The sequence below is a fragment of the Cetorhinus maximus genome, chromosome 26 (genome assembly GCF_964194155.1).
Source record: "Cetorhinus maximus chromosome 26, sCetMax3.hap1.1, whole genome shotgun sequence".
NCBI lineage: Eukaryota > Metazoa > Chordata > Chondrichthyes > Lamniformes > Cetorhinidae > Cetorhinus > Cetorhinus maximus.
Window position 1 is genome coordinate 18,791,561 of NC_135904.1, and position 144,179 is coordinate 18,935,739.

At 43.8% G+C, this 144,179-nt stretch overlaps 1 protein-coding gene across 2 annotated transcripts; it reads right to left on the reverse strand.

Annotated features, from left to right (window-relative positions):
• Window positions 1-40,505: 40,505 nt before the first annotated feature.
• On the reverse strand, window positions 40,506-111,616 carry fgf7 (fibroblast growth factor 7). 2 transcript variants are annotated; one of them, XM_078530269.1, is made up of 4 exons: window positions 111,297-111,616; window positions 110,095-110,310; window positions 50,080-50,183; window positions 40,506-43,522 (listed from the first exon to the last, which is right to left on the reverse strand). In XM_078530269.1, the coding sequence occupies exons 1-4, from the start codon at window positions 111,337-111,339 to the stop codon at window positions 43,328-43,330; spliced, it is 558 nt and encodes a 185-aa protein (XP_078386395.1). In that variant the 5' UTR covers window positions 111,340-111,616; the 3' UTR covers window positions 40,506-43,327. The 2 variants fall into 2 exon arrangements, with proteins under 2 accessions (XP_078386395.1, XP_078386394.1); XM_078530268.1 differs by having other exon boundaries at window positions 110,095-110,702; window positions 111,297-111,615.
• Between the last annotated feature and the right edge of the window lie 32,563 nt (window positions 111,617-144,179).

Below are 144,179 nucleotides of genomic sequence, written 5' to 3' on the forward strand. Positions count from 1 at the left end.
TGGGGGGGTAGGGTGGGCGAGGGAAGTGGCCACGCATTAGTGAAACCTGTATAAAGTGACTATTCCTCTGCAGCTGAGACAGTTCAGGCGCAGCCACATTGATATGATTGAGGTCAGGCTTATCTGTCCACTCAAGCAACGCAGAGGCATCAAAGTGCCACCAAGTGCTCCAGAGCTTTCTCCCCACACCCCCGGCACAGATTACAAATTCATAAGCATTTTAGTGGACTGGATAACAGCTGGATGACTGTACAGTCGTCCAATGTACAATCTCCTCGCTAAAGCTGTCCATGGAGCAGTCACTGCTGGAGGCACTCACAGCCCCTTGCAATGTCAGCATCCCGGTTTGGACCAATTTCCCCCATGTTTCAAGCTAACAGGACAACCATGCAACACACTAATCTCTGACCATCCAAGTGGTGGCCAACACTCTCCAGGAAGTGTTAAGGGGCCGTCACACTTAACCAGGACAGGTTCTTTGTACACCCATGCTAACCACGTGTCTCTCTCTTTCATCCTGCAAGAGGAGTACATCAGGATCGTGGAGCCTGGTGAACTAGCTGTATGCCTGATGGCCTACAGAGTGCGAAGATGACGGAGGAGAGAGCACAGAGGCAGAAGCAGCAACCTCAGGAAGAAGGGCCGGCTGGGGCTCCCGCAAGCACAGCCCAAGGGCCACAGCGCACCGTCACAGACTGGCAGCTAGCTACATCCAGGGTCTATAGACGCTGCCTTTCATTCCTGCAGGTGACCGAGAACCAGTGTCACCGAAGACTGCGCATCTCTAGGGAACTGGTCGGTCACATCTGCCAGCTACTGCAGGATTTGGCGCCACGGGGACATGGAGGGCGTGCACTGCCTGTGGCCGTGAAAGTGACTGCGGCACTCAATTTCTGTACCAGTGGCACCTTTCAGGGTTCCACAGGTGACCTCTGTGCTATATCACAAGTCTCCACCCACAAATGCATCCATGAGGTCACAGATGCCACTTTTGCGAGGGCACACAATTTTGTGCATTTTGCCCAGGACCAGGACAGCCAGGATGCAAGAGCGATTGGATTCGCCCTAACCTCAGGTTTCCCACAGATGCAGGGTGTGATCAGCTGCACTCATGTGGCGCTCAGATCTCCATTGCAACACAGGGTGGACTACATCAACCGCAAGGGGTTCTATTTGCTGAATGTGCAGCTGGTATCTGACCACCAGAAACGCATCCTGCAGACGTGCGCAGTTTCCAGGGAGTGTGCACAATGCCTACATCCTCAGTTGGTCACAGATCCCTGGAGTCTTCCAGAGCCCATAGAGGCTGCAGGGATGGCTCCTCGGGGACAAGGGCTATCCGCAGAGGCCGTGGCTGATGACACCATACGGCAACCTCAGACTGCAGCAGAGCGACGGTATAATGAAGCTCATGCTGCAGCTCGCAACTTGGTGAAGCAGACCTTCAGGATGCTGAAGATGAGGTTCTGGTGCCTGGACAAGTCTGGTGGAGCCCTACAATACAGTCCGCAGAGGGCGTCACGCGTCGTCGTTGCTTGCCGCGCCCTTTACAACCTGGCAGTCCAATTGGGAGACGAGCTGGCTGAGAAGGAGATGGAAGAGCTGCACGTCTCTGATGAGGAGAACGCTGACGGTGAAGAGGGTGAGGAGGTCCTTGGGGATGGGGATGAGGCCCTCGCATTGGCTAAATGAGACTGGTGCACTTGAGAGGCCCTCATAGCCGCTAGATTTGTGGAGGATGATGATGACATGCAGTGAGGTGACCCCATAGATCCTCACATTGCACCTGTGAATGTTTGACTCCAGTCTGGCTTATGGCAGCGTGAATACCCTCTGAGAATGATCCTGTCATGGAGACACAATGGAGGCCCCAGTAGTCGTTTGATTGCAGGAGGATGATGACAACATGCAGTGAGGATACTCCATAAATCTTCACATAGCCCCTGAGAATGTCTGACTCATGTCTGGCTGAGGGCAGATCACTTGCGCGCTGTGATCAGGGTCATATCATGGAGACACAGCCATGAAACTTTAGAAGCATCTGATCCTTTGTCTACCTTCAACACCTGAGCCCTTCAGGAGCACAGCATCACTGGTTACAGTTGCTGAAGAGATGGGGGCCAGCCCCTCAAAGGTGCTGAGAGCACACCGAGAGAATCAGAAAACTCTGTGGTGCCTGCCCACTATATTCTGGCAGCAATGATAAGCACCACCGAGGTTCAGGCATCAGCAATTTTCTAGGGAGTATGAGGCCAGACCATCACTTTGGTCTGAAGGCTGCACAGAGCACAGGGAAGAGGCCCTGGACTGAGACACCTGCTTTTATCTTGTGCAGAAAGGTTTCACTTCTGAGTGACAAGAACACTGCTCATCAGAAGAAGGAGCCATAGACAGGGAGACACTCTTGGGAGTTTATTGATAATAGTGAACAGTATGTACATGTGATTATCACCCGTGCCCAGGCTTGCAAATAATTCTCCTTAATTTTCCTATGTCTTGGTGCTCCCCAGGGATCCACAGCGGAAGTGGAGGCAGCCTGCGGACTGCGACGTCCTGCCTGTGATGACCTTGGTGGGCGTCCTCTGGAGGACCGAGACTTAGAGGGCCCCAGCCTGCTTTCGAGGTCCTGCTGTGTGGCAGTGGCACCCTCCTTGGCCTGTGGAGCTGGAGCTGCTGAGGTCAACAGGAAGAGGAATCGGATGGGCCGGACACTCTCGGAGTCACCTGGATGGATGGGCCCGGAGTGTGCACCTGCTAATGCTCGTCCCTATGGGTGCGCGGGGGCCCCAGGCTGACTCCTTGAGGAGCAGGGGAAGCTGGAGTGAGATTGAGCTGCCTGGCACCCCTCTGGTGTACACACTGTTGGAGGCCAACTATGGCATCAGTGTTGGAGCTGAGCCCGTGCAGGAGCAACATCCTGGACCAAGGTCTCCATGGCAGCTGCCATCCAACTAGTGTTGATCTCGGTGCGTTGGCATGCCGGTTTTGGCATGCTGGCGCTATCACCTCATACTGAAGGTGGACAGACTCCTCCATCGTGCCTTGCAATCTGAGGAGTGCAGTGGACATCCCTTCCTGATGTTCCGGGACCTGCTTTTGCAGGTCCAGCAACTGTAACATGACTGAGTCCAGCAGCTCGTCATCTGACTCGGACTCAGTAAAGTTATGGCCTCCAGCGGTCCTCAGCATGCCAGAAACTTGGGAAGCCCCTGCCTCCACCCACAGTGGATCGGATGTGCTCACCAGATTGTGATCCCGGGCTATTCTATAGCTAGGCCCCACTGAGTTGTGGTCTCTGTGCTGGTGGAAGGTGTGGGTGAGCACTGTGACGGGATTTCCAGATTCCTCTTCAGAAGTTTCTTCCCAGCTTGATTAGAGGCCCTGGGTCGTGGACTCCATCGGCTGTTTGGCAGATGTGCCTGCAAAAGCAAGGAGAGATAATTAATGCATGGCAGTGGCTTGTGAAACAGGACACTTCACTTACAGCATGGTTGTCTGATGGATGTTGCACTGCTGGATCCTCACTTGGTAGAGCACTGCCGACCTCCCCATCAGCACAGGAACAGTTCGGATCTTCACCAGCCAGCTGGATGACTGTTTTCAAAACCTGTGAGGACCTTGATTTCAGGCTTCCCGCCACCAGTCTGTGACCTCCCTCTTGTTGTTTGCCAGCTTGTCCTGCATGAATAGAGATAGGGAAAGTGTAAGCAGGACATTTGCCAAGCCAGATGATAAGAATGCCTGGCCTATGTGGGTGTTGAGTGGTTCGATAGACGGGTTGAGGACAATGATGGTGAGTGTGAGAGAATGAATGGTGATGTGCCTTGAACCAACAGAGAGTGAGGGTCCTGAGATTGTGTGATGGGTTTGTGAGTGTGTGAGTTGAGAGTGATGTGAAGAGCGACTTACACTGGCGGAACAGAGGAGATCATTCATCCTCTTGTGGCACTGGGTTGCTGTCGTCTTTTGAAGGGCATTGGCGCTGACCACCACTGCCACCACCTCCCAAGCCAGCTTAATGTTGTTGCTGTCCATCCTGCAGCCAGAGCAGTGGTAGAGGACATCCCGGCAGGCCTCCACGACATCCAAAAGGTGCTCGAGGGAAACGTCGTTGAACCTGGTCTTCTTCAGTTTCAGGGCCATGTCTCCCATGCAGCAGTGGTGGTCTGGAAGCACTGAGATGTGTGCTTGTGGCTGGACTTTAGATATGGCACCTGGCATGAAGCAGGGGTGGGATGATGGAGGTCAGGTGAATGAGAGCCCGCTCACTATGGAAATGGTATGTTTCCCAGGAGTGCCTAAATAATGTGGAGGGTTTGGAACAATACAGTGTGAAAACCCACCATTGCGGCCAGTGGGTAAAGCGTCATTTTACCTGCTCACTACCGTAGCTAGTGCAAATCTGGGACGATTCCACCCTATGTTTTTAAACTTAAATAAGTGCAATTATGAGGGCATGAAAGCAGAGCTGGCTAAAGTGAATTGGCAAATTAGGTTAAGGCATAGGTCAACAAGATGCAGCAGAAAACATTAAGGAGATATTTCAGAATACATAGAATAGATACATTCCAATGAGTAAGAAAAGGTCTAAGGAACAGGCACAGTATCTGTTGTTAACTAGAAAGGTTAAAGATAGTATCAAAGAAAAGGTATATAATTGTGCAAATATAGGTGAAAGGCCAGAAGATTGGACAGAATATGAGAAACAGTGAAGGATGACAAAAAGATTAATAAGGAGGGGAAAAATTAGTACAAGAGAAAGCTAGCCAGAAATATAAAAACAGTAAGAGCTTCTATAAATATATAAAGAAATGAGTAAACAAAGTGAGCGTTGGTCCTATAAAAAGTGAGTCTGGAGAATTGGTAATGGGGAAAACAAGGAAATGGCAGATGAATTGAACAGGTTCACTAGGCTGATACCGGGATGGCAGGACTGTCGTATGAGAGATTGGTTCGACTGGGCCTGTATTCACTAGAGTTTAGAAGAATGAGAGGGGATCTGATTGAAACGTATAAAATTCTAACAGGGCTAGACAGACTAGATGCAGGGAGGATGTTTCCCTTGTTTGTGGAGTCTAGAACCAGGGGCCACAGTCTCAGGATACAGAGCAGGCTATTTAGGACTGATGAGGAAAAATTTCTTCACTGAGGGTGGTCAACCTGTGGAATTCTGTACTACAGAAGGCTGAGGAGGCTGGGTCACTGATCATATTCAAGAAAGAAATTGATAATTTTTTTAGACATTAGGGGCATCAAGGGGTATGGAGAGAAAGCGGGAATATGGCTTTGAGATAGAGGATCAGCCATGGTCATATTGAATGGTGGAGCAGGCTCGAAGGGCCAAATGCCCTACTCCTGCTCCTAGTTTCTATATTTCTAGGTATTTTGTATCAGTCTTCACTATAGAGGATACAAGCAACATCCCAGAAGCAGCTATAAATCTGGAAATGGAAGGGAGGGAGGCACTCAGGAAAATTACAATCACCAAAGAAGTGGTACTAAGTAAATTGTTGGAGCTGCAGGCTGACAAGTGCCCGGGTCCTGATGAACTTCATCCTAGGATCTTAAAAGAAGTGGCAAGTGAGATAGTTGATGCATTGGTTTTAATTTTCCGAAACTCCCTAGATTCAGGAAAAGCTTCATTAGAATGAAAGATAGCAAAAGTAACTCCATTATTAAAAAAGGGAGGGAGACAGAAAGTGGGAAACTACAGGTCAGATGGTTAACATTTGTCATAGTGAAAATGTTAGAAGCTATTATTAAAGAAGCTATAGCAGGGCACTTGGATAAGTTCAAGGTAATTAGGCAGAGTCAACATGGTTTTGTAAAAGGGAAATCATGTTTAACCAACTTATTGGAGTTCTTTCAGGAAGTAACATGTGCTGTGGATAAAGGGGAACTGGTGGATGTACTGTACTTAGATTTCCAGAAGGCATTTGATAAAGTGACACATCAAAAGTTATTGCTGAAAGTAAAAGCTCATGGTATTGGGGTAACATATTAGCATGAATAGAAAATTGGCTGGCTAACAGGAAGCACAGAGTAGACATAAATGGATCTTTTTCAGGTTGACAAGATGTAATGGGTGGTGTGCCACAGGGATCAGTGCTGGGACCTCAACTGTTTACAATTTATATAATGACTTGGATGATGGGATGGTTGCCAAATTTGCTGATGACACAAAGATAGGTAGGAAAGTAATTTGTGAAGAGGACATAAGGAGGCTACAAAAAAGATATAATTAGGTTAAGTGAGTGGGCAAAGATCTGGCAAATGTAGTATAATGTGGGCAAATGTGAAATTGTCCATTTTGGCAGGAAGAATAAAAGAGGCATATTATCTAAATGGTGAGAGTTTTCAGAGCTCACAGATGCAGAGGGATCTGGGTGTCTCAGTGTATGAATCGCAAAAGGCTAGTATGCAGGTACAGCAAGAAATTAGGAAAGCTAATAGAATGTTATCATTTATTGTGAGGGGAATTGAATACAAAAGTGGAGAGGTTATGCTTCAGTTATACAGAGCACTAGTGAGATCACATCTGGAGTACTGTGTACAGTATTGGTCACCTTACCTAAGGAAGGATGTAAATGCGTTGGAAGCAGTTCAGAGAAGGTTTACCAGATTAATACCTGGAATGGGAAAGGAAATGTTGGACAGGCCAGGCTTGTATCCGCTGGAGTTTAAAAGAGTAAAAGGTGACTTTTTTGAAATGTATAAGATCCTGGGGGGATTTGACAGGGTGGATGTGGAGAGGATGTTTCCTCTTGTGGGAGAACCTAGAACTAGGGGTCACTGTTTAAAAATAAGGGGTCGCCCATTTAAAACTGAGATGAGGCGAATTTTTTCTCTTGAGGGTCATGAGTCTTTGGAACTCCCCTTCTAAAAAGGTGGTTGAAGCAGGACCTTTGAATATTTTTAAGGCAGAGGTGGATAGATTCTTGGTAAGCAAGGGGGTGATAGGTTATCGGGGGAAGGCAAGATGCAGATTTGAGGTTACTATCAGATCAGCCATGATCTTATTAAATGGCGGAGCAGGCTCGAGGGCCAAATGGCTTCCTTGTTGTTTGTTCGTATCAGCTGGGGGAGTACCAATGAAATTTATCTCTTATAGTGTAATTATGGATCTGAACCTGAGACCATCTGATTAGAAAAATGTCAGTGTTCCTACTGGCAAGTGTATCTCTTATTTCATTATACTATAAACGTGGTATTCCCCTGGCACTCTAAAATGGTATGTAGAAATATTAGTACCATATGCCTCATCTTGTTTCATGCCACTTCAGTAGTAGCTTTGTAACTCATTAATATTTTTTTTTCTGAAAAGCTGCAAAACCCTAAAATTGTATACTTAGCATTTTCAGGTCACAAGTATTTCACTTTGTGTGATAGTAGAAGTAGCATATTGCAGATCCTGCAGCCAGCTGCAGCAAGACTGAATTTTCAGATTTCGTGCTAAGGAAAGCTTAGCGTGACTTGGCGCTGTGGCAAAACGTTCATTCGGACAATATTTATATCAGGTAACTTGAAAGTTCATGCTCCTGTGTTTGGCTTTATTTCTGGTGCTTTATTTTGATCCAGATGTGAGCTGCATCATCTAGTACAAGGTCTAATTTCACCAATAATTCCAAGTGCTAGGCATCATGCCAACAGTTCTGCTACATGTTTGCATTTGATAGGTGTAGCATTACACTGAAAACCTTTATCGTTGTCTTCTATTTAAAGGAAAAATACTATGTAAATTAAACCTATGGCAGACGTCTATAGACTTTAAAAATGCATATTCAGCCTACAGAAGTAATATATGACCCACTTGGGGTGGGAGGGGAGGATTGAAAAACCCACACTTGAGCAAAAGGGGAGGAATTAATCCTTTATGTGTATATTTATTCTTCATAAAAATGATCTTATTTCATCATTGGGGAGTGATTGAGCACAAACAGCTATTTCAAATAGGCTCTGACAATGAATCAAGGAATTTACAAACTGACATATAGTATACAACTGTGAGAGTCCACCAGACACAAAGGCAAGAGTGGCATTATAACCTTTAAAATAATTCTCAGTAAATCTTCATAAATCCTGATATCTGCACAAGTACTGTACTGGCAGATTTAGTAGATATAAACCCAAGAATTTTATTAGAATACTCCATTTGAAAATATGCTGAGTTCCCAACAGCTCAATTAATTAAATTATGTATTATGCAAAATAACTGTAGCATTTGTACATTTTCCGGATTGTGTTGGAAGACGATTTTAATGACCAGAATGGGTATCCACAAGGGATCAGTTGGACAATTGTATAAGGAAATCTTTCCTCCAGCACATTGCATATTGTTTTTGGAAAAAAGAAATTATAGTTCCACTGTTCTATATTTTTTCATGCAAATCTGAACGTCACAAATTTAACACTGCAAGGCAATTAATATTGAAATAATTGTGGTGGGAAGGTTCATGTTGGTAAAATCAATACTCATGGTCAACAGTAGCTTATATCAGCAACTGGATTGGGCAAGATGCTGTCATAGGAAAGTTGTGTTTTTTGCTTACCATTGACATCAATCACAACACAATTGGTTGCATAATGTGAGAAAAGAAAGCAAAGGTTCAACAGCTGCTTTGTATTGCAACTGTTCACAACATGTTAGCTGCTGATGTAGCAACTATTAGATTAGGTAAATTTGCCTCTAAAGCACACTATCTTGAGGGAAACACTATCCCTATTTAGCACTTAAGTAACAAAGGGCTAGATTAAGTATAATCCTCTATGCTGTCTCACACTACTATATGTAGCGCAACTAAAGATGTGTTATTTTTGTCCACAAAAAGGGAACTGTTTTAAATGCAGATAATGTTCTCCACGTGGTATGCCCTAGAAATTGAATGGGCAGCAACAGACATTAGGGATGCCAATTTCCATATATTCACCTAAGGGCACCATGGAAAGATTTTATGTTGTAAAAGCAGCAGACAGGCACTTCCAATACAAGAATTAACCTTTCAGCCTAGCGTCTGAATGCAAATTTAGAAAATAACTCCCAGATATACTTACTTGGACAATTGGCTGTAAGGACTGTTTACCAGAAATAATCTTGGAAGCTGTTTAACAGGTGGTAAATGCATTTATATCTATAGGCGCCTAAAACTTATGCTGCAGTACTTCAATACATTGGCTTTGAAAGCATGCTATGGGATACAAATATATAAACCAAGTCTGTAGTTCTATACTGGCTAGGTTCCAAATTATACTAAAAGTACAATCCAAGGAATTGTTCCTAATCATCCAATTCTGTATGATAAGATTCACATCAAGTAGCATTCTTCCATATTTGCTCAAAATACTATTATTTTTATTATTTTTATGAAATAATATTGGTGAACTATTCTGTTCAATACAAGAAGCCCCATCTTAAATTAACATGTAAAATTGACTGCAAGAACCTTCCCCATGGGACTCTGATGCATGGAGCTTCACAATTTGGCATCCACACAAGCACAATTTCACAGCTGCTTGCCATAAGATCATAAGAAATATGAGCAGGAGAAGGCCATTCAGGCCATCACACCTGTTCTGCCATTCAATAAGATTATGACTGACCTAATTGTGGCCTTAACTCCACTTTCCTGGCTCACACCCATAACCCTTAACTCCATTGTCAATCAAAAATCTAACTTAGCCTTGAATATATTCAATGACCCAGGATCCACGGCTCTCTGTAGAAGAGAATTGCAAAGTCTAATGATCCTCAGAGAAGAAATTCCTCCTTATCTCCATCTTAAATGGGAGGCCCCTTATTTTGAAACTCTGCTCCCTAGTTTTAGATTACCCCACGAGAGGAAACAGCTTCCCAGGATCTACTCTGTCAAGCTCCTTCACAGTCTTATATGTTTCAGTATGATCACCTCTCGTTTTTCTAAACTCTAATAAGTACAGGTTGAAATGTTCAACCTTTCCTCCTAAGACAACCCCTTCATCCCTGGAATCAGCCTCGTGAGCTTACCCTGAACTGCTTCCAATGCAAGTATATCACTCCTTAAATAAGGAGGCCAAAATTGAACACAGTACTCCAGGTGCAGTCTCATCAATGCCCTGTACAGCTGTAGCAAGACTTCCCTACTTTTCCCTACCATCATGTAATCTCCTCAGAGGAAGGATTCTATCAGATAGGTTAGAAACAACCTCCTTTTCCAGAAGCCATGTTGAGTGTCTCTGATGACACTGTCCCTATCCAAGAGATCACAGAGAGCATCCCTTACAATCCCTTTTTGAAAATGTGTGCCACATAAGCAACTTTCCAATCAAAGGGAATGATTCCAGACTCCAGTGAGCTATTAAAGTAAGGACAAAGGTCTTACAAATCACCAGTTCCAGTTCCTTAATCACCCTTGATTGGATGCCATCCAGACTCACAGCCCGATCTAATTTAAGATGCTTTATTCTATTAAAGATATCTTTCTGTTTTATTACAATATTCCCATTTTCCTTTTTACAGCTTGTCATGCACATCTGTACTTTCTTTTGAGTTGCCTTCTTTTAGTCTGTAGAAATATTTTTGTTACAGCTTGCACATTTCTGCTCAACCATTTTAGTTTAGTTTTGCCATGTGCATTTTTAGTAACCTTTGGAACAAACATGTGTTCATTTTGCTTGAGAATGATTTTAAAAACTACATATTTTCCTATCTAATTAGGTTGTCTAATTAACTTCTTCCAAGTCTTAAGCCAATTTATTCAAATTAGACCTGCTGAAGTAATCAACCAACATTATATGTTGATAGCCTTTACTTGGTTAATAAGATTAAATCTCCTGCCATTTTGCTCACAGCTACCCAGGTGTTCCCCTATAAGGGGTTGCGATAAAGATATAGGGTCAATACTAACAACTAGGTCAAAAATTTGAGAACCCCTGGTCATTTCACTAACATGTTGGGTTAAAGATCAATCGTTGTGTATTCATAAATGTTTCAGCTAATGTATCTACCATACTTGATGGAGTACCATCAGCCCATTTTATTCAAGGTAATTTGAAATCCTGTATAATACAAACATGGTCTGATCCAGATGCTATAACAATTTCTGACCCAAAAGATTGTTGTCCTGGAGGTGTATAAGCAATACTAATATTTAAATCAAGGCCACCAGCTTGAATTAATTGTGCCCACATAGATTTTTTACCATTGACAATATCATCTCTTACCAGAACAATTAGGTTAACTTCAATAAATAGGGCAATGCCTCTTTTCTTCTGTCACTTATAACTTTTGAGTTGGCATTCTACTCAATAATCTGTATCAAGCCACATTTCTGAAATACATATGGGCCAGGATTTTACGGCCCCGCCACGGCATGTCTCCCCCCGGCAGATGTGGTGAGCCACTTAAATCTCCATTCAGTTTAGTGGGACTGTAATATCCCACCAGGCTGGAGGGGCTGTAAAATCCTAGCCATGATGTCTGAATTCTCTCAAGGGGCATAGGATTGAAGTTCCACTATTTTAAAGGTCAATCTATTAATTGAGTTCAAATTATTTTTTCTTTTCATCCTTGTCCCCTGGCTACAAAATGGTGCATGATTCATAAAGATTATCAGCCAAGAAGATTCAGACACAAAATTGTCAATTCTAACTTCAAACTCAACGAGTTTAAATATTTGCTAATGGATGCCTCAAAATTGCCAGATAACTTCGGAGGCCATTTAAGATTAAGATGGAGGTTATCTCTCCTAAAAACCTGACATTTTTTCTTAGAAAATACTCCAGTTATCTATGAAGTTATCTTAAAACAAATGCTAAGGTTAATCTTGAAATAACTTCCCATTGCTTGCAGTAGCCTTGAGATTCACACCCTCCTCATTTATCCGATACATTGATCAGGTCTTTGTACTTCTTCTGTAAAATGATCAAATTCCTATCCATGATATCACTTGCACCGATTTGAAATGCAACAACTTCCAGCTTTCTCACATTTTGTAAGGTTGTCCACTCTGTCCTGGAGATCTTTTACCTTTGCATTTGGAACTACATGGGACAATATATTACCTTTACATTGCATCCCAACCATGTGTCAAACATTGGAGTCTCCGATGGCAAGAGCACACTGCCTTAGCTGACTGTCAATCTTAGCACTGACCTTCTTCCCACTTATCCTAATCTTTTTCTGAGTTAGTTCCTATTTTTTTGGAGGTAATTGGATTAAGGCGCTGGGTGTGGTTTCTTCAGATCTAGCTGCTTCAGGCAGGCAGTTGCTGGTGTCAAATCTGTCGTCCAGTTCTTTAATGTTGTCAATCTGTTGGCTGAGCAGATGGGTTTAAAAAAAAAGCCAATTACCTAATTTGTGCCTCATACTTATCCATATTCTGGTTAAAGGAAGTAATTGAATTCTCTGAAATATCTTCAAACCTTAAAGTGTGCATGCAACACACATTACACTGAAGTCGGTCTACTTCAGGTTCTTAGGGATAGCCATTGTGAAGCTAGTAATGCTCTTGTCAAAAGATAAGAACCACAAAAAGAGAGAGAATAAAACAAATTAATGTTGTTTGACAAATTTGATTGAATTTTTTGAGGAGGTAACCAGGAGTGTTGATGAGGGCAAATGCATTTGACATGGTCTACATGGACTTTAGCAAGGCTTTTGATAAGGTCCCTCATGGTGGACTGGTAAAGAAAGTAAGAGCCCATGGGATCCAAGGCCAAGTGGCAAGTTGGATCCAAAATCGGCTGAGAGGCAGGAAGCAGAGGGTGATGGTAAAGGGATGGTTCTGTGACTGGAAGTCTGTTTCCAGTGGGGGTTCCGCAGGACTCAGTGCTGGGGCCCTTGCTGTTTATGGTGTACATAAATGATTTGGACTTAAATGTATGGGGTATGATCAAGAAGTATGCGGATGACACAAAAATTGGCAGGGTGGTAAATAGTGAGTAGGATAGCCATAAACTGCAGGAGGATATCAATGGACTGGTCAGGTAGGTAGAGCAGTGGCAAATGGAATTCAACCTGGAGAAGTATGAGGTAATGCACTTGGGGAGAGCTAGCAAGGCAAGGGATTACACCATGAATGGTAGGACCCTGGAAAATACTGAAGAGGAACCTTGGTGTGCAAATCCATAGATCCCTGAAGGTAGCAGGGCAGCTAGAAAAGGTGTAAAAAGGCACATTGGATACTTGCCTTAATTAGCTGAGGTGTAGAATACAAGAGCAGGGAGGTTATGCTGGAACTGTATAAAACGCTGGTCAGGCCACAACTGGAGTACTGCATGCAGTTTTGGTCACTACATTATAGGAAGGATGTAATTGCACTGGAGAGGGTGCAGGGGAGATTTACTGGGATGCTGCCTGGGTTGGAGGGTCTGAGCTATAAGGAAAGATTGGATAGGCTGGGGTTGTTTTACTTGGAGCAGCAAAGGTTGAGAGGGGACCTGATAGAGGTGTATAAGATTATGAGGGGCGTAGATAGGGTGGATACGAAGGCACTTTTTCCATTAGTAGAGGGGCCAATAAACAGGGGGCATAGATTTAAGGTAAGAGGTAGAAGGTTAAGAAGGGAGCTGAGGAGAATTTTTTTCATCCAGAGGGTGGTGGGAATCTGGAACTCACTGCCTGAAAGGGTGGTTGAATCGGAAACTCTCGTAACATTTAAGAAGTATTTAGATATTCGCTTGCGTTGTCATAACCTCCAGGGCTATGGATCAGGCACTGAAAAATTGGATTAGTGAGGTCAGGTCTTTGTTGACTGGCACAGACATGATGGCCAAATGGTCTCCTTCTGTGCTGTAAATATCTGAGTCTATGGGCAGAATTCTGCACTTGGAGTGCGAGATCAGCAGGGGTGGTCTGGAAGCTGACCGCCACCCGCGATTGGCAGCACACCGCAATTTTACGCGGGTGGGCTAATTAAGGCCCGCCCAGCGTAAGACGCGGATGCGGAATGAGCGCAAAGGGGCGGGCAGGGGTGGGTGGTTAATGTTCACCGAGTCCAACGGCGACCCGGTGGCCAACTCAAATGCGGCCTTGGCAGCCCTTGGAAGGCTACCACCAAAGGACGCAGAAGCCGTGATGGAGAGCGTTGTGGGTGGACACGGCAGGCAGGAGGGCAGGTCGGTGGGGCAGTTGGCCCCGCGTTTCTCAGATGAGTGCCTTGCTGCCCTTCTGGAGGAGGTGGCAGCGCGGAGAGAAACCCTTGTCCCCAGGGACGGGAAGAGGAGGCCCCTCCACCTCACCAAAAAGGCCTGGGAGGAGGTGACATCCAGGGTCAGCAGCCATGATGTGGTGAGGCGCACATGGGTGCAGTGCCGGAAGCGCTTCAATGATCTCCTGCGTTCGGGAAGGGTGAGTACCATGTTGGCATGGGTCACTTTGCAGAGCAGTTATGAGCAGCCCATCCTCCCCCCACCCCCGGACCTCAGAGGTGTTAGTGCGAGAGTGCCAAATGTCAATGAGGCAGCATCTGGGCAAGGGGGTGACCCCTGGCTGCTTGGACTGAGTGCGTTGCGGCTCCAGAGTCACGAATCAGCTGAGCCCTGTGAGATCTTCCTCAGGTGGGGTTGGCAAGCTGCAACGGCACTGCAGGTAGAGAGTGGACTAATCAATGCTCCTCTATCCTTTCAGGAGAAAACATCCCATAACAATGCGGAGAGGTCGTGAACTGGCAGGGGACTGCCACACCTACTAATCCTCACTCATTATGAGCAGGAGGCCCTAGAGCTGGAGAGGCGCCATGCGCCTGAGTTTGGGGTGGCACAGGGAGGTAAGAGTGCAGTGCACTGAGGTGAGAATGTCGGTAATTGCAACCATTCCACTGTAGTCTCTATATTGATGTGAGCCTCAAACCTGGAATCCCCATTGATAATGGAAAGACGGGGGCACCCTGATGCATATTTGTCTTATGAGAGTGCCAGGCATGCACAGTAACTGTATGACAACTTCAACTAATGATATGTCCTTATTCTTCCTTTTAGGCTCAGCACCAGCCCTTCGGGATGAGGAGCCTGAAGGCCCATCCCTGACCCCAGAGGACCACACTGATTCAGAACACACCTGCGTCACACCCGCTCACAAGCAGGCACCAGCGCAGATACCAGTGCCTCGGTGGGCATTAGATCGCCGGCTACTATCTCGTTGCACATTGGTGAGCGCACTTCACACTCGCTTGTGGCGCAGGGAGAGTCAGAGAGTGCCCAGAGATCCGGCAGTTGGAAGATAGCTGGGGACAATGCTCAGTCAATGGCTGAGATGTGCCTCTGGAATCGCCCATGAGGCAGCAGATGCTGGACATCCAGCAGAGTATGCGAGAGGATCTGGTGGAGATACATGAGGGAATGCGTGCCATGATCTCCGTTGTGGAGGAGTCCTTGCGGAGCTTGAGCACTGCATTGACCCTCATGGCCGAGCGCAATGCATCCTCCATGGAGACAGTGGCGACTCTCATGGAGAGTCTCCTCCAGGAACTGAATCGGGTTCCTGGGGATGAGCTCGGACCTGCGAGCACTCATGCCGGCAATGACCTCAGGTGGTCAATGTCAGTGTGGGAGATGGACTGGGCACCCAGTATCCCAGCTAAGTGCTCGTCCATCAATGGTGAGCAGGGAGGTCCAGAGCGACTTCACATTGGCACACGAGCTGCCTGTCATCTCTGCGGGCTCCTCTCAGGGCACTCCGGATGAGGGCAGCAGCTCTTCCACCCCTCTGCCAGTGACTGTGGCCACCGATGAGGCTGCAGCAACTGGGGAGATGCCAGCCGTGCCACTGGCCGCTCCTTCCTAGGCGGGGCCAACAGAGGCTCCACAGGCCAAAGTCATCGAGGCCAACAGGACTGCAGAATGGGCAAGCTGTACCCAATGCTGGTGCCAGTGAAGGGGGAGCACCTGGACATAGCACCCGCAAGCAAAAACTTAAAGCACCTTAATTACAACATGGCCTGATCACGGGTGTTATTTGTTTCCCCCATTTTTCTGTTCAGTGATTATTGGTGTGATGGAAAACACCTGTCAATGTTAATTTGTAGAATGTTTGCCAGGCACCAATTAATTAAATTTGTTTTTGTGCAACTTGCCTCTGGATGCTTCATTTGTTCTGCAGGTGCAGAGTAAGCCATGATGCCATGACAGACATGCTTCTCCTTACACTATGTGCCATTACAGTAAAGTTTATGTTGTTGGTCTTGTCAGGGATCGAGTATGGAGCCTGCAGCCCTAGCATGTGTTGGTGGTTCTTATTTGGTAAGTTAGCTGAAGGAGCATTGGATCAAAGCATCCTGGGTGTTCCTGCCTCTCTGGAGGTTGCCCAGGTCAGCGTCTATGCCCTCAGCGTTCTCCTGACTGTGCTCGTCCTCGGTCTCACTACTGGACTCACCGTCTGTTACCTGCACAGCTGCGTCAAGATCTTCTTCCTCCACTGCACTCCCCCTTTCCAGTGCCAGATTGTGGAGAGTGTAGCTTGCAACCACTATCAGTAACACATGATCTGGAGGGTGTTGGAGTGCGCCCCCTGAACAATCCAGGTATTGGAAGCGCATCTAAGGTTCTCTCTACCGCTACCCTTGTGGAGGCTTGTCTCCTGTTGCACTGCTGCTCGGCCTCTGTTCTTGGATGGCAGAGAGGCGTCATGAGCCACCTTTTGAGGGGACAGCCCTTGTCACCCAGCAGTCATCCATCCAGCCGGGCTGGAGCACTGAAGAGCCTCGGCACCTGAGTGTAATTCAGGATGTAAGCTGCCAGGGTACCTTGCACAGACTTGCAGAATCTGCATCCTGTGGTCACACACTATCTGCACGTTCATGGAGTGGAATCCCTTCCTGCTGACGAAGGCACCCGGCTCACCCGCTGGTGCCTTGATGGCCACATGTGTGCAATCGATTGCGCCCTGGACGTGGGGAACCCAGCAATCGCTGCAAAGCCTCTGGCTCGCTCTGCCTGGCTGGTCTCGTCCATCCGGGGGCCTGGAAAACAACACTGAGTCCTGAACTGAAGCCTCTTCTTTCTGTCAATGCAGCTCTGAAGCGAAATGAAGATGTCCTGTTCACACAAGCAGCAAGTTATATCCTAAACTACCAACTACTCACATTTGCAAGCCCACTGACCCCTCTTTTATCCTGCCCATGGATGAGGTTTTTGAAATTGTGGCTTGCCCGCCTGTCCATTGGGCAGAACAGCCTGCGATGGCCTGAAAATTTCACGGGCTACATAAAGTCTGAGACGATTAGTGTCTCAAGGGCCTTAACTGGCCATTTAATTAATGGCGGGTGTGCCTTCGTCTTCATTGTGTGCCTGTCTACCGAAATATCGCGAGTGTGCGCGTTGACGTTGGCACACTCGGCCGACATCAACACGCTTTATTTCATGCTCGGGTGTGTTGGGCACAAATATATGTGTGCGAAAGAGAGCTGCCTGTTACTCCTTCCAGTCCACATTCCCTCATCTCAATTCCCATTGTAGGAGACCTTCCTGCTTTGCTCAAGTAATGCTCCACTCAACGAGTCCTTTTGTTACTGTCCTGGACCAATAAGCAAACAAGTTATAGTTTCAATGTTACACTGTGCTTGTTTTATTCTTAGTATGAGTATCTTTCCTGGATTTCCAGATATTGTTGATAAATCTGGTCTTACAGGAATTAGCCAGAGGCTACAACTACAGCCTTGGTTCCTGCTACAGAAATAGAAGATGAACCACACACTGCACATCTCAGACAATAACTCAGCCTCCACTTATTACAAAACAGTGGCCTGTTCAATACTGCCTTGCCTGAATTAAACTTATTGGAATACATACGAACCTACAAATTAGGATCAGAAGTAGGCCACTCGGCCCACCGATCCCCCACTGATCCTGCTCCGTCTTTCAATAAGATCATGGCTGACCTGACATGGTCTCACCAATGCCCTGTATAACTGAAGTGTAGTCACCCTACTTTTATATTCAATTCCCCATGCAATAAATGATAACATTCTATTAGCTTTCCTAATTACTTGCTGCACCTGCGTACTAACCATTTGCGATTCATGCCCTAGGATGCCCAGATCTTTCTGCATCTCTGAGCTCTGCGATCTCTCACCATTTAGCTAATATGCTTCCTTTTTATTCTTCCTGTCAAAGTGGACAATTTCACATCTTCTCACATTATACTCCATCTGCCAGATCTTTGCCCATTCACTTGACCCTTTGTAGCCTCCATTTGCCCCCTTGACAATTTACTTTCCTACCTATCTTTGTGTCATCAGCAAATTTAGCAACCATACCTTTGGTCTCTTCATCCAAATCATTTATATAAATTGTAAAAAGTTCAGGCCCCAGCATGCATCCTTGTGGCACACCACTCATTACATCTTGCCAACCAGAAAATGACCCATTTATGCCGACACTGTTTCCTGTTAGCTAGCCAATCTTTTATCCATGCTGACATGTTACCCCCTACATCATGAGCTTTTATTTTCCGCAATAACCTTTGATGTGGTACCTTATCAAATGCCTTCCAGAAGCCTAAGTACAGTACATCCACTGGTACCCCTTTACCCACAGCACATGTTACTTCTTCAAAGAACTCCAATAAGTTGGTTAAACCTGATTTCCCACTCTCAAAACTATGTTGATACTGCCTGATTACCTTGAATTTTTCTAAGTGCCCTCTTATCACATCTTTAATAATATCTTCCAATATTTTCCCCATAACAGATGTTAAGCTAACCGGCCTGTAGATTCCTGCTTTCTGTCTCCCTTTTTGATTAAAGGAGTTGTATTTGCTATTTTCCAACCTAATGGGATCGTCCCCAAATCTAAGGAATTTTGGAAAATTAAACAAACGCATCAACTATCTCACTAACCACTTTCTTTAAGACCCTAGGATGAAGTTCATCAGAACCTGGGGACATGTCAGTCCGCAGCTGCAACAATTTGCTCAGTACCACTTCCCTGGTGATTGTAATTTTCTTGAGTTCCTCCCTCCCTTCCATTTCCAGATTTACAGCTATTTCTGGGATGTTACCTGGATCCTCTATGGTAAAGACTGATGCAAAATACATGTTCTGTTCACCTCCCATCTCATTTTCCATTATTCATTCCCCAGACTTACTTTCTATAGTTTAACTCTTTTGTTATAGAAACTCTTACTAACTATCTTTTTATTTCTAGCTAGCTTTTTCTTGTACTTCCTCCTTATCATTCTTTTGGTTATTCTTTGCTGTTTTTTATATCCTGTCCAATTTTCTGACCTGCCGCCAATCTTCGCACAATTATATGCTCTTATTTAAACCTTGATACTACCTTTTAAGTTTTTTAGTTAACCATGGATGGTGGGTCCTCCCTTGGAATTTTTCTTTCTTTTGGGATGCATCTATTCTGTGTATTCTGAAATATCACCTTAAATGTCTGCCACTGCATCTCTATTGACCTATTTCTTAACCTAATTTACCAGTTCACTTTAGCTAGCTCTGCTTTCATGCGCTCATAATTGCCCTTATTTAAGTTTAAAATACTCTTCCTGGACCCACTCTTCTCTCCCTCAAACTGAATGTAAAATTCAGTGATATGATTACTGCTACCTAGGAGCACCATCACTATGAGATCATCAATGAATCTTATTTCATTGCACAATACCAGGGAGAAAATTTTCTCCCTGTTGGGTGGGCCGGTTGGGAGTGGGCATGGGTGGGCGCGGAGCCAATCACTGCCCGCAATCACCTGCGCGCCGCCATTTTATGTGGGCAGGCCAATTAAGGCCCACCCAGCGTGATGCGCACCTGGTAGCGCTCAGCGCTACCTGTGTGGGTGGGGGGAGCATGGAGAGTCAGGGCCTGCACTCAAGAGCGCAGAAATCCCTGAGGCACAGAGCTGCCTCAGGGAGATTATATTCAATTTGAAATATCGAAATAAAAAAAGTTAAAAATCATTTACACCTGTCCCCTCATGTGACAGCGTCACATGAACTGGGACATGTTTATCAAATGTTTAAAAAATATTTATTAATTTAATACACTCTTCATGAAACCTCATCCTGCCCGTGCAGGAGGCTTCATGAAAAATGCGAAGGCCGCCTGGGCTCTCTGCCTGCCAGCCAACCTTAAGGTTGGACGGACAGCCCTGACAATTAGGTTAATCAGTTTATTAATGGACTTAACAGGCCTTTGACAGTTTGGCAGGCACGCAGCCGACTCTGGCATACACCTGTCGAATGAAAGATCGGAATGACGCGTGGTGACGTCGGGATGCATGCCCGATGTCACCACGTGTCATTTTACATGTCGGCGTGCGGGGGCGGGCCCCGCATGCCGAACAGAAAATTCTGCCCCAGGTCTGGAATAGTCTGCTGTCTGGTTGGCTCCAGAAAGTGTTGTTCTGAGAAACTATCCAGAAAACATACCAGGAACTCCTCATCTAGGTTACCTTTGCCCATTTGATTCTTCTAGCCTATATGTAGATTAAAATCCCTCATGATTATCATTGCACCTTTCTGACAAGTTCCCATTATTTCTTCCTTTATACTCGTCCCTACCATGTGGATACTTACTGTTAGGGGCCTATACACCACTCCTACAAGTGACTTTTTTGCCTTTGTCATTTCTCACTCTATCCAAACCGCTTCTATATCCTGGTTCCCTGAATTTAGGTCATCCCTCTCTAATGTGCTAATATCATCATTAATTAACAGAGTCACTCCTCTACCTTTTCCTAGTTTCCTGTCCTTCCTCAATCAAGGACCCTTCAATATTCAGGTCCCAATCTATGTCATCCTGCAACCCTGTCTCTGTGGTGGCTATCGGGTCATAGTTATTTATTTCTATTTGTGCTATCAGTTCATCTGTTTTGTTTTGAATGCAACATGCATTCAGATACAGAGCCTTTAGTTTTGTCCTGTTACTACTATTGTAACATCTAGTCTTGACTTCTGATTTACTCTCAGATTTGTACCATTTATCCCTTCCTGTCACATTCAGTTTATCATTTCCCTTATTAATACCTTTCTGTCTTGCCTTATTTCTGCTTTTTGATTTACCGCATCTTCCCAGGTTTGATCCCTTGCCCCCATTTATTTAGTTTAAAACCTTCCTTATTTCCCTAGCTATGCGGCTCGCTAGAACACCAGCCCTAGCACAGTTCAGATGATGACCGTCCCAATGGTGCAGCACCCAATTTGCCCAGCACTGGTGCCAGTGCCCCATGAACCGGAACCCACTTCTTCCACACCAGTCTTTGAGCCAAGCATTCATTTCTCTAATCTTATTTTCCCTATGCCAATTTGCACGTGGCTTAGTTAATGAACCAGAGATTATTACCTTTGAGGTTCTGCTGCTTAATTTGGTGCCTAGCTCCTCATACTAATTATGCAGAACCTCCTTCCTCGTCCAACCTATGTCATTGGTATCTACATGGACCACGGCCACTGGATCGTCCCCCTCCCACTGTAAGTTCCTCTCCAGCTCTGAGCAGATATCCCGAATCCTGACATGAGGCAAGCAACACAGCTGTCTGGACTCTAGCTCTCGGCTGCCAAGAACTGTGTCAATCCCCCTCATTATACTGTCCCCTACTACCACTACATTCCTTTTTGCTCTCCCCATTTGAATGGCTTCCTATACCATGGTGCCATGGTCAGTTAGCTCATCCACCCTGAAGTCCCAACCTCTCGTCCAAAACAAGCTGAAAGAACCGCAGACCTGTTAGACAATTCCAGAGACTGAGGTTCCTGCACTCTTGCCCTCTGGGTCCCCTTACCTAACTCACTCTCAGTCACACCCTCCTGTCCCTGACCACTGACCAAATCAGAAGATCCTTTCCTAAGGGATGTGACTGTCTCCTGGTACAACGTGTCCAGGTAACTTTCCCCCTTCCTGATGTGCCGCAGTGTCTGCAGCTTAGCCTTCAGCTCAATGACTCTGAGCTGAAGCTCCTCAAGCTGCAAACACGTCTGCCCTGGATCATAGTGAAATCCAGGAGCTCCAGAACACAGTTTTATTTTCAGATGAACTTAATATCTTGTCCATAAGCAAATCACAGAGGTTATTATACTAAATTAGGGCTCATGGGATTGAGGGTAATATATTAGAATGGACTGAGGGTTAGTTACTAGACAGAAACCAGAGAGTAGGAATAAATAGGTCATTTTTGGGTTGGCATGCTGTAATTATTGGGTACCATAAGGATTCATGCTTGGGCCTCAGCTGTTTGCAATCTATATCAATGACTTAGATGAGGAGACCAATTGCTGACAAAGCTGGGTGGGTATGTAAGCTGTAAAGAGAATGCAAAGGAATATAGAAAGCTCAAATCAGTGGGCAAGAACGTGGCAGATGGAAAATAATGTGGGGAACTGTGAATTTACCAACTTTGGAAGGAAAAAAAGAGAAGTGCAATATTTTTTAACTGGTAAGTGTCTAGGAAATGTTGGTATTCAGAGGGACCTGTGTGTCCTTGTACATGAATCACCGAAAGTTAACGTGCAGGTACAGCAAGCAATTAGGGAAAGCATTTGTTATGTTAGCCTTTATTATAAAGGGATTGGAGTATAAGAGTGAAGAAATCTTGCCACAGTTATAAAAGGCCTTGGTGAGAGCAAACCTGGAGTACTGTGCACACTTTTGGTGTCCTTGGCTAAGGACTTACCTTGGAGGGAAAGAAATGCAGGTGAGCTGGACTGATTCTTAGGATAAGGGGATTGTACTATATGAAGAGATTGCATAGACACGGCTTAAATTCCATAGAATTTAGAAGAATGAGAGGTGATCTCAGTGAAGCATAAAATTCATAACTGGCTTGATAGGGTAGATGCTGGGATATACTGGCTGCACAGTTTAAAATTAGGGGTCCCAGTCTCAGAATAAGGGGTTAGCTATTTAGAACTGAGATGAGAAAGTTCTTCACTCAAAGGGTAATAGATCTTTGGAATTCAGTAATACGGAGGGCTGTGGATGCTTAGTTATCGAGTATATTCAGGATCGAGATCAATAGATTTTTGGAGGGAATAAAGGAATATGGGGAGAATGCGGAAAGGTGGAGCTAAGGTGGATGATCAGCCATGGTTGCATTGAATGACAGAGTAGTTTCAGTTGGTCAAATGGCCTACTCCTGCTGCTATTTCTTATGTTCTTAATATGCTGTCTACCCCTACTAGTAACAGACTGTAGTTGATGCAGAGTTCCTTACAATCATTTTCCTAATGAATTCTGAAATGCTTCCAGACAACAGATGTTCATGTACATATTTTTAATCCTGCTGGAACATATTAACAATTTGGGGCAAGATTGGATTGAATTGCCTGGCATCTGTAACAGTTGAGGATTCCTTGGTTGTAGCAATATTCATTGCCAGTGCAGTAACATGGTGTTTATTGGGGAATCCTGGGGATATTTTTCAATCAGAGAAGGAAACAATTGGACTTCGACTCACTATGTTGATGGTGTATGCAGCAGGAGGTCAGAGACAGCTCAAGGAAATGTGATATTATGGTCATTTGGGTTAATTTGAGTGGTAACGGGCATCCCTTTCACTGGAGCAGCATAGTTCTAAACTTCAGGCATTTTAATTGAGAGGGAACCATCAGTTACATTTGTAAAAGTTCATGAACTGTATTTTTGGCAGCAGTTTCAGGTGGCAGGAGGAGTTTCTAGAGCTTAGTATGGAACCAAGAGTTTCTGACTTTGGCAGTCCCAATTAATTAATCATTGTTCTTTTCTTTGTGAACTTAATTGGACAGAAGTAGAACTTGTTTCTCATTCTGATCTGAGCTTGGTAACAATTATGCTGAGAATTTTTTTAAGTGATTAAAGCATTTGAGGCCAGAGTCTCTCGGCAGAATTTTAGGGCCCCGTCATAGCGGGGAGGGTGCTGTAAAATGCGGCGAGCCACATCTATTGAATTCAGCGGGACTGGAAAATCCCGCTGGCAGGAAGGGCCATAAAATTCCGCCCTCTGAGTTATATATTGCCCAATTTTGGGCATGAAGGATTGAAAATGGGAGAGTTCTTTATTCTGCAGGATTCCCATCTACTTTTTGCCTGCCTGGTTTTCCACCACCGGCAGCATCCTGTGGCTTCCCCCATGGTGAGTTTAGTGGTGGGGGCCATTTAATTGGTGGGAAGACACCACCAACTTCCCTCCTCCACCCTATTCAGTCCATCAAGGGAAGGCTCATGGACGGCCTTCCTGCCCTGTCACAAATTAAGGCTCTTCTGTAGGCAATTAATGGCCACTTAAGGGTCTCATCTCACTGCCGCTGGTAGTAACCCAGAGATGGGCGGCGGCTCACCATGTGAAGAGCAAGACAAGCAAACCTTGCATGTTTGCTTGTGAGGGGCGGTGGTGGGGGGGTAGTTCCTCGCTCAAGGACACTCAGTACCTGATTGAGGGACCCGGCATCAGGAAGGGGAGACACACAGCTGAGAACCATACCCTGCCCCTTGTTGCTGACCAACCCTGCCCCCACAACCTACCTCCCTGTCAACACTCACCATATTGTTGTCTCAATTCAACCCAAACTTAATCAAATCTACGTTAGACAGGTTAGTACCAAAAAGGTAGAAATCAATTTAAAGAACCCAAAAGTTATAGTGGAAGACTTTAGAGAAACACTTTTTTCTTAAATCAGCCTTTTTATTTTATTGAATAAAACAAAAAATGTTAGAATACTCAGCCAGTCAGGCAGTACCTGTGGAGAGAGAGAAATTATGGGCAGAATATTGCCGCCAGCATGCGGGGGCGGGCCCAACACGCCGACGCGTGAAGTGACGCGTGATGACACCGAGCGTGCGTCCCAACGTCATCGAGCGTCATTTCGATATTTCGTTCGGCGGGTACCCAACCAGAGGCAGCTGCGTGCCCGCCGAACTGTCAACGGCCTATTAAGGTCATTAAAAAAGTAATTAAAGTTGTTAACGCTGCCCGCCAACCTTAAGCCTGCTTGATTGGCACCCCATCCACAACCATTCACTCCCTCCACCGCCAACGCACAGTGGCAGCAATGTGTACCATCTACAAGATGCACTGCAGAAATTCACCAAGGCTCCTTAGACAGCATCTTCCAAACCCGCGACCACTACCGTCTAGAAGGACAAGGGCAGCAGATAGATGGGAAAACCATCACCTGGAAGTTCCCATTCCAAGTCACTCACCATTCTGACTTTGAAATATATTGCTGTTCCTCCACTGTTGCTGGGTCAAAATCCTGGAACTCCTTTCCTAACAGCACTGTGGGTGCTACACCAAATGGACTGCAGCGGTTCAAGAAGGCAGCTCACCACGACCTTCTCAAGGGCAACTAGGGATAGGCAATAAATGCTGGCCCAGCCAACGAAGCCCACATCCCATGAATGAATTTTTAAAAAATCAACATCAATTAATATTTTGACATTACCATTCTATTCCTTAACTACCTTATGTATGTCTATAACATCACATCTCAGATACTGCATTCCAGGCTAAAAAGCTCAAGTTTCCCTGAAGTTTCCTCATTAAGCAAATCCTTGATATCTGGGGTTCCCCCGTGGCTCTTCTCTGTACTGCCTCCAACACTTGAACATCTCCCTGGAGTCTGCACAGGAGTGTTGTGTTTGGTTGCAGTAGAGAGTTTCAGTTGGAGATTGGTGACTGAGGGAGTTTAAGGGTTAAATTCTATCTAAAATCTAGTCTTTCTTTAATTTAATAATTAATTAAAAGTTGCTAGCTCAGCCTTAATACCGGGCTCATACAGGTTCTGCTTGCAACTGTAACTAGTTAATTAGATAACTGGCTTTAACAGGTTTTCAGAAGCTGGGTTCAGAGAGCATAAAAGTAGTTTATCTTATAGTGCTGATTTTGTCTGCACTGGAGTGCTGTGTTTGACTGCAGTAGAGAGCTTCAGTTGGAGATTGGTGACTGAGGGAGTTTAAGGGTTAAATTCTATCAAAAGTCAAGCCTTTCATTATTTTAGCAATTAACTAAAAGTTGCTGGAAGAAGGTGAGTCTTAGATCGGAGAGGAGAGGCCAGCGAGAGCAGTATAAAAGGGCGCGAGAAACAGGCTGAGACCAGAGAGGAGAGGTGTACCCTCAGGACCTTCAGGCGGTGGAGTTCAAAATGACGTCACAATTCAAAAAGTGACGCAATGCAGGGGAGGCAGCTGATTGGTAAGTAGGGTCAGGTGAGTAGTTCTACTACTTTTTCTACTAATTAAACTTGCTGCAGTCCATTAGCTTAAACAAAATAAAGTGAGGACTTTGGACTGTAGTGGGAGTGTTTGGAGTGGAATAAGGCTCCTAGCGTAGTTAGTATTCTTTAAAGGGAGTAACTAACAAGTTTAATCTAAAGGGAAGACATGGCAGCAGAGTTCGCACCCGTGATATGCTCCTCCTGCGCTATGTGGGAAGTCATGGGCACTTTCAGTGTCCCTGGCAACCATGTGTGCTGGAAGTGTGTCCAGCTGCAGCTGCTGGCTAACTGCATTTCGGAGCTAGAGCTGCGGGTGGATTCACTGTGGAGCATCCGCGATGCTGAGATTATCGTGGACAGCACAATCAGTGAGGTGGTCACACCGCAGGTAAAGACTGAACAGGCAGAAAGGGGACGGGTGACCACTAGACAGAGTAGAGGAAGGCAGGTAGTGCAAGAGTCCCCTGTGGCTGTCCCCCTCTCTAACAGATATACCATTTTGGATACTGTTGGGGGAGACGACTTCTCAGGGGAAAGCAGCAGGAATCAAGTCCATGGCACCACGGGTGGCTCTGTGGCACAAGAGGGGAAGAAGAAGAGTGGCAGGGCTTTATTGATAAGGGATTCAATAGTAAGGGGAGCAGACAGGCATTTCTGCAGCCGCAAATGAGACTCCAGAATGGTATATTGCCTCCCTGGTGCCAGGGCCAAGGTTGTCTTGGAGAGGCTTCAGGGCATTCTGAAGGGGGAGGACGAACAGCCAGTGGTTGTGGTACATATTGGTACCAATGACACAGGTTAAAAAAAGGGATGAGGTCCCACAAGCTGAATATAGGGAGTTAGGACGTAAATTAAAAAGTAGGACCTCAGAGGTAATAATTTCAGGATCACTACCAGTGCCATGTGCTAGCGAAAGTAGAAATAACAGGATATATTGGATGAACACGTGGCTGAGGAAATGGCGTAGAGGGGAGGGATTCAGATTCCTGGGACATTAGGACCGGTTCTGGGGAAGGTGGGATCAGTACAAACAGGATAGGTTGCATCTGGACAGGACCGGGACCAACATCCTCAAGGGGCTAAAAGCTACTGCGGATGCTGGAAATCCAAAACAAAAACAGAATTACCTGGAAAAACTCAGCAAGTCTGGCAGCATCGGCGGAGAAGAAATCAGTTAACGTTTCGAGCCTTCATGGCCCTTCGGCAGAACTGCAGCTGCAGTTCTGCCGAAGGGCCATGAAGGCTCGAAACGTTAACTGATTTCTTCTCCGCCGATGCTGCCAGACTTGCTGAGTTTTTCCAGGTAATTCTGTTTTTATCCTCAAGGGGCTGTTTGCTAATGCTGTCGCGGAGGGTTTAAACTAGAATGGCAGGAGGATGGGAACCTGAGCAGGGAGACAGAGGAGGGGGAAACAAGGATAGAAACGAAAGACAGAAAAGTAAGAAGCAAAAGTGGAAGGCAGAAAAAACAAGGGTGATAAACAAATGGGGTCATAGTGCAAAATAAAGCAAAAATGACTAGCAAGGTTAAAAAGACAAGTCTAAAGGCATTGTATCTTAATGCGCGGAGCATTCGCAATACGGTAGTTGAATCAACAGCGCAAATAGATATAAACGGTTATGATATGGCTGCATTTATGGAGACATGGCTGCAGGGTGCAAGGTGATCAAGGATGGGAACTGAACATCCAGGGGTATTCAATATTTAGGAAGGACAGACAAATGGGGAAGGGAGGTGGGGTAGCACTGTTAGTAAAGTAAGAAACCAATGCAATAGTGAGGAAGGATATTGGCTCAGAAAATCATGATGTGGAATCTGTTTAGGTGGAGATAAGAAACACCAAGGGGCAGAAAACATTGGTGGGGGTTGTCTATAGGCCCCCAAACAGTAACGGAGATGTAAGAGAAGGCATTAAACAGGAAATTAGAGACGCATACAATAAGGGTACAACTGTAATCATGGGTGACTTTAATCTACATATAAGAGTGGACAAACCAAACTAGCAATAATACATTGGAGGAGAATTTCCTGGAGTGTGTACTTGATGGTTTTTTAGACCAATACGTTGAGGAACCAACTCGAGAGAAGGTTATCCTAGACTGGGTATTGTGCAATGAGAAAGGATTAATTAATCAATCTTGTTGTGGGAAGAGCGACCATAAAATGATAGAATTGTTGATTAAGGTGGAGAGTGAAGAAGTTGAATCCGAAACTAGGGTCCTGAATCTAAATAAAGGGAACTACAAGGGTATGAGGCATGAGTTGGCAATGATGGATTGGGGAACCTTGCTAAAAGGGTTGATGGTGGATAGGCAATGGCTAGTACTTAAGGAACGTATGCATGAATTACAACAATTATTAATTCCCGTTTGGTGCAAAAATAAAACAGGAAAGGTGGCTCAACCATGGATTACAAAAGAAATTAGGGATAGTATTAGATCCAAAGAGGAGCCATATAAAATTGTCAGAAAAAGCAGCAAGCCTGAGGATTGGAAGCAGGTTAGAATTCAGCATAAGGGTACAAAAAGATTGATCAAGAAGGGGAAAATGGAGTATGAGAATAAGCTCGCAGGGAACATAAAAACTGACTGTAAAAGCTTCTATAAATATGTGAAGAGAACAAGATTAGCAAAGACAAACGTAGGCCCATTACAGTCAGAAATGGGGGAAATTATAATGGGGAACAAAGAAATGGCAGAAGAATTGAACACATATTTTGGTTCTGTCTTCACAAAAGAGGACATAAATAATGTCCCATAAATGTTAGGGAACTAAGGGTCTAGTGAGAGGGAGGAATTGAAGAAAATCAGTATTAGTAAAAAAAAATGGTGCTAGAGAAATTAATGGGGTTAAAGGCTGAAAAATCCCCAGGGCCTGATAATCTACACCCCAGAGTGCTAAAGGAAGTGGCCCTGAAATATTGGATGCATTGGTGGCCATCTTCCAACATTCTATAGACTCTGGAGCAGTTCCTACAGATTGGAGGGTGGCAAATGTAACCCCATTATTTAAAAAAGGAGGGAGAGAAAAAACAGAGAATTACAGACCAGTTAGCCTAACATCAGTAGTGGGGAAAATGCTAGAGTCTATTATAAAAGACGTTGTAACAGAACACTTGGAAAGCATGAACGGGTTTAGGCAAAATCAGCATTGGTTTATGAAAGAGAAATCATGCTTAACTAATCTACTGGAGTTTTTTGAGGATCTAACTAGTAGAATAGATAAGGGAGAACCAATGGATGTGGTGTAATTGGATTTCAAGAAGACTTTTGATAAGGTCCTACATAAGAGTCTAGTGGCCAAAATTAAAGCACATGGGATCAGGGGTAATATACTGGCATGGATTGAGAATTGGTTGACAGACCGGAAACAGAGAGTGGGAATAAATGGGTCTTTTTCCGGATGGCAGGCGGTGACTAGTGGTGTACTGCAGGGATCAGTGCTTGGGCCCCAGCTATTCATGATATATATAAATGACTTGGATGAGGAAACCAAATGCAATATTTCCAAGTTTGCTGATGACACATAGAAACATGCATAGAAAATAGGAGCAGGAGTAGGCCATTTGGCCCTCGAGCCTGCTCCGCCATTCATTATGACCATGGCTGATCGTCCAACTCAGTAGCCTGCTCCTACTTTCCCCTCATATTCTTTGACCCCTTTTGCCCCAAAAGCTACATCTAACTCCTTCTTGAAAACATACAATGTTTTGGCCTCAACCACTTTCTACGGGCTCACCACTCTCTGGGTGAAGAAATTTCTCCTCATCTCAAATGGTCTACCCCATATCCCCAGACTGTGATCCCTGGTTCTGGACTCCCCCACCATTGGGAACACTCATCCTGCATCTACCCTGTCTAGTCCTGTTAGAATTTTATAGGTTTCTATGAGATCCCCCCTCATTCTTCTGAACTCCAGCGAATATAATCCTAACTGACTCAATCTCTCCTCATATGTCAGTCCCGCCATCCCAGGAATCAGTCTGGTAAACCTTCGCTGCACTCCCACTTTAGCAAGAACACCCTTCCTCAGATAAGGAGACCAAAACTGCACACAATATTCCAGGTGTGGTCTTACCAAGGCCCTGTATAATTGCAGCAAGACACCCCTGCTCCTCTGTACTCGAATCCTCTGGCTATGAAGGCCAACATACCATTTGCCTTCTTTACTGCCTGCTGCACCTGCATGATTACCTTCAGCGACTGGTGTACAAGGACACCAAGGTCTCGTTGCACATTCCCCTCTCTCAATTTATAGCCATTCAGATAATAATCTGCCTTCCTGTTTTTGCTACCAAAGTGGATAACCTCTCATTTATCCACATTATATTACATCTGCCATGCATTTGCCCACTCACTCAGCTTGTTCAAATCACACTGAAGCATCTCTGCATCCTCCTCACAGCTCACCCTCCCACCCAGGTTTGTGTCATCTGCAAATTTGGAGATATTACATTTAGTTCCCTCATCTAAATCATTAACATATATTGTGAATGGCTGGGGTCCCAGCACCGATCCCTGCGGTACCCCACTAGTCACTGCCTGCCATTTGGAAAAAGACCCATTTATTTCTACTCTTTGTTTCCTGTCTGCCAACCAGTTTTCTATCTATCTCAATATACTACCCCCAATCCCATGCGCTTTAATTTTACACGCCAATCTTTTATGTGGGACTTTGTCGAAAGCCTTCTGAAAGTCCAAATAAACCACATCCGCTTGCTCCCCCTCATCAACATTACTAGTTACATCCTCGAAAAATTCCAGTAGATTTGTCAAGTATGATTTCCCTTTCGTAAATCCATGCTGACTGTGTCCGATTCTGCCACGGTTTTCCAAATGCTCAGCTATTAAATCTTTTATAATAGACTCTAGAATTTTCCCCACTACCAACATCAGGCTGACTGGTCTATAATTCTCTGTTTTCTCTCTACCTCTCTTTTTAAATAGTGGGGTTACATTAGCTACCCTCCAATCTGTAGGAACTGTTCCAGAGTCTATAGAATCTCGGAAGATGAACACCAATACATCCACTATTTCTAGGGCCACTTCCTTAAGTACTCTGGGATGTAGATTATCAGGCCCTATGGATTTATCGGCCTTCAATCCCATCAATTTCCCCAGCACCATTTCCCTACTAAGACTGATTTCTTTCAGTTCCTCCCTCTCACTAAACCCTGTGTTCCCCAACATTTCTGGTATGTTATTTGTGTCCTCCTTTGTGAAGACAGAATCAAAGTACGTATTTAGTTGGTCAGCCATTTCTTTGTTCCCCATTATAAATTCCCCTGTTTCTGACTATAAGGCACCTACATTTGTCTTCACCAATCTTTTTCTCTTCACATACCTATAGAAACTTTTACAGTCAGTTTTAATGTTCCCCGCAAGCTTACTCTCGTACTCTATTATCCCCTTCTTTATCAATCCCCTGGTCCTCCTCTGCTGAATTCTAAAGTGCTCCCAGTCCTCAGGTCTGTTGTTTTTTCTGGCCAATGTGTATGCCTCTTCCTTGGATCTAATACTTTCTCTAATTTCCCTTGTAAGCCATGGTTTGGCCACCTTTCCTGTTTTATTTTTGCGCCAGACAAGATTAAACAATTGTTGCAGTTCACCCATGCGCTCTTTGAATGTTTGCCATTGCCTATCCACTGTTATCCCTTTAAGTAACATTTCCCAATCCATCATAGCCAACTTGCGCCTCATACCATCGTAGTTTCCTTTATTAAGATTGAGGACCCTAGTCTCAGAATCAACTACGTCACTCTCTATCTTGATGAAGAATTCTATCATATTATGGTCGCTCATCCCCAAGGGGCCTCGCACAACTAGATTGCCAATTATTCCTTTCTCATTTCACGATACCCAGTCTAGGATGGCCTGTTCTCTAATCGGTTCCTCAATGTATTAGTCCAGAAAACCATCCCGTATACACTCCAGGAATTCCTCCTCTACAGTATTGTTACTAATTTGATTTGCCCAATCTATATGCATATTGAAGTCTCCCATAATTACAGATGTTCCTTTATTGCATGCATCTCTAATTTCCTGTTTAATGCCATTCCCAACATCACCACTACAGTTTGGGGGTCTATATACAACCCCCACTAACATTTTTGCCCCTTAGTGTTTCTCAGCTCTACCCATACAGATTCCACATCGTCGGAGCTAATATCTTTCCTCACTATTGCGTTAATTTCCTCTTTAACCAGCAATGCAACTCCACCGCCTTTTCCTGTTTGTCTGTCCTTCCTCAATACTGAATACCCCTGGATATTAATTTCCTAACACTGGTCACCCTGCAGCCATGTCTCCGTAATCCCAACTATATCATACCTGTTTACATCTATTTGTACGGTTAATTCATCCACTTTATTGCGAATGCTCCTTGCATTAAGGCACAAAGCCTTAAGGCTTATCTTTTTAACATTACTTGTCCCACTCCTACTACTTTTCACTGAGGCCCTATTTGATTCTTGCCCTTGATTTCTCTGCCTATCACTTTTCTTATTCCCCTTTCTGTCTTTTGTTCTTGTCCTTGATTCCCCCTCCTCTGACTTCTTGCATAGGTTCCCATCCCCCTGCCATTTTAATTTAAACCCTCCCCAACCACTCTAGCAAATATTTCCCCTAGGACATCAGTCCCGGTCCTGCCCAGATGTAACCCGTCCAGTTTGTACTGGTCCCACCTCCCCTAGAACCGGTCCCAATGTCCCAGGAATCTGAAACCCTCCCCCTCACACCATCTCTTCAGCCGCGTATTCATCCGATATATCCTACTATTTCTACTCTGACTAGCACGTGGCACTGGTAGTAATCCTGAGATCATTACCTTTGAGGTCCTACTTTTCAACTTACTTCCTAACTCCCTATGTCCTGCCTTTAGGACCTCATCCCTTTTTGTACCAATGTGTATCACGACCACTGGCTGTTCACCCTCCCCCTTCAGAATGTCCTGTAGTTGCTCTGAGACATCCTTGACCCTAGCACCAGGGAGGCAACATACCATCCTGGAGTCTCGTTTGCGGCCATAGAAATGCCTATCTATTCCCCTTACAATTGAATCCCAAATAACTATTGCATTCCCTCGCTTTTTACTCCTCCCCTGTGCAGCAGAGCTAACCATGGTGCTATGAATTTGGCTGTTTCTGCTGTCCCCTGAGAGGCCATTCAACCTCAACAGTATCCAGAGCAGTATATCTGTGTTGCAGGGGAATAGCCACAGGAGATTCCTGCACTGCCTGCCTAGTCATTTTGCTCTGCCTGGCAGTTACCCATTCCCTTCCTGCCTGTGGACTCTTAGCCTGCGGTGTGACCACCTCTCTATACGTGCTATCCATGATATTCTCCGCCTCGCAGATGCTCCATAGTGTCCCCAGCTGCCGCTCCAGCTCTGAAACCTGGGCTTCCAGGAGCTGCAGCTGGAAACACTTCCTGCACACATGCTGACCCCGGGCACTGGAAATGTTCCCAGCTTCCCACATAGAGCAGGAGGAGCACGCCACAGCTTTGAGCTCTCCTGCCATGATTTACCCCTTTAAATTAAACCTTTTGGAAGATACTTAATATCAAATAATATCAAATGCTCTAGGGCCTTTCTTCCCTGTTCTTCATTGTTACAGAATATAGCCCTTACAAACGATGAACCACAAAATAAGACCTTAAAAACTATAAGCAATAAAAGTAGTAAATACTTACCCAACCATACACACAGTACTCAAAGGATCACCTCGTTCCTTCCTCACCAAACTCCCTCAGTCACCTCTGCTCTCCCAGCTCCTCTTCAACTCCCTGCTCCTCTCGTGCTCCTCTTCAACTCCCAGCTCCTCTCGCGCTCCTCTTCAACTCCCGGCTCCTCTCGCGCTCCTCTTCAACTCCCAGCTCCTTTCGTGCTCCTCTTCAACTCCCGGCTCCTCTCGCGCTCCTCTTCAACTCCCGGTTCCTCTCGCGCTCCTCTTCAACTCCCGGCTCCTCTCGCGCTCCTCTTCAACTCCCGGCTCCTCTTCAACTCCCGGCTCCTCTCGCGCTCCTCTTCAACTCCCGGCTCCTCTCGCGCTCCTCTTCAACTCCCAGCTCCTCTCGCGCTCCTCTTCAACTCCCGGCTCCTCTCGCGCTCCTCTTCAACTCCCGGCTCCTCTCACGCTCCTCTTCAACTCCCGGCTCCTCTCGCGCTCCTCTTCAACTCCCGGCTCCTCTTGCGCTCCTTTTCAACAAAAGTTGAAAAAAAAGGTTTGACACAAAACTGGGCGGGGTTGTGAGTTGTGAAGAGGATGCAAGAAGGCTTCAGGGCGATTTAGACAAGTTGTATGCATGGGCAAACACACGACAGATGCAGTATAAAGTGGATAAATGTGAAGTTATACACTTCGGTATGAAAAACAAAAAGGCAGAGTATTATTTAAATGGTGATTATATTGGGAAATGTGGGTGTACAAAGGGATCTGGGTGTCCTTGTTCTCCAGTCAATGAAAGTAAACAGGCAGGTGCAGCAAGCAATTAGGAAGCCCAGTGGTATGCTGGCCTTCATTGCAAAGGGATTTGAGTTCAGAAATAGGGATGTCTTATTGCAGTTATACAAGGCCTTGGTGAGAACACACCTGGGGGAGAATTTTCTCCCCGTTGGGACGCTGAGCAGGTGACGCTGGGACGTACACACGACCATTTTACACGTCAGAGAGCAGGGCCCACTCCCGCACAACGACCAGAAGATTCAGGTCCTGGAGTATTGCATGCAGTTTTGCCCTCCCTACCTAAGAAAGGATATACTTGCCATAGAGGGAGTGCAGCGAAGGTTCACTAGGCTGATACTAGGAATGGCAGGACTGTCGTATGAGGAGAGACTGGTTTGACTGGGCCTATATTCACTAGAGTTTAGAAGAATGAAAGGGGATCTGATTGAAACGTATAAAATTCTAACAGGCCCCGCTTAGCTACTGCAGGCCTTTTAAATCCAATGATGCAACCTGGAAACGATGGCAGGGCCGTTGCTTGTAATACTGGAGAGGCAGAAATCCTGCTCTGCCAATTTCTGATAGTGATCAAGGGCAGACATTTTGCATCCTGCAGCATTGGGAACCAGACCTGCTGCCTGGAGGTGGCCTCGACTGGTAGCAGACTGAGGGACCAGCCTTCCAGGCTGGCTTTCAGGGCCTCCCCGTCTACTTGGTCACAGCTGCAGCTACAAGCAGCTCTGTGGAGGGGCTCCCCCTCCACGAAGGTGGTTCAGCACTTGTGGCCATTTTTAATTTAAAAGTTTTAAAAATTGCTGAGAGGGTATGTTAATTGGATGGCAAGCACACCCTCTGGCCACTAATGAGCCGATTCAGGGAAAACCACCACAGGGTGACTGTTGCCCACACAGTGAGGGGTTGGAATCCCAATTTGATCCCGATATCAGAGAACCTAATATCCACCCAAACCTTCATGGAAGATGGTCTTTTGTGTCACCAATGATATTACCAATTGTCAATTTTTGGGCATATTCCTCGTCCCATATTTGCTCCCACCTTCACTATTTTGCTGTTGCCATATTTCCCCTTCTTGTTCATCCTTTTTTAAAGGAACTATTTTGCATTTCTAAAATAAATCCTTGGGGCAGTGATGTTTGTGATGATTATCCTGGAAACTATTTATGTTAGAGGACCAAGGTATAGAAGTTAATTTCTTTATTGACAACCCGCCGAGATCTCCACACTCTTCCAATTCTGGCCTCTTGTGCACCCCAGATTTTCATTGTTTCACCATTGGCAGATGTGCTTTCAACTGCCTAGGCCCTAAGGCCTGAAAATCCCTCCTTAAACCCCTCTGCCTCTATATCTGCCTCCTCCTTTAAGGCACTCCTTAAATCCTACCTCATTGATCAACCTCTTGGCCATCTGTCTTGGCATCATCTTATGTGGTTATGTGTCAAACTTTATTTCATAACAACCCTGTAAAACGCCTTGGAATTTTTTCCTATGTTAATGGTGCTATATAAATTCAAGTCGTTGTTGTCAATATCTTCACATTGTGGTTAACTGTGAACTGGGGAGTGAGCGTGCCTGCTGTGGTATTGGTGGGTCATGAAGGTAGCAGACTAGAACAAAAGAAGATTGATGTTGCCAGATTGAATTATGTATTTGTGGTTAATTATAAGTGTGGGAGATTGGCATTCATGTCTGTAGTTTGGTCAACTGCTTTAATCAGTTAAGTGAATTTTTAAAAAATTATTCTTTCATGGGATGTTGGCGTCACTGGCTAGACCAGCATTTATTGCCCACCTCTAATTGCCCTTAAGAAGGTGGTGGTGTGTCACCTTCTTAAACCACAGCAGTCCATGTGGTGTAGGTACATCCAAAGGGCTATTAGGAAGGGAGTTCCAGGATTTTGACCCAGTGACAGTGAAGAAACAGCGATATAGTTCCAAGTCAGGATGATGTGTGGCTTGGTAGGGAATTTTCAGGTGGTAGCGTTCCCATGCATCTGCTGCTGTTGCCCTTCTAGATGGTAGAGGTCGCGGGTTTGGAAGGTGCTGTCAAAGAAGCCTTGGTGAGTTGCTGCAGTGCATCTTGTGGATGGTACACACTGCTGCTACTGTGCATCAGTGGTGGAGGATGTGAATGTTAAAAGTGGTGGATGGGGTGCCAGTCAAGTGTGATGCTTTGTCCTGCATGGTGTCAAACATCTTCAGTGTTGTTGGAGCTGCACTCAACCAGGCAAGTGGAGAGTATTCCATCACACTCCTGACTTGTGCCTTGTAGATGGTGGACAGGCTTTGGGGGGTCAGGAGGCGAATTGCTCGCTGCAGAATTCCCAGCCTCTGACCTGCCCTTGTAGCCACCATGTTTATATGGCTGGTCCAGTTTGGTTTATGCTCAATAGAATCCCCAGGACATTGATACAGGGGGATTCAGCGATGATAATGCTCTTGAATGGCATGGGAGATGGTTAGATTTTCTCTTGTTGGAGATGGTCATTACCTGGCATTTTTGTGACATGAATGTTACCTGTCACTTATCAGCCCAAGCCTGAATGTTGTCTGGATCTTGCTGCATATGGAGACAGACTGCTTCAGTATCTCAGGAGTCACGAATGGTGTTGAACATTGTGTAATCATCAGTGAACATTCCCCCCCTTCTGACCATATGATGGAGGGAATGTCAATGATGAAACAGTTGAAGATGGATGGGCTGAGGACACTACTCTGAGGAACTCCTTCAATGATGTCTCAAGACTGAAATGATTGAACTCCATAGCCACAACCACCTTCCTTTGTGCAAGGTATGACTCCAACCAATGTAGAGTTTTCCCCCTGATTCGTATTGACTCCAGTTTGGCTAGGGCTCCTTGATACCACACTCGGTCAAATGCTGCCTTCTTGTCAATGGCAGTCACTCTCACCTCACCTCTTGGGTTCAGCTCTTTTGTCTGTGTTTGGACTAAAGGTCTAATGAGATCAGGAACTGAGTGGCCTGGCAGAACCAAACTGAGTGTCAGTAAGCAGGTTATTTCTGACTAGGTGCAGCTTGATAGCACTGTTGATGACCCCTTCATCACTTTGCTGATGATGAAGAGTGGAGTGATGGGTGGTAATTGGTTGGGTTGGATTTGTCCTGCTTTTTGTGGACAGGACACATCTGGACAGTTTTCCACATCGTCAGATAAATGCCAGTGTTGAACTCGAACTGCTTGGCTAGGGGCAAGGCTAATTCTGAAGCCCAAGGCTTCAGTACTATTACTGGAATGTTTTCAAGGCCCATAGACTTTTCAGCATTCAATGCTTTCAGCCATTTCTTGATATCACATGGAGTGAGTCAAATTGGCTGAAACTAGCATCTGTGATGTTGGGGACCTTAGAAGGAGGCCGAGATGGATCATCTACACAACACTTCTGGCTACAGATGGTTGCAAAGGCTCCAGCCTTGTCTTTCACACTGATGTGCTGGGCTCCACCATCATTGAGGTTGGGGATATTTGTGGAACCTCTCCTCCAGTTAGTAGTTTAATTGTCCATCACCATTCCCAACTGGATGTGGCAGGACTGCAGAGCTTTAATCTGATCTGTTGGTTGTAGGATCGCTTAGCTCTGTCTGTCGCATGCTGCTTCCACTGTTTGGTGTGGAAGTTGTCCTGTGCTGTTGCTTCACCAGATTGACACCTCATATTTAGATATGCCTCCTGCTGCTCCTGGTATGCTCCCCTGCAAGTTTTGTTGAACCAGGGTTGATCCCCCAATTTGATGGCAATGGTAGAGTGGGAGATTGTGTTGAATATACAATTTTGCTGCTGCTGATGGCCCACAATGCCTCATGGATGTCCAGGTTTATCCCATTTAGTACTGTGGTAGTGCCATACAACACGATGTGGTCACTCCTACTGATACTGTTGTGGACAGACGCATCTGTGACAGGTAGGTTGGTGAGTGTAGGAGGGTGTATATAATTGCGATAAAGACTTGGGGGGGAGATGTAGAGTAAAGGGTTAACATCAGAAGTACATGATGCTGATGTAGTGATGATGTAACACCATATGAATGAGTAACAGAGATCTGAAGAAAGGAGAAATTCTAACCTTGCATAGAGTTCCCAATATGAACATGGTAGTTGTAAATTAAGAGTAATGTTTTTAACAAACTATAGACTCAGCAGCTTACTTTGGGAGAATAGACAAGCTCCAAAGGACCCCGTCTAGACCCCAAACACACGACGAAACAGTGAGGACGAGGTCAAGTAGGTTTTTCCCTCTTGTTGGTTTCCTCACCGCCTGCCACAGACCCAGTCTAGCAGCTATGTCCTTGAGGACACAACCAGCTCAGTCAGTAATGGTGCTACTGAGCCACTCTTGGTGTTGGACATTGAAGTCCCCCACCCAGCCCATTCTGGCCCTTGCCACCCTCAGTTCTTCTTCCAAGTGGTGTCAACATGGATTCATCAGCTGAGGGGGCACAGTATGTGGTGATCAGCAAGAGGTTTCTTTGCCCATGTTTGACCTGATGCCATGAGATTTCACAGGGTCATAGTGTTGAGGACTCCTTGGGAAACCCCCTTCCGACTGTATACCACTATTTCCTCATTAACATTTAAGAAGTATTTGGATGTGCACTTGCGATGCCATGGCATACAAGGCTATGGGCCTAGTGCTGGAAAATGGGATTTGAATAGTTAGGTATTTGTTTGACCGGCCAAAGGGCCTTTTTCTGTGCTGTAGACCTCTATGACTGTGCCACCACCTCTGGTGGGTCTGTCCTGTTGGGAGGACAGGCTATACCCAGGGATGGTGATGGTGGTGCCTGGGATATTGTCTGGAGGGTATGATTCCATGAGTGTGACTATGTCAGGGTGTTGCTTGACTAGCCTGTGGGACGCCTCTCTCAGGACTTTGCAGGGTGAACAGGGCGGGTGTGCTGTTGTCGTTTCTGGTGCCTAGGCCATATGGTTTCTTTTGTTATTGACATTCCTGTAGCAGTTTGATACAATTGAGTGGCTTGCTAGTCCATTTCAGAGGCCAGTTAAGAGTCAACTGGAGTCACATGCCAGGTAAGGGCAGCAGATTTCCTTCCCTAAAGGGGCATTAGTGAATCGGATAGGCTTTTATGGCAATCAACATTACTGATACTAGCTTTTAATTCCAGATTTATTAATTGGATTTAAATTCCACTAGCTGCCATGGTGGGATTTGAACTCATGCCCCCCAAAGCATTAGCCTGGGCCTCTGGATTGCTAGTCTAGTGACATCACTACTACGTTACCACCTCTGCCTTACAGATATTCTTAGTGAAGTATGTGCAATTCAAGTCACAGCTCAACAGTCATAAACCACTGGTTGTTTTCTGGATTGCTCTGGACTCTTTAAAGGAAGAAAGTAAAACCAACACTTATTAGTTATACTGTATTTTATTCTAAAGATGAAGTAAAGGCTGTTGTCTTCAGAAATAATGACTTAATAATTTTTGTGTTGCTTGACAAAATGACAGAATATGTTACAAATTATATACTATTTATAAATAATATGAAGAACACATACTTATTGCAAAATTAAACCTAAATTTACTGTTGCCGCCAAGTTATTTGGCCAGGTGATTACTAGTGAAACTCAGATTAATGGTATCCAGGGGTACAAACAAATGTAAAGCGATGTGCTATCACGTGGTAAATGGATTTTCAATACAAACGAATGTAAGGCAATCACTGTAGGAAGTATAAAAAATGACCCATAGAATAGATTGTATTTCAATATGAACCAGTGTGGGATTGGGCACTATCTGAATCTGAAAATTTGGACAAGAAGTCAGAAATCCCTGCGTCCTATTTCTATACACTCTGAACTACAAGAAGCAGGAGTCAATTAACAATGGGAGGATTTTGGGTGAGATTGTCAACCATCACTGAAACTACCTAGTTAATGTGAAACTATCGTTTTTTTTTATCCAAGCAACATCTATTGCTATAATTTCATAAACATTGTACAAGTTTGAACAAAACACAGAGTATGCTTCCAGATGATGGCCATTCTTCTGTAACCTATTTCATTCAGTGGTGGTTCACATGGTTCTAGCACAAGTCCATGTACCTCAGTAGTGGTATCAATGTCCTTGACTGGAAGGTTTGTCTTTTACCGCCTTTTTACCTCCATATGATATCTTGTAAGGTTAATCATGCACCGGCTAAATTATCAAGTGTCATTCCTTAATTAGATGCCACCAGAGGGTGGCATTGGTCCAACTCAAAACAGGAAGATCAGGGACAATTAAACGTGCTTTATGATGCTCGCCAGACATGAATGCATTGTGAGCTAGCAGAAAATGAATGGACTGAATCTGCCCCTCTCTTTTTGCTCATGAAAGCTTGAGTCTAATAATGCCCCAGAGATGTCCAGTGCATGCCAATTCAAGTAAGCAGGTTCAAAGGCTTTAGGAGCCAGCAAAAATGTAGAGTGCTCAGCATATTAGGCATCTAAGTCTATTCAAATTAGGAGTCCATAATGTGGCTTGAGGACCAAAGGTTCGAGGATGAACCTTTGGAAGAAGCGAGTGATCACTGTATTGAAGGGGCATTGAGATGCTATTTGTGCAAAAGAGCTATTAATGACTTATTAATGAGCACCGAGACAAATAGAAGTAGTACAGCCAGGTTGAATCAAAATCAAGGGACCACAATGTAGCTCCAATGGGCGAGATCAGTTTGAGAGGGCTAGGCAGAGAAAGGGGAGAGCTTTATGATCTATTGTTGTAGTGAAGGGAAAAATTTGGATAGTCACAGATGGGAGAGGGAAATGAGGAGCTGGAAACTCAGTCAGACACGCAGATAGTCTCAATCTTTGAGATAAAAAAGCTTGTAATTTTCTCATGCTTGGCATTTGAGGTGAGAATAATTTAGCAATGCTAACTGTTTAGACTAGCTTAAAAAGTGGGCATGTATGAGAGGCACTGAATCTCCTGAAACACAAAATATTAGAGAATAAAGGAAAACAGTTGAGATTGGGAGTTGGTAAAAGGTTGCTTGGGGTAGAAGTTGTTCTTGTGTGGTGGCATAGAACAGCTGATATTGGATAGGCAACACATTGTGCACAGTGCCTCATGTTCAGTTCCATTGACTACAATGGAGCTAAACATCAGGTGCTGGACATAATGGAAAGTTGATCCAATATCAACCATTTTGCTTCATTGTTCCAGACAAATTTCTAGCCCCTAAGTAACCTTTTAAAAATTCCCAATTTCTTCTGCTGAATTCCTTTATTCCCTAAGGTTTCATGCCAGCAAATTTGAGTGCATTTGACTCTTTTTTTTCTGCTATTAACAGTTTTAGTAATGAAGTCTGTAACCACACAACCAATTTTAATTTTCATCAGTCACATTATTTCCTGACTGCAGTACAGCTGGGCCTTCTAAATTACAGTTTTATCATTTCTAGTGAAATATTGTATACAGCTGAGACTGGAATTGTATTGAAAGCAAATGTAAGCAATTTATAGGTATATGTGAACAGATATTTCTTTACTTTTAGGATTAGATTTGTCAAATTCCACCATTCAGCAGTACGTATTGAAGGTGTAAATGTGCTATGTAGCTCACATCCTTCAAAAGGAACATTAGTGTACTTAAACCTCTTGAACAAGTATTATTTTTATTGGAAACAAACTCACAGGTTGGTAGCCAATGGTTTATAATGGTTTGCAAGGATTAAATTCCTGGTCTTCATGAGCAGATCATTGCTGAGTGGGAATTGGTTTCTTCTGCTCTTAGCTATAGGAATGCTGTAACACCTTACCAAAAATTAAAAATAGAATAATTTGCAGTTTAACGAGCTTGAGAGATGAAATAAGGTTGAAAAATGATTTCAGTGCTCATTCATATACCAAAAGGAGCAGTTGCATTCTATTTCAAACCAAAATCCAGTAGATTTAAATTGAAAACTTGCCATATTTTGTTTTCCAAATGTCAATTGGCTCTGTAGTTCCTTTACATAGACAGAATCTAATACTAACGTGGTGATCCATACTTTTCACAACTTTAAAATGAATGATCTGGAAAAATCCATATACAAAGCATTAATTTTTATTGAGCTGAGCAGCACTGCCAACACTGTAGAATCATTATTTTCACAAGTCATTTACAACATGGCAAAATTTGTGATTGTCCACAAGATATTTAAACACTCTCCATCTTGTGAAAATCAAAAATACTACAGTAACTACAATTTTTCTCTTTAAAAATATTGAAATACAAAAATTAAATGCTGTATGGAAAGCTACACATTCATCACTAGATTCATATATTAGATGATATTTAATTCAACAATAGTCCACAGTGCTTTCTCAAGGAATAAATGTATCAGTTTGAATGCAAGGTGTCTTAATGTAACATAGATTATCTAGAAAATTTATATAGTACTGTTTAAGTATGAAGTACCATTATCCCCAAAAGTATTATTTAAGGAAAGGTTCTATGTACAAACTACTTGCACCTCTTTACACATTTGATTAGATAATCAGTCATACTACTTTCATTCAAATGTTTCTTAGATATGAGTTTAGGAATAAATTTTAAAATTTCACCTTTTACATCTGTTGTAACATTGGGTTGCATAGAATACAGTCGTGCAAAATTATAAGTATGTTTTTATAGCAAAGCGCAAGCCCAGCTTGTTCCAGATGTCAGTAGTATTTTAGCTTGTGTGGTTAGGATTTCAGTGATACATGTGCAGAGATGGAACATCTTTTAATTGTGGAATTGATGTTCTCATCGTGTGTACTTCATTATGATATTGCCATAGGAAGGAAATGAGATGATTTACTTTCTTTCTTTGTCCTTTTGCCTCTAATGGTTACTCCTTTTTGGTTCAAGGCAACAAACATTTGTTGGCCATTATGCGTCCACTTTGCTGAAGCGTATGTATTGTAATTATTTTCCTCTATAAGCTCTCTAAAATTGCAGTCTTCATTGCAGTTTTTCTGTGAATACATTGAAGAAAAAGTGTACATTATTACTATGGAAGCGTTAGCTAGCATTATTTGCAATTGATGATGATATTCACAAGTTAGCCTTCAATCATGTGTTGATTCCATTATTTTGATACGATACAAGTGACTCCAGCAAAAATTGGGGGTGATTTTAACTCTGGCCACTCTTTGAAAACAGGCAGATAGGCAATTAAAATCTCCTGATTTACTTACCCGCTTCAGAAGCTGGCAAAATCTTGCTGTTTTAACTTGCTGAGCAGCCAACCAAAGCTTTCTTTGCATATGCATGTCTGGTCCCAATGACGTAATTGGGACCCTACTGCAATTTTGACTAAGGCGCACATGGGGAAGACTTTACAACCACTAGGCCAAAGGGTTAGAAGAGGTTCAGCAACTTAAAAAGGTGATAAAGTTCAGTAGTCTTCTTTCCTTTGATGGTCCAGGAGGAGCAGTAATATTCCTCCATGCACCACAAGGAGAGCCTTAGGCCTCCCCTGATGATAGCTATGAATGAATGAAAGAGGGATTTAAATGCCTTGATCATGTGGTTAACATGAGGTTAGTGCACTATTTAGACTATCTACGCATTCTTGGCAATGTAATCTCTATTTTTCCATCCAGCATAAGAAATGTCTTTTTCCCCTGCTGTGTATAAATCCACATGGTTGCCATGATGTAATGGGGTAAAAGCACTTACGAAATGGTTTTTATACACAGAAGCAACCTGTGTTTGATGACAGGTTTATTCAAACATTGATCAGCTCATCCAGCCAAAATCAGGGTCACTGCACAACAGCATTAAACAATAGTTTGAGGCATGTTGTACTAGAAAGACATCTGTGGGCCAGCTACACAGTGTAATCCTCACACTCCCACAAACATTATTGTTTAGTTTGGTTGCTAAGAGAGATTGCAGTGTTTCAGGACTATATTTGCCCTTGCACGAGATCTTCAGAACACACGACCTCTTTCCTCTTAAAAAAAACTCAATTTTGAGAATATTACTCCTGATTTAAGTAATAGGAAAATAAATGAGAAAAATGTAACAGATTTATTAGAATTTAGAATTCCTTGATCAAAAGATTTAGGGAGAGAAATTCATTCATGTAGCTATGCAGACTTATGCCAATTCCCAGGAGCATGCAGCACTGCGGGTTACTATGTACGAGGCCTGCACAGTGTTCTTCATTGAAATCAGTGAAGAACGCTGTACATGTAGTGAACCTTGGGACTGCTTGCCACCGGAAAATGTAAGCATTTTAGCACCACGAGAAGCAGTGCTGTGAAGACAAATTTCTCCATCTGTTGTTGTTGTTAATCACAAGCTAAAATTCCCAACTTCTTCCTTTGTCACTGGATTCCTCATTTTGAATTTGCTGTCCAAAACCTAAATTGTTAAACTTACCTCTTTAATGAAAAGATTATTATCAATATGCTAGTCAGCATCTGTTAAGTTGTTTATGTGTACAAAAACATTTGGATTCCTGTACCATTCTCAATTGGCTGTATCATCTCTTGCTTTCTATGGTTAAAATTAATTAAAGATGTCCATACTGGAATGGGAAAGAACTGCCTTATGTATGGAATGAAAATCTGGAAAAAGGTAATGTGGTTCTGCTTGGAAAAAGATTTAAACAGACAGACACCCTAAGTTCTGTCTTAAAATTGAAAATCAGAGTTGTAAGCATATATTAGAAATCTGGAATAAAAACAGAAAATGCTGGAAATGCTCAGCAAGTCAGGCTGCATCTATGAAGAGTGAAGCAGAGTAAAAGATCAGGATTTTCAGCCCAATATGGGGGCAAGAATGGATCGAGGCGGTTGGGTGTATAATTTCACCTGCACCATCCTGCTCTCAAGCCTTTGTGCTTAAGGTCAGTTTGGGACAGGGGTGGAACACCTACCCGCCCAGAACCAGAGTATAGCTAGTTAATCTAATCAAAACACCAATTAAAGCCAGGAATCAGAGGCTGACTGAATTTTGCAGCACTCCAGGCAAATTTTGAGGCCCTTCCCCATATCCCCACCCTGCTGTGTCAATTTTTCAAAGTTGCTGAAAGGGTGCAGGTCCTCTGGCTTCCAGCCCCTGTCCGCTATCCTTAATTGGATGGCTGGCGTACCCTCTGGCCACTAATTGGGCAATCAAGGCAAAATCACTGTTGAGTACCCTCTGGCCACTAATTGGGCAATCAAGGCAAAATCACTGTTGAGTAACTGCCCCATCACAGTGCAGATCGGGACCCATAGTTGACCCCATCGTGACCCAAAACACAAAATCTTACCCCAGGTTTCAGGTCCATAAGCTTTCATCAGAACTGGAAGACTTTAGAGGTGTATGGAGGCAGGGAAAGGGATGTAGGAGTGTGGGGAGTGGGAAGGTTATACCAGGTTGCTTAGCATTTTAATTCTATATCCCACTCCCAATCAGACCACTGTGCCTTTGAACTCCTACATTGTTCAAATAAAGAACAACACAGGTTTGAGGAACTGCACCTCATCTTATGATTAGGTGGTTTCCCACCTTCTGGACTTAACATTGATTTCAATGACTTTAGATCATAAGCACTGAGCCCATTTTTTTTTTTAGAAAGCAGGTGCTGGAAATGATTTTGCTATAACCATTTATAGCTCCTCTAGACCCATCTTTTTGCTTCTTTGCTTGTCCCATTACCATCTCCTTTTGCCTTGCACCATCATCTGTTTTCTCATTTAATCTCCTGCCTTCTGCCCTATCACAAACTTTCCCTTTGTTCTTGTCCAGGCTCCCCTCTCTGCCTTTCCTTGCCTCTACACTTGCTTAAAACGTGTTACTTCCTCCAGTTCTGAAACATTAACACTGTTTGTTTCTCCACAGATGCTGGCTATCCTGCAGAGCGGCATTTTCTTTTTGTTGATGTATAAACTTGGCCTTATGTGCCTTACCCCAATATCTGCTGCCTAAAATGTTTGTTTTTTGAATTTTATTGCAGTACCTTACTGTTCATCAGCAGAAATGTAAAAACATAACTTTCAAGTTTCAAAAGCTGTACTTCATGTTTGAATGATTGTAGTCATTAACTCATTCCCACATTCATTTTAGAGTGTTAGGATGTTCAGAAATAACATGTCCTTAAAATGGGATGCAAAAAGAATGTTGAATACTGAGTGCATCATCACCTGAGCAGTCAATGTTCAGCATTCTTGCATTACACCACTGCATTTCTGAACCATGTATTACAAAATGGGAAGAGAAGAAATGAATGGTGCAGTCAACCCACAGGGACAGTTATTTGAGACCTGAAAAAGGGCGGCTTTGCTTTCATTTTGAGGACAGCAGATACTTGGGTAAGGCAAATAAGAACATTTGTCAACTTTTAGTGGCAAAATCCTTTACTGGATAAGAAATTGGAACAGAATTCAGCTATTCGTCCCTTTGAACCTGCTCCACCATTCAATAAGATCATGACTAATCTTCTACCTCAACACCACCTTCCCATATCCCTAGATTCCCTTAGTGTCCAGAAATGATTAACCTCTGTCTAGAATATACTCAACGACTAAGCAGCTTTCTGGGTGCAGAATTCCAAAGAATATACAACCCTTTGAGTAAAGAAATTTCTGCTCATCTTAGTCCTAAATGGCTGACATCTTATTTTCAGACTGCGAGCCCAGTTCCATACTTTATAATCAGGGGAAACATCTTCCCAGCATTTATCTGTTGTAATATGCCTTTAAGAGATAGCAGCATGACATCACTAAAAGGGAAGCATGTCTTATGATCCACTCTTAGTTTCGCTTTCACTTTCTGATGCTGATGTCTTCAAGCTTTCCACCTATGTATAAATGTTCTCATTCTAAATAAATGAACCCACAATGTGTTTACATGATCCGTTATGAGCGATTGGTGTTTATATCTGTATAACAACAACCTGTCAAGCCTCTGATGAATTTTATGTTTCAATGAGATCCCCTCTCTTTCTTCTAAATGCTATGGAATATAGGCCTAGTCTACTCAATCTCTCTTTATAGGACCAGACATACCTAACCCACCATAGCATAAATTAAGAGATTTGGTATAAAAATCATGAGTTACTATATGTTTCAAACCTAAACCAATATAGATTGACAATTGGTTATAAACCTCATTGGTGGCTTAATTAATCTCTCTCAGATCAGAGCTCTTTACAAAAATTTACTGCATCTGAAAATGCACCACAAAAAGCTATTAGTAAGTCCTACATTGTATGTGTTCGCCATCGTTTCCCACATCAGCCAACAGAGCTAAATGTTAATATGGGGCAACAGTTTTGAGGGATTGAATGGCCAAGTTCTGCTCCTATGTTTTTTTCCAGAGTGGTGTTTCTGGATTCTACTTGTCAACTATCTGTGAATGGTGAAGACTGAGGAGCCTGCACAATACCCTCAGTGGTAGCTTAGTTGATTGAAGCGGAGGGTTACATGTGTTGTTGCCTGACATTCATCTCCTTCCACCAACTCCCAAAATAGACCAAGATCATCACATACTCCATCAGAACTCTTCCACATAGAGGAAAGCATAATTGGCAAAACAGTCATGCCTGACCTTGCCAAACATTTACCCTTTTTCAAATTTCCCCAATAAACAATTACCTCTGACCCCCAACATCTCCCCTAAAATTCATTCCTTCTCCCTCAACTGCACCCTCAAACATATGACCCTCCCACTCCCCTCAAAACACTCACCCATGTCTCCCAACATACACCAACTGCCCACCATTCCCCTCAACAAACATCAAATGGCCCTAGCCCCTCCGAACAAACACCAACTGCATAAAACAATTGTTAGGCCACAGTTAGGGTATTGTGTATAGTCCTGGTTACCACATTACATGAGGATGTTATTGTACTAGAGAGAGGACAGATGACATTTACGAGGATGTTGCCAAGAATGGAGAATTTTAGCCATGGGAAAAGATAGGCAGATATTGTTTTCATTAGAGCAGAGGAGGCTAAGGGAGATTTAATTGAGGTATATAAAATTACAAGAGGCCTGAATAGAGTGGATCAGAAGGACCTATAGTAGAGAGATCAATAACCAGGGGCACAGATTTTTTAAAATTGGCAGCAGAATTAGAGGGGCAGTTGAGGAGAAATGTTTTCATGCAGAGTGGTGGGGTCTGGAACTCACTTCCTGAAAGGGTCACAGAGGAAGAAATCCTCATTTGCATCTAAAAAATACTTAGATATGCATTTGAAATGTGGTAACCTACAGGGCTACTGCAAAGTAGGATTAGGCTGGATAGTTCTTTTACTGGCAGCGTAGTAGACATGATCCTTTTGTATTATAAATTTTCTATGGGCAGAATTTTTCAGTTGGTGTGTGGGGGTGGGCGCGACACGCCGAGACATAAAATGACGCACGATGAGGTTGGGCATGCGTCCCGACATCATCGCGCAGTCCCACGATATTTTGTTCAGCAGGCGCATGCCAGAATCAGCTGCGTGCACGCCGATATGTAAACGGCCTATTTAGGCCATTAAGAAATTAATTGAAGTACTTGTTAACGCTGCCTGTCCAACCTTACGATTGGCGAGCAGGCGAAAAGCCCCGACTCTTCCTCCTCCTCCTGCCCACACAGGTAGCGCTGGCTACCAGTCGCGTCTTACACTGGGTGGGCCTTAATTGGCCCGCCCGCATAAAATGGCGGTGTGGGCAGCGATCAGTTCCACGCCCACCCGCTCCTGCCGAGCCCGTCTGCCATTTGAAAAATTCTGCCCTATGTTTTTATGTAACTACCACCAAGTATTCCAACAAACACCAACTACCCTGACAGTATCAACTCCCACCCAATTCCCCCAGCTATCCTCGATCCCAATCAGGACTTGCTATTAGACGTAAGCTGTAATATCTTACTAGTTTTCGGTGTCTGAAGTTGTACACGTGGCCCACATGAGGCAATCTACGCTTACTGAGTCTAGAGAAGAATGTTCAACTATGACTGGATTACTTCAAAGAGCAGCCTGAAATCCTGGTTTGAACAAGGGAGCCAGGAGTCCCAGGCTGCTGGCTATTGGTTGAATTTGAGTGGAATGCAGCAAAGGTCCTCTGCTTTGGGGACTCCCAACAATTGCCGCAATGGCCATTGTTCCATTTGATTGGCTGGCAGCTCGCAGAGACAGGACTTCTTCTCCAATGGGGCGGAAGGCCCGTCTCGAGCCAACTGATGGCCTAGTGGTCATTAAATAGCTGTGCGGCAAGCCAGCAATGCAGAGTTGGGCTTGCCCCCAACTTTTACATCACAGGACAAGGCCACTGCGTAAAATTCAGCCTATATTCCATTTGCAATGTTCTTTCCCATTCATGTAACCTTTCTATATCCCTTTGCAGCCTCTTTGCATTATCCTCACAGCCTACTTTCCCATCTAACTTTGTGTCATCAGAAAACCTGGATACATTAAACTTTGTCCCTAATAACAATGTATCTCCAAGACTGTAGGATTTTCCATTTAAGGAAGTGAATGTTAAAGAACAATGGGAAAAATATATAACTGTTAATTAAATAAGTACAATGTTCTGTGTACATGCTTACCTTGCTATATAATTTTCCAGATTTGTTCATTGCTAGGAAATAGTCACTTTCTACGCCTCGGATAGCAACCACTCCAACAGCCACGGTTCTGATTTCCAGAATACCTGTAATAGATTACAATGCCATCTTTAACCAATTCACACACATCACTTTAAATTATTAATTATTGAAGCAAGACAATCCTAGTTGCTGTTAATCAGTTTCAGCTTGTAAGTTTTGGTTCAGAGTTATTACATACCTAGGATATCTTATTAAAAAATCATCAGCAGACAGAATTCCACATATGCATGGCAGATTTTTAATTTCCAGAGCAAGACATAATTATGGACCCCATACTAACATTTGTTTCTGGAATATATTTTTGTAGTATGATCAATAAAATATAGGTTGAGCCTCTAGCCTCCCACAGTTTGTCCTCGAAGAACTCTAATAAGCATATCTTATGAACTCTAAACACCTCTGACCTGACTGTGTCACATAAGGTTCATGGTAAATGTAACAGCTTCACCTAGTATAACCAGAAATAATGATGTGTTATGGACATGGTGCAGGCAATTACATTTTTTTTTAAACTAAAATTACATTTTCTGTTAAACTAAAATGTTGGTAACCTCGATGAAACACGATATTTACAACATGGTTGTGTTTCATATAATCCAAGGCATTCATTTAAAGAATATATTTTGCAAAAAATTGGTAATAAACTAATATGCCATAAAATAAATGATCTACAGGTTAGCCTGTGAGCTTAAACGTGAGCCTTTTAAAATTTCAAAATGATACATTACTAATTCACTGAAAACAAGATTACATCAAAAGTTTTGTTATTTTAAATGACTTTTGTACATTAATTTAACTTCTCTCTTACACTGTTTGAATCCAGTATGGGTGTAAGGACAAATTCTATTGTAGAATCAATGCAAATATTTTTTCTAAAAGGCAGAGCTTTTCTAAGGCAGAGATAGATAGATTCATGATAAGCAAGGGGGTGAAAGGCTATCAGGGGTTGGTGGGAATGTGGGGTTGAGGTTACAGTCAGATCAGCCATGATCTTATTGAATGGCGGAGCAGGCTCGAGGGGCCGAGTGGCCTATTCCTGCTCCTAATTTGTATGTTCACATGTTAAAAAGCAAAATATGAATTATAAACAGCACTCTGGTTGAGTGTACCGCATTTTATATGCAGTACAGTTTGTCAAATGTAAAATATTTAATATCATTATAGTTAAAGGATCAAAGAGAAAGATATTAAATTTTAGTACTCCTACTGTTAATCGTATTCAATATTAACTAGTATAATCATAACAGTGATTACATTACATGACACAACTTGTTTTGTTCTTTTCTATTTTTTATTAGTACTGATGTGGTATCTGTCAAATTCTTTTGGTAAAATTTTAGCATGCTTTTCTTAATATGATTGTCAACTTCATGTCAACAGTGGTGGGAAATGGAAGTTTTTTAAAAAAATGACAGCTAGTGTTAGAATCAAATTTTCCCAGAATAGGTATAGTATGGGCCAAAGGAAGAGCTGACATCCCTTCTGCTTTTCCCGAATACCTTAACCCAGCTTCAGAAAAGGATCTTTTATGCACCTCTGTAAATGTTCCGTTTACATGACCATCACCTTTGTCACCTTTCATAATGAGATAGCTGTCCATAACTTGGCAGTCTTGTAAACATGCTTGAATGAGAGAAAGTTCAACAATTAATCTGCACTTGATTCAAATCCATGTCTAGCACATTGCATTGCCAATCCACGTCCTGCATGAAATTACATTGATTTTTTCAAGTCTTACTCTGTTTTACATGTTTCTTGGACACAAAATAGAGGGGAAAAAAGAGTCTAATACTGTAGATACATATCCCGCTTTCCTAGGCTATGTGAAATATGTCCTAAACTACTTTGGCTTGGATGATATTCGAGCATCACTGGTGGCCATTGTATACAGACACCTGGGCCAGAATACAATGCTTGTCGGATGATTGCACGCCCAACCTGACCTAGCTTAAAGTGACACACGATGACGCCAGGCAAGCGGACATCATAGCGCACTCACACGATACTTCAGTCGGCGGCGTGCGCGGGAGTCAGCGGTGAGCCGCCGACAATTAAGAGACCTATTAAGGACGTTAACAATGCAATTGAATTAAATTTTTCACTGCTCATCCAACCTTATGGTTGGCAGGCAGACAAAGGCTAAATGGCCAATGCATTTTTTGCAAAAGCTCGTCCACAGGCGGGATGAGGTTTCAATTCCTCATGGAAAAAAATTTCATCTTAATTTCTAACATGTCCCCGTTCATGTGACAGTCACATGAGGGAACATGTTTGTTAACATTTTTAAAATCTTTATTTTTAATTTTCAAAACTCTTAAGCTCCCTGAGGCAGCTCTGTGCCTCAGGGAGCTTTTCCTTCATGCATGCGCGAACTTACACTCTAGCCCTCCTCCCCTCCCCCACACACAGGTAACGCTGAGCGCTGCCACACACGTTTCACGCTGGGCAGGCCTTAATCGGCACGCCAGAGTGAAATCACGGTCCGGCCCCAATCACCGACTGCTCCCGCCCGCCCCATCGAGCCCGCCTGACGAGAGAAAGATCCTGGCCCTGTAATTAGGACCCTTGCATATGCTAAAGATAGGCCTAATGCCCATTGAAGATCCTGGTCCGAAACTGGTCAGAAATTGAGTGGTGCATCTGCTGGGCATGGTCCATTCAGTTTATCAGTCAGTTCCTCTGCGGTCTAACCAATGGACCTTAAAGGGACCAGTGAAAGCCATCAAACAAATTGTTAGCTTTTGAATTTACCTTAATGTAGAGCAAAGAATTTGTTTTTCAAGTGTAATCCACTTGTTCTATTATCATAGTTGAATTTGAAGTGATATTTCAGTTTAGTCATATCTTCTAGTATTTTCTATGCCTCCCTGTGATAAGTTTTCAGTTGCCTATTTTCTAGGATTAAAAGGCCAAATCTTTCAAATCATTATTTAAATTCAAATCCCTGTAATTTAGTCTCAGCCTTGTGGTTCTTCTCGCACTGCTTTGAGGACCTGCATATCTTCTGTGTCTCTCAGCAACCAGAACATGCCACAGATGGGGCTGGATTATACACTGAGGGTGGGCTCCCCGCATCCTAGCATAAATTTTTGGGATGAGCCTGCCTTCGCTTAACAGGCTCGGCTCGCTTTAATTTTTCAGGCCACAGCCCTTCAATTAGCATGAGGCAGGACTACTGTTCATCTCCAGGAGGTAGCCCTGCCTCATAGAACTACCAGCCAATCAGAGGCAGCAGCTCTGCGCACCGGCAATGCCAGCAGGAGTAGTGGGCACTGCTGGTGCTCCAGGTAGGCCAAAGAGATGGCGTTCAATGATTACCCCAGACCTGAACATTCAGGTAAAGTACGAGATCTCACTAGGACCAGACTGACAGGCCCCAGCAAGGGGAATTTGGGGACATGTTGGTCAGAGCAGTGGGGAGGCTGGATGTGGGGAAGCAAGACTGGTGGGGGGAGCCTCCTCTTGATGAGCAGCCCAGGAAGGAGGCACCCCGCCCTCTCACGTCCACTGTCCCACCACTTCCACTGATCAGTAGCCCACAGGGTTAAACCTGCTGGGCTACACATTGAGTGCAGGCCTCTCCCGCAGGAGTGGCATCCCACTTAAGGGCCCCAGTTGGGCCACAGACAGGCAACCCACTTGATCCCTCCCCTGCTGCCCCTAAAATTGTGGGTGGACTGGTGGCAGGCATGCCGCTAATGGCATGGTGTCCTAATTTACTGGTCTGCCCGCCTGTTTTCCTGCCGAGGGTTGGCCTGTAATATTCAGCCAACCAGAACTCTACACAGTTTTATTATGGCTTCATCTGACTGCTTTAGCTATGTTGATTTTCTTGCTTTGCATTAGTTAAGACTTGTAGGTCTCTCAACTTTTTCCTTTCTTTGTGCAGTATTTTACATTTGTTTGCATTAAATGTTATCTGCCAGCTACTCGCCTACGTATTTTAACTAACTGATTTGTAATTTCTGAGTTGCCTCCTCTAATTCTATTGCAGTTTTCAGTTTGGTATTGTCTGTATATTCAACCAATTTGCACTGAGTTTCTGAATCCAAATCATTGATGTGAATTGGAAACAGTAGTTGTCCCAGCATTAAGCCCTGGGCCATCCTATTGAACAATCCTCATCCTGGCATGAATTTTTTAATAGTACTGTTGTTTTTCAGCCCTTCATAAATCTCTTATCCATTTCTAAGGTTTATCTCGAATCCGCACAGCTTTGAGCATAAGTAGCAGCCCTTTGTGTGGAACTTTATCAAATGCCATTTGGAAATCTAGTTTAGAATTTTAAAACATGTTTGTAGGACTCAGTTATTCACAACCAACAAATTGTGAAAAATTACTGATTTATTTGTTTGGAAATTTTTTATAAATATCGTTACTTACATGTGTTTACATAGATTAACTGTCCAGTTCCAAAATAATTGTAGAATGCTTCCTTCATTACAGAGATTATAATAAACTTATTTCATATTGTGTTATTGATAGTATAATCACTATATCCCTCTCAGCAACATGCTGGGTAAATTGCTAAGTCTTTAATAGAAGTCTCATTAAGATTTCACTTTCTAAATTAGCCTTCAAGTTTAATTAACTGAATCTCTGTGCTTCAAGTTTCATAGCCTTAAGATAGTGTGACTGGACTGTTGCCCATACACCCACTGTCAAGGATTATTAACTGAACATTTGATCTCCATTTTAACTGTTACCATACATTTACTCTGGTCTCTGTGTGTTTTCTCACCATCTGTAAACATCTTTCATTTTGCCAGAGAACAGAACATGATAATTCTCTCATCCATCCTCTATCTTAGCAACATAAGAATGTAGGAGAACAGAAGAGATCTTAGTGGTGTTTCTAGCTGGCTCCAAAGTTCAAAAAAATCTCACACCAAGGTCTTTAATTCTATTGAACCACAACTGTTTCAATTAAGCCATTATGTTATATGTCATAATCAAAATATTCCAATATAATCTTAATGCTCATGCACAGAAAAAAAGTTACCAGAAGTTTAAGCAAGGTATAACTTCTAACAGGTGCCTTACAAAATTTGGTTGATGACCAACGTGATTTATTAGACTGTGATCAGAAATATGACATTTTTACGATTTTGCTTGATTTTGTAGTAAATTTGAAATATTATATCAGTAGAAAATGCCCTTAAGAATGCTTACTATATTAAAATTATTAATGACCTCCCCTTATATCCTGTTACGTTGGGCTCATTGCCTGATTTCTCCAAATCAATTGCATTAGACACCAGCAGTGCATGGCAGGGAAGCTTACTAAGCTAAAAATTTATACCAATTTTGGTCTCCATCTGCTTGTTGTACATTAAATGAGTAAAGCTAATAATTTACTGACTTATTTACTGACTTGTTAAACTTCAGTCTCAGATGTTATTGACTGTTTCCAGCCAACTAGAGGCTGTAAAATCCAAGGGAAAGTTAATGTGGAAACAATGTGCATTTGCCGTCAGGTCTTTCAAGAGCAGGGGATATCTAAGCTGTGAAATACCAGAAATGTTTTACTATCAGAATAAGACATTTAAAGACAAAACCTAAGTCATGTTTCAATGATTGTGAAAATACCAAAACAACTGAAATGGTAGTGAAGATTAATTTTAAAGCAAGGATCATTTGTTCTTCTAACCCAATTTCTTTAATTATGTAAGAAATACTTAATCTGTATCATATGGTAATATAATATAATTTTTAAACACCAATAATTCATTAGGTTTAAAATAAACTGGAAATGGTCTGGATCCTTCAGGATACACAAATAAACCAGGGCTCATAATTATACTGAACAAATTTATTTATATGGGGCAGGAATTTTCTGCAGGCTTCTGAACCCCACCACCAGGCTCAAATGGAAAGATCAGAAGCTCACAATGGGCTGGATTTTACGGGTTGATAGAGTCCCCGCGTCCCCAGCTAGAAGGTTAGGTGGAAAGCCCGCTCATGAACAGCGTTAAATGCTTTAAGGTGACACTTCCGCCCTCCGCCCTTTTCTCGGGAGGAAGTTCTGCCTTAGAGTGCTGCTCGCCAATTGGATGGCTAGCAACTCTGCAGGGCCTGCTGGGAGTGGTGGCCATTGCTGAGACTATAGGCAGTCCTACCATTCCAAGGACCCTAGGTAAGTCCTGGGTCAGGGGTCTCGGTGAGGGGAGTGGGTGACCGGGTTCATAAGGCCAGGGAGAAGAGTTAAAGGAAGATGACCAAGGGGTGGTGCCTTTGATGGGCCCATGGGGCCCACAAATGAGGTTCCCCTTCCTTTGCCTGACACCAACCTGCGCACCTAAAGCTGCCAGGCTTCCTGCATGGCATGAGCATCCCCCCCACTCCCCCACTGTGCATAAAATACCAGCGGCATTAATTGAGTGGCATTAATTGGCCAGGTAGGCCCATTGCTGACACCCCCCCTCCACCTCACACCTTGCCCCCGTAAAAATTTCAGACGTATTAGGGCAGGCGGGAAGGCTTTTAGGATTTTACATGACACCCACCCCGCCCCCCCACCCACCTTCAAACTCACTGGCGGGGTGCATAAAAGCTAGCGCACTGTGTGGGGAACAGTTACTCACCTGTGATTTTTCCCCGAGTTGGTCAATTAGTGGCTGAAGGCTGGGCTCACCATCCAATTAAGAAAAGTGGATGGGCTCTTAAAGGTGGAGGGCTAGTAAAAGGCTTGAAAGCAGCATCAGGATGCCATGACAGGTAAGTGAGTAAGAAGGTGTCCCAAAATGGAGGTGCCCTCTCTCCAATTTTTTCAAGTTTAAAGTAAGAAATGGCTTTTACTGCTAGGCCACCACTAAAGATTAATGTGGGACTGAATACAGTACCGCCCATACAGAAGGCACATGATTCAGAGCCAGGGTATTCTAGAGATGGACAGTGTTGTGTAAGGACCTGGGATGGAGTCAGCTCCATACCTGTACTGTATATATGTATACAGTTATGAGTTGTTAACAAAGACTTGCTGTTAATATACTCAAGACTACCAAGCCTTCATGGGGCAGGATTTTATGTGTCGGCGAGCAGGGGCGGGGCCCGTTCGCTGACGCGTAAAATGACGCACGGTGACGTCGAGGGGAACTCCCGATGTCACCGCGCCCCGTTTAAATTTTTAGGAAGACGGGGGCACAGCGAAATCAGCTGTGTACCCGCCAACCGGTCAATGGCCAATTGCAGGCAGGCCAAGAGCCCTGGCACAAACTAGAAAAAGCATGAAACCTCATCCACGGGCGGTAAATTTTATTAAAGTTTTTGTGACAATTAAGGACATGTCACAACTCATGTCACATGAGGGGATATGTTTGGGAAATTTTACTTTTCTATTTTTAGCTTTTGTACATTTAGAGCCAATCTCCCTGAGGCAGCACTTAGCCGCACGAAAGAGCGTGCTCTCGATTTTGGGATTCCCCCCGCCCGCACAGGGAGCGCATAGCGCTTCTGTGTGGACGTCACACTGGGCGGGCCTTAATTGGCCCACCCATGTAAAATGGTGCTCAGAAGCGCGCCTGCCCTTCAACTTTCCCCCCAACGGGGGGGAAAATTCAGCCCATGGTGTCTGAAGGAGGGAGAGGAAGAGCCCCTCCGCAGGGTGGCCTACCGCTGCTGCTGGACCCAGGCTGGCAGGAACAGCCCCTAAGCTTGCCTGAAACATTGGCCTTCAGGCAACTAAACTGTTCCCTGCCAACCTGCAACCATCTGGAGACTGACTGGAAAATCCTAGTCGGCCTCCTTCAATGGGCCTTAAGTAGGCATTAACCAGCTCCATTAGTTACCTATTGCTTGCGGGCAGGAAGCCCTGCCAATGTCCCCCCACCCCAAACTTGTCTCTGGGAAAATACTTTTGGAACAGGAAGCAGCTATTTTTAGTGCCCACTCACCTCCATTCCCAAGCTCATTATGACCTAAAAATCTTGGCCCATGATGTTTGGTCGATTAGTTCAAATGCCCAGATTAAGTACATTATTTGGGGTGTTAAGATTGAAAAATGTGACATCATGCAACTAAGTGCTTCCCAGATTAATGATACTCCCAGATAAAATTAAGGTTTACAGCAAATCAAAAATACATCCTAAAAAATCTGCTGATTAGAATTCAAGTTTGAAAAATAAATTGCACAGCTCTCCTTATGGTATGTGTAGGGCTATCTTTTAGTTTAAGAATTACTTAAATGTTTGTGGCAGTTGACAAATCCCTTAGCTTTTTTTAAAAGTTCTTTCACACAATGTGGGTGCCAGCATTTATTGCCCATCCCAAATTGCCCTTCAGAAGGTGCTGGTGAGCCACCTTCTTGAACCGCTGCAGTCCCTGTGATGTAGGTACACCCACGGTGCTGTTAGGCTAAATATTGGGCTGAATCTTCCAAGGAGTGGCAATCATTGTTGGATTGCCACTCTACTCCTATTTTTTACACTGTGATTGAGCTCTGCACTTCTGGCCTGAACTTCCAAACTGGGCCTCTTCACACCTGGAGCACACCTGTTCTTGGAGTCCTGGTTCATCACGCAGGATCGTTGGAGGAAGACAAGCTATGCCCCCTATTAACAGCACTGGCTGCTGTATTTTGGTAGGTCTTCACTCATTAATACAGTGAAAAACTTTGGGGAATTCAAATAGCTTTTCAGTGTGTTAGTGATTGAGTGTGAATGAGGTAAGTGGGTAAGGTAGTAGGGTGACAGGATTGGTAGGGTGGTCATAAGACCATAAGACATAGGAGCAGAAATTAGGCCATTCAACCCATCGAGTCTGCTCTGCCATTCAATCATGGCTGATAAGTTTCTCAACCCCATTCTCCTGCCTTCTCCCCGTAACCTTTGATTCCCTTACCAATCAAGAACCTATCTATCTAAATACACTCAATGACCTGGCCTCCACAGCCTTCTGTGGCAATGAATTCCATAGATTCACCACTCTCTGGCTAAAGAAGTTTCTCCTCATCTCTATTCTAAAAGGTCTTCCCTATACTCTGAGCCTGTGCCCTCAGGTCCTAGACTCTCCTACTAATGGAAACATCTTCCCCACGTCAACTCTATCCAGGCCTTTCAGTATTCTGTAAGTTTCAATCAGATCCCCCCTCATCCTTCTAAACTCCATCGAGTATAGACCCAGAGTCCTCAAACGTTCCTCATATGTTAAGCCTTTCATTCCTGGGATCGTTCTCATGAACCTCCCCTGGACCCTCTCCAGGGCCAGCACATCCTTCCTGAGATATGGGGCCCAAAATTGCTCACAATATTCTAAATGTGGTCTGACCAGAGCCTTATAAAGCTTCAGCAGCACATCCCTGTTTTTATATTCTAGTCCTCTCGAAATAAATGCCAACATTGCATTTGCCTTCCTAACTACCGACTCAACCTGTAAGTTAACCTTAAGAGAATCCTGGACTAGGACTCCCAAGTCCCTTTGCACTCCAGATTTCTGAATTCTCTCCCCATTTAGAAAATAGTCTATGCCTCTATTCTTCCTACCAAAGTGCATGACCTCACACTTCCCCACGTTGTATTCCATCTTCCACTTCTTCGCCCATTCTCCTAACCTGTCCAAATCCTTCTGCAGCCTCCCCGCCTCCTCAATACTACCTGTCCCTCCACCTATCTTTGTATCATCTGCAAACTTAGCCAGGATGCCCTCAGTTCCTTCATCTAGATCATGAATGTATAAAGTGAAAAGTTGTGGTCCCAACACTGACCACTGCGGAACTCCACTAGTCACCGGCCGCCATCCTGAGAAGGACCCCCTTATCCCCACTCTCTGCCTCCTGCCAGACAGCCAATCTTCTATCCATGCTAGTACCTTGCCTCTAACACCATGAGCTCTTATCTTACTGAGCAACACCCTGTGTGGCACCTTGTCAAAGGCCTTCTGGAAGTCCAAGTAGATAACATCCATTGGCTCTCCTTTGTCTAACCTACTCGTTACCTCCTCAAAGAATTCTAACAGATTTGTCAGGCATGACCTCCCCTTGATGAAACCATGCTGACTTTGCCCTATTTTACCATGAACTTCCAAGTATTCTGAAATCTCATCCTTAATAATGGACTCTAAAATCTTACCAATGACCGAGGTCAGGCTAATCGGCCTGTAATTTCCCGTCTTTTGCCTCACTCCCTTCTTAAACAGGGGGGTTACATTAGCGATTTTCCAGTCCTCTGGGACCCTCCCTGACTCCAATGATTCTTGAAAGATCACCACTAACACCTCCACTATCTCTTCAGCTACCTCCTTCAGAACTCTGGGGTGTAATCCATCTGGTCCAGGTGATTTATCCACCTTCAGACCTTTCAGTTTTCCTAGCACCTTCTCCTTGGTGATGGCCACCATACTCACCTCTGCCCTCCTGACTCTCTTGAACTTTGGGGATGTTACTCATGTCTTCCACTGTGAAGACTGATGTAAAGTACCTATTCAGTTCCTCCGCCATGGTCAGGGGGGAGTTGGAGGGTCAGGGAGAGTCAGACAGTCAGGGGGAGCATTTTTGTGCTGAACTTGCTGACAGAAACTTATAGCCAAATTTCTTGCAAACCTTTTCCCAGTACCACAGTGTAAAGCGAGTGAACAATCATTGGTATTATCCTGCATTCTAACTTCTAAATTTTAAGTGGCTGGATAGAGATTTACATCCATGATTGCTTTAACCATGTCCTAATAAAGGTAGTTAAAACTATATGGACTGTATGCTAACATTTTGCTTAATTGTGTATATTTCTAAATAATCAACCTTCTTCACAAACTAATCTTTGTTGGTCACTATTCTGCATGTTAGCCTTTGATATGTGCAGCCAATTCATGTAGCCCAGATGGTGTACCTACACCAGATGACTGCAGCAAGAAGGCGGCTCACCACCACTTTCTCAAGGGCAATTAGGGACAAGCAACAAATGCTTAACACTCAACTCCCATGAAAGATTTAAAAAAATGTTAATTTTTAGAAAAACAGATTTGAATAGTAACTACAATTTGATCACATGTTGCAAAGACTCACCTTTATAACTGCATTGCTGAAATGGAGCAGTTGTTATTTATTTTAAAATATGGCTGAAAGTCTTACCCAATGCATCAATCTCTATTTCAGCACATCGCTTAACAAAAAAAATTGTAAGTGATTCTAAAAATTCTGCAGTATGCTTTAGTTAATACAAACCATAAGTGGTAGAATGAAACTTTGTGAGCAATGATCTTTAGAAATTACACATGTGCACTAATATATTTTTATGAAAAAAGTTCTGGATCTTGCAATTTATGTATTCATGTTAAATGTTCATTTTAATAAGTTACTGGTGCATTGGAGTGGAACTTGAGAAGGTATTTGACTCTCTAAGACAGACACTGCAGTTTCTACTTAACAGTTAAAGTCATGAATATAGAGGAAATAAAAATGATATTTTTTAAGAAGAAACAGTTAACAGTTATAAAAATGTATAGTCCCAAAGAAATTAAAGCTATGGACCTGAAAAATGCAGTAACTTCTCCATGTACACCTATATGAAATTAATTTTGAGTTCTGCTGTGCTGACATTTTTGGGCTTAAATCTGCAACAGCTCATTACTGGCATAATTGTAGGAAATACACGAGAGCTGGCCTTTTGCATGGCAGTGGGGTTATATAAATAAGTGACTAAGGTTTCAGAAGTGATGCAAACCATCAAGGAGCTTTGGTGTAAAACCAAGGTAAATCAGCTATGTGCAAATTTCCTTGGAAGTAAAACAGTACAGTTCCTCTATTATCTGGTTATTTAATTATTATTAGACTGCTGTTTGTGGAGGTCTTCAGGCATAGTGGATAGAGTTCCTGCCTCTGAACCAGAAGCTCCAGGACTTGATGGCCATGGAAGATGTGTTCATAACATGACCAAATAGGTTGATTATCAACTTCTAAATTATTCCTATATGTCTTTGACATGCAGTAAGAGCGGGAGAGTCTCTTGGTTATCCATGTTTGATGTGGAGTTACACCCCTCAAGCTATAGCCTCTGGCAACAGGCTAGCAACCTGTTCCAGGAAAAACTAGCTATGCAAACAGATGTAAACATGTGCTTTGTCTGCCTCATGCACCACTAGGTCTGGGAAGAGAAAGAAAGAAAAGAAGGTTCTTGTTTGTGGGAACTTTCTTGCATAAACAGGTTGCTGCGTATAAAATAATGACTGCACTTCAAAAATACTCAATTGGCTGTAAAGCACTTTGGGATGTCCTGAAGTTGTGAAAGGTGCTACATAAATACAAGTCTTTGGCCAGAATTTTTCAGTTGGCGGGCGGGCTAGGCAGGAGCAGTCGAGGAGCCGATCGCTGCCCACGATCAGCTCTGCGCCGCCATTATACGCGGGTGGGCCAATTAAGGCCCGCCCAGCGTAATACACATGCACGCAAAAGAGCACCTCAATCTCCCAGAGGCACGGAGCTGTCTCAGGGAGATTGAATCACTCTTGTAAGTAATGAATAAATGGATGAAAAATTTATATAAACATGTACCCTCATAGATGGGACATGTTTTTATATGTAGGAATTATTTTTTTTAATTAATAAAAGCTTTAAGAAACCTCGTCCCACTCGTGGATGAGGTTTTCTAAAAATCGTGAAGGCCGCTTGGCCTTTTCGCATTAACAATTACAATAATTACTTCCTTAATGGCCTTAGTAGGCGCGAGACAGCGCGATAATGTCGGGACGCACGCCCAACATTATCACGTCATTTTACGTGTCGGCGTGTCGGGCCCGCCCCCACACAATGACTGAAAAATCCTGCCCTTTCTTTATGCCAAAAAGTTCCAGGAAATTCCAGGCCATATTTCTCCTGAGATGAATCACATTTCTCGATACCATACCAGTAAAAATCAATTTAATGAAGTGCTACTGGGTGAGCTAGCAAGGGCATGTTAAATCTAAAACATTCATTAAAACAAACTTCCAACTTGCATACCTACAATTTTGAAAATTGCCTAATTATAAACCAGACTTACTTAAATTTTAATGGAATTGTCTTGAATGTAGGAAAATGTTCTATTATAAAACATCACACTTTTAAAAAAAGTTCTCCTTTGTCAGTCATGCAAAATCATTAATAGAATAAAAATAACTAAAAAATTAATTAACTTAATGTATATTATGTAATTAAATCCCTTGTGCTTTATTAGAATATTGTACAGTCACAGGATTTAGCTACAAAACAACTGTGTAGATATTTATCAAGACAAAGTAGTACTTCTCAAAGAGAGATGATGGTGGAAAGATATTCTGATTACATTTTGACTGAAATCCACTTTTAATGGGATGCATTGTGCTATTGCAAAAGATAAGTTTCATCAAATCTACCCACAGTATGAGTAATTTCATATATGACCTGTGGTTAGTGTAGCAAGCTTGGGAAAGAGGAGGTGACCTTGAACCTACAGTTCCAAGATTTCTTCACTACTGGCGCTTTCCTCATATTATGTCTGGGTCAAATTGATAAAGAAATTGATTGCTATGATTAGCCAACAGCTCCACTATCATTGTATCATGCGATTACCAGGATGGTAGAAGGATAGATCATTGATCCTTTTTGTGTCGCAGTTCCTTAAAGCTTTCTAAAATTTTACAGAGCCTCCAAACTGATTGCAGTAATGCTGAGAGTTACTTGGGAGAAGTATAATTTTAGATTTTAATACAATAAACATCTTTTCTATTGTGTCATTTGACATTTTTAATTTGAGTTTATCTTAATATCTGTCAATCCTAAAGGTCAGTGGCATAAATGACAATTGTAAAGTTTTTATACTATAACAACAACAACAACATTCCAAGGCGCTTCACAGGAGCATTATAAAGCAACATTTGACATCAGGCCAAACAAGGAGATAGTAGGGCAGATGACCAAAAGCTTAGTCCAAGGGGTACGTTTTAAGGAGTTTCTTAAGAAGGAAAGAAAGGTAGAGAGGCAAAGAGGGATGGGAGGGGATTCCAGAGTTTAGAGCCTTTTGCAACTGAAGGCACAGCATGAGTGGTGGAACTATGAAAATCTAAGATGCTCAAAAGGCCAGAGTTAGATGAGCACAGATATCTTGGAGAGTTGTGCAACTGGAAGAGGTTACAGAGGTGGGGAGGGGCAAGACCATGGAGGGATTTGGAAATGACGGTGAGACTTATAAAATCGAGACATTGCTTAACTGGGAGCCAATGAACGTTGGCAAGCACAGGAATGATGAGTTAACGGGCTTTGGTGTGAGTTAGGACACAGGAGTTGTGCTTTGGATGGCCTCAAGTTTACAGGGGCCAGAATGTGATAGGCTGGCCAAGATTTACAATACACTTATAATGGGAGGTATTGTGATCAGAAGAGAGGATGAAGTAATGATTTGTTCTATTCTGTTCCCAGGAAATTACTTATCTTCTGTATATTACAAACTGAATAACAGTTGGCAGTATTTTTGTTTTGTATATCAGGTAGCAGGCAAACAGCTGGATGACAGATGTCTCAACAGTTTAATGCTAGTGGTTGCCAGGAGTTTGGAAGACATATTATTGGGGTACCAAAATGGCCAACTGATTTCCCATTATAGCCTGATGCAGGATTCATTAACCTGGGTTAAAAAAGTGATAGTTAACTTTCTTTTTGAACTTGTGCAAGCTTGGGACACACTTTTAATGATGACAGGATGTTGCAATCTCCCTGTTACAATCATAAACTTATTCAGGACCGATAACCTGGCTGACTTTATGGCTGGCGAATGTCCCTCTTCAGCAACTCTATTAGTCTGTAAAAAATATATATATATATATATATATATATATATAAATCAACTGCCCTTTCCAGGCTATCTCACGCTGTGTTACCAGCAATGATGAATAGCAATCCATGTATGCAGACTTCAGACAAGTCTAATGAGACAGAACATAAATTACTCCATGAAGAATCTCTGGCATAACAGCAACATTGGCCTTGACTTCATGGGGCAGCAGTGCCAATAGGCTCAGAATCATGGAGCAGATTATTATTGGGTTCTCGCACATCAAGATTTGTAAGACCAATCACAGCACATCTTGTGATCAAAAATGTCTCAGCCAGATAATTTCCACACCACTCTCAAGAGACATCTAAGTTCATTGCTTTATTAATAATATCACTGATAACTTATTTTATCATCCACGCAAGGATATCAAGTTTTAAAGCGAGCAGCAACATTTGGTCGAAAGGCAGCTAAGTATTTTTAGAATTGCCAGTTTTCGCAGTGGATAACACACAACTGATTGCATTGATATAGGTACCTTAGCATCAACAAATAGTTGGATTGTATTCCCAAATGGAAAAGTATATTATTCCTCAATGTGAAAATGATATGTGACCAAAAACAAGATGCCCATGTACAGCAATGCATGGTTCCCTATGAAGCACATGGGGGTTATTTTTGGTGAAAGTGTGAAAACAGGCGCTAAATAAATGCTGTGTTAATGAGACATGCCTATTTGAAAGTCTGGTTTTAGCATGCAATTTTGGTCCTAATTGCTAATTATCATTATTTGAACTTCCCTGGAGGTACTAATGCAGATACATTGCAGGTTTAGCACTCGAGCACTGAATAAACCCAATTTTCAGACAGCATTTTGTGTGGGCTCCATGCATCCACTTCTATTGATGGTGTGCTGGTTGATAGACAGTGGCATGTTTCAGGAAGATTCATGAACCGAGTAGTGGAAACACAGGTTCCTGGATGCAGCATTGGAGGTCCTGCTAGAGAAGGTCCAGGGGAGGAGGGATGTCCTGCACTCACACAGGGAAGAAGTTCACCATTCCCTCATGTCCCTCCTGTCCCTCTCTCAGCTGATGCTGCTTTGCTCTCCTTTCATTCCTCCTGAAAACCAAGAGGGAGCCCTCGTAAGATGCCAATTACCAAGCACCTGCCTTTCTCCTGGTGACTCCTATAAAGCATCTAATAAGGTAGAGTAACACAGCGCTTATTCTTTTTAGGTACAGTTCTCAAAGAATTTCCAGACTAATTTGACTGAGTGTGGTGAAGCCTTGATAAAGTATCTCAGAAAGTCTCTGTGTGTTTCAGATCTTCAGCAAATAAACAGTAAATGTGAATTACCTCTAAGTAGCACACAAAATCCCGTGCAATGATTCATTTACTGTGAATCAACTGGTTGCTGTTAGGAGAGGTTGTTAGGTCAAGTGTTAGCCTCCAAAATGGCATGAAATTTCCTTAATGAGTGATAGCAAGAAATTTAAGTGGCAATCAACCGTTTAATGATCCCCCAGGTAGCCAGCCCTCTTGCAAGCTTCAACTTCTTACCAAGATGCTGTTTTGCGCTAAATGTAGACTATACCAGTGTTTCAGCTTAAAACCCTCTCGGAGGCTCTTTAGCATCTAAAGTATCTGGGAAAATGCCCCATAATACTTACATTCTAAGGCAGTCCAAAATTACAGAACTGTTTGTAGGAAAAGGAAGGATGGTTGTTTTTTTGCTGATATAACCTAAGTAATCCTCCCAAGACTCATGATCCCATTGAATAAGACAATAGGATACTTACTGAACGCCAGGAACCGCCTCAGATGTTGGCCCAAGCAATATGATTTCCTGCTATGTTGCCACATGCATAGTTTTGTGATGACCTGAATATCAACTGGCACATTCCTCACTACTCAGCAATGCCAAAGGATCTCTCCTAATATAACAAATAATCTGTGAGGAAAGCCTGTTTAACCTCAACAATTTCTGTGAATCCCTCCCTCATTGTTCCCTTTGGGTTTTCTACAAGAGTCAAATCCAACATATTGAATTTGTGAGCACTCTGTGATCAGGACAACTGCAGATCTATCTTCAAAGGCAACACTTCAGCAACTGTCACATATTGTCTTATCACCTCTTTAAAAGCTGCTTCACCAAGGTCTTCCTCCCTTGACATGAAAGAGAGACTGACAGGGGGTGTGTCTCTCCAACACTGGCCTCCTGTCACTCCCCTTTTCAGTGGTAGTGGTGGGATCTATACTGAGTACATCACTGTACATCTGGTGAATCCTTCTGTGCATTACAACTATTGTATGTTGCTGCTGGGTGACAGTGGAAAGAGTAGATGCAGTAATTTCTCTTCTGGGCCTCACTCATGCTCAGTTTCCCATCACTTGTAGAGAGAGTTGAGGGGACTTTATAAATAAGCCAAATGGCACACTCCAAAACTGGCTGCCTAAGAATTAAAATCTCCCCATCCAATGGCAATCACACGAGCCACCTATACATTGAGCAACTAAGTACTCATCTTTATTGGTATCCATCTTCTCAGCACTAAATATAAAGCATGGTTTGTCCAACCCTTATACAATGCAGATATTTCTCTTTCAGATATAACAATTAATCACTACATAGAACATTGTGTCATCAACAAAGACATTAGTGCTACTTTCCATAATAACCATATTATAAATTTCAGTTCTGCTGTAGATATTTTCTCCATTCCAGTGGCACTAATCAGTCCTGTAAGTGGCCTCTGGTGTTCAGGAATTAACTGATACTACCCATACCTGATAATGTCATCATACATAACATTGTAGCTCAGGGGAGGGAAATAACAAGATTATGTGCTTGTGATTTGAACTTGGTATGACCAGCTGAGGAGGAGTGAACTGACTCCCCTCTATTCAACCTCCTCGGTTGGTCACAACAAAGATTTAAGTTTCTTTTTCACGAGGATATGCCATTTCCAAATCAGAATGTATTTAATGTATTTAAGCTGAGAGCAATAAGGAGCCCTTCAAACAAGGTTCTCTAGAGTCAAGGGGCAAATTTATTAACCACTAAACCTGAGAAAAATAATAAGAACGCGATGTCAAGCATTCAGCAGTCATTGAGGCCCTCTCTCTTATATACACACACACACACACACATATGCATAGGTATCAGAAGTAAGGAGAGTTAGAGTGCAATAAAAAGGTAAAAGAATATATGGTTAAGTGTCCTTTGATTGTCCTTGAGGCATAGATATTAAATGCTGCCTCCAATTTAAGTTAGCTGGTTTCTTGGATATGGTCAGATGTAGAAGATGTCACAATTATTATGAGATCTTGGTTTACTGATAGGTTTCTGTTGGCTGGCTGAGTTCTGAGTTGGCTTCTCAAACCAGGTGACAAGCTTATTCCAGAAGAGAGAGAGGGAGAGAGAGCAGCCTTCAGCCTGTTTCCTTTGCTGAAGACTTCCTTGACACTCCCTATGTCACTTGCAATCTCTCCCAAGTGGCTGGGCAGCCTTGCCTTGAAATACTTCACCCATTGTGCATTTCCAAGAGGTTTTGCGTATGTCTGTATGTGGCAGCCATTGTTTCAGTATCCAGTACTTTGCATTTTAATGTCTCATCCTTAGGCTGTTATGAGTTTCGATGGGTGTCTTGATTATAGGAAATGTCTCTCTCTCTTCACGCTCCGCTCCCCTCAGGGTAATTTGTTTGTTTCTCACCTTCACCTTGCACATATTCTCCTTCAACCAAGCCTTCTATCCCAGACTGTAGTAATTTTAATCCCTTGAGTTGAACTGAATTTATACCTAACATTTTTAATGCCAAGTTTTAATAATTTTAGTAATTTTTAATACCAAGCCCTTTTCCATGCTAAACATAATCCTGAAACTTGGCAATCCAGTTGATCATTGTTGAGAAAGATGAAAAATATAATATCCCATTAGATACATCACAAATGATTAATGGGACTTTTGATATATGACTCTCAATGACATTTCAACAGATATGGTTTTTGATAACACTATATTATCCAGAATTGTGGGATGTAACCCATCCTCTGAACAATTTTGAAAACTAGAAACAATTTTTTAAAATTGTCACTTTTTCAGCTGGCGCAGACACAATGGGCTGAATGGCTTCTTTCTGTGCCTTGACTACTCTATGGGCAGAATTTAGCCCTTGTCGGGCAGGCTCGGTGGGTGTGGTCAGGAAGCCATCTCCGCCCGCAATCGAGGCTGGAAGGCGATTTCACATTGGTGGGCCAGTTAAGGCCTGCCTAGAGTGAAACGCGAGCAGCAGCACTTAGCGGTAGGGGGAGGAGGGCGAGCACGAACTTCGCACATGCGTGCTAGTGCGTGCTTCAGAATCTCCCTGAGGCACAGAGCTACCTTGGGGAACTGAAGAGTTTTAAAGAAAAATAATAAAGAATTGAAAAATGTTATAAAACATGCCCTCACATATGACTCTGTCACATGAGCAGGGACATGTTATTAATTAAATTTTTAAAATTTTATTTTTATTTGCTTTCAGAAACTTCACCCCGCCTGTAGATGAGGTTTCCTAAAAAGTGCAAAGGCCGCTTGGCCTTTTCGCCTGCCTGCCAACCACAAGGTTGGCGAAAAATGTAAGCTAACTGAGACTTTAATGGCCTTAACAGGCCTCTCGGGCGCGCTGCTGATACCCGTGCACGCCCGCCGACCAAAATATCACTCGACTGCGTGTTGACGTCGGGATGGATGCCCGATATCAACGCCTGTCATTTTACGCTCAAGCAGGTCGGGCGCATGCCCGCCCGCCAAGTTAAAAATTTTGCCCTATGGTTCTGTGACCCTTATAGCCCACCTGACATTCATGATCTTGGGCTTGTATATCAGATGAACTGATGATGGCCTTTTCATTTTGGGACATAGTGTAAAAATAGGCTTTCCTCTCACTTGGTACCCATTGGACCGATTAGTGAAGCTTTTAAAAAAAACAATGCCTAATTCTGTGATACGGCTTCATTAAACCAAGCCTGTGAACTGATGCCAATGTTTAACTGCTTGGTTGAATATGACACTCAGCTGCACTGAATATAATCTCCTTTGTCAAAATCTTTGGATTGATCAATGAAATGCTTGAGATTGAGCTGGTTGAAACTGTTCCAGTGGCTTTTATGTGGTATTCCTTTCAAATATTGATGACGGCTTTTTGGATACAGATCAAATAGTGTTCAGACGTGCCAACAGGTTCATTTTTAGTGCTTTCAAGTGGTCATGACATCAATGAATGCAAAATATAAGTAGGTATTACTCAGACAATAAACAATCTGAATAAGGCCATTACCAATTGTTAGCGCAACATGACAGCTGTGATGTTGTTCTGCTTTCTATTCCTGTCACACAATACTATCCTTTTATGAGTGAGAGCAAGGGCTGAATTTTGAGGTTGCTAGGCGGGCGTGGTCAGCAGGACCGGGAGCAGCTGGGAAACGTCCCTCCACCCGCGATCGGCCAACTGCAATTTCACGGTAGTGTAGTCTGTTCATTGATGGGAGCCTCGAACCTGGAATCCCCATTGATCATTGAAAGACGATGGCACCATGAATCAGATTTCCATTGTCTCACCAGGGTGCCTGACATGCACAGTGACAGTGTGATGACTTTAACTAATGACATGACTATGTTCTTCCTTTTAGGTTCGCCAGCAGGCACTCACTCTCTGGACCCCGAAGTGCCACCCCTGACGCCGGAGGACCACCAGGCTTCACTTGCACCTGTGTCACACCCGCTCTTTGAAGCAGGCACCAGCACAGATACCAGCACCTCAGTGGGCAGTAGATCAGTGGCTAGAATGTCGGTGCACATTTGTCGGGGCACTTCACACTTGCTTGAGGTGCAGCCAGAGGCAGAGAGTGCCCAGGGCGCTGGCAGCCAGAGGAATGCTGGGGACAAAGACAATGCTCAGTTGAAGGCAGATGATGAGCGTCTAGAGTTGTCCATTAGGTGGCAGATGCTGGATGTCCAGCAGCATGTGCAGGAGGATCTGGCAGAGATCCAGGAGGGTCTGCGTGCCATGGTCTCCATTGTGGAGAAGACCATGCGAAGCATGAGCACTGCGTTGACTCTCATAGCCGAGCACACTGCCTCCTCCATTGAGAGAGTGGCAACTCTCATGGAGAGGCAGCTCCAGGAACAGAATCAGGGGTTCCTAGGGTTGCCCTCAGACCTGCAAGCCCTCACACAGGCAATGACCTCAGGTGGTCAGTGCCAGTGTGAGAGATAGATGAGGCACCCAGTATCCTAGCTAGGTGCCCATCCATCCATGGTGAGCAGGGAGGTCCAGAGCAATCTCATGTTGGTGCACAAGCTGCTTGTCATCTCTGCGGGCTCCTGTCAGGGTGCTCTGGATGTCAGCAGCAACTCTTTCACCCCTCTGCCAGTGACCGTCGCATCTGATGAGGCTGCGATGACTGGGGAGATACCAGCTGTGGCACTGGCTGCTCCCTCCCAGGCGGGGCCAGCACAGGCTCCGCTGGCCAGAGGATATCTGCCAAGGTCATCAAGGCCAAAAAGACAGCACAGTCAGAAGGTTGCCTCCAATGCCAGTGCCAGCGAGGGGAGGAGGGGCACACCAAGACATAGCACTCGCAAACATAAGTTTAAGGCACCATGAGCACAAGGGGGACAGTTCACGGGTGATTTTCTGTTCATTTATGTTTGGTTTATACGTCTGCTGGTGTGGACATCAACACCAGTAATTGTAATGTCATAATGATTACAATGTGATGATATCATTAAATTTGCTTTGGTTCTGATGGGCCGAGTACGCTTCACATTTTTTCTTTCTGGTGCAGGGTACGCCAGTATGTAATGCTGGATGTGAGTGGACATTGGGTGCAAATGCTGGATACTTTATTGCACAGGTATTGAGTGCATGTTGGGTGCAAATGAAAGGGTCATTTCAGACATTGGGTTTGGACTCGGAAGCCCTGGCTTGAGGTTGAAGCTGATCTTTGGTAGCCTTGCTGAAGGAGCATTGGATCAAGGCTTCCTTGTTGTCCCTGCCTTCCTGGAGTTACCGAGGTCTGCCTCCATGCCCTAAGGGTTCTCCTCACCATACTCCTCTTCTGACTCATTACTGGATTCATCATCTGTTGCCTGTGCAGTTGCATAAAGATCCTCTTCCTCCAGTGGGGCCCCCCTTGCCAGTGCCAAATTGTGGAGAGTGCAGCATGCAATCACTATCAGTGACATCCATCCTGGGGGATATTGTAGTGCACCCCCTGACCGGTCCAGGCATTGGAAGCACATCTTGAAAAGGCCTATGGTCCTTTCTGTCACCGCCCTTGCGGTGGCATGACTTGCATTGTAACGCTGCTCTGCCTGTGTTCTTAGGTGGTGGAGAGGTGTCATGAGCCACCTTTTCAATGGATAGCCCTTGTTACCCAGCAGCCATCCATCCAGTCGGGCTGGAGCACTGAAGAACCTTGGTACCTGGGAGTGTCTCAGGATATAAGTGTCATGGGAGCTGCCAGAGTACCTTGCATAGACTTGCAGAATCTACATGCTGTGGTCACACACTATCTGCACATTCATGGAGTGAAATCCCTTCCTGTTGATGAAGGTACCCGGCTGACCTGCTGGCGCCTTGATGGCCACATGTGTGCAGTCAATTGCACCCTGGATGTGGGGGAACCCAGCAATCGCTGCGAAGGCTCTGGCTCGCTTCACTCGGCTGGCCTCATCCATACGGTAAAGGACAAAGGTCAGTACCCGCCTGAACGGAGCTTCTGTCACCAGCTTGACGCAACTATGGACAGCTGATTGGGAGACTCCACACAGATCCTAAACTGACGCCTGGAAAGAGACGGAAGCATAGAAGTTGAGGGCCGCTGTGGCCTTCAGAGCTAATGGTATGTTAGTTGGAGCTGACCTCAGGCCCAATCATCTGACAAATGGAGGTCTCTGTCTCCCTTGAGAGGCGGATCCTCCTTCAGCTTTGCACCTCAGACATATTGAGATAGCTGCATCGCTGCCTGTAAACCCTAGCAGTAGGATAGTGGCATCCTCTGTGGCTCCTTCCACCTTGGACTTCCTGATGGCCCTGTGCCGCCTGTGCCTGTGCCTCTCCTCCCACAGGTCCCTCCCCTGGAAGCTGCATTGGGACGACTGCCCTCCTCTCCCTTCTGCCCCTCTCTTCCTCCTCAGAGGAAGTGCCACCAGTGGAGACCACAATCCCCAGATTACAGAAGGGTCACAGAAGGCTGTTTGAGACCTGGAAGGGTCCACACAACCTGAATCCTCCCAAGTCCTTGGAGACTCCAAGGAGACCTGAAATAAAGCCTGGAAATGCTAACAATGAAGCCCCGAACAGAGATGAAGCTGCCAAGTACCAATAAGTCACCAGCAGCAAACTATGTACCAAATTCCCCACTACTGACACTGGCAATGGTGCTCACCCCTTTTATCCCGCTGTGGATGAGGTTTTTGAAATTGTCAGTTGGCCGCCTGTTTGTTTTGCCCTTGCGATGAGTGCGAAATCGCATGTGCAACGAAAAATTGCCGTCAATTGGCTTTTTAATAGCCTTAAGTGGCCTCTTAATGAATGACAGGGGCGGCTCTGGCACCTGCTCGCGCCCACCGACCGAAATAGTGTGTGAGTTTGCAATGACTCCAGGACGCTCACCCGACATCATCACGCGCTCACGCTATTTTACGCCTGATTGTGTTGGGCACGCACCTGTCCCTGGGACGTAAAATTCTGCCCTAAATGTTTTTGTGCAAAATTCTTGTCCTTTTCTACAAAATTTGATCACTTGTAATATATACACCTGTATAATGGTTGTCCAGATAAGCTTTATGGTATTTAAAGATATCCCTGCCATACTCAATTTATTTGTTCTCATTTCAACCAATATTTTGAGATTCGCTCCAAAACACAAAGGCAATTTCTTCTTTTCATTCATTTCCTTCCCTGCCTGTTTTTCTTTCTTCGTTCGTTCAATTGTCCCTAAGAATACATGCAGGAAAAGTGACAAGATTCCTGAAGATTTTACTGAAACTACATTTTACTTTCTTCCTTCTGGTAAAATGTAATTTGATAGCTATCCCACATAACGACACCCAGCACTTTCATACTACCAAGAATGGTTACTCTTGGGAAGATTTAGCAAATTCATACTACTTCGGATATTTTATATACTGAACTTCCCATATGGGAAATGATGATTCTTTAAAATGTTACAACCAAATGTGCACACTTGGTGGTGGCTAAGCTGGATGTTGGAAAGCTTCTTCTTGTTCATAAATCAAGGAAGTTGTGCCAAGTATAGATATTTCAAACCAATAACCTTCCTTATTATGTGTCCTTACCATTTGAATAGCCTAACTTTCACCCTATGATGCAGAATTGGTTACTTCACTCTGAACCTGGTGACATAGTTGTAATGGATATCACTTATTAGGCCTCTGTTGATTGTTTAAATAGCTTCATATCATCTGTATAAACATATCAGTTGAACTTTTTACGACTGTAATACTTGCTTTGAGAAAGTGTAAATTTGCAGACAGAAGGAACATGTCCACACATTGTGCCTTTTTTAACAAAACAAAAGCTTGGAGAAACAGTCATTCCCTGTTTCATTCCCCAGGGCAATGCCTTGATCAATCAGAGTCGACCTGCCTGGTTTAAATTTTGAACACAAGCTGGGCAGTTAACTATTCCATGTTGCATTATCCGTGGCAATGCCTCCACCAATCAGAGTCCCCTTGCCAACGAATCAGCACTATTCTCATGCAGTATTAATTGTGTTCCCCTATGATAGCCAAGTGGTTATGGTACTAGGCTTATAACCCCAAGATCAAGAGTTCAAATCTCACCATGGCAAATTATGAAATAAAATTTCTTTACTGTTGGTAATTTCTTGTGAGCTATCCTGACGAGTGCAAGACAAGAAGCTTTGATAGCATGTCTCTATTTTCAGCAATACACAAATTGTATATTGCAGCACTCATGTTTACATATATAAAGGACAATATATGCCTCTTATCTCTGATTCATAACAGAAGGGGAAAATACAGTGATTTCAGTGGTCCACCCTGAGTACAAAATTGTTATGAAATTTATGACCAAATGCCTGGAGAAGATTTTTCCTTCTCTTTATAATGGTAATCATATACAGCACTTGACTTACAACTTACGCACACTGTTCGATATCATTGCTCCACACAAAACTTGTTTTTCTTGATACACCGCTGAGTCAGAGCAACTTAAATAGGGATCCAATTTCACAGTTCTGAGCAAAGCAGATTGAGAGGCCCTTTTCTTGACTTAGCATTTGCTCCATAGAGATCTCTAAATGACATTTTTAATCATTTGAGTTAGACACTTTTTGTTTTCAGTAGACAAAGTTTGAGGTCCAAGGCACCTGCTAAGAAGATAAAGCCACAAGATCCTATGGGTTTTGAACAAACAAAAATAAACTTTACAATACAAGGTCAGAAAAATAAAACAATTTACAATATCTATCTTATATTGTGCAGTGAGTGTTAGAGTATATGGCAGATACAACCAAGGCAGATTCCACAGATTACTCAACAACCCACCCAGATGTCAATAACTGTGAGTCAACCAATCTCATTGGAACTCTGTCTCTCTCACAAGGGATTCCAGTCTTCACCTTTGAAGCTCTCAACTTGGAATTCTTTCCAAAAGGCACTGTAACTCAGACAGCCTCAATGATGGCCCACCTAGCAGGGTTTCAATCTCACCTCTTGAGACTCTGTTTCCCTGGATTTCCAAATCTGCGGCACCAACTCACAAGCACAACTTCTCTTTGGCCACACCTTCGCCCCAGTGGCACACAACAAGGAGTCACCAACATGCTGCATATTCTGCTGCCTTGAGGGCTTCTCTCAAGCCCCCATTACTTAAAGTCTGCTAACATAGTCCATCTTTTCTGCTTGAAGCATCTTTCTTTGCTCCTCTCTTTTTTCTTAACTGGGACCTCTCCCTATCCATTCTCCCTGTCTCCTGTCTAGGACTCCCTTTGGGACATCTCCCTCTTTCCTATCCCTGTCCCCTGCCTGGGATACTTCTCGATTATGGTGCTCCTCTCCCTGGTCACATGATTGGGCATTTTTGCGCTGTTTTTTATGCAAGTGCACTGGGCGCATCTTCATCTCGAAGAACTATAAAACACCAGACTGCGCACGTGCCGCCCGCTCCTGGTCCACGCATACACAAAACTCCTGAGGCCTGTCAGGACTTGGAGTTTCTCACATTCGCTCTCAAATGAGAAAAAAAAACAGCAGCTAACTTGAACTCAGCATGGTCCCACGAACAGCGACATGATAATGAACAGTTAATCTGCTGTTAATCAGAACAGTTAATCTGGCGTGAACACAAGAAAAACTCCAAGCTTTTTCTTGCATAGTGCCATGGGACCTTTTACATTTGCCTGAAAGGGCAGACTGGGCTTTGGTTTAATGTTTCATCCAAAAGACAGCATTTGCGTAGTGCTGCACCTGAGTGTCAGCCTGCATTTTGTGCTCAAAACTTTGGAGTAGGTCTTGAACCCACAATCTTCTGACACAGAGGCAAGAGTGCTACCAACTGAACCACAGATGACACCCTAGTATATCAATAAGTGTTATTTCTACAGAGTTGGTCACCACTGAGACTAATAGCTGGTGTCTCCTGAACAGCTGGAGGTCAGACTGGTGATTCTCCATGGGGGGAGTGGAAATTACACTAAATTTTAAAGTATTTACTACATTCTTGGTAAAAAATGTTGTTTCATAATATTTCTAGCCCTGAAAGAGGCACCTAAATTGGGAAAATGCAGTACTGGCAGGAAGCTACAGATTTTGAGAGAGTACGCAGCATAAACATTAAAGATTATCTGAAGGCACCCCAATTCTACTGTAAACTCTGGGATGGGTATAGCCCACCAGACTTAGGTTTTAGCAGGTAAATTTTCATAATTGCAGATCATTTGTGGGAAAATAATTACAACATTAATGACCAATTACAACATAACATCAGTTTTACACAACCCATTTTGATCTCATGGTGAATTCACATTAATGAGATTTATATTTCTGGGAGATATTAATCTGGTCCTTTTCTTTTACATCTTCCTGTTAAATAATTTACAGCCATTTTGCTAGCACTGTAATCAGTTCATTTTATGATTCATTTTTGTTCTTAAACTCCTCATCTGCTTACAGAAGCATTATAGCTGCTTAAGTTTTTCTATTTACAGTTGGCATTATTTAACCAAATACCTGATAATTAAATCATTCAATTGCATAGCAACTTTGAAACCAAACCCAAGTTCTTCTGTACAAACAGTGACCTAGAAATTCAGGCACACCCATTATTAGGCACATGCATTGTTAAACCCTGAGCCTGAAAGCTGAGGCCTGAGGCACACCCAACATTGGGCATTGGTCCTCATCACCATCAAGCTAGTGAACTGCAGACAGTAACAGGCATCATCTGGTTAATGTGCATTGGATCCAGGCCCTTTTTCCTTTTTACATAGGACTCATGTATCTGCCTGTCAATTCATACAATTATCTGTTTCTTTTGAGAACAAGAGTTTAAATAAACTTACGAAACAGCAAATTAGATTGGCCCTGGCAGAGTGATAAAGTTAAAGGTCATTGTATTGACAGACTTCTTGAGACAACATGTGGATGGTTCCTACAAAGCAGCTTCCCAGTGCAGCCTACGTGATTTTACTGAGCATTCCTGATTTGAGTTAACTCATGATAAGTACAAGTGTAAATGAATCAATGAGAAAAATAGGTATAATCTTATTCATTTAAAAGGAATTTAGGCTTTGTATTGGTCTCCTTACCTTCCTCTTTCTGATTTGGTAATGCTTGGAGATACCTATTCATGCTTATACTTCATTAGTTTTGCCATCAGCTGTTATAGTGCTGCTTCTCTCTAGGCAGAGAACTAGAGATTTACCCTCGAATAAATCCTAATCTATAGAAGAGTAGCACAATACTAGATGCTTGGTCATGCCTTGTTTTTTTTAATGGGCCACTGATCCAGGTGGTTTTCCTTCCTGGCATGATAACAATTTACATTTTCTTTGGAGGTTGAATTCTGAAAGAATGTTTTATGCCTACAGTGGATAATTTAATACTATTGATCTGGATTCTCATCACCTAAGCAAAGCAATTCAATAGTTCGAAGGCTTCTACACCAGATACACTAGAAATTATCCCAGGAATGTTTAGACTCCAGTAAACTCTCCATTAAGAGAGTTGTTACAGATTTGAGGTTAGCATTCTCCTTTAATGTGCATTCAATGAGATACATAAATGAAATCATTTGTCCAGTATCTGTTCCTGGCAAGTCCCTGCCACCACATTTTGTCTACATATGGTCTTTAACTCACAAATAGTGATGAGCTGACTTATTGGTTTAGGTCTTCACTAAATTTGTTTTCCAAATTTGTCCTTTATTTTCCTTTTTTATGATTATTTGTAACTAACAAACTATTTCTGCGTCTTGTGGCCAAGTTAATGGTGATCTGTAGAGATGGTCAGAAATAGCTAATTTAACTGCCATTTTGCATTTGCTGCCCCATATTAGCACAGACTGTTAGGACCTCAGAAACTTGCTGGTAACTGAAACTTGCAAGCAAAGGATGGATTATATCCATGGGCACTGCCAAGCGTGTACTTTATTAACATTTTACGTAACTGCAACCGCAGATGTTTACAGATTGTCAGGAGATCCCAGAGCTCACATATGGAGTGCAAATGTTTCTTTATAGAACCTTTGCTGTTTAGAGCACTTTTATGAGGTTTTCCTTCAGCTTGAACAAATTTATCTAGCTATTTAGAATAGCCTCCGGCAAAATAATCTAATTTGTGACTGTTCTGTACCTCTATTAATATTGATAAGAACTAAAATGTTCCCTTAGTGATTTGCTTTGATTTCCTTTCTTAAATTTTTATATACAGTATTCATCTAAGAGTCATAAAACCCTATTTTCCCTCAGCTTCAGAGTTCAAGTTTGTCCACTGAACCATCAGCAATTAGATAACTCTCTAAGTTTGCCTTGTATGAAGCATTAGCATTTGGCTTAAACATATACAAATTAAATTTGTGAGTGCAGCACAGTCGTCCCCTATTAAAGTGTCACACTATTGCTTGACAGAGAGAGCAAGATTGCTGAGTTTCCAAAGTCACCTGCTAGTTTGTTTCTTTAGTCTTCTGCATTACTCCTAACCTGTGAATAAACTAGTTTTACTCTTCAATAACTTGTACAAAAAAAATCAGCAAAAAATCAAATCAATACAACTGTAGAATGCAGAATAAACCTTGATTGTGTAGAAGAGCAAACCAAGATGAGTCTGATGATTTGTTGTTACTGAAAGTTGTATTTTTAACAGGATACAGATGGAAATAACTTCAACAAGGACATAGGTATCAGGAAGTTGACCTATTGATTGTTGCCAGCACAAGGAAACTTGGAGCATCAACAGGCAATGGGTTTCTCATATCCTTGTTACACGTTTCATTAAACTTGGTCAGTAAGTGATTAAACTTCTGCATAAAAAAGGACCAAGTTCCAAGAAACAACAGTGACAGAGTTGAAATCCATGCCTGACACCTATTTTAATGGCAAATTGGAAACTTCTGAATCTAATTTAGAGAATTTTCCTTCTAGTACATTAGAAGTTAATTCCGAATTCCTGGAGAAATGTGATCAGGTCAATCTTTTCACATTCAAATTGAAAAACATAGGTATTTTAAAATAAAAATGGGAGGCTGATTCTGTTGTCATAATATTGTCAGAGTTAGTTGGAGAATGATGGAACTGATGTTCACCTACTAAATTAGTTCTAAATGGGGAAATTCATGATTGCTGAGCCCGATGGAGCTCTTTGAGGAGATGATAGATTTGGAAGATGTGGGAAATGCAGTGAAAATGATGTACATGGAATTTCAGAAAGCCCTTGACAAGGAGGCTATTGGAGTAGATTGAGGGGTATGGAATTAGGAAAAGGGTAGAAAATTGGATGAATAACTAATCAGAAAAGAAGAAACTGAGGAAAAGAGGAAACCGAAAATGGACCTAAGAGCAGTTTCTGAGTGGTTGGTTGCGGGTACCTATGGAATGCCCTACTGTGGCTCGAGATGGAAGTAGATTCAATGGCAAGTATTTTAGTTCATTGTCAAAGCTGCTCATGCTTCGCCAGAGTAACTTCATCAGAAGTATGGTGGAAGTTCCATTTAATCATATGATGAGGGTTTCTGCTGCACTCACAATTAAATAATGGTGACTGAGCAGGAGCAGTTCTAAAGAAATATCAGCCCACATTACCTTTTAAGAAAAGTTAGGTAGGTTGAAAGAAATGGTATAAGAGGATATGGGAATAGGACAGTCACATACGATTAGGACTCGTTCGTATGGAGGATAAATGCCAATATGAATTTGTTAGGCTGAACAACCTGTTCTGGACTGTAAATTTCTATGGGGAGAATTTTCTCCCGTCGGGTAGGCCAGTCGGGAGCGGGTGCGGGCAGGCACAGAGCCAATCGCCTCCCGCAATCGGCTGTGCAGCGCCATTTTACATGGGCAAGACAATTAAGGTCCGCCCAGCGTGACACACACCCGGTAGCGCTCAGTGCTACCTGTGCGGGTGGGGGAAGGAAGAAGCATGCGCGTGAAAGAGCGCAGAAATCTCTCTAAGGCAGGGAGCTGCCTCAGGGAGATTAAGTTCAGTTTTAAAGGTGGAAAAAAATAAAATTATTCAGACATGTCCTCTCATGAGACAGTGTCACATGAGCGCGACAGTTCGGTAGGCGCGCAGCCGACTCAGGTGCGCACTTGCCGAATGGAAGATCGGAATGACGCGCAGTGACGTTGGGATGCCTGCCCGACGTCACCTTGCATCATTTTATGCGTCGGCATGCGGGGCCCGCCCCCGCACACCGAAAAGAAAATTCTCCCCTATGTGAAGATCTGATTCTAATCTAGTCAGAATAGTAATACCAATAGCACTGAAATTTTGTGGATCAATTGTTTGAAAAAAAATCTTCAAATTGATGTGCAGGTTTGAATCGTTGTAGGGAGCATATTTTGTAGGACCAATAAGTTCAAATGTAAGCAAAGTTTAAACAATTGGACAATGGAAAACAATTGGGTGGCAAAATTTTTGAAAGCCTTTAGGAGAACTCAAAAGGCATTTCAACCCATTGGCAGACTTTTTCAAAGCTAAAGGGGAAAAAGAAGCCAAAGTACAGGTATGAGTGTGCGAATGAGTGAGGGAGGAACCCAACTCACAACCCCATTTTGATGGTAATTACAATGGAGATAATACTACAAAAGTGCCAGCAAGGCAGGTTGCAGTTTGTGCCACTCCATGCAACAAATCGACATTGCAGCATATCTGGAAGGAAGTGGAAACAGGTTTGGCAGATATTGCTACTAGTTTTGCCAGCCCCGTAATGCATCTTACAGAAGATGTCCTGCAGTGTACCCTCTAATGTCCCTTCACTGTGCGTGGCCCGTCTCTTGCACTGCATGGCCTGTTAGTCCCCTGCGTAGCTTATTCCCAGTTACTGCATGGCTCTGGACCTGTGCAGCTTATAGGGAACATTGATGACCTGTATGTATTGCTTTGGGAAGAAACAAGCTGGTTACTTCCATTGAAGGAATGGGTACCTTCCTTATTGAAGTAATGTTTATCTCGGATTTACCAGACCCCCTGGATAGAGAATGATGAAGCTGATGCTATTAATATCATGATAGATCCTGTAATCCACAGAACATTAAGGTCTCAGTTGATAACAGTTTCTTGTCAGATACAAGGTAAATATTCTCTGAAGTTGTCACTGGAGCTCAACAAAATCCAGAGGTGACTTAATGTTTTCTTGATTCAAGAGGGGAAAAAATTAGGACATCTTTTTTCTGGGAGATGGAACACTTTCTCACATGGTGCTATTCAAAGAAAAGGAAGGGTGACTGACCAACATTTATCCCTCAACCTATACCTTTCTGTGCAAATTAACTGCTATATTTACCTGTGTAACAACAGTGCCTAAGCTTCAAAGGTAATTAATTGGCTGAAAAGCACTTTAGGGCACCCTAAAGATAGAGAAGGTGTGATTAAAAACTGAAACCAATCCATAGAATAATTTCTAAAATAAAATTTCTTTTGTTATAGTGTGCTTTCTTTTTAAAGTAAAACTAAGAATCAAAACAAAAATGCTATAAATTTTCAGAATAAGTTACCACTGATAATAGAACCCTTCATCAGACTTCAAAGTGCCACCTTGGTTTAATGAGTAGCACTCTTATCAAAAGGTTGCAGGTTCTAAACCCACTACAGCAAGTCAATCTTAACTCTTCCCAATGGGAGCAGTGGCCCAAAGTTTGAATGTGGAGTCAGGAGGAGCTTTCCTGTACCTCCAGGGATTATTTGTTCATTGGGCATTGCTGGTAAGTCCAGCATTCACTGCCCATCCCAAATTGCCCTTGAGAAGATGACGTTGAGCCACCTAGAATTGTTACCATCCATATAGTGTAGGTACACCAGATGTGCTATAAAGGAGGGTGTTCTTTACCCAGTCATGGTGAAGGAACAGTGATATAGTTCCAAATCAGGATGGTGTGTGACTTGGAAGGGAGCTTGCAGGTGTTGCTGTTCCAATGCAACTGCTGCCCTTGTTCTTCTAGGTGGTAGAAGTTGTGAGTTTGGAAGGTGCTGTCAAAGGAGCATTAATGAGTTGTTGCAGTGCATCTTGGAGATGGTACACACTGCTGCCACTGTGCACAGGTGTTGGAGGGAGTGATCTTTTATGGTGGCAAATGGTGGGGTGCTGATCAAGCAGCTGCTTTGTCCTGTATGGTGTTGAGCTTCTTGAGTGTTGTTGTAGCTGCACACATGTAGATAAGTGGAGAGTATTTCATCACATGCCTAAGGTTTTGAGGAGTCAGGAGGTGAGTTACTCACCACAGAATTCCCAGCCTCTGACCTGTTCTTGTAGCCACAGTATTTCTGTGACTGATTCAGTTAAGTTTTTGGTCAATGGTAATTGCCAAGATGTTGATAGTGGGGGATTCAGTGGTAGTATTGCCATTGAATGTCAAGGAGAGTTGGTTAGATTCTCTTTTCTTGGAGATGGTCATTGCCTGGCAATTGGTATGGCATGAGTGTTACTTGCTACTTATCAGCCCAAGCCTGAATGTTCTCCGGGTTTTGCTGCTTGCAGGCATGGACTGCTTCATTATCTGAGAAGCTGTGAATGGACTGAACACTGCAATCAACAGCAAATATCAGCACTTCTGACCTAATTATTGAAGAAAGGTCATTGGTGAAGCAGCTAAAGATGGTTGGGCCTTGGACACTGCCGCAATGATGTCCTGGAGCTGAGATGATTGGCCTCCAACAACCACAACCATTTTCCTTTGTGCTAGGTGTGGCTCCAGCTGCTGTAGAATTTTCCCCATGATTCTCATCGAGTTCAATTTTGCTAAGACTCCTTGATCCCAAACTTAGTCAAATGTTACCTCGATGTTAAGGGCAGTTCACTCTCACCTCACCTCCCCATTCAAGTGAGTATATTATTTCAAAATGAACTTTTTGGTGGTGGCTGTAGTGGTTCCTTTCAGGACTTCTGGTTAGGCAGTATATAGATCAACCAGCCTGGATTCAGAGCAACCTAGTCTTCCACAGGGTGCTGAAGCAGGTGTTAGTTTCTTATTTATATATGCAAAAGGGCTGATGCATTTTAGATGTTGATCCTTTTTTGTATATACTGGTATGGCAGATGGTGCACTTTCAGCTCGTAATGACCATACACTTCCTGCCTACCATATTGAAGGCATTGGTGCAAATTTAGCATCTAAAATCCATCAAATTTTAGGCCCTCTTTAGCTAATGTACTTAAAGCTTTCAAGAAGTTGTCTGAATTTAGTATGGTGAAATAGGTTACTTATTTCAATGAAAACGGCACAAAAAAGTCATATGTAGGCTCCCGAATTCAATTATTTGCCAAGATGTTCAAGTAGAAAATAACCTCAGCATAATCTTAGAACCTTTGTATTAGGACATATATTTACTATAAAGGATCTGGAATTATTATGGTGTTAACTACAATGTACTACTACTAATATGTTTCAAAAACACCACTCACTGATAGTTGAAGAGAACAATACTGTCAAGAAAATGTAAACACACCCTGGAAAGTGTTATAAAGAACAAAAAATATCTGAGAGGACTATATGGCAAAATGTGAATCTTAGCGTTCTAAAAAAACATCTAAAAGAATGAAAGAAATCGCATTTGTATAGTACCTGATGGGAGCACCACCTGGAAGTTCCCCTCCAAGTCACTCACCATCTTGACTTGGAAATATATCGCCGTTCCTTCATTGTCGCTGGGTCAAAATCCTGGAACACCCCCCTAACAGCACAGTGGGTGTACCTACACCAAATGGACTACCGCGGTTCAAGAAGGCAGCTCATCACCACCTTCTCAAGGGCAATTAGGGATGGGCAATAAATGTTGGCCCAGCCAGCAAAGCTCACATCCCCTGAATTAAAAAAAATGCTGTCCGAAATGAATTTTTTTGAAGTGTAATTGATAAGTAGCCAAACATTATAAAGAATTTGTGCATGGCAAGTCCCACTTAGATTAAATGCATAACTTCCCATACAGTCTATCTTTGGTGCTAAATAAAGGAGGAATGTTGGCCAAGACACCAGGAGAACTCTTTACTTTTCTTTGTGTTATGCCATTAGGATCTTTTAATTTCTGCTGAGCGGGACTTTGGTTCAACACCCCTTCAGAAAAGTAGCAATCCTGATAATGCAGTAGTCTCTCAGTACTGCACTGTTCTGTTGAAGCACGTTTGCCTCTGGCTCAGAAGGTTGTGGGTTTCATTTACTATATTGTATCTTGCTACAAGTCACCTATTATCCAAAAAACCTACAGCAGTAAAATTCTGAAGTTATTTGGATTATAGATATGTTTATTTGCACGTTTCTACTCAAACAACAACACAAATTATTCATCAGTACTCCTGAAATGTGATTAAGGTTGTGATTTATATCAAAGTTATTAAAAGCAGGCATAGTGATGCCCTGTGGTGGAACACTGTGGAGAGTTCCCAGTGGAGGCCCGCTACCTTCCCACTGTGCTCTGTTCACACACTTTCTGGTGGCTGGCTGAAGAATGGCATTGGCAAAGGCTTGATATGGGATAACTGCCAACCCCCTTGGCCATAGAGCATATGTGACCCAGCAAGAAAATAAAATTGGGGTAAATATAAGAAGCATGTGACTTTTTTAACCATACACACATGCTCTAAACAACAATAAAAGAAACATTAAACACACTTACAAATAACTGTAGCTAGGGAGTCTCCTCTAGTCATGACATGAGGAATGTGAGAGAATTAATGTGCAGTTGGCATGCTATGTTGTTCCTAATCATTACAGTGTGAAACATTTGTGAGCTTCCTGGAAATTAATTTTGCAGCTAGAATTTAGTTTTGTGTTTTTCTCCACTCTCACATTCGTGAAGATTTTCCTGGACTGGGCCATATCCTCTTAGACGGAGGATGAAGGAAAATGCCCAGCACCAAGGGGTAGAAATTCTGCAGAATGGCATTTCCAAGTCATTCACCAAATTTTCAGGGGAAGATCAGTGAAAATCCTGAAGAAACAGCTTAAATGATTTCTAAATCAAAATCTATTGCTTCCAGTCACCTTATGTTAATATTTGCAGGTTAATACTAAACCTTGAAAATATCGGCTGGGATTTTCCGGCGGGACCAGAAAATCCCATCAAAAGTCAATGGACTTTTGGCTGCCTCACCAGATTTTCTGTCCTACCCATGACAGGTCCCACCATAGGCTGAACTGGAAGATCCCAGCCATCATTTTTTTGATGGGAACTTTTACATACAAGCATGGGACTTCCTAAAACTTGATCTAATAACAAAAAGACTGAGTAGAATAAGATTGGAAAAGAATCCCCCAACTTTCACTCAACTTTACTGATCCTGGTCAGGTCTTGTGTATTTCACCCATTCCTACATGAGTATAAACAGAAAGTTTTGGCATGGCACCCAAAGTTTTGGCAGGAAGAGGGAGCAGAAATCAGAGCTGAGTGTGCACTTTCCAGCATTATGATTGGGAACCATGAAGGAGAAATTCGTCTCACGGTTGCCTGTTCTGTGCCTGAAAAACAGGCAGCCAGCAGTTGAACATGAAGAAGGCACCTCACCTGCTCCAGTGAAGCCCAAGGCCAGCCTGCACATTCATACAGACTTGGAAGTGGTTGAGTTATGCTCCTAAACTGCTTCTTCTCCAGATAGCATCCTGGATTATTCAAGGGTCAATGAACCATGGTTTATGCCATGATTTTACTACAGGGCAGGGCAAGGAGGCAGGTTCCAAATTTACCTCAGCCGGAACAGAGTTTGAACCCTCCGCTGTTGGCATTATTCTGATCCACATGTTATATCTGTCTCTATTGTGGATCACATTAAGGGTTAAGGATGTAGAGTTTGGGTTTCAGTTTAAGGTGAAAGGGGGGTTTACTTTCGGTTTGGTTTAATATGCCTGTGTGTACTTGCAAGCCATGCTTCAACTTTTGACCCAGTTGAGAGACTTTTAGAAGCAAGAAAGCCCTGAGATTGCTATGGAGAAAATTGTTAAGGATGAAGCTATGCTCTAAAAGGAAAACTGGTGGGTTTTGTTTATTTTTAGTAAAAAGTAAGTGTAGGAAAGCTGATCTGGAGGGTGCAGACATCCAGTCTGTTTTGTTTAACCAGAGAACTCAGTCCTGTAATTCTAGAGAGGAAAAGAGGGAGAATTGGGTAGGACCAAGTGGCACCATAAAGAGTGGAGAAGTCCAGCTATGGAATAGATGCCAAGACAATGTCTATGTATATCTAGTGGGTCGTGGTTTATAGCCATCAGCGATGCCTATACTTAAACCAGGAAGTCATATTGGTAGGAAGATATAGATCTGAGCTGTGACCTATACAGCCAGACCCAGAAAAAAAGGAGCTGCCTTGCAGGGTAGGAGTATGTTTAAAAGCCTATCCGAATGAAAGTAAAAAGGTTAAACTGGCAAAGTCTGTTGGATTGAGTTTAAGGTAGCAGCTCATATTGTTTAGAATCACTATTTTATTTGCTCAATGTACCTATTTAGTCATTATTGCTTATGGGCAGAATTTCTCTCTCATCGGGCAGGCGCCCGCCCGACCCAAATGAGAGTAAAATAGTGCGTGATGACGCCAGGCGAGTGTCCCAATGTCATCGTGCACCCTCGCAATCTTTCGCTTGGCAGGCGCACGCGAGAGGCGGCAGCGCGCCTGTTGACAATGAAAAGGCCTATTAAGGCTCTTAATCAATTAATTAAATCGGATTTTTCACTGCCCATCCAACCGTTCAGTTGGCAAGTGGGCAAAAAGGCCAAGTAGACTTTGGACTTTTGAGGAAACCTCACCCACAGGCGGGATGAGGTTTCTGATGTTAATTAAAAATAAAATTAAAATGTTTAAATATTATTTAATATACGTCCCTGCTCATTTGACAGAGTCACATGAGGGGACATGTTCACCTTATTTTTTAAATCTTTATTTGTACTGTTATAAATCTTCAGCTCCCTGAGGCAGCTCTGTGCCTTCAGGGAACTTTCAATGCACACACCTACGTGCGTGCGCAAACTTCCACGCTCGCCCTCCTCCTGCCGTTAATTGGCCAGCCAGCGTGATATTGCGGTCAGGGCCTGATCGGGGCACCGGTTGGTTTCACGACTGCTCCCGGGCCCACCCACCAATGAGGGCAAAATTCAGCCCAATGTTTATTTTGTTCATGTTTGTAAAGATTCTTTTAGTGTTTTAATTTGATCTTGGAGTCCTGCGATTATTTGCTTACTCTTGGTTTCTCAAGCCAGATCCTAACAAGTATCAGGCTTGTCCAGTATTCTCAGAGCTGGGATAATAATATATGCTAGCCATCAAGCCAGCTGAGTTACCTGGCTCCTCGTTCTTAAGGTTAGGGCTGGATTAACAACTTGGAGTACAATGCTGATTCCAAAATTCAGGTACAAAGAAGAATGTGCTCCACTCAGCCAGGGGCTCTTGGGAACCCATAGAGGGGAGGATCAGCAGGTGCACACCTCGGGGCTATCCACCCAGGTGACTGCGGGAGTGTCCGGCCCATCCGAATCCCCTTTTCCTGTAACCCCAGAAAATCCAGCTCCACAGGCCAAGGACGGTGCCACTGCCACAAAGGAGGACCCCGAAAGCAGGCCGGAGCCCTCCAGGTCTCGGCCCTCCAGATCTCGGCCCTCCAGAGGATGCCCATCAAGGTAATCACAGACAGGGCGTAGCAGTCAGCAGGCTGCCTCCACTTCTGCTGTGGATGTCGGGGGAGCACCAAGACAGCAGGGTTAGGAAGGTTAAGAAGATGTAATTCTTTTTGAGTCAAAACTAATAAACTATATTAACAAAATCAGGGATAAAGTAAAAAGCAGCCCCTTAAAGGAAAACTACAAAAACAAAGACAAAATTTAAAGGAAACTTACCAACATTAAATTAAAATGTGAGCAAAAAGGTCTATAAAGCACTTTGGTCCCTGCAGTGCCCACTGAGCACGGAAGACCTCGATGGTGCCAGCAGACACCACGTGCTCCCTCTCCAGGGACACCCGGTTGCGAACACAGCTGCAGGAGAGGGGCAAACAGTCGGGTCGGACGGCCCCCTCGATCGCCCGCTGCCTGGACCTGTTAATGGCCACTTGGCCAGGCCCAGGAGCAGGTTCATGAGGAGGTCCTCCTCCCTCCCGGCGAGGTTAAGATGTAACTCTTTTGTTACAAAACAAATGAACTAAATTAACAAATTAAGGCACAAAGTAAAAGGCAGCCCCTTAAAGGGAAACACCCCAGTCCCCATGGTGCCCACCAAGCACGGAAGGCCTCGGTGGTGCCGTTGACACCGCGTGGTCCCTCTCCAGGGACACCCGGCCACAAAACTAGCTGCGGAAGAGGGGCAGACAGTCGGGTCGGATGACCCCCTCGATTGCCCACTGCCTGGACCTGTTAATGGCCAACTTGACCAAGCCCAGGAGCAGGTTCACGAGGAGGTCCTCCTCCCTCCTGGTCAGGTTAAGAAGATGTAACTCTTTCAGAGTCAAACAATTAAACTAAATTAACAAAATAAGGGATAAAGTAAACACAGCCCCTACGTTAGGTTAGCTGTAAAAAAAACAAAGACAAAGTTTAAAGGAAACTTACAAACATCAAATCAAAATGTGATTAAGAGGGTCGATAAAGCACCCCAGACCCCGCGGTGCCCACCGGGCATGGAAGGCCTCGACGGTGCCAGCAGACACCGCGTGCTCCCTCTCCAGAGACACCCAGCCGCGAACATAGCCGCGGAAGAGGGCCAAACAGTCGGGTGGGACAACCCCCTCGATCGCCTGCTGCCTGGACCTGTTAATGGCTAACTTGGCCAAGCCCAGGAGCAGGTTCACGAGGAGGTCCTCCTCCTGGTCAGGTTAAGAAGATATAGTTGCACAGCCTGGGCATGGGGGTTAATCACTAGTACATAATGTTCACTTTGTTAATAGACTCCCAAGAATGTCTCCTTGCCTATGGCTCCTGGTTCTGATCAGCTGTGTTTGTGTCACTCAGATGTGAAACCTTGGACCCTGCACAAGATAAAGGCAGGTGTCTCAGCCCAGGCTCTCCTCCCTGCAATTTGTGCAACCTTCCCAACACACTAATGGTGTGCCTTCACTGTCAGTGGCCACATCAATCATGCCTGCACCATGATGGAGCTTATCATTGCTGCCACAATGTCCTGGGCTGGTGGCACAGAGTTCCATCATTCCCTCTGTGTGCTCCCAGCACCTTTGAGGTGCAGCTGGCCGCCCATCTGATCAGCATCTGTGTCCGGTGACAGTGTGGTCCTGAAAGGTTCAGCTTACGAAGGATGCCATAGGATCAGGTGCAGTTAAAGTTCCCCCACTGCATCTGCATGATATGACCCTGTTCACAGAGCGTAAGCGAGGTGCCATCAGCCAGACAGGAGTCAAACATTCACATACGAGGCAAAAACAAAGTTAGCTGGAAAAACTCAGCAGGTCTGACATCATCTGTGGAGTGGAAGACAGAGTTACCGTTTCAAGTCTGTATGACTCTTCATCAGAACTGAAAAGAAATAGAAATGAGGTGAAATATAAGCTGTTTAAGGGGGGTGGGACAGGCGGAGTTGGATAGACCTGTCCCACCCCCTTAAACAGCTTATATTTCACCTCATTTCTATTTCTCTTCAGTTCTGATGAAGAGTCATATGGACTTGAAACATTAACTCTGTTTTCCACTCCACAGATGCTGTCAGACCTGCTGGGTTTTTCCAGCTATTTTTGTTTTTGTTTCAGATTTCCAGCATCCGCACTATTTTGCTTTTATTCACATGTGAGGGTCCATGGAGTGTCCCCACTGCATGCCATCATCATCCTCCTGGAATGTACCTGGAATGGACTGTGGGCATCAACTGCATCTACATGACAGGAGCCTTATCACAGAGGTTATGTGTGCTGCTATCAGCCAGACTGGAGTCAAACATTCATAGATGCAATGTGAGGATCTGTGGTGTCCACTCACTGCATGTCGTCATCGTCCATGAATCTAGCAGCTATGAGGGCCTCCAGAGCACACCTGCCTCATCTTGCCATCCTTGCCTTCAAGGACCTCCTCACCCTCATCCTCGTCAGCGTCCTCCTCATTGGAGGAGATGTGCAGCCCCTCCATCTCCTCCTCGGCCAGCTCCTCTCCCCGTTGCAGCGCCAGGTTGTGAAGGGCGCAGCAGACGACAACGATGCGTGACACTCTCTGTGGACTATATTGCAGGGCTCCACCAGACTGGTCCAGGCACTGGAACCTCATTCTCAACATTCTGATGGCTTGCTCCACCAAGTTGTGAGTTGCAGCATAAGCCTTGTTGTACCTTCTCTGCTGCACTCTAAGGCCACCATATGGGTGTCATCAGCCACATTCTCCTCGGGTAGCCCTTGTCTCCAAGGAGCAAACCCTGCAGCCACCATGGACCCTGGAAAACGTCAGGGATCTGAGACCTGCTAAGGATGCAGGAGTCCTGGACAATCCCTGGGGACCATGCGCAGAACTGCAGGATGCATTTGTGGTGGTCGCACACCAGCTGAACATTCAGCGAATGGAAGCCCTTGTGGTTGACGTAGTTGACCACTTGTTGCCACAGAGATCTGAGCGCCACGTGAGTGCAGTCGATCGCACCCTACACCTGTGGAAAGCCTGAGATCTGGGCAAATCCCAGCACTCTTGCACCCTGGCTTTCCTGATCCCGGGCAAAATGCAAGTTTCGTGAAGATGGCATCCAAGACTTCATGGATGCATTTGTGCGTGGAAGCTTCCGATATCCCACAGAGGTCACCTGTGGTGCCCTGAAAGGAGTCACTGGCGTAAAAATTGAGCATCACATTAACTTTCACGGCTACCGACAGTGGATGCCCTCCATGCCCCCATGGCGCCAAATCCTGCAGCAGGTGGCAGATGTGACTGACCAATTCCCTAGGCATGCGCAGTCTTTGGCAACACTGGCTCTCGGTCAACTGCAGGAATGACAAGCACCATCTATAGACCCTGGGTCTAGCTAGGTGCTGACCAACTACGGCTCACTGTGGCTCTTCAGCGGTGTGCGCGGGAGCCCCAGCCGCCCCTTTTTCCTGAGGGTGCTGCTTCTCCCTCTGCCTGACCAGGCGTCTCCATCACTCTCTTCTCCTTTGTCTCTGCTCTTTGTAAGCCACGAGGCACACAGCTAGATCAACTGGCTCCATGCTCCTGATGTACTCCTCCTGCAGTGTGAAAGGGAGACGCGTGGGTTAGCTTCATTGTATTAAGAACCTCTTTTGTTTAAGTCTAAAGCCTCCTTATCATATCCCAGAGAGTTTTGGCCACCACCTGGATGGCCAGTGTGCAGTGCGCTGCATGGCTGCCCGAAACCCCACCCACCTCCGGCCCACTCCAACTGACTAATTAGCAGCAGCCTTGCCCATTGGATTGCATGCTGTGCTCTCAGCTCAGGCACAGGCATTCTCCTAACCCACATTGCAAGGCTGCATTGTTAGCTTGAACCCTGGGGAGACTGGTCCAAAACCGAGATGATGACATTGCAAGGGGCTATGAGCGCCTCCCCCAATGACTGCTCCATGGCCAGCTTTTGCAAGGGAATTGTACAATGTGCCCAGTCATCCAATTGTTCTGCAGTCCACTAAAACTCTGTGCCCGTGGGGTGAAAAGTTCTGGAGCATTTGGTGGCACTTTTAGGCCTCTGCGTTGCTTGAGTGGGCAGATAAGCTAGAGGCCTGACTCCAAGCATGTTAATGTGGCTGTGCCTGAACAGTCTCAGCTGTGGAGGAATTGTCACTTTATACAAGGTTTCCCTAATGCTTGGCCGCTTCACCTCCCCCTGCCACCCCTGTACGTGCTTGTGCACTTCCTTCAGCTGCAGTGCAACCCCTGACCCCCAACTCGCCTCAACCACAGTGCAGCTGTTGCACCCCACCCCCCCCCTCCCCACCAACTCGCCTCAACTGTAGTGCAGCCCTTGCCACCCACCCCCACCCTCCAAACTTGCCTCAACTGCAGTGCAGCCCTTGCCCTGGCACCGCACTGTCAGCCAGCTGGGAGAATGCGACCTGCCTGTGCTCTCACTTGAACGCGCGGCGCCTCAACCTTGAGGTCCAACAGTCGACCCTCGCAAGCGCTGTGCACATTACTGTGCACTCACCTCCGAGTTCCCCTTGAAGTGCAGCTCACCAGGTACATGCTATAAATGCTGATGTGAAACATGTCGGTATGCAATGATGCCGATGTGCTCAGATGATCCATCTTGGGTGGGGACGATTCCAGCGAACTGGGCTTAGAATGAAATGCAGATGTTTATCATGAAGTTCCCGACCTGCAGTGGCAGGACTCGCAGCCTGCCATTGACGGGCGGAGCGGACGATTGGAAACTGGTTTCACAAGGCAGTGAAACTGATTTTTGGCCTTCCCGCCATATTGTCCACTCACGCCTGCTGTGAAGCCCGCGCCAACGGGCATGGAAAATTTCACCTTTTGAATCAGTAAAAGCAGTCGAGACTTTGTTGCTTAACTGAATCAGAGAACAACTAGATATATATATGTATTTTTGACTACAATTAGCAGTTAAAGAGATAGGCATTGAGTATTGCTAAGTAGTTGAGAGTCCAGTGGTGGGGGAGAGGTGTATGGTCTGTAGGGGGCAATAAAACAGAGTATAATACTGGACATGTGAGAATGGATACATATTCCATAATTTTGTTTGATTATCTTTAGGTAGAGTCCACGCTAAGGTATTTGTAAAGAACTAATCTTTCTACGCTGAACATTTTCATAATCCTTGCTTCTATACATCCCTATTCAGAGAAATTGACACCGTATCCTTCATGACGCATTAATAATTTGATTTATTCTCCTTGTGTTCATCTCAGGCAGCTTTCATTTACATAGAGCCTTCAGTGTAGAAAATTGCTCCAAGGCATTTCATAGATGTGTATGGAATAAATAGACCCAGAATTAAAGAAGGCTGGAAGCACAGATGTTAAATGTGCAAGAAGAGAAGCAGGAATGCACATGAAGCCAGAGTTTGAGGAATGGAGAGCTTGGCGGTGTGAGAGGAGTGAAAGGGTTGAAGCAGGCTACTGCGTTAGAGAGGGGTAAGGCCATGAAGGGCTTTAAAGCACAAGGTTAAGAATTCTAAATTTGAAGCACCGTTGGGGGCCAAGATCCAATCTGGGTCAATGAGCACAGAGGTGCAGAATAGTATATGGGCAGCAGACCTTAGGATGAACTGAAGTTTACAGAAGAACAGAAGGCCAGCCATGAGAGCATTGGAACAGTCAGGTCCAGACATAACAAAGGCACGGATGAAGGTTAGCAGCAGATGCGCTGAAATAGGGTGGAGAAGGGAGAGATCACATTCTTATGTTTTATGAGTTGGCTCTTTCCACTTCCTAAAGCACCAAATTGAATTTCATGTTAACAGTTTATGAAATTTCTATCATTACTGAAATGCATAGCCTTTAGTAGATTATCCTTATTAGACATAATTAATGAGGCTCTTTCTTAAGGGTTCCATTTCCTCAATAGCTCATCTGCAAGTGCTTATTTTTTGAGCAGGTTCATTTAACCATAAAGAGTGGAATGTTATTCACGTCTATTCTTACATCAAAGATATTCATCTTAGGACTTTCTCAGAACCTAGATTAGATGTGACGGTTAGCTTGATGGGATAAGGCTTAGAAATATCAGAATCTGGTATCTTGCATCAACTAATTAAAATCCTTTTTTAAGCCACTGTCTGTACCCTCAGTTACTCCTTTCTGAAACATATTGATTTTGTTTGAATGATCATTTTTCACGAGTGAGGTAAGGAGCATGTATCAATAGGTTAGTTGACTGCAGGAGCAACACAACTCAACTTTAACTTGTGTTCACTTCATATCCACAACAATGCACTTCCAGCAAGGTCACAAGAATAATGATGAAAAAATAGGAGGCCTTGCTTATTTCCCCTCCCTAACTAGTGGCATTGAAGCCAATTGTAGCACATCCCCTGTCACCTTCCCTAAGATCAAGTAATTCAGCACAACTTGGGGTCCTTCCAGCTGAGTTATTTGCTGCTTTAATAAGCTAGGCCATTGGGGAGCTATCACTGTGATTTTATTCTGCCTAAGTTGTGTTACAGGCTGCAGTTTAGAAAGGCAGTCTGTCATTAATTGCTCTTCATGATGCTGTCATTTATTTAACCAATTCACTGGTCAGGACAGTATGTCAATATGAGAAGCTAACAGTTGGCACTATTATTGCAGCTATGCAGAATTATCGAGGCTGGAGCATGTAAAGTTGCACGTGACAGTTAGTAATGAATGAGTTCTTATGGGGGTCATGTCATTTTTGTCAACATGTTGAGTAATGGATGTATTTTCTATAAATCCTTGGCCTAATAAGAAGCTGATTTATTAATAGATTAAGAGCATTTAACAACACACTTCTCTTTAATAAAGCTGTTGAGTAATTGCCCATGGTATAGAATGTATTTTGTTTTGTTATGCTTCATGAATGGCTTGTAACCTATAGCATTTGTTCATTATGGGCATTCACATTTGTGGAAGACTTGCTATTACTCATTGCCAACAGAGAGATAACCCCTTTGCCTTCTTTCAGAGCTCACTGCAAATGTGCTACTTTAAGAAGCTGTTGAATTGAGATTAAAAAAACAATCACAGGGTGAATTGAGAGATCCCACACTCTCACCTAGCTCCTAGCTAGGCTTTTAGGCTGAAAGTGGATGGAGAATCATTAATATCGTTTTGGAACCCTTTCTCCAATCCCTACTCCTTTTGAAGGCAGTTCCTATTTGGAGAGCAGGATTGCTCAATTTACCCTCCCAATTGGGTGTCATTAGAATTACATTACTAATCTTTCAAATAATCAAATACATAAAAGAAAAAAAAACCTAAACATTGCAAACTTTTTGATATTACCGTAAATGTAAATGTGTCTTAAACAGTGGCTAGTCGTTTTAGAAATCATGCAGGACATTATTGATATCACATTTGTAATCTTCATGTCAACCACAGGATCATTTTGCTAGACATTTGAACCTGTTTTGCCTTCACTCAGATCAAATGTCATTATCTCATGTAAAGGTAAAACTGTCAGGATAAGTCATTGCCCAAGAAAGTACATCTCCTGATAGCAGATGCACTTAGAATGGCAATCTAAGATGAAGAAAGTAACATGATATCAGGATTCGTCCTGAATGAGAAAATATAATAAATACATGAGGATTACAAATGTGATGTCGATAATGCCCTGCATGATTTCTGAAACGACTAGCTGCTGTTTAAGACACATTTACATTTAAGGTAACATCAAAATGTTTGCAAAAAACTACTGCGGATGCTGGAAATCCAAAACCCCTCCCCTCCCCAATGGTGGCCTGGCTGCCAAATCTATTTTTTAATTAATGATTTAAAAAAGTTGGAGAGAGGGCGCCTCCATCTTGAAGCAGTCACATCAAACAGTACAAGTTCAACCGATGAGATTTACAAAACTTTCGACAACTACTTTTTATTTTTTAAATAATCATATTCCCATCATTTTAAATTGTTTGAATACAAGCAACTTTGCAGGTCATTATATTCTTTCAACTTTAAAAAAAAGGCCACCAGAAATCAGTATTCAATGGCAGAATATTATTTTGTTTGGATAGGATATAGTATTTATTCAACTCAGTGGACTTTTGCAAACCAGAGCATTATTTGCAATTATCTATTCCAGTAACCACCAAAGGGGGCATTACTCTGGGATAAAAGCTTGCAATCTTAAAATGAATCTGCCAGATTAAATATAATTGGGTGAATACTTGAGCTGCCACCAAAGGCTTACCTTGTTATTGTCAGCCATAGCCTAGTGTTGCACTCTCATCTCTGAGTCAGAAGGCTGTGAGCTCAAAACCCACTCAAGGGGCAGGATTTCCACCCGAGGCTGGAAACCTGTGACAGGGCCAGTTCCAGGTCATGACCCTGCAGCGTGTGTTCCTGACACATCCATCTCAATTTTTAATGGGTCAGCCAATTAATGGCCAGGTGGCTGGTTTACCATACAATTAAGGACAGAGGGCTGGCTCACTCTGGGAGGCCCCCCAGCACTGACACATCAGCTGAAGTGGGAGCCGCCGGTCCACAATGTAGAGAGAGGGGGTGTATCAATGTGGAGGCGGAAGGAAAGGTTAGTTGTTTTTAAATTTTAAATGGCTGCAGCTGCCCGGCCATGACCATGGAAGGGCAAGCCCTCCACAGGTGAGCGAGTGGCAACAGCCTGGGCCCATTGGCCATGATGGCAGAAGGGTGTTCCTTGCGGGATTAATTGTGGTTCCTCTCTTTCCCTCCGTGAGGCCAGCACTGGTCTTGGTCTCAGCCTGTTGTGCAAAGCCCATATGCCAACTGGAAATGCAAGTCTGCAAACCAAGGGATCTATTTTGGCCCCAAATTTGCTTTCAAGCATGCAAGCCATTCCGACCTGATCTGGCCTCCTTAAAATGGCTTGGGGTGAGATTGTGGTGCCGAACTGGCACACCAGCCAGTGAGATTGCGGGCCCAGCCGATTGTGATCCCGACCCAAGGGCCAACTGAAAATCCTGCCCAAGAGTTGAGCACAGAATCTAAGCTGAAATTAGTACAATACTGAGGTGGGTTGCATTGTCAGAGGTGTTGCCTTTTAGATGAGACATTGAACAGAGCCCCTGCCTGCCCTTTCTGGTGAATGTAAAAGATTCGCACTGCACTAATTAAAGAAAAACATGGGAGTTCTTCCTGGTGTTGTGGCCAGTATTTATCCTGCAACCATCCTCCCATCATAGTAGGGATTGGAAACTGTGGGCGGAATCATCCCAGATTTGCACAAAGTGTGGTGGTGGACGGGAAAAAAGTCATTTTGCACACCGGCCCATTCCAACCTCATTAATTATGCAGTCACATGAAACACGCCATCTCGCTGGTAGGCAGACTCTGATTTGCCCGCCACACCGTTACCTCACCGTTTCCTCATGCAGGGCGCCATATTTAAACTGCAGCCGTGTGCACACTTCTCAATGCTTGTAGCCCAGGACTGCTCTGTGATGATATAGCCCCAAAAGCTAAGAAGACTGCAGCCCCCCCCGATTCAGTGATGCATCCCTGGGACACCTTCTGCACGCCATAGAGGTCCACCGCCATGTCCTCTCTGGACTCAGGAGGCCCATCAGTCTCACCACTCCGCCTTGGGATGCAGTGGTACAGGTAGTCAGTGCCAGTGCTGCACACAAGAGGTCAACCATCCAGTGCAGAAAATGGATGATTGATCTTATCCATTTCCTGGGTTGATCATCCAGGACAAGGAAACTATCTTATCAAACTAAACTCACACACTCACTAGGCCACCACACATTCACTGGCATCTCACTCACTGCCACCTCAAGGGAGATCACCACTCACTCTCTCCATCTGGCCTCATCTCCTCTGGAGACTGCCTCCTTAGCCCTCACCATCTTGAGGCCACTTGTACAGATCAACTTGTGCCCCCAGACACATCCTAGGATACACCCCTCCCCCAAGCAAGGTCTAGCCCTGTAGCTGTTGAAAAGCTACCCCTGCCTTATGGCTGGTCTGGTTGGTAGAGACCAGCCTGTGAGCCTCCCTTGAAAGTGATGTGGAGCTGCTTACGAAGCCTGGGGCTGATGACCCCGAGTGCTGCCTGAAGCAAAGTAGACAAGCAAACCTCAAAGTCCCGATCGAAGTGCAGCTCGCCAGGTGCACATCACTTATGTACAGTTGTGAAACACGAGGACATGCAATTATGCCGACATGCCCAGATATTCCAGCGTCGGGGGATTATTCCAGCGAGCAGGACATATAGTGAGACGCTAAAGTATTGAAATTAGGTTTCCGACAGGCGGTGGCAGGAAACATGGCCCACCATTGATGGGTGGAGTGGACAATCACAAACTGGTTTCACAATAGCATGAAACCTATTTTTGGCTTTCTCGCCATATTGTCCCTACCCCTGCCCACCATGACACCCAACGAGGCTGAAAAATCTCAGCCTGTGTAAAAGCCCTTGTTCTGTATTTTTGAAATTAAATGATTTTTTAAATTCAATCATGGTATGTGGGCGTCGCTGGCTAGGCCAGCATTTATTGCCCATCCCTAATTGTCCTTGAGAAGGTGGTAGTGAGCTGCCTTCTTGAACTGCTGCAGTCCATGTGGTGCAGTTACACCCACTGTGCTGTTAGATTTTGACCCAGCAACAGTGAAGGAACAGCGCTATATTTCCAAGTTAGGATGGTGAGTGGCTTGGAGGGAACTTCCAGGTGGTGGTGTCCTCATGTGTCTGCTGCCCTTGACCTCCTATTTGGTAGTGGTCGTAGGTTTGGAAGGTGCTATCTAAGGAGCCTTGGTGAGTTCCTGCAGTGCATTTTGTAGATGGTATACACTACTGCCGCTGTGCGTCAGTGGTGAAGGAAATGAATGTTTGTGGATGGCGTGCCAATCAAGCAGGCTGGTTTGCCTTGATGGTGTCAAGCTTCTTGAGTGTCGTTGGAGCTGCAATCATCCAAGCAAGTGGAGAATATTCCATCACCCTCCTGACTTGTGCCTTGTCGATGGTGGACAGGTCTGGGGAGTCAGGAAGTGAGTTACTCGTCACAGGTTTCTTAGCCTGTGCAGCCACTTGCAGCCACAGTATTTATATGGCTAGTCCAGTTCAGTTTCTGGTCACTGGTAAACCCCAGGATGTTCATAGTGGGGATTCGGTGATCGTAATGCCATTGAATGTCAAGCGACGATGGTTGGATTCTCTATTGTTGGAGATGGTCATTACCTGGCACTTGTGTGGCATGAATGTTATGTGTCACTTGTCAGCCCAAGCCTGGATATTGTCCAGGTTTTGCTACATTTGGGCATGGACTATGGGCGCGCGTGTTCCTTTGTGCCTCTTTCTAGTGCACTAGTAATTTGATTAACTGAGCCATACGTTTTTGAATTATCCGTATCCAATAAAAGCATTTACCACACAGTAAAACATTACAACAATAGTAATTAAATATTATGAGCTTTTAAAGCTTAGGAAAACCTTTATAGCTTAAATGTATCCATAGCATTCACAAGTGAAAATTCAGTTTAATCTATAGATACAAGAGTGAACTTCACAATATATGTGAACGCATGCAATGGGTAGTGTTCCTCTAATTGAACTCTCTATTTTGCATATTCACTTATTATTGAACTACACTAATAGATAAGATACTTCAATGCATATATCTTGATAATCTGCTGTCTGGACACCAATTTGACTTTAGAACAAATTGTATGACTTATGCCTCTCAATTTCACCATCCAGAGAGCAACAGAGAATGGGAATAGTACCCCTCAACATTTCTACACCCTTATTGTAGGATATGGAATCCCAGCCTCATTGACAAGGTGACCTCTTGTGAGATATCAGCCAATCGACCTATCTTGATATGAAACTTACTTACTTAGGTACATTGGACTTAGGAGTAGGAATCGGCCATTCAGGCCTTCGAGCCTGCTCCGCCATTCAGTAAAATCATGGTTGATCTGGTTGTGATCTCAACTGCACTTTCCTGTCTGCCCCCAACTAACCCTTAACTCCCTTGTCTATCAAAAATCTATCTAATTCATCCTTGCATAATTTCAAGAACCCAGCCTCCAATGCTTTCTTGGGAAGAGAATTCCACAGACTAACTGAGAGAAAAAAAAATCTCCGTCTTTCAAGGGAGACCTCTTATTCTTAAACTGTGTGCCCTAGTTCTAGTCTCCCCCACCAGAGGAAAAATCCTTCTGGTATATCCACCCTATCAAGCCCCCTCAGGATCTTACATGTTTCAATAACATCATCTTTCATTCTTCTGAACTCCAACCTGTTCAACCTTTCTTCATAAGATAAGTCTTTCATCTCAGGAATGAGATGAGTGAATCTTCTCTGAACTGCTTCTAATGCAGTTATATCCTTTTTCAAATGAGACCAAAACTGTACACAGTATTCCAGATGTGGTCTCACCAAGGCACTGTGCAGCTGCAGTAAAACTTCCCTATTTTTATATTCCATTACCCTCGCAATAAATGCCAACATTCCATTTGCATTCCTAATCACTTGCTGTACCTGCATACTACGTTTTTGTGATTCATGTACCAGGACACCCAGATCCCTCTGTACCGCCAAGTTCTCCTTTTCTATCCTTCCTGCCACAGTGGACAAGTTCACATTTTCCCAATTCTACTCCATCTGCCAAATATTTGCCCATTCACTTAACCTATCTATATCCCTTTGTAGACTCTTTCTTTACCTCCTCTTAACACCTTACTTTCCTACCTATCTTGGTGTCATTAGCAAATTTAGCTACCATACATTTAGCCTCTTTATCAAAGTCATTGGTATAAATTACAAATAGTTGAGGATCACTGATCCCTGTGGCACACCAGTAACAAATTTCTGCTCCAAAAGAACCTCACTCAAGAAGCAAGAAACTGAGAAAACTCACCTGAAAAGCTCCAGAGAAAGAAGATCCTGGCAGCAGGAAAAAAGGCGGAAGTTAAGCTCAAGCTAAAGTCTCCACTGGATCCCTATGGAAGCAGCTTTGACAAAGCAGAGCTAGCAGCCAGCAGCCTGCTGGGTGTGATACAATCTTTTTAAAGTTGCAGGGAAACCAGTCCTGTGAACTACTTCTTTTAAAAATCAGCCAGGCAGAAAACTCAGCTGCACATCCGTCACTAGCCCAGCCTCCGAATCAGTATCCCCTCCACATGGACCCCGGGTCCGGAGCGCAACACAAAACATAAAACCATCAAACATGCAGAAACCCCCGTTCAAACGAAAACCAGAATGTCTCGCAAAATTTTCGGCCTCCCAGCCGGCGAGACTCCTGCCCTCACGACCTAGACCCAACCTGCGGCAGGCCACCACCATTCAACTGACCCACAGTCACTACCCAACCCATGGCCATTTTGCAGCTTGCTCCTCTTCCCAGCTCATCGCCGCCATTTTAAAAGCCGCGCCAAAAGTCCAAAGTGCGTGAAAATCTTCCCCTCAGTAATACCGGTGGTGCCATTTTGAAATCCTCCAATCTATTAAAGGGACACCCACACTTTAAAATTTTTCAACCATGAATCACAATTCTTCATTGCCACCCCCACTGCGCCTTGCCTGTTACCTGGACAAATCTCAAATTGGAGTTATTGGAGAAAAAGGTTCCTCAGGTATAGCACAGCTGCAGGATTAAATAAAAAGTCAGAGGCAGAACAAGCTAGCACATTACTTTATTCAATTGGGCCGATTGTATGATAATATCATCACCGGACAAGCCATAGTTAAATCATCTGCTAAGTTTGAAGATGTTTTAAAATCTTTTGTCCTCTTTTTCAACCTGCGATCCAACAAGATCTTGGAATGCGCCATTTTTAACAGAAGAATCCAGCAGCCTGTTGAACCCCTTATCAACAAAGATAAAAACAAAAAACTACTGCGGATGCTGGAAATCCAAAACAAAAACAGAATTACCTGGAAAAACTCAGCAGGTCTGGCAGCATCGGCGGAGAAGAAAAGAGTTGACGTTTCGAGTCCTCATGACCCTTATCAACAAACTCTGCTGCATGGCAGAAGGATGCGAATACGGAGATCTGAAATCAGAACTCATCCAAGACAGAATCATGGTGGGTGTCGTGGACAATTTGCTCTCCGTCCTTATCCAAGCCAAGGAAGACCTCACTCTCGACAAGGCTGTCCAGCTAGTTAGGTTGTTCGAGCTGCGTGACCAACATCAGACCATTCTTAGAAGCGAGAGAATTTCATGGGGCAGAAGCCACACCTCAGTTCACCACACCCGGCCACAGAAGCGCAGAGACTGCCCGAGCCAGGATAAACCAACCCCCAACCACCCTGCCGAATGACTGTGCCAGCGCTGCAGGGCAAAGCGCACCCACAAGAAGGACCAATGTCCAGCCAGTGCTTCTAAATGCTTCCATTGTCACCAACAGGGGCACTTCAGCAGACTTTGCCAGTTGCACCCCCTGCACCACGCAAACAATCCAAGAGCCATCCGCAAAGTCAAAGTCACCGACCCAGAAGACACAACTCTTCTTCCTGGGTGACATCAGATGATGCGGCTCCTCCTCCTGGAATGCAAACGTCTCAGTAAACGACCATTTAACCAATTTCAAGTTAAATTCTAGCGCTGGAGTGACCGTCTTATCGGACAAAGAACCATGGCTCCAACATCGCTGGGTCCGAACCCATGGACACTTCACTCTACAGTGCAGGGGTGTCCAACTCCCGGCCATTGGAATAATTCAAGAGCCATTAAGGTACGGCGACAAACAGCTCACAGAAGTTGTACGTTGTGTGAAATCAGCCCTTTTCACTCCTCAGTAGAGACGCCTGCATGGTTCTCAACCTGCTTCAACTGAAGCAGAAGATGTGAAGACAACCACGGTCCCCTCGCAGCCAAACACTCATCCTCCCGAAAGTCCAACTACAAAGCAGCAACCCAATGTTGACTTTGTTTATAACCTCTCTTTCCTCTTTGTGGAGCAAGTATGTTCTTCTCTTTTTCAGGTCCCCAGACCGAAAAAAACGGCCAGGCCAACCCACAGCACAGGACATTACCATAACACCCCCAGTGGAGGTGACGCCAGTGCCAGAATGACTTCCAGAAGAGTCTCTGCCTTCACCAGCGACCATGATGCAGTCAATTGAGATGATGACCTATAAACAGCCTGAGCAACTACCTGACAAAGCAATGAAAACAGTCCGCTGGAGCCAGGTAGCAGCTCTACACAAACACTATTCAACAAGGGTGAGCCGCCTCTACACTCTTCCTCCATCCACAGGACAGCTCCCCCTCAACCCCAGAAGGCTTCCATGATTAAGTAAAGGCAGGAAAAAAAGAAGGGATGCAACTGACAGCTGGACGGATACCACTCCTGTCCTCTCAGAGAGAACTAATCACCGCCCACAGTACCAAACCACCACTGCAGCAACCCGACCGACCAGGCATGGTGCAACACTCACCAGTGGAAAAAGCACTTGAAACCATGCCTGTACCTGGCTCCTACGATCCATCACCAAGATCAACAGCCACTAGATCAAACCACTCTCCTGACCGGATGGCAAATGAGACGTAGCAGGGGTACAAGACCTCCAAGCCTGCCTCAAACCCTGATTTTAAGGACTTGGAGGGAGGAGATGGGGTAGTATGAACTCTGTTAATCCATGCTGTTAATATTGTAATGTTAATCACGAAGTAGTTTAGAGTTAGAGTAGTTATAGTTGCAACACTGAAGTTAAGTACACAAGCCTTATGACAACATAAGACTTGAATCAAACTGTAACTATTGTTAGTCTCTATCAAGATAAAGACTTGGGGGGAGGTTTAGTAGAAGGATCTGACACATTAAGGGTTAACCTGGGATTGAGTACAGTATTGCCCACCGGTGATAAGGCACCTCTGCTAGAGCTTAGGTTGGCAGTGCAGAGCTAGGTAGCAACATGTAAGGACATGCACGGGGTCCTCTCCATACCCGGGGTCCTCTCCATACCCGTACCCTCTACTGTAAATATATATATAGTTCAGTAATGTTAATAAAGACTTCTTGGTATCTTCTACGAGATTGCTTAATAGGTCTAACCACAGGTAACCACAACCCAACAAAACACCTATGATAGATGTTAGGCTAGACAGCCTACAGTTCCTGCTCTCTGCCCCCTCCTTTCTTAAATAAAGTTGTTACATTTGCCATTTTTCAATCCACTGGGTCCCTTCCAGAATCTAAGGAATTTTGGAAGATTATAACCAATGCATCTATCTCTGCAGCCACTTACTTTAAGACCCCAGGATGCAGGCCATCTGGTTCTAGGGACTTGTCAGCCTTTAGGTCTAATAGTTTTCCCAGCACCTTTTCCCTGGTAATGGCGATTGCTTAAAGTTCCTCACTCCCTTTTGCCTCTTGATTTTCAAGTATCTTTGGGAAATTTTCTAAGTCTTCTACAGTGAAAACAGGCACAAAATACCTGTTCAATGCCTCCACCATTTCCATGTTTTCCATTATCAATTCCACAGTCTCACTTTCTAGAGGACTAACATTACCTTTAGTTACTCCTTTCCTACTTAAATCCTTGTAGAAACTCTTACCATCTGTTTTTATATTACTAGCAAATTTTTCTCTTACTCTACTTTCTCCCTTTCCTTTAAGCCAGTCTTGGCTGGTTCTTAAAATTTGACCAATCTTCTGACCTACCACTAATCTTTGAAGATTTGCAGTGTTTCTTTCAATTGGTACTATCCTTAACTTCCTTATTTAGCCACGGGTGATGCATCCTTCTCAAAGGGATGAATTTTCCATTCATCGGGCGGGTGGAGCTGACCCAATCGCAGGCGGGCACGGACCCGATCGCCACTGGCGATCAGGGCCGCGCCGCCATTTTGCATGAGCGTGATGTCCATAGGGAAGCTCTATGCGCTTCTTGTGTGGGCGGGGGGAAATCCCTAAAATCAAGAGTGCACTCTTTCGCGCATGCGCACAAAAGAGTGCACTCATCTCCCTGAGGCTAAGTGCTGCCTCAGGGAGATCGGCACTACTTTCAGCAATATTAAAAATAGAAAAAAATAAATTCCCTTGCATGTCCCCTCATATGACACTGTCACATGAGTTGGGACATGTTCATAATTTACATAACAACTTTATTAAAATTTTTAAAACCCTACATGAAACCTCATCCCGCCGGTGGATGAGGTTTCATGTTTTTTCTAGTTGCCGCCGGAGCTCCTGGCCTGCCCACCAACCTTAAGGTTGGACAGGCAGGTCCTTCAATTGCTTAATTGATCCTGTCAATGGCCTCAATTGGCCGTTGACAGGTCGGCGGGCACGCAGCTGATTTTGCTGTGCCCCCACCTTCCTGAAAATTTAAATGGGGTGGGGTGACGTTGGGAGTTCTGCCCGACTTCATCCCGCGTCATTTTACGCATCGGCGAGTGGGCCCCGCCCCCGCTCGCCAACGGTAAAATCTTGCCCAAAGAGTTTTTTTCTTACTGGCATAAATCCTTGCTGTGAGTTATTAACTATCTCCTTAAAAGTCTGCCACTGCATCTTTACTATCCTACCTTTTAACCTAGTTTCCCAGTTTACTTTAGCTAGCTCTGCCTTCTTACCCTTATAATTATCTTTTATTCAGATTTATTAAGGGCTAGAATATAGAAAAATTGAAAACACCTATTCAGGAAAATGTGCACAGTCCATTTATGTTTATCATCTTTATTAACAACTTCATGGATGTCATCAAAAAATATGATCTTTTTGCTGATGATAATGCCCGCTGAAAGACAAGTGGCAACCGACCCACTGTGGACAGATAATCACAGAATTTGACAGTAAATGGACAAATTGTGTAGTATTTTCAGAGCCAGGAATATTAAGTTGAGGAAATGGTCCATGCTACTTCCTACATACCTCCATTTTTTAAGTATTGCAAATTTCTATTAAGTAGAAAAATAATTAGCATTGTGATTCGATAAGTACATCTTCCCCATTTTGGGGCAAACAAGTAGAATTTATGACTCCAAAACCTGTTAAATGGGTATGATTCCTCAAAAATGGCTTAGCTCACTTTTGGCAATTTCAAGTTTCTGCTCAGTGCACCCAGACTGACAGGAAGGTGGCAGGACTAGTTGAAGAGCCTGTTAAAAAGCATATGGAATCCTTGGCTTCATTAACAGAGGAAAAAAATACAAAAACAAGGAGGTTTTGCTAAAACACTCATTAGGCTGGAGTATAGTGTTCAATTCTGGGCACCACACTTTAGGAAGGATGTCAAGACCGGGGAGGAATTACTGAAGAGATTTACTAGAATACCAGGGATCAGAGAATTCAGTTATGCAGTGAGACTAGAGACATTAGGGTTGTTCTACATGGAGCAGAGAAGGCTAAGAGGAGATTTGATGGAGCTGTTCAAGATCATGAATGGTTTTGATAAGGTAAATAAAGAGAAACTGTTTTCAGTGTTAGATGAGTCAGTAACCAGAGGACACAGATTTAAGGTGTTTGGCAAAAGGACTAGAGGCAGCATGAGGAGCCTTTCTTTTAACACATGAAATTTTATGATCTGGACTGCACTGCCCTTAAAGGGTGGTGGAGCCAGATTCAATAGTACATTCAAAAGAGAATTGGATAAATACTTAAAGGGGGAAAAAAATGTGGTGCTATGGAGAAAGAACAGGGAAGCGGCATTAAATGGATAGCTCTACCAATGTGTTAGCACAGGCATGAGGGGCCAAATGGCCTACTTTTATGCTGTATTGTTCAATGAAACCCTATTTGGCAAGCTGAAAGGAAGCCGCCTCTCTTGTTCCTGAGCTTGATACAATTACAAACTATGTTGAGCAGATGACTTGATGAGTATGTCCCACTTCATATTGTAATGAGAGCTTGTTCATTAGCCATTATATTATGACTGGAGCAGCAGCACAGACATTTCTGACACTTAAGCCAGATCTTTATGCTTATGCCAGGGCAGCTACTGCAGCGCTTTTGCCTTCTGTGTCAATCCAAATAGCCTATAATAAATGCCACTTGGACATATCTTTCACACTGCCTCTCCTGTTCCTGGCTTTCTCACCAAAACAATATTGACACCTGGAACTCTATTAGAGACAGACATTCAAGTACAATATTCATGATTCCTTTCTACACAGATGTTACTGGAGAGCCAATTAGCCATTGGGAAACCTATGACTTGTGCATTGGTAACCCAGTAGTTTTTCCTTCCTGCAATCGCTGCTGATTATGACCTGTTGTTGTTCACCTAAAATGGAGAACAACATTTATGTGAAGGCCTGCAAACCTGAATAGGAACCAAGTATTTAATGTTTACTACATGCATTCTTCTTTTAAAGTTTGTTGCAGCATTAAACATATGCAGCAAATGTATTTCTTTAAATCCAGAAACTCAAATAATATTTCCCTTTCTAAATTGAAGACACCTGCTTAGTGAATTGACTTTTGTAAGTTTGATCATCTGATATGATTATATCTTACATACATTGTTGATATGACTATTGCTTGATGGATATCTCACTGCACTGAAAATAGAAATAATTTCAGGGGGCCTAGTAACTGCAATACAATTAACCTCGTAGCTGCCAGTTATACTGCACTAAGCAATGCAAATTTTTTTAAAGTTTAGGCTGATTTTCTACCTCTCCCCTCCCATTTAATGGATAGACTCTTTCTGGAGTATAGTTATATGCCACAAGCAGCCCTTGCCACAGTGACCATTTTTCATGCATGCTCAGTTCAGGCGAGATTTTAACCCAATTAAACCTGTCCACTCTCAGAGAGTTAAAATCGTGCCTTTGGTATATCTGTCTTAATAGGGGACATCAAAGCTGATCATTCCTCAAACAATGCCAGAAATATTTCCTTTCCAGAAGAAGACATAGGCTAGGAATCGGAATAAGGAACTCTTGATGATTTTCTCTTTGCTTAGCATAAGCACTGAAGCTAATTCTAACAACCCTATTACTGATCCGGCTGAGATCAGCTCACTTAATACACACCATTGATCTAACCTAGGATCTCCACAGGTCTCTGTAGCTTAGTGCTACACTAAATGATGGCTTTACCTAATAGGCCATGAGGGAGAGCTGTAATGTGTGTGATACGAGCACAATGCCTGCTTTCATCAGATCTGAATGCCAGAAAAGCAGAGCAAATATGTAATTAAACCACATACAGTACATGAACTGCTCACCAGCCTCCAACTGCTGATGACATTTGTAACTACAGAGAATTGTTGATGAGATCCAGTTGCTGTTACATTGCAACCTGTGCAGTGTTTGTGATGCTGCACCACTTTATTTTTCAGCTGAGTTCAATACTGATTCTGAACCATCAATCTCAGCAAATTTAGTAGTGTTACTTTTGCCAATGGCGCAGAGCAAAATTTAAAAATAATTTCCGGCGACAATAAACTTAAGTTGGACAGAACTAATTATTATTGGCTGATGTTTGCTGGACTTTCAACTATGACGGAAAATCGAATATTTGCAATTCTTTTCAGGTTTGACTTTTTTGTGTTTTAGTCTAATGAACAGAGGAAACAATGTGCTGAGGAAGAAGTGTTTGTTAACCTGCTATACTCAATCATGTCTCCTAGTGGAGTGAATAAGGAACTGACGACGTCCACGGAGTTTTCATGGATTTAACCAACCACTTGCCTGGCAAAAGTGGCCAGATGCAAGAAGTTAGCTGGGGGAAAGGAGAGTAATAAGGAAAAGGGTTACAAAAATATTGAACAATCTGTAATTCTGTAATTTCATGGGACTGAAGTGCAAGGGTCACAAATTAATAAAGGTTTGTCACAGGCTAGTTAAATTCCCTTTAAGAAAAACCGGTTATTTTATCAATCTTCAATTTTTATTTTTTTCTGTATTGTGATGGACAAGGGGAACTTGGACTGTTATTTTATTTTCCTCTTTTATATTTCATCTTTCTATATCAACGTTGTCCATTCCTGGGCCAGTTTTGCTTTATTTTCCCATTATCCCATATTCACTCTTTTCTTCTAGCAAATGTGCAACATTTCATTAACTGTCACATTGTTTATCATGTTGCTTCGTTTTAAGTAATGTATTAGATGCAGTTATTGTATTGACAATTATGACAAAAGGTTAATGCTCCTGTGTCATGAATTACAGTATGGGAGCTCTTGAGTTGTTACATTTTGCTTGTAAGGCATTATAAAAGTTACAGCCTTTAGACACATAACTAGATTTTCATATAACCATACCTCTTCCTTGCTGCTGAATGGGTAGTCTGCACTTTTATGAGAGAGTTTTAAACATTGTAACATTAAATAGAAAGAAATAACTCATTTTTTAATTGAGGTATTTTTGACATGGCTGAGGCATGTTGCCTTTGTGACCATCTCAGAAATCAGAATTTGCTTACCATCTATAAATAATGTCAGAATAATGTTTAGAAATAGTTATTTAAGCCATATTCCCAGTTGGTACAGCCACTTCTGATCGCTGATTTAATTTGAGTAAAATAAAATTATTTTAGGTGGAATGTATTCAGGGTACCAAATAAGTTATGACCTACTCTTTTGAAGTTATGTAGGTACAATGCATTGGTGTACAAATTGTTTTAAATTTCCCGTTAAGGAGATCTAGCATTCGAAGCTGTACAGGCTGAAGTAAGGAAATGTCACAGAGCTCCACTTTCCCAGTAATCTACTTTTCAAATGTCAACTTGCATGAAAAACAGATAACACTAATGATTTTTACTTTGGCCTAAAGTGTTATCTGATATCTCTGTTCCTTGTCAGTTTGAATAAAAGGGATAATTTTTGTAAACGTTTACCAGCTGTCAACTTAATACATTAGCAGAACTAAAATATGCTGGTTACATATCGCTAAGAGCTACACATTTAAAAAACGAACACCAGATGTTTCAAGCGTACATAAATTATTTTGGGTAGATTCTCAGTTTGCTGTATAAGACCCAGTAAACTTAAAATTATGCACTCATTGAGTATGCTAAAACCTTTTACAATGTAACATTCCAGGCTAATTAAAATGTTACTTACAGTAATTGCAGCTGGGATTAGCTGTGCCTTTGATTTTGCCCTTTTTATCAATCCTCAGATAAAACTGTGTTCGACAGAAAAGTTTCCTTATTCTTACATCTCCACCTTCCATGTAGTCATAACTTCTGGTATGCCGCTCAGGACTGGAGGAACAGTTCACGCTTCCAGCTAGTTGGTCTGGAGTCATGTCATTGCAGGCAAAAGACACACTCCCTGCTAGAAGGATACAATGAAAGTATAGTCTGTACAACAGAGTTGGCAGGATCCATGTTTGCATCCATTTGCGCATTATAGTGCACTGCTCTGGGTTCTCATGAACAACATACTGCAATTTAAAGTATGAATCAGACGGATGCTGCTAGTTTGGGGTCTCAGCTTCTGCCTGGACTCCGTGACCTTGGGTCTCTTTTTATTTGTGGAAGTAGCAGTTTAGAATGTGTGTAAGCTTTCCTGAGAAAGTTTATGGTGCTGAGCCAGGGTTTCTTCAGAGAACTGATGCACTGTCAATTTGCACTATAAACAAATCAGTTTGCAGTGGTCTTGAATGTCTTGATCTTCCTTGCTATTAGAATCTTCCTTTTGTACAGAGAGCTTTGACGATAATAAAGCTGCAAGCAGAAGTATCACTTAACTTTAACAAGCTATTACAGTCAGCTGTTACAAATAAATTACAACCATAGCAACAAGCTTGGAGGTGTATTCCAAAGTTTTTTTTTAAAGTTCTAGCTGGTTGCCAGTTTCTAGTTAAAAAAACATAAAGCCAAAAAAGTACAGTAGGTAGTTTGTATTTCCAATAACTGCTATATGCTGCAGTTTCAGTATTTTACTATATGATTAAAAAGTGTGATGTTTGTAGCATGGTGTGTGTTCCATGCTAGCACTCCACTGCTGTTTTAACTACTCTGCTAAGCACTGTTGCATAATCAATTCCCTAAGCTTCTGTACACTTGTCATCTTGTATGCATTCATTCATTAGTAATCACCGCTCTTTTTATGTGGTGAACCAAATGTTTTCCATGGAACTCCCCATGTTTCCCACACAGAATTCTTGTTTCGATGTCTAGACCGGCTGGAAACATTCAGAACTACCTCAATGTCAGCTACACATGCTTGATCCGAGCCAGTATAATTCAAAAAATTCTTATGGCAAAATATTTTTGTATAAATAACATAATAACAGACAATTTGTGTATAAAACTTACTTTTGTTTTTGTTGAAGACAAACTGTGCATGGAAGAAATCCATTGTTTTCCCCCCTCACATCATCAGCTTGTGCAACGTTGTGGACTATTTCCTGGTCCAGGAAGATTCCAACAGAATCATAATTGTTTCCATAAATCAAGTGTTAACACGAGAGGGATTTTCTGGGCATCTTGAGCCTGTTGTTGTGCAGTTCTGTTCGATAAATGCCTTTCCCTGACCTCACTTGGAAGTAATTAGATCTTAGCCAGTCAGCTGTCAGTTGGATACACGAACAAAGAAAAAGTGAGGTTCCCTTTGTTAGATGTCCACATGGTCATCAGAGGGAGCTATGAACTCACAGTGGTCTTTCTTATTTCCACACGATATCACAATTCTTTATTCTCTGCTCAGTAATTCAGATCTGGTCCAATCATGGTAGAAAAATGTGCTCTGTTCCTCCAGATATATTCCCATCTGGGGAACAAACAAGATTCAAGAATGAATCTACAGTATGTAGAAATACAAGTCTTCCTTCATACTCAAGTGTGCTTTTGGGAATTTTATGTTATCTCAGCACTAAGGGCTGCAATATGTTGAAATGCATAAAATTTAACTTCTGTGTTAAAACAATTGAAAATCTTTAATTGGCCAATTATTGTTTGCCTTGCCACATTAATTGTGAAATATTTTGCTCCACCAAGTGAATTAGCAGCTGAGGAAATTATATCACCTTGCTATTTATTGTAATCAGCACTATGAAACTAGTTTGTATAATACCTAATGATGAACTTCAGTGGGGAGGTTTCTGGTATTGGTGGGAAAAAGTTTTGCTTGCTTTTTCTGAGTTCAAAACCTTTCAAAGATGCACAATTATTACAACTTGGATTGATCCTGCAAAATGAGGGAAAGTTCTATAATCATTTTGATTGACCATCAACAATATGAAATTTCGATAATAGAGGCTACCTCAGTGGTATCAGTAAGTTATGGGCATTTTTTTATGAATGTGAAAGACCCATAACTCATAAATGCTGCAGTCATAAATGAATTATAGGCTTTCCTCGAAAGGAGGAATGCCTGGAACTGTTCATTGCATTGAAATGTCTGTTCATTTGATGGATATATGGCTCCTGGTAAGAACAAAAGTATCTACAGATTGTTTCTAAAATATGACAAGTTGCTCTTAATAAGTGTTATTTTATACACTTGAAATATGTAAAATTCTCAATCATGCTTATAAAATGAAGTCTTCTCTTCATTTTGCACATTTAATCAAATTAATACAATGTTTTAAAAACAGGCTAAATTATTGATGATTGGGAAAACAGATTGGCATGCACGTTGTGTCTAATAAAAGTACCTGTTTTATATAGTTATGAAAAAATAGAGTTTCCAACAGAATAGCACAATGTTTTTATCTCCATTATATTTCATTACTTGACACATGTAAAATTTTTAATTTTAACCTATTTTTCTATCTCTTCCCCCGGGGAAGAGCTTTGAATTGAGAAATTGACGTGTACTAGCCCATAAACATCTCAAGGGACACCATCATGACCTACTAGAAGGTAGTTATAAGCAATGTGGTAAGCGACCCCTTTCTGTCGCATTTTCCCTCCTTTCTTTGAACAACCCCACCCAGTAAACATGCCCTGTAGGGGAAATCTGAGTGTGATTTTTTTTTTTGTCAGGACTGGGAACAAAATTCATGGTTCCTGATGGACTGTCTGACACTGTGGTGTCATAGTTTCAGAATCCACTAGACTCTTTGTTTAATTTCTAATATATCACATAGCTTTATTTTCTTTGACAACTTCACACTCCACCCATTATTTTTCCTTTATGTGAACGTGGCACCTCCAAATCTCAGGTTGTAAATACTACATAACTATTGCTGTAATGACATAAAAGACCTAAAGTTTCTTTTTAAAATATTGAAATCTATAACATTATTAATAGGAGAATTAAGTAGAAGAACAGTTGCCAATCTGCAAAATAACCTTCTTTGAGAGAGGTCTTTGAATTCCCAAAACCTATTGAAAGATTTTAAGTACTCTTTAACCTAGCTGCTTACAATTAATGTTTATCAGTCCAATAGTTGAATGTTGGACTAATATTCTTTAATTTCCACCTGATTGACATTCATACTCAGCTATAGACAATGGACGAATTTTCAAGGTTCTTCACTGAGCTATCACACACCAAATATTGCACAGTGCCTGAGTGCTTCACGTTGGATAAGGAAAAAGACAACAAAAATGAATTTTTAAAATAATCTTGTCCTTGACAATTTTTTTACCTTTAAATAGGAGCTTGAGAGTTTTTTTTTATTTTTGACATATCTCAGCGCTATTTCTGTACACCCAAATGGATTTAACATCGAGTTCAACAACTTCAGACCATGAACTCTCTCCTCCATCTTTACCCTTTTTAAAATCCAATTATTTGTTTTTTATTATTATTTTTTACTTTTTTAATCCTTTTTCCCCAACCCCCCCCTTCCCCCACCTCTCCCATAGAGCCATCTGTCACTTGTTTTTATGTTGTGCTTTCACAGAACACTGAGCCTTGTTCTGCTATTAACACATTCTGCTATCTTACCTTTATGATACTATTAGCACCTCTTTTAGTCTTTAATGCTCCCATTAACACTCCATTTGTTCTGTGTCCTTGACATCTTTGTCAAATGTCTCCTTAGCTCCCACCTATCCCTAACCTTCTATTTTGCTCCACCTGCTCCTACTTAAACTGCATAAAATCCATCACATTTCTACTTCCCTTTAGTTCTGAAGAAGTGTCACATAGACTCAAAACATTAACTCTGTTTCTCTCCCCAGATGTTGCCAGACCTGCTGAGTTTTCCAGCATTTTCTGTTTTTCTCTTGATAATATGCTAGAGTAGCACAGTCATTTGAGACCTCAGGCGGTGGTCATCCCCACACTTTGTGAGTCACCCCTGGCCCAGCTAAGGGTCCCTTGCTCATGGGTTATGAAATTTGGCCAATGGCCCAGAAACAACGAATTTTTGGTGATTGCAGAAGAACTAGAACCTCGAAGGACAATGGCTGCTTAGAGGCAGGGAATCCTTTGTGAAGAGAACTTGTTCCTTTAAGTACACATGAGGAAGACAACAGGAAACCACCTCATGTATTCTTTTAAAAGCAAAATACTGCAGACGCTGGAAATCGGAAATAAAAAACAGAAAGAAGGGTCTGAAGAAGAGTCATACGGACTCGAAACGTTAACTCTGTTTCTCTCTCCACAGATGCTGCCAGGTCTGCTAAGTTTTTCCAGTATTTTCTGTTTTTATTTAATGTATTATTTTCCCTAGTCATATTGCCCATTACTCATTGGAGTTGAAAATGGGTGACTCTTACAAGCAACTGAAGAGGAAGTGCAGGACTGCAAGGCATGGAGAAATGAACAGAGGGTCTACACTTAGGCAGATCACCACTACAGTAAGCCAAGCCTTACAGAATTGAAAATACAGACCCAAAAGCCAACAGAGTAGAAAATAAAAGGGGAAAAAATATTAAGTAAGAGCGACAAATAGTAGCCTGAGAAGCCTGTTCTGAAAAAAATTTTAAAAATAAGAAGGAAACACTAACTCAGGTGTGTTTGGGAATTGGTATTGTATTGATCCTTTAGAAATTAATGATCAAATGGAAGGGTAGGTGTGTTAAATGTACAAACATTCTTGACCGATGAACTATAGAACCAACCATCCCATCCATCATGACCAGAAACAGTGGAACACCCAGTGGATACATTATTGCACTGCTTTCATAGGAACACATATGTTAGATGGTAAAAGACCAAGGTGCATCTAGTTTGCCTTATACCATTCTGGTAGACCCATTATACATGACAATGTAGTTATCATGAGAATCAATCTCTATCAATTAGATGCAGGCTTGAGGAACATCTAAGTGATCAAGAGCTTTGGGGAAACATGTGTCCAAAGTCACCTTTTTCCTCTTAAGCTACACTTAACTTAATGTCTCAAATTACCTCGAATGTTGTATCCCAAAATGTTATTTTCTGAAAGAACTCTATGTAATTGCTTTTGAATAAATGACTCCCCTTCTGACTATCAAAACAGTTTTGTATCCTTAAACTTTTTGTCCTGCGATGCAAAAATGTGTGTGGATGGCAAGAAATGCACAAAATTAGTGCCATAACAGATAACAAGTTTTAAAAGCCTCTAGGAACTATTCACTATTTGCTGGAGTAAAAATCTGGAGCTTCATAATTCCCCTTCTGGGCCTCCTTAGGTTGAGTGCCATTGCAGGGCCATAAATTATGTCATTAACAGGTCCTCTATGACATTAGTTAACAACCATAAATTGTGGCAGCAGGAATAATTTATAATAATGTAGAAATCAAGTAATTTCACTATTACCATTAAGTTGATTGGGAAGGTTTATGACAGGAAGGGACTTTTCTTTCCATTGCGATGCTAATTTGTGGAGAATCAACGCTCATGGCATATCTCTTCTCTGTAATTCCTGTTCTTTTTTAGAAATTAATAATGCATCACAGTCTATAGTCTATTACTTTCCTGTCAATGTCAAGTAGTGTCAATTACACATCAACACACATGTTCCAGTACGATTGCAGAGTCAAATCCCATCTCATTACAGCGTACATGGAGGGCAGAATTTTCCGTGCCCGCTGGCCTCAGGCATGTTCGGCAGCGTGAGCGGACAATATGGTAAGAAGGCCAAAAACCCATTTCACAACGTCGTGAAACCTGGGGGAGAATTTTTCCTATGGCGGGCAGGCTGGGCGGGAGCGGGCGCGGAGCCAATCACATCTATAATACATGTGCATATCACTATAAGCCTAGCCCACCGGAATCATCCCCCCACACTGGATCATCCGAGCACGTCGGCGTGATTGCACGCCAACATGTTTCACAACAGCATATATAAGACATGCACTTGGCGAGCTGCACTTTGAGGGCAACTCGGAGGTGAGTGTGCAGTAAGGTTGCGCAGCACTCGCCAGGGTCACCTGTTGGATTTCAAGGTGGAGGCAAGTCGGGGTGGGGTGGGGGGAGCAAAGGCTGCACTGTGGTATTGGCGAGTTGGCGGGGCAAGGGCTGCACTGCTGCACTACGGTCGAGGCAATTTGGGGAGGGCAAGGGCAGCATTACGGTCAAGGCGACTTGGGGGGGCAGCAAGAGCTGTCCAGCGGTTGATGGTAGAGCACAAGCACATGTGGGATGGGGGGTCGGGAGAGGTAAGCGGCCACACATTAGGGAAACCTTGTATAAAGTGACCATTCCTCTGCAGCTGAGAAAGTTCAGACACAGTACATTGACATGCTGAGAGTTGGGCCTCTAACTTACCTGCCCACTCAAGCAACTCAAAGGCATGAAAGTGCCACCAAATGCTCCTGAACATTTCACCCCTTGGACACAGATTGCAAGCTAATGAGCGTTTTAATGGACTGCAGAACAGTTGGACGACTGAGCATGTTGTATAATCTCCTTGCTAAAGCTGGCCATGGAGCAGTCACTGGTGGAGGTGCTCATAGTCCCTCACAATGTCACCATTCAGGTTTGGACCAGTCTCCCCCGTGGTTCAAGCTAACAGCGCAGCCTTGCAGTGTGAGTTAGGAGAATGCCTGCGCCTGAACTGAGAGCACAACATGCAGCCCAGTGGACAAAGCTGCCGCCAATCGGTCAGGTGGAGGGGGGCGCAGGTGGGTGGGGTTTCGGGCAGCCATGCAGCGCACTAAACTCTGGCCATCTAATTGGTGGCCAACGCTCTCTGGAAAGCATCAAGGGGCCTTTAGACTTAGCCAAGAGAGGTTCTTAGTACACCCAAGCTAACACACACATCTCTCCCTTTTTAATCCTGCAGAAGTACATCAGAAGGATGGAGCTAGGTGAACTAGCTGTGTGCCTTGTGGCTTACAGCGGGTGGAGACGCAGGAGAAGAGAGCAACGGAGGCGCCTGACTGGGTAGAGGGAGGAGCAGCACCCTCAGGAAGAAGGGGTGGCTGGGGTCCCGCACACACCGCTGAAGAGCCACATCGAGCCATTGCTGCGTGGCGCCTAGCTAGACCCAGGGTCTACAGGTGCCACCATTCATTCCTGCAAATGAACGAGAACCAGTGTTGCTGAAGATTGCACATGTCTAGGGAACTGGTTGGTCACACCGGCCAGCTGCCGCAGAATTTGGCGCCATGGGGGCATGGAGGGCATCCAATGCCCATGGCCATGAAAGTGACTGTGGCACACAATTTTTACACCAGTGGCTCCTTTCAGGGCTCCACAGGAGACCTCTGTGGGATATCGCAAGCCTCCACCCACAAATGCATCCATGAGGTCATCTTCGCGAAGGCACACAACTTTGTGCATTTTGCCTGGGATCAGGAAAGCCAGGATATAAGAGTATTGGGATTTGCCCAGAGTTCAGTTTTACCACAGGTGCAGGATGCCATCGATTGCACTGACGTGGCACTCAGATCTCCATGGCAACAAGCGGTCAACTATGTCAACCACAAGAGCTTCCACTCACTGAATGTTCAGCTGGTGTGCGACCACCACAAACGCATTCTGCAGGTATGCGCACGGTTCCCAGGGAGTATCCACGACTCCTACATCCTTAGCAGGTCCCAGATCCCTGATGTCTTCCAAGGTCCACAGAGGATGCAGGGTTGGCTCCTTGGGGACAAGGGCTACCTGCAGAGGATGTGGCTGATGACACCCATATGGCAGCCTCAGACTGCAGCAGAGTGAGGATATAATGAGGCTCATGCCGCAACTTACAACTTGGTGGAACAAACCATCGGGATGCTGAAAATGAGGTTCCGGTGCCTGGACCGGTCTCGTGGAGCCCTGCAATACAGTCCACAGAGGGTGTCACATACCCTGGTCGCCTGTTGTGCCCTTTACAACCTGGTACTGCACTGGGGAGAGGAGCTGGCTGAGGAGGAGATGGAGGAGCTGCAAGTCGTCTCCAATGAAGAGGATGTCAATGGGGATGAGGGTGAGGAGATCCTCAAAGGTGCCGATGAAGGCAATGAGGCAAGTGCACTGACCAGACGAGGCAGGCGCGCCAAGAGGCACTCATAGCTGCTAGATTTGTGGAGGATGATGACAACATGCAGTGAGGAGACACCGTGGATCTTGGAATTGCATCTGTGAAGGTTTGACTCCAGTCTGGCTGATGGCAGTGCACATATCCACTGTGATAAGGCTCTTGTCATGGGGACGCAGTGGGGGCCCTAATAGTCATTCGATTCCAGGAGGATGATGATGACATACAGTGAGGACACTCCATAGACCATGGCAGGCGTCCTCTGGAAGGCCAAGGTCTGGAAGGCCCCAGCCTGCTTTCTGGGTCCCATTGTATGGCAGTGGCACTCTCCTCGGCCTGTAGAGCTGGAGCTGCTGGGGTCACAGGAAGAGGTGATTTGGATGGACATTCTTGGAGTCACCTGGGTGGATAGCCCCGGGGTGTCATGCTGCTGGTCCTCCTCCCTGTCGGTGCCCGACAGCCCTTGGCTGACTCCTTGAAGAGAAGGGGAAGCTGGAGTGACATCGAGCTGCCCCACACCCCTCTCGCATACACACTGTTGGAGACCAACTATGGCATCAGCAATGTAGTTCAGCACGCGCAGTAGTGCAGGACTGATGTCCTGGACCAAGTTCCCCATGGCGGCCCTCATCCTTCCAGTGCTGATCTCAGTGCATTGGCATGCCAGCGCTATCATCACTTCAGCCTGAAGGCAGACAGACTCCTGCATCGTGCCTTCAATCTGAAGAGTGCAGTGGACATCCCTTCCTGATGTTCCGGGCTTGCTTTTGCAGCTCCAACAACTGAGATATGACCGAGTCCAGAGGCTCGTCATCTGACTCGGCAGGTTTCTGGTCTCCAGCAGTCCTCCAAGTGCCGGACACTTGGGAAGTCCCTGCTGCCGCCAGCTGTGGATCAGACAGTGTGATGTGCTCACCGGATTATGATCCCATTGCTACTCTAAAGCTAGGTCCCACAGAGGTGTGTGTGTCTGCGCTGGTGGGGGGTCTGCATTGGTGGAGGGCGTGGGTGAGCGCTGTGATGGGTCTTCAGTGAAGGTGCCTTCAGGTTCCTTTTCAGAGGTTTCTCTGGGGCTTGATTTGAGGCCCTTTGTTGTGGACTCCGTTGGCTGTCTCCTAGCGAGAGTAAGGAGTGATATTTAGTGCATGGCAGGGGACCACGGAACAGGGGAAGTGACTCATAGCATGGTTTTCTGATGGATATTGCACTGCTGGAACCTTATTTGGTAGAGCACCCCTGATATCACTGCCAGCACAGGACCCATCCCGGTCATCACCGGCCAGCTAGAAGACTCTATTTCCAAAGTCCGTGAGGAGTTTGATTTCAGGCATTCCACCACCAGTCTGCGACCTCCCCATCTTGTTGTGTGCCAGCTTGTCCTGCATGAATACAGATTGTGAGAGTGTAAGTGGGAGGGACACTTACCAGGCCAGATGATAGGTATGCCTGGAATGTATGGGTGGTGAGTGGTCCCATGGACAGGATGAGAACAATGAAGGTGTGCGTGAGAGAGTGGATGGTGATGTCCCTTGAACTGGCAGTGAGTGAGATCCCTGTGGATGTGTTATGGGTTTGTGATTGTGTGAGTTGGAAGTGATGAGAAGAGTGACTTACCCTGGCTGAACGGAGGAGGCCATTCATCCTCTTACAGCACTGGGTGGCTGTCCCCTTTTGCAGGGCATTGGCACTGACCGTCGCTACCACCACCTCTGAAGCTGGATTGGTGATGTTGCTGGCCCTTCTATGACCAGTGTGGGTCTAGAGGACATCACGACAAGCCTCCCTAGTGTCCAAACGGTGTTTGAGGGACGCATCACTAAACCGAGGGGCTGCAGTCTTCTTGCTTTTCGGGGCCATGACTTCTGGGCAGCAGTCCTGGGCTAGAAGCATTGAGAGGTGTGCACGCAACTGCACTTTAAATATGGCGCCTGGCATGATGAAGCAGCGAGGTGACGGCGTGCTGGGCAATCGAGAGCCTGATCGCCATCAAAGCGGCGTGTTTCTTGGGAATACATGATTAATGAGGAGGGATTGGGACAATACGACACAAAAACCCACTGGAAAAACGTTCTTTTTCCCACCCGCTACCGCACTTGGTGCAAATCTGGGACAATTCCGCCCTAAGGTTATAGTTTGACAGCTCCTTTAGGAGTTTTTCTCATCATCAGGGCTCAGCACTGGTGGAGTATAATTCCAGTTCCTTACCGTAGAGTCTGCCACCAATGTTTGTCAACATTATTTTCTACATGTTATCCATTTTCTTCCTTCTCATTGGCTAAGGGCCTTCCTCATTGGTTTATTATCTTCTTCCTGAACGTGTTAATTTTCTGGATTTGTAACCAGTTTGTTACAACATTGTCAAGTTCAATGTTGGCTCCAAGTTCCATGCAACAAACTTAGAATTAGACCAGACCAGTTAGATGAGCCAGATATTCCAGAGAAGGATGCAAATCACAAAAGTGAAAGGAAAAAGCTTTTAATTTTCATTTTTAGAGCAATGTTAAATTCAACTATGATCCATTATGTCATGAAGAATATTTGGGACTAGGAATGCAATTTTGAGAATCAACCTATATGCTTCACTCAAAGCCGGTCCTAATGCAGCAAGGTAAGGCTTCAGTGGGATTTTTTTTGTAAACACATATCAATGTGTTTATGTTAAATGTTCATGAAGTTTCAATAAAACTTAAGAGAATATTAATTCTTCTTGTCCATTCACGGGATGTGAACATTGCTATCAAGGGCAGCATTTTACTGCCCATCTCTAATTGACCTGTGAAGATGGTGGTGAGTCACCTTCTTGACAGCTGACTGGCTTTCTAGGCCAATTCAGGGTGAAGTTAAGAGTCAACCATATTGCTGTATGTCTGGAGACACGTAGGCCAGAATGGGTGAACATAGCAGATTTCCTTTTCTAAAGAACATTAATGAACCAGGTGGGTGTTTATTACAATCCAGTAGTTGCAACATCACCATTACTGATACCAGCTTTTTATTCCACATTTATTTACTTAATTGAATTTAAATTCCCTGGGTGCTATGGTGGAATTATTTTGTGATGCCCAAATGTCTTTGGTGCAATCATTGTAGTATGTTGAGTCTGAGAACTCTCAGAATGACCACCCTTTCATCATAGATGAGTAAATCGTCAAGTACACTGAGTGTCCTCTCTGTTCGTGGTCCTGTCTGGGAATGGGATTGTGTGACATATAGATTTGCCATCCTTTTGACGCAGTACTGTCTGACCTGAGCACAGTCTTCATCAGATTTCTATGCATCTCTGATTTCATTTAGTTGCTGGTTTGTTGCTGGTAGAGTTGTGGTTGTTGTCGATGCAAAGATTTCTACCTCTTCAACAAGGTCTACATCACTTTCCTTGGCTTTGTCACTGGAATGCAGGACAAAGCATCTGGTGTATTCTGCTGCTTTTCCAGAACATACTCTATTTGCATCAAATCACATCATCCTCAGTCTCAATTGTTGCAATCTTAGAGGCATTTTTGCTAGCTCCTTAGAATTTAAGAGTGACACTAAGAGTTTGTGATCAGTCTCTATCTTCAAGTGGAGACTAAGAACATAATCTGTTAATTTCTTGCAAGCCCATGTAGCAGTTTTCTCTATCACTGCATATTTTTGTTCAGTCTGTCAGTGCGTGGGATGTATAGTAAACTGATAAGCACTTTCCATCTGTCTGTATCTGAAAATGTACTGCTCCCAGTCCTGTAAAAGATACATCTGCAGCAATGATAGTGGATAGTTCTGGGTCATAGTGAGCTAAAATATCAGGTGATATCAGCATCTCTTTGGTTTGATTTTCAGAAGACCTCTATTGTGGATCCTCCCAGCACCATGTATTGTCCTGTTGTAACAGCTGATGTAGTGACTCATTGACTACAGCTAGGTTGGGCAGGAACTTTCCGAATTGATTTACAATACTCATGAACCCCTGGAGCTCAGTCACGTTCTGAGAAGCTAGAAACTCCTTGATTGCACTTGTCTTCTGTGGATCAACTCTCAAACCAGATGCATCCACAATACACCAAGGAACTTGACAAGCTGTTGAGAGAATTTGCATTTGTTGTTGAGTGTAAGTCCTACTTCCTCTAGGCATCGCAGCACAGCTCACAACCTGGAGTCATGTTTTGTCTGAGTGGATCCATGAATCAGGACATCATCCAGGTGACATACGATTCCATCTAGTCCTCCTAGGATGCTTGACATTGTCCTCTGTAAGATTGCTAGCACTGACGTGATGCCAAAGGGTAGTCTGTTGAAGCAAAACCACCGAAACAGAGTAATGAAGGTTGTGAGCAACTTCGACTCTTCATCGAGGGGTAGTTGCCAAAAAACATTATTCGCATCTAGCTTTGTGAAGGTTGAACTTTTTTCCAATTTAGCTAAGCTCTTGTCCACAAACTACATATAATGAACTTCATGTTCAAATGCTTTGTTCAGCTGTGTAAGGTCAACACAAATTCTGATCGGTCCTTTGGGTCTTGGCACCAGGACCATCCCTGAGCACCAGCTTGTTGGTTCTGTCACTGGTGAAATAGCCCCCTGCTTCAACATAGAGTTAATAATTTCCCTCTTTACTTTGGTAAGAGTGGATGAGGAATTTTTCTGGTAGTAAATAAACACATTGGCTTCATTTCTAGACATGGAGTTACATGGTATACAGCCCTCAGCTTTCATAGCCCTGCAGGCAGCTGTGGGAATTCAGCTCTGAAGTTTTTGAGCTGATTTGGTCAGCATTCCAGTTCCTCTACTCTGCAAATCAGATGCAAGTCGGTCCAGGCCTTCCTGCCCAAAAGTGAGCAACTCTGGTTCTGAATCACATACATGTTACTGTGATTTCTTTCTTTTGATATTGGAAGGTTGTCTTCAGTTCTCCTATAACCTTGAGTTCTATCCTTCCCGGCCAGTATAGTTTTTTGCATGATGGCTGAAAAGAGCTTCTCTCCAACCCATGGTTCAGCTTCAGAAAGAACTGAACTTGCTGCACCCATGCCTAACTTAGAGTGCATCTAGTTTCCTTCTACTAGGATATCAACACTCCAGTAGCTTCCACTTAGTTTCTGGATCTCTCCAAGGAAAGGCAACTCAATATCATGGATATCATCTACCTCATAGACCTTGCCACCTTTCAGAGGCTTCCCTTTGTGCATATTCTGTACAGGCTTCTTGCTAAGGCACACAGCGGAAGTGGCCCATCTTTCCACATAAATGGCATTCAGCCTCTTTGGCAGGGCAGAGTTCACACCTGTGTTTTTCCCATCACATCAGTTGCAGTTAGATTGGGTTGTTGATGGATGCCCTTCCTGTTGCCCCTGCTTTTTCACGACAGCTTTCCTTTTTTTATATTTGACATACTCTTCTGAGTCAGCTGCTTTTGAGTGGGGCTCTCCCTGTCACCTCGAACCACAAATCAATTCTGTTTCCTGACCTCAGCTTGTCTGTTCAATTGGATTGCCTTTGCTAATTAAGTTAGATCATCTCTTGACTGCAAGTTGTCAGAAAAGGCATCATCCAACACTTCCACAATGATTTCGTCTCTGATCAGTTCATCTTTCAAGCTGCCATACTCAAAGTCTATACAGGTCATTTATGAATGCAGCAACACTTTCCCCATGATATTGAGTGCATTTGTTTAATTCAGCCCTCTCAACAATGGTATTTTTTTCAAATTGACGTATGTATCAAATGCTTTGATTACTTTATTGTTCATGGCTTTCTCCTGATCGATAGCCTGCGCGACGAGGATATCATCTGCACAGTCACCGCAGCATACTAACCTACTCACTACTCAGCTTTCCAGCGAAGCCCGACATGGTGCAATATCTGGCAAATCACCAATAACATTTTCGCCATTCTTCTGCTTGGCTGAGGCCTGCGACCTTCTCAAAACTTTCAGGCAATGGTAGACTTCTCCATCACTATTTTTCATGCACTGCTACCATATAATATTCTTGGTATTGTTAGACTAATACAAAATATTTAATCAGTCTACAGATATATGAAACAGGAGCGTTATTGGAACACATCTTACTGCTCTGGCTTACATCTTCCACGAGGCTGTACAAGAGACCAAATCATGAGATATTGCATCATTTCATTTGATGATGTATCACACAGTATGTGATTAGCATACTAAACTATTAGAATTAACCAATTAACTACCCAATATCCAATATAACACATTTCATTGCAAGATTTGAACTCATATCTCTGCATTACTAGTCCAGAAACATAACCACTATGCCATATGCAGGATATGGCACCTTTAAGATAATATATTTGCCTTTTGAAAAATGTACACTTGCAATGGCCTAAAAGCAATTCCTATGAATGGCTCCAAAGCTTCAGAATCTGTACCTTTTCCATACTCCTCTTGGTAAAGTGTAAACCTGCTGGATCATAAAAACCCATAGTAGTAATCTGTTTTGTAGTTTTAATGCATCAGCCATCAAAATCTTAGTGCACAAAGCAAAGATTTACAAGCTAAAGCTGCTAATATTTTGATTTGCAATGAAATAATGATGCAAAGTACAAGGCTTGTCAAATACAGAAGTATTATTTTATACCTGTATAATGTTAAAAATCTGCTATTTGTGCTCATTTCTTGTTTATAAAGCCTTACTTTTGGTTGTCACTTTTTTCTATTAGCAAATTCTTGGCTGTCACATATAAAGTATACCACCTATGTAAATTTACCATTCTAATTACACCCTCCTACCAATGATAGCACGATAGCTTCTCAGCTTCGTATCTCCCAACGTCGCAGCATGAGTGCATGCCAAAGTGTTAAATACTTTTATTTAACAATAAATAATGGTCCAGATTTTGCAGTTAGGGTTGAATGAACAGTCCCAACCATTCATTATACTTATATGCCTACACGCTTTCTATGAGGTTTTGCAAACTTGCTGTGATTAGAAGGTGATTTCAACACAGCACCCTCTACATGGACAGAAAATGCTGGAAAAGCTCAGCGGGCCTAGCAGCATCTGTGGAGAGAGAAACAGAGTTAACGTTTCGAGTCCATATGACCCTTCTTCAGAGCTGGAGAGAAGTGGAAATGCGATGAGATTTATACTGTTTACGGGGGGATGGAGCGGGTGAAGCTGGATAGAAGCCCAGCAGTAGGTGGGGACAAAGGAGAGATTGACAAAGATATTATGAACTAAAGGACAAAGGGAGTGTTAATGGTAGTGGTAAGGGCTAAAAAAAAAAGGTGCTGATAGTGGCGTAAAGGTAAGAAAGCAGAATATGATAACAGAACAAGGGTAGCATTGCGTGCAAGAACAACATGGAACAAGTAACAGATGGCCCTTCTGGGGATGGGGTGGGGGGAGGGGGCAGGAGTGGGGAAAAGGATAGAAAATGGGATAGAAGAGGGGATAAAAAAGGGGATAAAACCATGGATAAATGAATAAAAATAAAAATGAGTTGATAAAAATTAATGTAGAAAAAAGGGGATTTAAAAAAGGGGTGAGGATAGAGAAGAGAGTTCATGATCTGAAGTTGTTGAACTCCGGAATGTTAAGTCCGGAAGGCTGTAAAGTGCCTAATTGGAAGATGAGGTGCTGTTCCTCCAGTTTGCGTTGGGCTTCACTGGAACGTTGCAGCAGGCCAAGGACGGACATGTGGGCATAAGAGCAGGGTGGTGTGTTAAAATGGCAAGTGACTGGAAGGTCTGAGTCATGATTGCAGACAGATCAGAGGTGTTCCGCAAAATGGTCACCCAGTCTGCATTTGGTCTCCCCAGTGTAGAGGAGACCATATTGGGAGCAGCGAATACAGTAGACCAAATTGAAGGAGGTGCGAGTGAATTGCTGCTTCACCTGAAAGGAGTGTTTGGGCCCTTGGATGGTAAGGAGGGAGGAGGTAAAGGGGCAGGTGATTGCATAGGAAGGTGCCGTGAGAAGGGGATGAGGTGTTGGGGGTAATAAAGGACTGGACCTGGGTGTCCCGGAGGGAACGATCCCTGTGGAATGCTGACAAAGTGGGGATGAAGTGAAGATGTGTTTGGTGGTGGCATCATGCTGGAGTTGGTGGAAATGGAGGAGGATGATCCTTTGAATGCGGAGGTGTGTGGGGTGAAAAGTGAGAACAAGGGGGACCCTATCATAGTTCTGGGAGGGAGGGGAAGGCGTGAGGGTAGAGGCGCGGGAGATAGGTCTGACACGGTTGAGGGCCCTGTCAACCACAGTAAGGGGGAAACCTCGGTTAAAGAAGAAGGAAGACATGCCAGAAGCGCCGTTTTGGAAAGTGGCATAATCGGAACAGACCTCCTTTGTCCCCACCACACAATGCTACCCTTATTCTGCTATTATCACATTCTGCTTTCTTAGCTTTATGCCACTATCAGCACCTTTTATAGCCCTTACTACTACTGTTAACACTCCCTTTGTCCTTTAGTTCATGACATCTTTGTCAATCTCTTCTTTGTCCCCACCTATCGCTGGCCTTCTATCCAGCTTCACCTGCTCCACCCCCCTTAAACAGTATAAATCTCATCACATTTCCACTTCTCTTCAGCTCTGAAGGGTCACACGGACTCAAAACATTAACTCTGTTTCTCTCTCCTCAGATGCTGCTAGACCTGCTGAGTTTTTCGAGCATTTTCTGTTTTTGTTTCAGATTTCCAGCGTCCGTTGTATTTTGCTTTTACCCTCTACGTGGAATCTGGGACCTGTGTGATCAGGGCAAGCATCTGTGTCTCCTAACCAATCACCTTACAGAGGCATGCTGAGTTTGAATCAGGAAGTATAACTTAGAATGCACAACATGATAGAAAGTGAAATAAAGAAAGGGAATGAAAGGGGATTAGGAAAGATTGATAACATTGCTCGTTGAATCTTTAAATTTTTATCAATACCCTAAACAATTTGATTTTTAGCTATATTTTTAAATTGTCTTTCCTTTTAGATCTTTTGGTCAATGTCATATACATTACTTTAAATCTTAGTTTTTAAGTATGTCATGTATTGGCACATCAAAGATTTCATAGGGAGAAAATCTAAATTATAAGTGATCAAAGTTTACAGTATTAGAGCTATTTTAGAGCCTAAAGGCACAATGACCCCTTTGTGTGAATAAACCTCATTAATTTTCCCCAGACCTCCTGTTTGTATGGTAAATTAAGAAATTGACAAGCATAGAAACAGCAGAAATTATGTGCACATTTTAAAAACTTTCAATCAATAAAAATATTGGGCTGGATTTAAGGGGGTGCTGTGATCCCTGCACGCCACCACGCCCCCCACCCACCACCACCCGCCCCACCCCACCACCCCCACCCACCCACCCACCCAACTAAAAGGTTGATGAGGAGGACCTGCCATTATCCCGATGGCTGCCCTGCAGCAATTTAACACTGGGAGCAGCATTAATTGCTTTAAGGTGAGATTTTACCCCTATCTTAGGAGGCAGTCTTGCCTTAGAAATTTGCCGGCCAATCGGATTGGCTGACGGCTCTGTAGTCCCAGCAGTGTCAGCACGAGCAGGGGGGCAGTGCTGCCGGAGTGTACCAGAGTGCTGCTCTGACTCCTATACGCCCCACTTGATTTTTCTTTCCACTGATCTCAGTAAAATCCTTCCATTAATTGTCTGACTAAATTTAATCCTCACTGCCTCCAGTATTGAAGCTACTTGTTTCCAGGAGTAACACAAGCAGGGGGATTTGGCTCATTTATAGCAATAATTGAAACTGGAGGGAAACCCTCTTGCAACCACGTGAGGCTGCGTGACCTATGACGCAGAGGCAGCCGGTGCAGGGACCATGTTGAGTGAATTCTACCTGTGTTTTATGTGGGGCACAAGGGCAGGTTTGGCATGAGTTCCTGGAGTTTGAGTTCAGGCAGGACGTTAAGAGTTGATCAGAATGTCCGGAGCTCGCGGTGGTGGCTGTGAACCTGGAGCCTGGCGAGGTTAAGACGTGGCGGAGGGAAGGCCAGGCCCAGGGTCCCAGGACTCATGCTGCTGCTGCTGAATGTCTCTGAGTCACTGTGCAGCAGCAGCAACAGCAGTAATCTTCCTGCACAGCTCCCTGACTATAAAAAAAATACAGACCTTACGACTCCCTGCACATAGCTTTCTCGTAAACATGCACTTCAATGCCTTTGAAGCTCAAGGTTCCCAGGATCTAAAGCAGCATCAATATCCACAAACACCCTGCTGCGTTTGCCTACTGAACAGTAATTCCTTGGCTGTGATGGCTTGAGGGTGTGAAACTCAGTATAGTGCTTGTATTCCCTGTTGGCAGCTTTACATGGAATTTACAACACAGGAACAGGCCTTTTGGCCCACCTCATCCATGCTGGTATTATGTTCCACACAAGCCTCCTCCCACCCTTCTTGATCACACTATCAGGGTAACCTTCAGCTTCTTTCTTCCTCGTGTGTTTATCAAGTTCTTTGAATGTATCTACACAAGAATCATAGATTGGTTACAGCACAGAAGAACACATTGGGCAGAATTTTCCCATCCCGCCCGCAGTGGGTTTTGTGGCGTGCAGGAGTGGAGAATCCAGCAGCAGGCAAAAAGTTGTAAATCCGCCATCGTAAAAACAGCTCGCAATTCTCCCGATGGTGGGTTTATGGTGGGTTATCCCACCGACTAGTGGCGTGAACACCAATTGCATTCATTAACGTGTCATGAATGCTTATTAAAACAGCTGCTCGCCAGAATCTTGTCACGCCTTCCAATGTTGTGTCATGCTAGCGGGAAATTATGTCAGCCTCAAAACTGTTTAAAAAGGGGTGGTGTGCACAAGTAGGACCTCAGTTCACTGGTAACTTTGAGGTGATTGGAACATACATAGCCTACCTGCCGTAACGCTGCCTCCAGTCTTGTGATGAATGCCACTCTGCTGGGGTTGTAGAGTTGGAATGCTCCTGCTCTCTGCCTACATTGTTCTTGAGGAACTCTACTGTGGGGTTAATGAACACGAGGGAGGCAATGGGGAGGGAAGGCTGTGGAATGGCGGTGAAGGGGTAGGGTGAACATGAGGGGGGCATTTCTGGGGTCGCCTTTTAACCTTTTGTTGCCGCAAGAGTGAGCAGGAGTCTGCTTAGAAAGAAAGGAGGAAAACCTCCTTGCGATGAAAGCCAATGGCTTTATTAGCACTGTTAAAGGGCTACTCAAAACTCAATGGCTTCACTGCATCTCAAGAGTCACACATAGGAATGTAAAATTTGTGAATGCAGGCAATAGTGAAGGAGGCACAGTTGTATCATATATGGCTTTCCATCAATGAAGGCCTGTCATGTGTTCACCAGATTTGACATTCTTAATAGGCCAAAGGGCATCTACTCATTGACCATGAGCAACTGATTGGTCATTAATATGCCACATCAGAGTTTGGAGCACACAGTTAGATTGGGTCACTCATCTCACTGAAATTTTAGCATCCCACGCAGGGCTGAAGATGTTACATACCTGGTCACCTCGATGTGTGTACTAGTGTCTCAGAGACAAGGTGGCATCAACCACCATGCAAGTAGGTCAGGAGAAACAGGTTCCAAACGTGTCATCTTCTGAGCTTCACTTTCTTGCCCCTTGAATCATTAATGTTTCCTTTCAGATAGAAGGCAAAAGCAGACATGGATCTAGGGCTCAATGCTGCCTTTGTCAGGGTCCTAATGCAATGGAGGAAGTGAAGGAGGGAAGACCAGCTCCGCGCACAGCTGCAGCAGGAGGGACATGGTCAAGTGGAGCCAGAGCATAAACAGGAGGGTCAGGAGGAGAAACCCAGACAACGGATGTGACTCACCAGACCTAGAGTTTATCGTAGAAGAGTCTCCTATTTACAAATGAGTGAGAGGCAATGCCGTGTACATCTGCGCTTGTCCCGAGCTCTGGTACATCACATGTGCCACATTCTTCATGAAGACCTGACACCTTGTGGAGTTGGAGAGTGTCCCATGTCAGTGGCTTTGTAGTGACCGCAGCACTCCATTTCTTGGCCTCTGGTTCTTTCCAAGGATCAACAGGGGATCTGTGTGGCATCTCTCAGTCCTCAACACACTGATGCATAAAGGAGGTCACAGATGCCCTTTACAGAAAGGCCACTCAATATGTCAGGTTTGTTCTGGATGAAGATAGCCAGGCTGCGAGATTCACCGGCTTCGCCGCCATCTCAGGCTTCCCAAATGTGCAGGGTGCAATAGACTGCACCCATGTGGCTATACGGGCTCCATGGCAGCAGGCCCTAATGTTTATAAACCGCAAGGGCTATCATTCCATCAATGTATAACTGGTGTGTGATCACCGGAAGCACATACCGCACGTTTGTGCACGGTACCTGGGAGTTGCCAATGACTCCTACATCCTGAGTCTCTCCCAGGTGCCTGAGATTTTCGAGGGACCATTACATCTGCAGGGATGGCTGCTTGGGGATAAGGGGTACCCACTGAAACGTTCGCTGATGACACCGGTGCGTCGCCCTCAGAGTTGTTCCAAGGAAAGGTACAACGCTGCTCACAGCTCCACATGCGCCCTTATAGAGAAGACCATAGGGCTTCTGAAGATGCGTTTCAGATGCTTGGACCTCTCAGGTGGCTCACTCCAATAGACTCCCGACAGAGTTTCCCGCATCATCGCAGTGTGTTGCGCTCCTCGCAATCTGGAAATGCAAAGAGGTGACCCCCTGCCAGAGGATGAGCTGGAGGAGGATGAGAGCTCATCAGAGGATGAAGATCCAGAGGCCCAGGAACCTCAGGAGGCTGCTGAGGGTCAGTATGAGCGTGATCACGCCATGGAGGAAGGAAGACGTGTGAGACATGCCCATGATACGTTAATTGCTGACAGGTTCCAAGAAAAGTAAAGTTAAGTGAGGAAATATGGCCACATCTCTCCGAGCCCTCAATGCCATTTTCTTTCAACTCAGCTTTTGTCCACCCACTTGCAGCGAGAACGAGTCCCGTATTCATACTTGCATGTTCTGGCCTCATGAATCGCCAGACCATGGTCTTTGCTTTGATCTGTGGGGCCCTGTTAGCTCACTCTGGGAACTGAGAGTCCATTTTGGAACAAGAGCAATGCAAGAGAAGACTTGAAGCCTTCGCTGCCATCTAATGATGCAGACACTGTTGCGACTGAGATGTGGACATGCCTAGGGATCTCCTCCTCCTGCGCATGTCTTTTCTTCTGCTACTACCAATGCCATTCATTGCTGATTAACTGCCTTCATTCAATGGTGTTCCTTGAGGAATAAGGGTTAGAAACGCTTACATTACACGCTTCCAATAAAGATTTAAACACATCTCCCTGACATCCAAAAGGGTGCGGAGACTAGTTCAACTGAGGTTTACATCACAGGAATGTGAACCTCACAGTGAGACACTATCACTGAGTGGGAGGAAGTCTAAACCTCGAAATAAGAGGATTCCAAAGTACAAAATCAGAACGCCTTCAGTTGACAAGAACATTCATATAGCCATCAAAAGTGCAATGTATTTACATGTTTAGCACACCCGTGACCCAAAAGTGACATCAATTTGTCTTAACTTTTCTAACTCTACCGCTACACCTGGGTACAGCCCTGACATCCGCAGCAGAGGTGGAGTCAGCCTGCTCACTGCTACATCCTGATGTCTGTGATGACCTTGGCGAACATCCTCTGGTGACCTGAGGCCTTGAAGGCCCCAGCCTGATAAGGGTCTCCTGCCCTGGGGCAGAAACGCCCTTGGTGGCCTGAGAAGCTGGAGTGGATGGCGTCACAGGCAGAGGGGGCTGTGAGCGGCTGCACATCCTTGGAATGTCCTGAGAGAAGGCCCCCAGGATGTCCAGCTGACAGTCATTCTCCCTGTGGGTGCCCGAAGGCCCTACCCTAACTCCTGCAGGAGATGGTGCACCTGGAAGGAGGTCAAGGTGCCTTGTTCCCATGTCACCTACATCTTGCTGGTGCCCACCAGGATGTGTGGCCATGGAGTGCAGGTCCGAGCACAAAACTGGCAAGACCTGCTGGACCGAGGTCTCCATGGTGGTTGCCAGCCTTCCCATGATGACCTCAAGGTGCTCGTATGTCAGAGCCACGATATCAGATAGAATGCGGACGGATTCGTCCATCGTTCACACTAGTCTGTCGAGTGACTGTCGAATCTCTGCCTGATGTTCCCGCCGCCTGTCGTTGCATCTCCAGCATTGATTTGGCGGTCGCTTCCAGAGGCTCATCATCTGACTCAGACTGAGCTGGTGGGTGGTCTCCAGCAGCCCTCTGAGTACCAGAGACCTGGGTGTCCCTGCCTCCTACTGCTGCGGGTACGTGTCAGTAAGGTATTCCCCAGAAAGTGAGCCCAAGCCTAATCTACAGCTGTGCCCCCTCTGAAATGTAAGTCTCTGAGCTGGTGGAGGGTGCATGTGAGTGCCGTAATGGCTCTTCCGGAGCTTACGCTTCGGATGAAGTCTATGGGCTCACACTGATGCTGGACTGGCTTTGGGGCCTTGATTTGCTGGTGCCTAGGAAATAGAAAATGGAGTTTCAGTTAATGAGCATGAGCTAGATGAGACTGCATGTGACTCAATGTGAATGTCAGGATTTGATGAAGTGATGGAGCTGTGATTTGTACCGGGTTGGTGGGAGAGGCCAATCTCCCCCTCCCCAAAGGAGCGGCCCCTGTTCTTCCCCCCACCAGCCAGCTCGGCTGCAGCCTCCTCAAACTCACTGAGGACAATGATGTTGGCTGTCCTTCTCCTGGTCTGCGAACTCTCATGCCTGTTGTGCACTAACTTAGCCTGTATGAAGAGAAAGAAAGGCATGTGAAAGAAGGGATGGAGCAGAGGTTGGGTGAGATGTATCCCCTGTGTGGTGAGCGCTCCCCAAAAGGACCAGAGGATGGAGTGTGAACAACATGATAGATGGGATGGTGGTGATGTGAAAGTTTCAGTGAGAGAATAAGCATTGATATGTATCACCTGCTAATGGCTACGTGAGATCCCTGAAGAGAGCAGCCCTTTGAGTCCATGATGCCAAGATGATAGTTTGATATTGAGGGGAGTTGAACGATGACTTACCCTGGTGGAGCGGATGAGATCATGCATCCCCTTCCTGCACTGGGTGGCATTTCGGGCTGATCAAGGCCTGGAGGTCCTGGTGCATGACACGGTCTGCTGCCTTCTTCCTCAGGCTCTCGGCCTTCCACTTCTGGCTGCCAGCCATCTTTGGTCGGCTGGAGGGAGTAAGATTGTGTGTTGGACTAGCCTTTAAATATGGCGCCCGGATCTTTGATTCCCGCCAGCTGACGGCAGGTGGACGAATCAGCTCTCGACCCGCCAGATGATTTGGACTGATATGCGCCTTTGCATAATTAATGAATCGGGCACGAGTTCCCACTATTCTGGACATGCTGCCAAAACCGCCCACCACAACACTTAGTTTCATGAATGGAAAATTCCGCCCATTGTCTCTGTGTCAGCTCCCTGTGCCTGCAACTCGGCTAGTCCCACTCCCCCACCTTTTTCCTGTAGCTCTGTAAAATCTTTTTTCATCAGATAATTATCCAGTTCCCTTTTGTAAACCGCAGCTGAATCTGTCTTCACCAGTGCAGGAAGTGCATTCCAGATCCAAACCACTTGTTGCATAAAAAAGTTTTTCCTCATGTTGCCTTTGGTTCTTTTTTAAATCACCTTAAGGTTCTCGACCTTCTGCCGATGGGAACAGTTTCTCTCCCTTTACTCTATCCAGACCCATCGTGATTTTGTACACGTGGAACAAATCTCCTCTCAAGCTTTTCTTCTCCAAGGAGAAAAGCCCCAGCTTTGCCTATCTATCCACATAACTGAAATCTCTCAACCTTGGAACCGTTCTCATAAATATTTTCTGCGCCCTTTCTAAAACCTTCACATCCTTCTCATTGAGGCTGAACCAGTTTTTTTACGGGGCAGAATTTTTCGTCCCGCGGGGAGGGTGGGGGCGGGGGGGCATGTGCCCAACCCGAACGGGAGTGAAATAGTGCACGTTGACATCGGGCGAGCGTCCTGATGTCATCGCCCACTCTCGCGATCTTTCGGTTGGCAGATGCACACGAGAGGCGGCGGCACCCCCGCCAACAATTAAGAGGCCTATTAAAGCTCTTAAGCAATTAATTGATTCGTATTTCTCGCTGCTCGGTCAACTGTTCGGTTGGCGGGCAGGGGAATAGGCCAGGCGGCCTTTGCATTTTTTAACAAAACCTCATCCACGGGTGGGACGAGGTTTCCAACGGTGACTAAAAAAAGCCAATAAAAAACTTTTAACATCAGTTTTTACATGTCCCCCTTTCATGTGACTGAGTCACATGTGGGGACATGTTTGTATCATTTGTAAAATTTTTATTTTTGTATTTAAAATTCTTCAGCTACCTGTGGTAACTCTGTGCCTTCAGGGAGCTTTCAGTGCGCGCTCCCCTGCGCATGTGCAGACTTAAGCGCTCGCGCTCCTCCCGCCCCCAACCCCAGCAGCGCTGAGCGTTTTAGCTGGTCGTTAATTGGCCAGCCAACGTGAAATTGCGGTCAGGGCCCGATCACAGTTGGTGGTCCGTTTCACAGCTGCTCCTGGGCACACCCCACCCCCCCTCTCCCCGACGAGGGAAAAATCCTGCCCATGAAGGTCCATAACTTACTTGCTTTTGTACTCTGTGCCCTATTTATAAAGCTTAGCATTCAGTATAATTTATTAACTGCTTTCTCAACCTGCTCTGCCACCTTCAATGTTTTATGCACATGTCCAGGTCCCTCTGCTACTTCATTTCCTTTATAATTGTACCCTCTATTTTATGTTACCTCTCCTCATTCTTCTGACCAAAATGTATCATTTCACACTTCTCTACATTAAATTTCATTTGCCACGTGTCCGCCCATTCCACCAGCCTGTCTACATCCTCTTAAAGTCTATCACAATCCTCCTCACAGTTCACAATACTTCCAAGTCTTGCATCATCTTCAAATTTTGAAATTGTGCCCTGTACACCCAGGCCGAGGTTACTAATATAAATCTAGAAATGCAGTGGCTCCTCTCCATCCCATCCCCTAGTCAGAAGTAAGTAAAGTTTTCTGTAATTCATGTTTTTAAAAGGCTTGAATTAAATAATTAAATTGTTGCATAATGAAATTCTAGCTACGCTAAAGACTAATGATTGAAAATACCACATGGTTCGAAATAAAATGCCTACCGGCACTAATATTTTTCACTTAAAAAGCGTAGTTTTATTGACGTTTGGGGACTCAAATGATTAATGCATAGGAAAACAATAGGAGATTTAGAAATGATATGTCCAACATGTTTTCTTAGAGCTCCAGCACCTCAAAATTTGGCACGGCACCTCTGAGCAGGAGCAGTGGCCACTGCTGGGACTACAGGGGGTCCCAGCATGCCATAGAGCCCAAGTAAGTTCAGGATTGGAGGTCTCAGTGAGGGGGGGTAAGGGGCCATGTTCAGGAGACCAGGGGGAGGTTAAAGGGAGAGGATGACCTTTGGAGGGAGCCTCCATTGGCTCGCAAGGGATGGTCCCTCCCCCTTTGCCCAACCGCAGCCCCCGCAGCTAAAGTTGCCAGGTAGCATGGCGTGGGCCTCACCCTTCCCTGGATAAAATACCGCCGGTAGCAGAATGAGGCCTTTAAGCGTCCACTAATTAAAGGCCTCAATAGGGCCCAGGGCGGGCAGGCCTTTCATCACCTCCCCCACCCCCATAAAACTTCAGACAGGTTGGAGTGGGAGGATAGGAGGCAGTAAGGCCACCCACTGGACTTTACACCCCTCCCCCTACCGACCTTCAAACCCTCCATCAGGGAGTATCAAATCCAGCCCATTGTTTCTGTAAATGAGCTGCTCATTGTTGTTCTAGGATTCTTAACCTCTGAGTAAATCTGTTTATTTCATTGAATGGTGGCATGCTACATTACAACTACTAAAGAAGAAGTGTATGTTCCTGTGGCTGAATCTAAATAATTTCAATCAAAGGTTCCATTGTAGTTTCCTATGGGCGGAATATTCCAGGCCCCCCCAGCGGGTTTACTGGCAGGCTGGGGGGAGGCAATGCGGCAGGAGGCAAAAAGTCGGTTACCCACCAACATAAAATGATGCAGGAATGTGCACTCCCACGTGGGCCGCCATTCCCTCCAGAGACTGGCATGAAACCGTTTTGCATCCTGTTAATGGGATGCAGATGAAGGCCCAACCGGAATCATCCCCCTGCCACCCAATCATCCGCATCGCCAACAGGATTTCACGCTGATCCAGAACACATCTGGAGCAACATGGCATGCAAATGTTGGATTTATCTGTAAGAAGGCCTGGGGCACCTCACAGAGATCAAAAAGGAAGTTGGAGACCTCCAACAACCGGACTCTGGAACATCACGTGCAGCAGTGGGTGAGTGGAGCATCTACAATGTGGATCTTCTAACTTCAGGATCTTCTAGGAGGGCCATCTTCTCTCTTCTGGATCTTCCAGGAAGTGGATCTTCTGACTTCAGGATCACAGAATCTTAATGGCACAGAAGGAGGCCATTCAGCCGTCGTGTCTGGACCAGCTCTCCAATGAGCATTATGTCCTAATGCCATTACCCTGTCTTTTCCCCATACCCTTGCACTTTGTTTTTATTCAAATAATCATCTAATGCCCTCTTGAATGCCTCGATTGAACCTGCCTCCACCACACTTCCAGGCAATGCATTCCTGACCCTAACCACTCGTTGTGTGAAAAAGTTTTTTCTCATGTCACATTTGCTTCTTTTGCAAATCTGTGCCCTCTTGTTCTTTATCCTTTTACGAGTGGGAACAGCTTCTCTATATCTACTCTGTACAGCCCCATCATGATTTTGAAAACTTCGATCAAGTCTCCTCTTATCCTTCTCCTTTCCAAGGAAAACAGTCCCAACTTCTCCAATCTCTTCTCATAGCTGAAGTTTCTCATTCCTGGGACCATTTTTGTAAACCTCTTCTGCACTCTCTCCAATGTGTTCACATCCTCCCTATAATATGGTGCCCAGAACTGTACACAATATTCCAGCTGAGGTCTAACGAGGGCTTATATAAATTCAGCATAACCTCCCTGCTCTTGTACTTTATGCCTCTATTAATAAAGCGCAGGATACTATATGCTTTATTAACTGCTCTTTCCACTTGTCCTGCCACCTTCAATGATCTATATACATATACACCCAAGTCGTTCTACTCCTGCACTCCCTTCAAAATTCCACCCCTTATTTTATATTGTCTGTCCATGTTCTTTCTACCAAAATATATCACCTCACACTTCTCCACATTGAACTTCATCTGCCACCTATCTGCCCACTCCACCAACTTATCTATGCCCCCTTGAAGTTCCACACAGTCCTCCTCGCAGTTCACAACTCTCCCAAGCTTCGTATCATCTGCAAACTTTGAAATTGTCCCCTGCACAGCAAGATCTAGATCATTAATATATATCAGGAAAAGCAAGGGTCCTAATACTGACCCCTGGGGAACTCCACTACAAACGTTCCTCTAACCCGAAAAACATCCATTGACCATTACTCTCCGCTTCCTATCTTTCAGCCAATTTTGCACCAACGTTGCTGATGTCCCTTTTATAGCATGAGCAATAACATTTCTCACAAGTTGGTTCTGTGGCACTGTGGCCTTTTCAAAGTCCACGTACACCACATCAACAGCATTACCTCCATCGACCCTTCCGGTTACCTCGTCAAAAAACTCCAGCAAGTTAGTTAAACACGATTTCCCTTTTAGAAATCCCTGCTGGCTCTTCCTTACCAACCCGTATTTTTCCATGTGACTACTAATTCTATCCCGAATAATTGTTCCTAGAATCTTGCCCACCACTGAATTGTTGGGCTTATCCTTACAACCATTTCTAAACAAGGGCGGAATATTTGCAATTCTCCAGTCCTCTGGCACCACCCCTGATTCTAGGGCAGACTGAAAGATTATGGCCAGTGCCCCTGCAATTTCTACTCTCCTTTCCTTCAATATCCTTGGATGCATCTCATCCAGTCCCAGTGCTTTGTCAACTTTGAGTACCAACAGTCTATTCAACACTTCCTCCTTATGAATTTTGAACCCTTCTAGTGGCAGAGTTTCCTCGTCTGTCACCATGGCCTAGGTAGCATCTACCTCCTTGGTAAAGACAGATGCAAAGTATTCATTTAATACCTCAACCATGGCCCCTTTGTCCATGTGTAAATTCCCTTTTAGGTCCCTAATCAGCCCTACTCCTTCTTTTACCACCCATTTATTATTTATATGCCTATAGAAGACTTTGGGATTTCCCCTTTATGGTGGCTGCCAGTCTTTTCTCATAATCGCTCTTCGCTTCTCTAATATGCTTTTTCATCTCCCCTCTGAGCCTTCTGTATTCCTCGGTTCTCAATTGTATTTTCTGCCTGACACCTGTCAGAAATGCACCTTTTCTTCTTTGCCTTAATTTCAATCTCCTTTTTCATCCAGGGATCTTCCAGGAGGTCCATCTTCTATCTTCAATGGTGGGTCAGTTGATGCCTGAGCGCCTTTTAAATATGGTACCCAGATATGATGGTGAGGCATGAGCCATCCAGCCCGCTCCGCTGCACAAGACATCGGGAAACCCCCGACTGCATCATTAATTGGGCCAGAATCACACGATTCGGCACAAATTCCCACTGGCCTCCATGGCAGGAAAGACTCCCCGTTCCCACCTCTGCCACTGGACTTAGTCCGGAAAGGAAGATTCCACCCTGTGTATACAACAAGTGCATTTTCCTTGGGATTGGAACATTAAACATGAATCTTCCTCAATGAATAAATCATTTTCAGTCTTAGAGAAAAGAGAATAGTAACACATAAAAAGTTCTGATATTATTTTAGAGGTGGTAGCAAGGTGCTGTATTATGTACTAAAGCTGCAGCTTGAACATTAAAGACCACAATACGTATTTAGGAAAAGAAGGAAAGCTATAATTTGAATATTTAAAAGTAATCTGTAGTTACAGTTATCTATATTTGTTTTTCAGAACCTTATTGTGTAATTTTTGAAGGTTTATACACATAACTATAATTGGCTAAAAATCTGCAATTTAATGCAAGAGTAAAAGCTGTGGTCTGCAATGTTAGATTGTTTAAATGGATGTTATCCCACAGTCCAAATGGTATCCTGGTCTGAAAAATATCTCACTGATCTGTTTAGTGACTTGATTTCATTAATGCAATGAATGGCACATCCACTCGGTTCACTCCTAATTTGCTTTAAAGATTTACTTTCCGGTAAATCCTGAAACTGGTAGATTATATCTCCTCCTAGATAGCATGTTTGATTTTATAAATTCTAACCATCTTGGTTTTTTTTTTCTTATCTTCCTGGAGTACTATTAAAAATCAACTATAGCATTCACTATTCGTGCTAGTTACTTATCAAAAACGAAGCCAAGCATGACATCTGTGGCAGGCTCTTTGTTGGTTGAAAAAAAATCTCTCTGCAAGAGCACTATAACTTTTTGGGCAAGAATAAAGCGCAATAGAATAAAGCACTGTCCTAGACAGCTAAAATGTCTGTCATTAGCTTGTCTATTTGCTAGGCTTTTCATCTAAGTAAACAATTTAGATCTTTTTAATTGTAACCTGTCTAAAGTCACCAGGGAGATAGATATTTGTGGGACCATTTTGGCACAGAACCTAAGGCTGGTGCTTTGATGATATATTTCAACGATGAACTCCATTCTTAAACACCAAGTGACTGAACAAAGGTTGATTCAACACGGAATATTATAAAATATCCCTAAATTATCAATATCTCTTTATATTCCTAATTAAAAACTAAGCCAAGTGTAGAATTCGGCATTTAATAATGTATTCTTAACAATGTAAATGGTTAATATAGCCCTTTGATTTAAAACTGGATAAATTCCAAGGTCAAAGTATCAGACCTTACGCTCTAAAAAAAGCTTGCAATTATTGGCATCCAAAGACCTATGCCACATTACTTGGTGTACAATGCTAAAGCATTAAGGCAAATGAAAAGTGCTAACTTTCAAAGAAATTTCAATAATATATTTTTATTCTCTGATAACTGCTAAGAACTATAAAATAAACAGTAGTATGTGATTTACAATAGTTTAAACTATGGCCAGGATTTTGCCCTCATCGGGCAGGCTTGGCGGGGGCGAGCGGGAGCATTCGGGAAGCTGACCACCAACCGCAATCTGGAGCACAGAGGTGCCTCAGGGAGCTAAAGATTTAAAAAATTTAAAATAAAGAATTTTCAAATGGTAAAAGACATGTCCCCCTCATGTGACTCTGTCACATGAGCAGGGACATGTTATGAATGAAATTTAAACATTTTAATTTAATTTTTGTTTGCTGTTGGAAACCTCATCCTGGCCGTGGATGAGGTTTCCTGAAAAATCCAAAAGCTGCTTGGCCTTTTCGCGTGCTCTCCAATTGTAAGGTTGGACAGGCAGCAAAAAATTGAATGTTAATTATTACTTTAATGGCCTTGTGAGGCCTTTTAATTGTCAGCAGGCACGCTGCCAACTTCCACGCGCGCCTGCCGACTGAAATATCACGCGAGTGCGCGATAACGTTGGGACGCTCACCCAACATCATCGCGCATCATTCTCCGCTCGTTCGGGTCGGGCGTGCACCCAGCTGACGAGCGAAAAATTCTGGCCTAAGATTTTTATTTTTATCATCCCGCTCAGTTTGCATTTTAAAGGTAACATTTCCATAGCATGCCCTTTCCAGTAAGATTTTAAATAAGTTTTTTTCACTTTACCAACTTGTCAGGAATTTGATAAAACCCAGGAATAGGTCAAGGACATCATTCTCAATTATGAATAAGTATAAATGATCTAATTAACATGATGTGGGATCTCCAGTGTTATTGAAATACAATACCTTGTAAAGCCCTAATGAACAGCTGCAATACATTTACTATTAGCAACAGTCTTTCGCTGCATTGGGAATTTAAGGTTTGGTGCTTTACATGAAGTAAAAAATAAGTAAGCTGTCTCTGATCAGTTTGATCTAAATTAGCAGATGCCAGTCAACCCTAAATGAATTGTTACTTCTTCATGCAAATGTATGACAAGGTAAGAAAATAACTCCAGCTGACCTTAAACTGCACAATGTTATACTAAGTTCAAACCTGTAATATAGTTTGGCTGGGCAGTTGATTTCTGTCCCTTATTTCCAAAAGCTCAAAAGTGGGAAGAGACATGCAAAAATTGGTGCTCCTTTTGTTTAAAGATGTATACAAAGATATAAATTTTATAAATACAAATCTGACTCGTTGGTGCCTCCCCATCTCATTTTCTGGTTATTAGATCAGGAAAAGTCAAATTTTCTCAACCCAAGGAATTCAGATAAAGTTTAAAAATGGACTCACTGCAGAAATTATTTTAATACATTTTGTAAGTTGATGCTTGGAACTGAATTCATAAGTTGGAAAACTCTGACTCAGTTTTGGAAGTGCTATGTTGCCCAAATTCCATTGTTTTAACTAGGTTCATCAATTGCAATCTTATTATTGATAGCACAGTAAGGGGATGCAATTCGTATTATTGTTCTTTAATAATAGTATAGAGGAACCTGTGAGACTGACCTCAAATACCTTGGAAGTCCTCTCTTTAACTGAAAGAGAGGCAATTTCTCACTTGCCAGCTATAAGCTCTCTTTTAGCACTCAATGGACCATTAGGATATTTGTATTAACTGGACCGCAAAAGGAGTTCAACAAAAATGAAGAGGACTGCCAATTAAGTGAAGAAAATGAAATTATACTTTCTTTTTACAACATGCAACGTTTTCTATTTTAAACCCTGTGTGACCATTACCCCAACATCTACACATGTTTTTAAAGAATGGTATGTGTAAGAAATCCACATAGCTAATTTATAATCATGAATATTGCTAGTGCCTTTGGAGAAAATTCACGATTATTATGATTCTCATGCCAAAAGCAGGATTGCCAAACAGACCATTGGGGCTCTGGGATAAAGAAATTAAATTGCACTCTATTCATAATTTCAGGAATTATAAACACTATCAATGCCAGATTCCCAGAAAAATATTCTGAATTTTAAAAAAAAGAACTTTTGCAGTTTTAGATTAGATATTGCTAGTGAGCATACATATATATTAAAGGACTGTAACTTCTGAGCTCCCGTGCGTCATATTGCGGGGGTGGGGGGGAGGGTGGGGGGGTGGGGGGTGGTAACCCAAAGATGCACTGAAGAACATTCCCCTGCAGAAGGTCACAGGTAAGGCTTGCATGGCAATTACCCGGAAGTGCAAACTTCCCCTGGGCAATTGCCCTGCACTGGGAACCATCTGAAAATGCGATTTAAAACACAAACTTCGCTTGGTTCCGACTGTGTTACATCAATAATTACTCAAAAAGAGTTAGAAGAATTAAAACCGCTTCTAATTTCTGGGTAACTATTGCAGAGACCCACACTGATCCCCCACAGGGATCCGCCCACACCCCCAAACCCACAGGGAACTGCCCCCAGCCCCTGACTACCTCCTGCACGGGACTCCCCAACCCAACCAGGGGACTACCCCCAACTCCTGCAACTACCCCTGTACAGAACTCCACCACCCCCAAGGAACTACTCGCCCCGACAGGAACTCCCCAACCCATGGGATTCCCCCACCCTCATGGGGACTCTTTCTCTCCCCCCAACCCCGCCATGCTCGACTCTCACCCCACCCCTTCAGAGGCCTGACCCAACACCCCCTCCCCCCACCCCAAGGCCTGACCAACCCCCAACAAGGCTCGGCCCGATGCCTCCAAGGCCTGACCCCTGCCCCCCACTGTGGCCCGACCCAACACCACCCCCTCCTCCGCCACAGGGCCCAAGCCAACAACCCGTCAAAGACTCCACCCCACACCACCCCCCCACACCACCACTCTCCCCCCACACCACCCCCCACCCGACCACCACCACCCCACCACCACCACCCCCCCCCAACACCACCACCCCCCTCACACCCCACCAAGGCCTGACTCGACTCACCCCTCCAAGGCCCGACCCCGACAACTGCCCCTGCCTGAGGCCTATCCCAAACTGACTACAATGCCCCCAGCCAACCCAAGCCCCCCATGACCCTGACCCGACCCCACCCAACCCACCCCCCCTCCGCCCCCCCCACTGCAAATCCTACCCACTTACCTTATACACTTATGTTCTCCCGGTCCTGTCAAGGACCTGTAAACTCAGCTGGACCTTTAACTTACCTGGTTTATGGCAGCTAGTGCTGTAAAAAAAGGGGGCATGGCCACATTACATCTGACCCTACAGCCCTTCAACGTTCAGCCCCGAGAACGCACTGCACTGAGTCTGGCCTGAGTCAGAAGGTCAGGCGAGACAGGATGGGAAAAATTTTGGGTGAGAAATTACAGAGAAATCTGACTCTGGTTGCTGCTCCGAGGAAGTTCAGGCCCAATGTATTTTGAGGTTGACTCAATCTTGGGGTTTAGCTTCCTGAGGGATGTTGGAACTGCACTAATTTAGGCATGTGGAGGGTATTCTATGATGTTCCTGACTTATGCTTGTGGATGGTGGAAAGACTTTGGTGGTGCAGAATACCAAGCCTCTGACCTGCTTTTGCAACTACTGTATTTATATGGCTGCTCATTGGTAACCCCAGGATATTGATGGTGGAAGATTTGACCATGGTAATGCTGTTGAATGTCAAGTGGAGGTGGTTAGACTCCCCCTTGTTGGAGGTGGGCATTGCCTGGCACATACCCATCCATTTCTGACCATCACCCAGCAATGTTCAGATGAGAGCCGGCAACTTCTCAATGTCCAAGATGCCTTGCTGAACCAGTGTTGGGCCCCTTGAATATGCTGATCATGGTCCAAACCCCTAGTTTAGGACTTCGCTCCCAAATTCG

Excerpts from the sequence above, each read along its gene's own strand:
- fgf7 (XM_078530268.1), bottom strand. The coding sequence starts at position 110,383 with ATGCGCAAATGGATGCAAACATGGATCCTGCCAACTCTGTTGTACAGA. Across the intron at positions 50,184-110,094 it reads TAATCCCAGCTGCAATTACT|GTATTCTGGAAATCAGAACC; the intron begins GTAAGTAACATT and ends AATCTATTACAG. Across the intron at positions 43,523-50,079 it reads CTGGAAAATTATATAGCAAG|AAAAACTGCAATGAAGACTG; the intron begins GTAAGCATGTAC and ends ATGTATTCACAG.